The sequence below is a fragment of the Pelophylax lessonae genome (genome assembly GCF_965119305.1).
Source record: "Pelophylax lessonae genome assembly, chromosome: 11".
Classification (NCBI taxonomy): domain Eukaryota; kingdom Metazoa; phylum Chordata; class Amphibia; order Anura; family Ranidae; genus Pelophylax; species Pelophylax lessonae.
Window position 1 is genome coordinate 178,493,204 of NC_138778.1, and position 144,179 is coordinate 178,637,382.

The following is a 144,179-nucleotide window of genomic DNA, read 5'->3' on the forward strand; positions in this document are numbered from 1 at the left end:
GACAGTCGAGTCTGACTCCCGTCCGTGTGTGTGTTCACCGGACCCAGCCTCCCAACTTGGAAGCTGTCATTAGCCTGGCACTGCTGTACCAATAAATATCGCCTTATCGATAAATTGCATGTTTATTCTCGTGGGTGATTGTGTAGGTGGGGCCCCAGTGCACTGGATTGCCCGGGGCCCTTTAATGCTCTTAAGATGGCACCGGTTACAGGAGAACAGAGAGAAAGAGGTAGAAAGAGAGAAGAGGGGTCTAAACTGCGCAGCTTGACTGTTTTAATTTTTTGCTACTGGGATTGTCAGAATTACCATTTTATTTTGCTAGTTATCCGCTATTTTAGAAGGCTTTCCAGGTAGTGCCGCACCAGCTCAAATCCTCTTAAATCCCCCTAAATCATTACTCCAAGCAACTCTTATCCCCTGCCGACCCCAAAATTGCCCCTCCCAACACAAATCCCCTCCCTGTCAATCTCCTTGCAGCGCCCCCCCCCCCCCCCCCCCCCGCCCCACCTCATATTAAACCACAGTGCCCTGGCCCTATTCATTTTAAGGTCTCGTTCAAACAGAGCGTACCATACCATATTCCCATGCAGGCCTATGATTAGCCGCATAGGGATGCACAGGTGTTTAGTCATCCCCTGTGCAGACAGTCCCATTGATATAATGTGGGACACAGCGGCTGCATGGACACGGCTGCTGTGTCCCAATATGACATCCATGTGGGTGCAGGCACATGCCCAAAACTCACACTGCGTTCAGGGACAGGCATGCCCCTGTGCCCACCCAGATGTTATTATATTGAACAATGGCCATGTCCATGCAGCGGCAGCATCCCAACTGACATCAACAGAACTGCCTGCAAAGGGATGAATGGAACACCTGTGCATCCTCACGCAGGTAAACACTACACAGGTGTATGGTAAAGTAAGTCCTGAGTGAGTTACTCCTTGTCTGATCATTTAACCCACTACTACCTTTTCTACTGCAGGTCTCCCCCCTCCCTTACTGTTCCTGCTCCTGTCGCAGCGAGCAACACTACACAGTACTGCAGCACAGCGCAGGAGCTGCGAGGGAGCATTGGTAAGGTAGAGCAGGGATGGGAAGGACTCTTTCCAAATACAATGTCACTTTGCCCCACATAAAGGCTCGTACACACTTGACGAAAATTGGACGAAATATCCTCCGATTTTTCTCTCTCTTGCTCAGCGTTCATAACCGTTTTTAGTTGACAGTGCATAAATGTTCACGAAATTTCTCGTCCGATTTTTTTTTTTGGGACATTTGTTCCTAGACTTCCGGGTTGTCAGCAACTTCAGATCATGCGCGGTCTTTCGCATCCAATTTTTCACGGACGTACTGCATACACATTAAACGAAAATTGATTGTCTGGGGTTGGACGATAACAATTTTGGTGTTTGTCCCTCCGTTTTCTTTCGTTGAAAATGTCGGCATCAGCTGCTGAAAGTTCTGTACACACTAGCCGAAAATCGTACGATTTTACCTTGGATGGGAATTTTCGGCAGATTTTCTACTAGTGTGTACCCCACTTAACCACTTGCTAACCGCTCACTGACCTGGTACTGCGGCAAAGTGGCTCGTTATCGTCCAGCGACGTAGACCTACGTCGCTGGACAACGCCCCTCTTGGCGGGAGGACACAGCGGGAGTCGGGCCAGGGGAGGAGAGGCGGTGATCACCGCTGCTCTTCCCCAATCGTCGGGGATCGAGTGTGGAAATCTCCAATGTGACAGGCAGGGACAGATTACATGATTCAGCATAGCTGAACCTGCGATCTGTGCCTGTGTCACACAATCCCCTCCCCCCACCAACGTCAGTAAGCATGAGGCATACATTTAACCCCTTGATCACCAATAAAGTTAACCCCTTCCCTGCCAGTGTAATTATTACAGTAACAGTGCATATTTATAGCACTGATTACTGTAGTAATGTCTCTTGTACCCCCAAAAGTGTCAAAAATGTCAGTTAGGGGTCCGATCTGTCCGCCGCAATGTCGCAGTCCCGCAAAAAAAAATCGCAGATCACCGCCATTACTAGTAAAAAAAAAAATAAACAATAAAATGACAAATCTTTCCCGTAGTTAGTAAACGTGATAACTTTTGCGCAAACCAATCAAAATACGCTTATTATGATTTTTTTTTTTACCAAAAATATGTAGCAGAAAACAAATTGGCCTAAAATGTTAAAAAATTTTGATTTTTAATTTTTTTTGGGAATGTCATATATCAGAATGTAAAAAAATATTGTTTTTTTTTTTTTCAAAATTGTCACTCTTTTTTTCAAAAATTAAAAATCACACAGGTGATCAAATACCACCAAAAGAAAACTCTATTTGTGGGGAAAAAAAGGACATACATTTAATTTGGGTACAGTGTCGCATGACCGAGCAACTGTCCGTTAAAGTAACGCAGTGCCGAATCGCAAAATATAGCCTGGTCAGGAATGGGGTAAAATCTTCCGGTCTTAAAGCGGTTAAAAATATGCTCATTGAGGATTTTTTTTGTCAAAGACATGTAGCTAAATACATTTTGGCCTAAATATATGACAAAAATTGTATATATTGGATATTTTCTAACTGTCAAAATAGAAAATGTCAATTTTTTCGCAACATTTTCGCTCTTTTTTTTAATAATATCGCAAAAAAATGAAAAGTGCTGAGGTGATCAAATACCACCAAAAGAAAGCTCTGTTTGTGGGGAAAAAAGGACGCAAATTTTGTTTGGGTACAGCGTTGCATGACCGCGCAATCAATTAAAGTTGCGCAGTGCCAAGTTGCCAAGTTGCAAAAAGTGGCCGTAAAGCAGGAAAATCCTCCGGTGGTAAAGTGGTTAAGCAAAATGACCATTTCCATTTGGGTATCTCACCATTATCATAGGACCACCCTGTAATTGACCCTTGTGTGTATTTTCATTTCTTATAGGGAAAGCCTAGCTGTCATGATGAGTCTTTTATATCAAGGCCTCATTCACATGGGTGATTTGGCCCCTACCCATTCAAGTCTATGGCAGACAGCTTAGTCCATCCTCCACCCCCATGGCCATAGATTGGAGGCTCCTCGGGGGCAGGGACTGAATGTACAGTGTGAACATTATCAGTGCTAAATAATAGAGACATAGCGCCCACACTGTGCTCAGTAATGCTGGGCTCTGTAGTTCTCCCATCTACTTCCCCCTCTACATGAAGAGTGACACTCCACCCGAGTCTACCGCACCATACAGCGGTGTGTATAGCCCCGCCCACTGCTCAGGTATCACACGCCCGCTTTAGCTGATTGATGCGGAGCAAAAGCTGGAAAACAAATCTGTGAAGGGCGGGAATGAGAGGCGGGGAATGGGCGGGGTTTCAGCGTGAGGGAGGACGGCTGGTGCTTCGCTGAGACTTTTTACTATGGGAGAGACTGAGAGAGAGGCGAGCGGACACCACATGGGAGCGCCGAGCAACCGACCTCAGTGAGTAACCCGACACCGGATATACCGAGACCGTGTACTTACCGAGACTCACCGGAGCCATACACCTCACTGACCGGCTCCGTATGCACTCACTGTATATCTTCCCAGTCACTGACACTGTATGCCACTCACAGTGTATGAGTCCAGTCACTACAGTGTCAGTCTATATAGGGTCAGTGACTGGACCCCCATACTGTACTGACACTGTATAGACTGGACCCATATACTGTACTGACACTGTATAGACTGGGCTCATATACTGTACTGACACTGTATAGACTGGACTCATATACTGTACTGACCCTATATAGACTGGACTCATATACTGTACTGACACTGTATAGACTGGACCCATATACTGTACTGACTCTGTATAGACTGGACTCATATACTGTACTGACACTGTATAGACTGGGCTCATATACTGTACTGACACTGTATAGACTGGATCCATATACTGTACTGACACTGTATAGACTGGGCTCATATACTGTACTGACACTGTATAGACTGGACCCATATACTGTACTGACACTGTATAGACTGGACCCATATACTGTACTGACACTGTATAGACTGGGCTCATATACTGTACTGACACTGTATAGACTGGACCCGTATACTGTACTGACACTGTATAGACTGGACTCATATACTGTACTGACCCTATATAGACTGGACTCATATACTGTACTGACACTGTATAGACTGGACCTATGCACTGTACTGACACTGTATAGACTGGACCCATATACTGTACTGACTCTGTATAGACTGGACTCATATACTGTACTGACACTGTATAGACTGGATCCATATACTGTACTGACACTGTATAGACTGGGCTCATATACTGTACTGACACTGTATAGACTGGACCCATATACTGTACTGACGCTGTATAGACTGGGCTCATATACTGTACTGACACTGTATAGACTGGACCCATATACTGTACTGACGCTGTATAGACTGGGCTCATATACTGTACTGACACTGTATAGACTGGACCCGTATACTGTACTGACACTGTATAGACTGGACTCATATACTGTACTGACCCTATATAGACTGGACTCATATACTGTACTGACACTGTATAGACTGGACCTATGCACTGTACTGACACTGTATAGACTGGACCCATATACTGTACTGACTCTGTATAGACTGGACTCATATACTGTACTGACACTGTATAGACTGGATCCATATACTGTACTGACACTGTATAGACTGGGCTCATATACTGTACTGACACTGTATAGACTGGACCCATATACTGTACTGACGCTGTATAGACTGGGCTCATATACTGTACTGACACTGTATAGACTGGACCCATATACTGTACTGACGCTGTATAGACTGGGCTCATATACTGTACTGACACTGTATAGACTGGACCCATATACTGTACTGACACTGTATAGACTGGACCCATATACTGTACTGACGCTGTATAGACTGGACCCATATACTGTACTGACACTGTATAGACTGGGCTCATATACTGTACTGACACTGTTTAGACTGGACACATATACTGTACTGACGCTGTATAGACTGGGCTCATATACTGTACTGACACTGTATAGACTGGACCCATATACTGTACTGACGCTGTATAGACTGGACCCATATACTGTACTGACACTGTATAGACTGGACCCCCATACTGTACTGACACTGTATAGACTGGACCCATATACTGTACTGACACTGTATAGACTGGGCTCATATACTGTACTGACCCTGTATAGACTGGACCCATATACTGTACTGACACTGTATAGACTGGGCTCATATACTGTACTGACACTGTATAGACTAGACCCATATACTGTACTGACACTGTATAGACTGGACTCATATACTGTACTGACCCTGTATAGACTGGACCCATATACTGTACTGACACTGTATAGACTGGACCCGTATACTGTACTGACACTGTATAGACTGGACTCATATACTGTACTGACCCTATATAGACTGGACCTATGCACTGTACTGACACTGTATAGACTGGACCCATATACTGTACTGACTCTGTATAGACTGGACTCATATACTGTACTGACACTGTATAGACTGGACCCATATACTGTACTGACACTGTATAGACTGGGCTCATATACTGTACTGACACTGTATAGACTGGACCCATATACTGTACTGACGCTGTATAGACTGGGCTCATATACTGTACTGACACTGTATAGACTGGACCCATATACTGTACTGACGCTGTATAGACTGGGCTCATATACTGTACTGACACTGTATAGACTGGGCTCATATACTGTACTGACACTGTATAGACTGGACCCATATACTGTACTGACGCTGTATAGACTGGACCCATATACTGTACTGACGCTGTATAGACTGGACCCATATACTGTACTGACACTGTATAGACTGGGCTCATATACTGTACTGACGCTGTTTAGACTGGACACATATACTGTACTGACACTGTATAGACTGGACCCATATACTGTACTGACGCTGTATAGACTGGACCCATATACTGTACTGACACTGTATAGACTGGACCCATATACTGTACTGACGCTGTATAGACTGGGCTCATATACTGTACTGACACTGTATAGACTGGGCTCATATACTGTACTGACACTGTATAGACTGGGCTCATATACTGTACTGACGCTGTATAGACTGGACCCATATACTGTACTGACACTGTATAGACTGGACCCCCATACTGTACTGACACTGTATAGACTGGACCCCCATACTGTACTGACACTGTATAGACTGGACTCATATACTGTACTGACACTGTATAGACTGGACCCCCATACTGTACTGACACTGTATAGACTGGACCCCCATACTGTACTGACACTGTATAGACTGGGCTCATATACTGTACTGACACTGTATAGACTGGACCCATACACTGTACTGACACTGTATAGACTGGACCCATATACTGTACTGACGCTGTATAGACTGGACCCATATACTGTACTGACACTGTATAGACTGGGCTCATATACTGTACTGACACTGTATAGACTGGACCCATATACTGTACTGACGCTGTATAGACTGGACCCATATACTGTACTGACACTGTATAGACTGGACCCTCATACTGTACTGATGCTGTATAGACTGGGCTCATATACTGTACTGACACTGTATAGACTGGACCCATATACTGTACTGACGCTGTATAGACTGGACCCATATACTGTACTGACGCTGTATAGACTGGACCCATATACTGTACTGACACTGTATAGACTGGACTCATATACTGTACAGACACTGTATAGACTGGACTCATATACTGTACAGACACTGTATAGACTGGACTCATATACTGTACAGACACTGTATAGACTGGACTCATATACTGTACTGACACTGTATAGACTGGGCTCATATACTGTACTGACACTGTATAGACTGGGCTCATATATTGTACTGACACTGTATAGACTGGGCTCATATACTGTACTGACGCTGTATAGACTGGGCCCATATACTGTACTGACGCTGTATAGACTGGGCTCATATACTGTACTGACGCTGTATAGACTGGGCTCATATACTGTACTGACGCTGTATAGACTGGGCTCATATACTGTACTGACACTGTATAGTCTGGGCTCATATACTGTACTGACACTGTATAGACTGGGCTCATATACTTTACTGACACTGTATAGACTGGACCCCCATACTGTACTGACACTGTATAGACTGGACCCATATACTGTACTGACACTGTATAGACTGGACCCATATACTGTACTGACGCTGTATAGACTGGACCTATATACTGTACTGACACTGTATAGACTGGGCTCATATACTGTACTGACACTGTATAGACTGGACCCATATACTGTACTGACGCTGTATAGACTGGACTCATATACTGTACTGACACTGTATAGACTGGACCCTCATACTGTACTGACGCTGTATAGACTGGACCCATATACTGTACTGACACTGTATAGACTGGACCCATATACTGTACTGACACTGTATAGACTGGACCCATATACTGTACTGATATACTGTACTGACACTGTATAGACTGGACCCATATACTGTACTGACACTGTATAGACTGGACTCATATACTGTACAGACACTGTATAGACTGGACTCATATACTGTACAGACACTGTATAGACTGGGCTCATATACTGTACTGACACTGTATAGACTGGACTCATATACTGTACTGACACTGTATAGACTGGGCCCATATACTGTACTGACACTGTATAGACTGGGCTCATATACTGTACTGACACTGTATAGACTGGACCCATATACTGTACTGACGCTGTATAGACTGGACCCATATACTGTACTGACACTGTATAGACTGGGCTCATATACTGTACTGACACTGTATAGACTGGACCCATATACTGTACTGACGCTGTATAGACTGGACCCATATACTGTACTGACACTGTATAGAATGGACCCTAATACTGTACTGATGCTGTATAGACTGGGCTCATATACTGTACTGACACTGTATAGACTGGACCCATATACTGTACTGACGCTGTATAGACTGGACCCATATACTGTACTGACACTGTATAGACTGGGCTCATATACTGTACTGACACTGTATAGACTGGACCCATATACTGTACTGACACTGTATAGACTGGACCCATATACTGTACTGACACTGTATAGACTGGACTCATATACTGTACAGACACTGTATAGACTGGACTCATATACTGTACAGACACTGTATAGACTGGGCTCATATACTGTACTGACACTGTATAGACTGGACTCATATACTGTACTGACACTGTATAGACTGGGCTCATATACTGTACTGACACTGTATAGACTGGACTCATATACTGTACTGACACTGTATAGACTGGGCCCATATACTGTACTGACACTGTATAGACTGGGCTCATATACTGTACTGACACTGTATAGACTGGACCCATATACTGTACTGACGCTGTATAGACTGGACCCATATACTGTACTGACACTGTATAGACTGGACCCTCATACTGTACTGATGCTGTATAGACTGGGCTCATATACTGTACTGACACTGTATAGACTGGACCCATATACTGTACTGACGCTGTATAGACTGGGCTCATATACTGTACTGACGCTGTATAGACTGGGCTCATATACTGTACTGACACTGTATAGTCTGGGCTCATATACTGTACTGACACTGTATAGACTGGGCTCATATACTGTACTGACACTGTATAGACTGGGCTCATATACTTTACTGACACTGTATAGACTGGACCCCCATACTGTACTGACACTGTATAGACTGGACCCATACACTGTACTGACACTGTATAGACTGGACCCATATACTGTACTGACGCTGTATAGACTGGACCTATATACTGTACTGACACTGTATAGACTGGACCCTCATACTGTACTGACGCTGTATAGACTGGACCCATATACTGTACTGACACTGTATAGACTGGACCCATATACTGTACTGACACTGTATAGACTGGGCTCATATACTGTACTGACACTGTATAGACTGGACTCATATACTGTACTGACACTGTATAGACTGGGCTCATATACTGTACTGACGCTGTATAGACTGGACCCGTATACTGTACTGACACTGTATAGACTGGACCCATATACTGTACTGACACTGTATAGACTGGACTCATATACTGTACTGACACTGTATAGACTGGACCCATATACTGTACTGACACTGTATAGACTGGACTCATATACTGTACTGACACTGTATAGACTGGGCCCATATACTGTACTGACACTGTATAGACTGGACTCATATACTGTACTGATGCTGTATAGCTGGTCTTGTATATTAACCACTTAAGCCCTGGAAGATTTTACCCACTTCCTGACCAGGGCCTATTTTGCGATTCGGCACTGCGTGACTTTAACGGACAATTGCGCGGTTGTGCGACGCTGTACCCAAATGAAATCGATGTCCTTTTTTTCCCACAAACAGAGGTTTCTTTTGGTGGTATTTTATCACCTGTGCGATTTTTTTGATCATGCGCTATAAACAAAAAAGCGACAATTTTGCAAAAATAATATTTTTCACATTTTTTTTTATATGAAATTCCCCCCCAAAAAATGTAAAAATCAACTTTTTCTAACATCTTAGGCCAATTTTTTTTTTTACCACATGTTTGGTAAAAAAAATTGCAAAAAGTGTATTTTGATTGGTTTGCGCAAAAGTTATTGCGTTTACTAACTAAGAGAAAGATTTTTGTCATTTTTATTGTTGTTTTTTTTTTTAACGAGTAACGGCGGCGATCTGCGTTTTTGTTTTTGTTTTTTTTGTTTTTCGGGACTTCGACATTGCGGCGGACAGATCGGACCCTTGATTGACATTTTTGACACTTTTGGGGTTACCAGTGACATTACTACAGTACTCAGTGCTATAAATATGCACTGTTACTGTAAAAATGACACTGGCAGTGAAAGGGTTAACTTTATTGGAGAGGGAGGGGTTAAGTGTGTCCCTAGGGACTTGATTCTAACTGTGATTGGATGTGGCTAGTGATGTAACAGCAGAGGTCTATGGTCCTACATAGCAGGACTGTATGATCTGTGCTGTTACACAGGGGAGAATGACAGGCGGCTTTGTTTACATTAGCCGCCTGCCTTTCTCCCGCTGTACCAGAGGATCGCGAGTGACCGGCGGACATCGGGTACGCCACTCACTCGCGCGGGGGGGTCCGTGAGCGGGAGCGCGCTTCCGGCGGCGCGCGCTCGCTCCCTCCCTAGAGTCTCACAGGGTAGTGACGTACCCATACGCCGCTTTGCCTGTGAGGGGCTGACTGCCGCCGTATATAGTCGGGCGGCAGTCGGCAAGTGGTTAAAGAGCAACTGCACTTTTGTTGAGAGAAGAACAATCCTCTCCTCTCTGGGTGATCTGTGTACATTGCAGGGATTGTAACAATTAGTTGTAGATTCCTACCTTTTGTAATTCTGAAGAAATAGCTGTTTGTGTCCATGTGCTAAATAATTCTGTATGTAAATTACTTTATAATTATGAATGAGTTGCTGCACTCGCAGGGCTCTAAATGAGGGAGTATCTCCCCAAAAATGACATTGTTATTGCACGGGATGCACAAAATCTGACTTGTATCTTAGGCCGGCCATACACAGTGCTAATTTCCCCATCCGCACAGACAGCATTGATGCGGGAATCCCTCCTTCCAGGCCATTGTCTTCTCCAAGCGGGAGTGGGCGGGGGAAGCTGTCCCTGCCGGGAGAAGACAGTAATTATCACTAGCGGCTAAAGCAGCCGCTGGCGATAATTGCAAGGGAATCTGGCAGGCTGGTTGTACCCAAGTTGATGGCTCGATCAGCTTGGTACATTCAGCCTGCCCATTAATGGTGAGAATGTCAGCCGGTTTCTGCTGAGCTTGCCCGAGATTGGAACCATGTATGGCTGGCCTAAGTGCAGACTTCTGGGGAAATCAGTGAGCCAATCACACAAATGACATTTCCTGGGCGTGTTCCATATACAGAATACCTCCAGGTTACAGAAAATTACAGCGGCTGCAGATTGAATAGGAAAAATCATTTTTCTCTTTCGTTCATTGACGGACACAGCTCCTGATCTTCATAACCATTGGGTTATACTGCTCCCTACAGGAGTAGGACACAAGGCAGAAAAAGAATCTGGCTATGCCTATGTGCCGTCCCAGGGGGTATAATCCCTCTCTCTGCTATAGTTACTCTAGTTTTTTTTCTGCCTAGTAAGGACCTAGTTCCTTTTTGGGATCTCTGGTCCTGGCAATTTTTTATTTTTAGATACAAATTTAGATCACCCCAGTCTGGTCAGTGAAGCGCGCGCAGACCTCAGCTCCGCGCTAGGTCGGCCGAGACATAGCCCCACCGGACGGGGGCTGGCCTGCGAGGCGCAGCGTTTCCTCCTGGCCGACAGCCCCCCATTTTGATGTAGAGGAGGTTTTGTCTCGAGCGGTGCCCGTCTGGTTCCTGGTATGGTGAGTAGCTGTCTCCCCCCTGGAGGGTTTTGGGGTGGACTTGGACCCCCCCTGGTTCCTCTCCTTCCCATCAGGCACTCCCCTTCATTTGGCCCCCCCTACCTCCACTTATGCTAGGGCTGTGTGGGTGGTCTGGTCCACCTTCTGGGGTGGGGGCAGGGTGCTCTGCTGGCCATGGGGGCCGGGGGGCGCCGGTGACCGAACAATCGGCTGTGTGCGAGGGGGTTGCACCTGGTGGGGGCTCCTGCATGGGCCCCCTGTTCTGTCTGGGCCTGTCCGTGAGGCCTAGCGATCCCTCCTGGGTGCCTCATGGGGCTGCCATTTTGCTGTAGCCTGTGTTTCTATGCATGGTGGCTATGTTTGTGTAGTTCGGCGGCCATTTTGCAGTGGTTTGCCATTGAAAATAGCGGCAGCAATGACAGTGAAGCCGTGTGGGCGGCAATTTCGTGGGGGGGAGCCCCTCCTCATCCCCTGGTGCTGACTCCTGGATCTTTTCACTTCCTGATCGTCGCACGTGGAGTGCAGATTATCCTGGTGGCTGCAGGTGCCTCTTTCTGCTGGGTGGTGAGTCTGGTGAGGTTCTCTCCCTCTCTGCTGAAGATGGCTTGGTGCTTTGTGACTGGCGACCGGGTGGTGCTGCCAGCGCGGTAGGGTTTTTCCCTTTGTAGTGTTTTACACTTTTTGTGGGGTCTCCCTGGTGACTCATGGAGTCTTTGGAGCACATCTCCCCACCTGGTCTCCTCTCTAAGGTTTCGGGTCCCAACCATCCATCGATGCACTGACGACAGTCCTGGAGTCCTTTATGTCCCATGTGGAGGTAGCTTTTGGGCGAGGGGCTAGCATAAAGGGCCCCTGCCTCATCTGTCTCATCAGATCCTGAATTTGATTCGGCCACCGCAGACGTGGGTCACACTGCTGGATCTGTGACCACGCGCCCGGAGTCTTCAGATCATCAGGATGATTCCTCCACACCTGCAACCACGCACGAAAAGGCGCTGGTGGAAGCACTGATTGTATCTGTGCTTGAGACCTTGAAGATGGAGGACACAGCTGCGACCGAGGCACAGGTTCCCTTTGGCTCTCCTAAGCCATCTAGAGCGGCAAAGGTGTTTCCTTTCCCCGCATATTTTGACAGAATTGTCGAAAGGGTGGGGACAACCAAAGTGTCCCATTTGGGTCCCTAAGCAATTTACTAGGCGTTACCCTTAGACCTTAATAAGAAGTGGACTGGTCCACCAGTTTCCAGATTGAACAAGGCAACCATGAGTCTGGTTGAAGAGTCCCTGGCCTCTAAGGATCCAGCTGACAGGAAGGCAGAGGCTGTGGCCCGCAATATGTACACTCTGGCTGGTTCAGCACTGAGGCCGGTTGCCATTGCCCTGGTGTCACAAACTCTGATCGAGTGGGCTAAGCTTTTACGCCGTGACCTGGAGAGAGAACAGCTCCCCCCTGCTTTTGCTGAGCTGGCGGACCAGCTGGTCCAGGGGCTGCAGTTTATCTGTGATGCCTCTTTGGATACAGCTACCCTAGTGGCTCGACTCTCTGTTTCGGGAGTGGTCCTTTGGTGTGTTTTTTGGCCTAAATGCTGGCCTGCGTGATCTCCCCTTTCAAGGGGATCACCTGTTTGGGGCTAACCTGAATGACATCATTAAAGGACTCACAGGGGGGAAAGAGTACTTTTCTTCCACAGGCTACTAAGGGCAAAGAACCTCGTCATAGACGTGGGCCCTCCTTCTCAGCTCAAAATACGTTTTTTCGTCCCTCAGGGTTGACTGACAAGGGCTCAAAGCATTTCAGGGCCTCCTCTGGAGGATCCAAACGAACATGGTCTGGCAAGCCAAGAGCGGGCTTTTCCAGACTCGGGGACATGGCTCCTTCAGCACGAAGGTGTGTCCTCACCAGTATCGGGGGTGGGGCGTCTTTGCTGCTTCCGGACCCGTGGACTTCCCAGGTACAAGACAGGTGGGTTCACAAAGTAATTTGGTCCAGCTACAAGACCTGTTACTTCAAGGGGTGATGGTTCCGACTTTGGAACTCTTTCAGGGTTTTTACTCAAACCAGTTTACAGTTCCAAGGAAGGAAGGCAAGGTGTGTCCAATCCTGGACTTCAAGGCGCTGAACTGCTTTGTGTGGGAGCAGAAGTTCAGGATGGAGTCCATTTGCACGGTGGTGGCATCTCTACATCAGGGGGATTTTCTTGCCTTGACATCAAGGATGCTTACCTTCACATTTCAATATGTGCTGGTCACCAGCGTTTCCTCTGCTTTGTCATGGGGTAGGGGCATTCTCAGTTTGTGGCATTACCCTTTGGTCTCGCCTCTGCACCTTGGGTCTTCAAAAAAGTGTTAGTCCCGGTGTTAGCATTGTTACACCAACAGGGGATCGCGGTACTGGGCTACTTGGATGACCTCCTTCTGTGAGTGGAGTCTCCTATTGCTTTGGTGGAAATCCTGGAAATCACCATACAAGCTCTGAGGGAGTTCGGCTGGATTCTGAATTTTCAGAAGTCTGCTTTGGTTCCATCCACAACGTTGGACTATCTGAGTCTGACTTTGGACTTGAGCTTAGCCGAGGCCTTCTACCATTGTATGTGGAAAACGTACATTGCATGGTGTGAGTCTCTTGAGGTTCATCCTCGCTCCTTCTCGGTGGCTCGGATCTTGACCCTCCAACGGGGCGGGGGGGGGGACAGAAATTGGCCTCGAGTACTATCAAGGGCCAGGTGTCTGCTTTGGTGGTCTTCTTCCAATTACCCTAGGCCACACACTCCCTGGTGCCTACCTTTTTCAGGGGGTCCGACATTTGGTTCCTCCAGTGCAGTCTCCGTTGCCGCCTTGGGACCTCAATTTGGTGCTTTTGGTCCTCCAGAAGCCTACCTTTGAGAAACTTCGGGAGATTCCCTTGCTTACGCTGTCTCAGAAGGTGGCTTTTTTTTTTTTTGTGGCTTTTTTTTGGTGGCTATCACCTCTGCGTGCAGGGTGTCGGAACTGGTGGCGTTATCCTGTCGTTCACCTTACTTGGTGATTCACAGAGATAAGGTGGTTCTTAGCCCCTGTCCGTCGTTCCTCCCAAAAGTTGTCTCTGATTTTTTTTTTTTGAATGCGGACATTGTGGGGCCTTCCCTGTGTCCCAGTCCAAAACATCCAAAGGAAATTGCTTTGCATGCCTTGGGTGTGGTCTGGGCAATTAGTATGTACCTGGCAGTTACGGAGTCTTTTAGTGCTCACAGTTGGGCCTCAGAAAGGGTTGTCCGCTTTCTCTGCGACCATTTCCAGATGGATCAGACAGACGGTTATTCAGGCCTATTCCATCAGGGGTCAGGTTCATCCTTTCCCGGTCAGGGTGCACTCTACCCGGGCACTTAGTGCCTCCTGGGCCTTCCGTCATCAGGCATCAGTGACACAGGTTTGGAAGGCGGCCACCTGGTTGTTGGTGCACAATTTCACAAAGTTCTATAAAGTGGATGTGTTGGCATCTGCAGATGCTTCTTTTGGCTGCAAGGTTTTGCAGGCTGCTGTTTAGGGGACCCGATCCTCTTTGAGGGTGTATTGTTTTTTTTTTTTTGTTTTTCTTTAGGTGGGCTCCAGGTGTTTTTGGTTGAGCTCCATTTGCCTGGTTGGCTAAAGGTTTTTAGCCTTGGGAATTTTTTTGCTGTTTCCATTGCTTATGTTTAACACTGCTTTGGGATGTCTCAATTGTCTTGAAGATAAGGAGATGCGTCTGTCAATGAACGCAAGAGAAAATGTGATTTTTGACTTACCATAAAATCCATTTCTCTGTTGTTCATTGACAAACACAGCACCCACCCCTCTGTGGAGTTATAATTCTCCTGACACTGCTTGTAACAAAACTGAGTAACTATAGTGGATACAGGGACCCCCTGGGACTGCCCATAGGTGTAGCCAAATTATTTTTCTGCCTAGTGTGCTACTACTGTACGGGGCAGTATAACCCAATGGTCCATCAATGAACATCAGATAAATTGATTTTTAACCACATCCATACCGGCGCATAGTAATATGACGCCGGCAGGATGGCTTTACCTGCACGAGCCGCTCGTTCTCTCTGCAATGCGCGCCCCCGGGGGCGCGCAGAGCAGCGATCGGGGACGAGGCTCGTCCCTCGGACAGAGTCGATCCCCGATCTAGGTAAAGAGCCAATGAAATTGGCTCTTTACCACGTGACCGGCTGTGTCCAATCACAGCCGGTCACAAATGTCAACAGAGAACACGGTAACTAGCTGTCACCGTGTTCTCCTCCTCACACACTGATCCTGTGTGAGGAGGAGATTGTGGTAACAGCTAGTTACCAAATACAGTGCACCCCAAACACACTGATTGCCCCCCCCCCAATAAAGTGTACCTGTCACTAGCCCATCAAAGTACCCGAGTACCTGTCACCAGCTCATCAGGTACTCTGATGACAGGTACTCGGGTACTCTGATGGGCTGGTGACAGGTACTTGGGTACTCTGATGACAGGTACTCGGGTACTCTGATGACGGGTACTCGGGTACTCTGATGACGGGTACTCGGGTACTCTGATGACAGATACTCGGGTACTCTGATGACAGGTACGCAGGTACTCTGATGACAGGTACTCGGATACTCTGATGACAGGTACTCGGGTACTCTGATGACAGGTACTTGGGTACTCTGATGACAGGTACTCGGGTACTCTGATGAAAGGTACTCGGGTACTCTGATGAAAGGTACTCGGGTACTCTGATGACGGGTACTCAGGTACTCGGGTACTCTGATGACGGATACTCGGGTACTCTGATGACAGGTACTCGGATACTTTGATTACCTGTCAACGGAGTACCCGTCATCAGAGTACCTGAGTACCTGTCACCTACCCATCAGAGTACCCGAGTACCTTCCACCTGCTCATCAGAGTACCTGACGCCTGAAGTACCCGAGTACTTGCCGCCTGCTCATCAGTACCCATCACTACTCATCAGTACTCATCAGTACCTATCACGTATCAGTACTGATCATCAGTACCCATCAGTACAGTATCACCTATCAGTATCAGTACTACTCATCAGTACCTATCACCTGCCTGTCACCTGCCCATCAGAGTACCCGAGTACCTGTCACCTGCCTATCGGAGTACCTGCCACCTGCTCATCAGTACCAGAGTACCTGTCACCTGCCCAACAAAGTACCCGAGTACCTGTCACCCTTCATACAGCCACCATGTCCAAGTCCAAAAAGGTTTATATACGTCCTCCGTTTAAACCTAAATACCGGTGTTATGGCAGCAGATAGCTGCCATAACCCTGGTATTTTTTTTAACGGTGGACGGTTGGCTTTCCGATAAGGGTGGTCCCAGCGGCGGATTCGCCGTGGGTTCACCCTTCCGGGATGGCGGAAGAGGTGCCCCCCCCCCCCTCCCTCCGCGTCCGGTCCTTTTCCCCGCTTACCGGACCCGCCGGCAGCGGGGAAAACGATTCGGTCCCGGATCCTCACAGACAGGATGTCGAGTGAGGGCAAGCTTGCCCTCACTTGACTCTATGGTCTTGGAGGACTGGAGCTACGGAAAATGTTGTTGCCTAGCAACCGGTTTAAATGTCCTTTTTTTTTTTTTCATTTTATATAATAATTTTTTTTTTTTTTTTTTTTTTTTCTATCTTTTAGTGTACTTGTGAGATCTGAGGACTTTTTGACCCCAGATCTCACAAAAAGAGGTCCTGTCGTGCCTTTTTCTATTACTAGTAATGTTTACATTTCTTGTAATAGAAATAAAAATGAACAATTTTTTTTTTTTTTTTTTGTTAAACGGTGTAAAAATAAAAAATAATAAATAAAATAAATAAAAAAAAAAAAAAAAAATTAAAGCGCCCTGTCCCCGTTAGCTCGCGCGCAGAAGCGACGCATATGGAAACCCCGCCCACATATGTAAACGGTGTTCAAACCACACATGTGAGGTATCGCCGCGATCGTTAGAGCAAGGGGAATAATTTGAGCCCTAGACCTCCTCTGTAACTCAAAGATGGCAACCTGTAGAAATTTTTAAATTGTCGCCTATGGGGATTTTTAAGTACCAAAGTTTGTCGCCATTCCGTGAGCGTGCACAATTTTGAAACATGACATGTTGGGTATCTATTTACTCGGCGTAACATTATCTTTCACATTATGGAAAAAAATTGGGCTAACTTTACTGGTTTCTTATTTTTTAATTAAAAAAAGTGATTTTTTTCCAAAAAAATTGCGTTTGGAAGACTGCTGCGCAAATACGGTGTGATAAAAAATATTGCAATAATCTCCACTTTAATCTCTAGGGTCTCTGCTAAAAAAAATATATAATGTTTGGGGGTTCTAAGCAGTTTTCTAGCAAAACAACTGATTTTAGCTTGTAAACACCAAATGTCAAAAATAGGCCTAGGCAAGTGGCTAGGATGCATGATGATGCTCCTTGGATGTTGGGCCCCTCTATATGGCTAGGCTGTGAAAAAGTCTCACACATGTGGTATTGCCATACTCAGGAGGAGTGGCAGAATGTATTTTGGGGTGTCATTTTTGCTGTGTACATGCTATGTGTTAGGAATATCCTATAAATTGACAACTTTGTGTAAAAAAAAAAAGTTTTTATTTTTTTCCCACATTTTCCAAAAACTTGTGGAAAAAAATGACATGTTCAAAGGACCCATAATGCCTCATAGAATATACGTTGGAGTGTTTGCTTTCCAAAATGGGGTCATTTTGTGGACTTTTCCATTGTATTTGTGCTCTAGGGCCTTGAAAAGTGTGATAGGTAGTAAGAAAGTTTTATGTGTATTTATGCTCCTAAAACGCCTTATGGTGCTACTTGGACGTGGAGTCTCTTTTTGTGGCCAGGCTGTGTAAAAGGCTCACACATGTGGTATCACCATACTCAGAAGGAGTAACAGAATGAATTTCGGGGTGTCATTTTTGCTGTGTACATGCTATGTGTTAGAAATAGCTTATAAATTGACAACGTTTTGGGAAAAAAAAGAGAAAAATTTTTTTTTCTTCATTTTCCCAAGAATTGTGGGAAAAAATTATAACTTCAAAAAACTCACCATGCCTCTTACTAAATACCTTGGACTGTCTACTTTACAAAAATGGGTCATTTGGGGGGTATTTGTACTGTCCTGACATTTCAGGGCCTCAAGAAAGGAGATAGGCAGTCAGTACATCTGGTGTGATCAATTTTCAGTAATTGGTACCATCGCTTCTAGACTCAATAACTTTCACACAGACTAAATAATATACACTAATTTGGGTTAATTTTACCAGAGATATGTAGCAGTATAAATTTTGGCCCAAATGTATGAAGAAAAATTAATTTTTTGCAAAATTGTATAATAGAAACTAAAAAAAAGTGTTTTTTTTTCAAAATTTTTGCTCTTTTTTTGCTTATATCACAAAGAAAAAAAAACCCAGTTGTGATCAAATACCACCAAAAGAAAGCTCTATTTGTGTGAAAAAAATGATAAAAATTTTGTTTGGTTACAGTGTAGCATGACTGAGCAATTGTCATTCAAAGTGTGAGAGTGCTGAAAGCTGAAAATTGGTCTGGGAAGGAAGGGGGTCTAACTGCTCTGTATGGAAGTGGTTAAAGTCAAAAATCCCATTTTAATCCCATTCAATTACAATTTGACTTGTATAGTAATTGTATACACTTTATTTTTTCCCCCACAGAAGTGGAGTTACCCTTTAAGAAGGTGCTCCCTTCCCCAGCACATCCATAGACTTGTAGAAATGTTGGAAAGGAAAACTCTGCGCTCCTTGTACTGTGATATGATTGGTCCATGTTAGTTCGTAGAAGGATAATAAAAGGAATGGATGTTTGCCAGCAGATGTAGCAATGCACAGGTTATGGAAACACTAGAGCAGTGGTTCTTAACCTGGGTTCGATCGAACCCCAGGGGTTCGGTGAGTCAGTCTCTGGGGTTCGGTGGAGGACTCATATGATTCTAGTACCACTCCGCTGTCAGGGACTATTTCTCCAATTTCAGGGCGTGTCCTTCCGCTCCCGCTCTGCGCCGTCATCATGGAAACACAAAACATCCCCACAGTACAGAGACCGGACCTGGAGGAGTGATTCACATGTCATGTGACACTGACACACAATCAGTGCACTGACGGCGAGGACAAGGACAGACTGAGCAGAGTGAGAGCGGGGACTCGGAGACTAGAGGGGAGAGAGGTCCAACTCCTAGGCCTAGGAGGAGGCTTAGTGAGTGGTGGCTCACTCAAGTGACTCAATGAGTGAGTCTGACACCAGTCTGGCACCAGACCCAGGCCAGAGCAGGCCACGCACTACTAGGCCAGCGCAGCAGCCAGCCCAGAATCAGGAGGACTAAGGTAGGTAGATGTGGTGGTGTGGTGTTCTCTGCAGAGAAGTGTTTTACTAAAAAGGCACCCCCCCCCCCCCCCCCCACACTGTGTATAACAGTTATACACAGTGAGTGAGTGTGTAGTATTGGTATGGCATTTTTTTTTTTTTTTTTTTTTTTTTTTTAAAGTTGGTCAGTGCTCAGTATTAGTGCAAATGGTCAGTGCTCAGTATTAGTGCAAATGGTCAGTGCTCAGTATTAGTGCAAATGGTCAGTGCTCAGTATTAATGCAAATGGTCAGTGCTCAGTATTAATGCAAATGGTCAGTGCTCAGTATTAATGCAAATGGTCAGCGGTCAGTGTTAATGCAAATGGTCAGCGGTCAGTGTTAATGCAATGGTTTTGTTCTTTAATGGCTTTGTTCATTTTGTGCACCTATGTATAAATATAAACCGTCCTAAATATATACCTATGTTTTGAATTTGAAAAAATCATATTTTATTTTTCCAATTAAGATAAGGGTTCGGTGAATGCGCATATGAAACTGGTGGGGTTCAGTACCTCCAACAAGGTTAAGAACCACTGCACTAGAGGAAATCATTTCTTCATCTGTGCTGATCTGTTACAATGTTACCTATGAGACTTCAAATATCTGTGTGGGATGTCTTTTTGGAATGGAGATGTTATATGTGGGAGGTGAATGCCCAGCTGTAGTAAATGACTGGGATTGGTCAACTGGAGGGGTTGTGCACTCATCAGGGGTACACTATATAATAAATCCAGTGCCATCCAAATCTTCAGTGCCTTTTCTGCTCCGTGCTCTTTTACGGCTGATTCACACCAGATGTAGGGCCGGTTCTCACTGGTGCGATGTTGGGAAACCGTGTGATTCAGTGCAGGTTCCCGCATCGCACCTGAATTGCACACTGGTTCACACTGAAATCTATGAACCAGTGGGGGTGTCAATGTAAAGGTAATGACGCCCCCAGATCGGTTCGCAGATCGCACTGCAAGCTGTGAAATGGTGCAGGAATTGGATAGCATAGGTGTGAAAACCCATGTGATCCGATTTCAGTGCAAATCAAAAAAGGGTCCTGCACCATTTTAGTGTGAATGTGATGCAATTTCAGCTATACAGTTTGTATAGCTCAATTCGCACCGCACATACATGGCATATGATCTGCACAGTAAGAGTCGGTTCACACTGGGGCGACACGACTCTGCACGACTTGGGGAGGCGACTTGTCAGTCCGGTGCACCACGACTTCGGAGAGACTTGCAGGGACTTCACATAATGGAAGTCTATGCAAGTCGCTCCGAGGTCGCCCCAAAGTAGTACAGGACCCTTTTTCTAAGTCGGAGCGACTTGTGCCGATCCTATTAGAACGGGTCCTGTACTACTCAATGGACCGCGACCGAGCGCGACTTGTCAGGCTGACAAGTCGCCTGACAAGTCGCGCTAGTCTGAATGGGCTCTTAGTGTGTGCGCATGCATTTTTTTTTTTTTTCCTGCATCAAAAATGCGTGTGCGCGTGTACTTTTTTTTTTTCTTTTTCCCCCCTGCATCAAAAATCCAACCGATAGTAGATTATATGGGTTCCAGTGGCCTAGTTCACACCAGTGAGGCCAGTTCCAGTGCAGAAATGTTGCACGACAACAAATTTACACTGTTATACAAGCTGTACACTACTTTACATTGTAGCAAAGTGTCATTTCTTCAGTGTTGTCACATGAAAAGATTAATAAAATCTTTACAAAAATGTGAGAGGGTGTACTCACTTTTGTGAGATACTGTATTTGTGACACATCCGGACTGAGAGTGATCCCTTGATGTTATCTGCTTATGAGCATCCATCCCTAGGTCCCCATCTGATTGTAATTACCCCAGGAGGGAACTGCTCATTCTGACCCACTGGGGAAACGGGTCAGAATGTAAGGTGAGAGGCTTTGTTGCATGGGTGGCAAAGGAAAATTGAGCACTGGACTTTGGTTTATGAGCACTGAAGGTGGATGCTGATGGATCGATTTTGATTGTCTATAGACTTTATACATTGCACTTTTTTATGGATCCTAATCACATATGATTTATTGTTTTCACTTTTCTCTGTTTCACTGATTATTGTAGTTATCTGGCGCAGCACTGTTTTTGGATTTTTATTTTTATTCAAATCTGTTCACAGTTCCCAGGAAGGAAGGAAACGTTCGTCCGATCTTGGATTTCAAGGCTCTGAACCACTTTGTGCGGGTTCAGAAATTTCGGATGGAGTCCATCCACACAGTAGTAGCTTTTGTTCATCACGGAGATCTGATGGCTTCTATCGATCTCAAGGATATACGTCAGGCATTAGCGTTTTCTACGTTTTGCTGTGGGCGAGGAGCACTTTCAATTTGTGGCATTACCCTTTGGTCTCGCTTCAGCTCGAGTGTTCACAAAGGTTTTGGACCCAGTGCTGGCCTTGTTACAGCAGAAAGAGACCGCGGTACTGGGTTCCCTGGACGATCTGCTTCTGCGTGCAGAGTCTTCCTCGGCTCTAGAAGCAGACTTGGAGGTTACAGTGCGAACTCTGCAGGAATTCGGGTGGACACTAAATTTTCAGAAATCGGCACTGTCTCCGTCCACAAAGCTGGACTACTTGGGTCTGGCGCTGGACTCAGCATCAGCCTGGGTGTTTCTCCCGCAAACAAAACTGCTAAAATTACAGGAGGCTGTCCGGCTCCTGTTGTCCAATCATCGATCATCACTCAGGACTTGCATGCACACACTAGAGCAGTTAGAACCCTGCTTGGCCTGTTACTTTTCTATGCCAGGAAGGCAATAGTGCTTCAATGGAAATACACTACTGCCCCCACCCTTACTTCTTGGAAATCACGTGTTAATTCTGTAATGTCTTTTATGTAGCACTGTCCCCGTAGGGCTTGCTGTGTGATGACTTCTTGGCCCTCCTCTGATTACCTGCAGACAGTCACTTAGGGACAGTTCACTCATCCATCCTTACTCCCAGTTGCTCGTTACTTAATAAACAGGGATTTGGTTTTATATTTATTGTGGAACTTGGATGGGAGAAGGGAATAGTTGGATACTCCAACTTGCGTTTTATTTACTGTTGATAAGGACAACTCTTACTTGGCCTAACCAGGTTACTTGTGGAAGCAGACACACTGCTTTAACCATACTGCCACTTATATGGAAGAATTCAGTCATCTTGCTCTCTCTAGCAGCAGACTTGATGCAACTACATTATCTTTGGGACACTCTCTAGCATCCCCTTGACTGACACCCATCCACTGAGTCTTCCAACAGAAGGGGTGGCCCTCTTAGAACAGGTCTGACGACTATAGGCAGAATCAGATCCTCTCTAGTGTCTCTCTTCCCGTCAGTTCTGCAGGATATCTGAGTTCAGCTCCTCTCTGACTCCAAGGCCCTCAGGTCGACCACCTGAGGCTGCATGGCAGCTTCTACAGAGGCGGGGCAGCCGCCCCCTCCCTCCAGGACCCCGTTATCCAGCAGAAAGACCCTTAGCACATGTGCCCTTGGCATTTATACAGTATCTCAGCATGCACTAAGGCACTTTCCTCTGCCAATCACTAGGGCTGTACTAATGCCTGTGCACTCATTTGTCAGGTTTCCTCCCACTGTCCAATATGCCTCCTCGTTGGACCAGTGCAAAACACTTCAGACAAACTAAACTGCACCTGAGCACTGTGAGCAGACCTCACTAGCAGACCCTGCTCTCTGTTAGGCAGAGAACAATATAGATTTACCTGCCAATCTCTCTGATAAGCAGAAAAGATCCAAAAACAATACTCTCTTCTCGCACCTACCTAGGAGGATACTACATTTATATAAAGTGACCTATCATGCTAGGGGGTGTCCCAAAATGTTTCAAACAGTATGGTCTATCAGGGTTGACTCAGATACATATGACAGCTGTGCTAGGGGTATTTCATGACATGTTCACCTCTTAAATTGGCTCTTTGAAGTATGCTACTGTATCCTTGAATTGTCTATTATCCTTGGTCAGGCATCACTAAATGGCAGCCCACGGTCCGCATCTTGCCTGAGTCACTGTTTTCATTCAGACCGGCCGCGGTCCTGCCATTTAGGAGCCCGCTCAGCCCTCCTCCACTACGTTAATCCTGAACAAACTCCGCTTGGACAGCGGGAGGCAGGAGGCTGTTATCAGAGGCAGTACAGCTCCGGATGGATGGCGGGACTTCAAGTTAACCTGCAGGTGATTGGTTGCTAGCAACCAATCACAAGCTGTTTACCTGGAAAAGTTGTGCAGATCCCACCCTCCTTCCAGAGCTGTCCTGCTTCTGATGTCAGCTCACGCCTCCCCCCGCTGTCTATGCGGAGCTGTCCTGCTGCCAATGTCTGCTCTAGACTGCTGTGAGTAATGTGGAAGAAGCCGAGTGTGCTGTGAAGGGGGAGCTTAGGACAGAAATGTAAAGGGGTACTAGGGTGGGTACAGGAATGTAAGGAGGAACTGAGGGTGAGGACATGAATGTAAAGGGGTACTGGGGGCCATGAATGTAAAGGGATACTGAGGGACATGAATGTAAAGGGGTAGTGGGGGACATGAATGTAAAGGGGTACTGAGGGACATATATGTAAAGGGGTAGTGGGGGTGAGGACAAGAATGTAAAGGGGTAGTGGGGGCAGGAATGTGAAGGTGGAAGGGAGGTGATATAAAGGGGACTAAGGACAGGAATGCGAAGGGAGGCTGAGAACAAATGACAGGGATGTGAGGGGGGGGGGGGGGTGATATATGAAGGGGGTCTGAGCACAGTAATGTGAAGGGGGGGTTGTGATGTGCAGAGGGGACTGAGAACACTGTTGTAATGACAGGATTGTGATGTGAATGATCTGAGGCTAGGTTTATAACATTGCTACCTGTGTTCTGCATGTAGGCAGCCCATTCATTTCAGTGGGCTGTCTTACATGCAGAAACATACAAAAAGTAGTCCCTGGCCCTTTTAAATTGCTCTGCACCAAGCTGGTTTGGCGCTCCCGAAAACGTGCAGCCAATGCTTCAAGGTGCCATTAGGAATCAAACAAATGATTCGGACCTCCGCTGAAAGAAAACTTTGGTAACTGGACCTCCGTGAATTTTAATTCAATACCCCTATCCTAGGTTATCTCATCTTCTCCCTTTCCTCCAATTTAATCCTGCCATTCCCCATTACCTCTAATAAAACCTTAATAACACAGTGTTCATATTTGGGAACAAGGACAAGACTGTATTTTTGTTCATCTCTCCTTATACTGTACATTGTCTGGTGCTCTGAGCAAATTTCTGCCCATTGGGCGCGGTTTACTTGTACTGTTGTTGATTTGCTAATTATATACACTAGGAGCCAGGGTATGCCCAGGTGGCTCTGTTTTGTATCTCTATATATAAAACTTTATTAAATAGAAGTTTTAAAATGTACACAATTTTTTTTTTTTTTTGTAACTAAAGTGAAATCACCTACATGACTGTACATTGGAACAGGTGTGTAAATCACAAGACTAGGTGTACAGATAAAATAGTAAACCTATGTATTTCCGCTGTGTAAAACCCATGTGTTGTGTGCCATAATGATGGTTATTTTTCAGCTCTCTTTGGCTTTCACTGCAGAACAAAGGGGTCGTTCTGGAAAATAACATTCAATATAACTCGTTGAATTGGAGACCCTGTCACCTTACCAGACAGGGAAAGGTGACCGTGTCTCTGGAAAAAGGGTACCCCTTACTCATTCATGCGTTACCTTTGCCCCCTCGCAGCTTCTTACTCTTCTACAGGTAATTACTTTCCAAGTATAAAGAATATTATGACCATCTGCTCTGTGATGGTGCCTTGGGCCTACCATTCAATTGCTAGGATCAAGCACTATCACATAACTGGGGGGTGACCTCACCGCTCCCCTGAGTTGTCAGTATAGCACCCTCCTAGGTAGGTACTAGAAGAGAGAATATAGTTTTTTAATCTTTTCTGCTTACCAGAGAGAGGTTAATTTTATATTGTTCTCTGCCTACCAGAGGAGCAGGATCTGCTAGTGAGGTCTGCTCATGGTGTTCAAGTGCAGCTCAGTTTGTCTGAAGTGTTTCACACTGGTCCAAGAAGGAGGCATATTGGACAATGTGAGGAAACCTGACAAATAAGTGCACAGAGGAATGTGCCCCGGTGCATGCTGGGGAACGGTATTAATGCCAATGGCACATGTGCTCGTGGTCTTTCTACTAGAGAGCAAGATCCCGGAGGGAGGGGGCAGCATCCCCTCTGTAGAAGCTGCCATGCGACCTCAGGTGGTTGACCTGAGAGTCAGAGAGGAGCTGAACCCAGATGTCCTGCAGAGCTGACTGGAAGGGAGACACTGATTCTGCCTTCAGTGAGTACAGATCTGTGTCGTGGGGTCTGTTCTGAGAGGGCCGCCCCTTCTGCTAGAAGAGTCAGTGGATGGGAGTCAGTCAAGGGGATGCTAGAGAGTGTCCTGAAGATAATGTAGTTGCAACAAGTCTGCTGCTAGAGAGAGCAAGAGGACTGAATTCTTCCATACAAGTGACAGTATGGTTAAAACAGTGTGTCTGCTTCTACAAATAACCTGGTGAGGCCAAGTGAGAGTTGTCCTTATCAACTGTAAATAGTTCAAGTTGGAGTATCCCACTATTCCCTCCCATCCAAGTTCTACAATAAATATAAAACTAAAACCCCTGGACTCTTTATTGAGTAACGAGCAACTGGGAGTAGCGCCACTATTTCCCAACAGTTTTTTTTAAACCTAGCCTGCAGCAAATTAATGGAAACCCTATTAAAGGATAGAATTGTGGAACATCTTAAATCCCATGGATTGCAAGATGAAAAACATGGGTTTACTTCAGGGAGATCATGTCAAACAAATCTTATAGATTTTTTTGACTGGGTGACTAAAATAATAGACGGTGGAGGTGCAGTAGACATTGCATATCTAGATTTTAGTAAGGCTTTTGACACTGTCCCACATAGAAGACTTATCAATAAACTGCAGTCATTGAGCATGGACTCCCATATTGTTGAGTGGATTAGGCAGTGGCTGAGTGACAGACAACAGAGGGTTGTAGTCAATGGAGAACATTCAGAACAAGGTCATGTTACCAGTGGGGTACCTCAGGGATCTGTACTGGGACCAATTTTGTTTAATATCTTCATAAGTGATATTGCAAAAGGCCTCGATGGTAAGGTTTGTCTTTTTGCTGATGACACAAAGATATGTAACAGGGTTGATGTTCCTGGAGGGAAACGCCAAATGGAAAAGGATTTAGGAAAACTAGAAGAATGGTCAGAACTCTGGCAACTGAAATTTAATGTGGATAAGTGCAAGATAATGCACCTGGGGCGTAAAAACCCAAGGGCAGAATATAGAATATTTGACACAGTCCTGACCTCGGTATCTGAGGAAAGGGATTTAGGAGTAATTATTTCAGAAGACTTAAAGGTGGGAAGACAATGTAATAGAGCAGCACGAAATGCCAGCAGAATGCTTGGATGTATAGGGAGAGGTATAAGCAGTAGAAAGAGAGAAGTGCTTATGCCGCTGTACAGAACACTGGTGAGACCTCACTTGGAGTATTGTGCGCAGTACTGGAGGCCATATCTCCAGAAGGATATAGATACTCTAGAGAGAGTTCAGAGAAGAGCTACTAAACTAGTACATGGATTGCAGGAAAAAAATTACCAGGAAAGGTTAAAGGACCTTAACATGTATAGCTTGGAAGAAAGAAGAGACAGAGGGGATATGATAGAAACTTTTAAATACATAAAGGGAATCAACTCGGTAAAGGAGGAGAGCATATTTAAAAGAAGAAAAACTACCACAAGAGGACACAGTTTTAAATTAGAGGGGCAAAGGTTTAAAAGTAATATGAGGAAGTATTACTTTACTGAGAGAGTAGTGGATGCATGGAATAACCTTCCTGCAGAAGTGGTAGCTGCAAATACAGTGAAGGAGTTTAAGCATGCATGGGATAGGCATAAGGCTATCCTTCATATAAGATAGGGCCAGGGACTATTCATAGGATTCAGATATATTGGGCAGACTAGATGGGCCAAATGGTTCTTATCTGCCGACACATTCTATGTTTCTATTGGAACCTTTACTGGCAGACTCTGCAGTAAGTATATCACAGTGACTGACACATATGACAGTGTGTTTTTGCAGGGACAAGAGATCCTAATGCATTTGTCAAACTAGGACAATGCATAGCACAAAATCTATACCTGCCACTTTCCCAGACTATAGATTTCCAGAGCAACACATGTCATAAAGGCCGTGTTCAGTCAATTAGTAAAAATGTGTACATGAAATTATTTTGGCAATGGTTGGGTTTAAATTTTTTCATTTTGTTAAAGTTAACGGGAACCCTCAGACCCTTTTTTTTTTTTCCTCTCTCTATATATCTCCCTCCTGCTCCGCTCACCTGTAACCTGCTACGAATATGTTCTCCCACTAACGGAGAATTCCCTAAGTCAGTGTCAGTCTTCTGTAGGTGATGAACCGACATGGCAGCATAGTGCTGAGGTGTTATGAGAACCAAAAAGCCATCCCAGTTTTTGTTCCCATCATACACTGGTAAGCTCCACCAGTGCAGCCCTCTTCAGATAGGGGAATCTTAATGGTAAAGGACAAAAACACAAAGCAAGAGGGTGCCAGGGCCTAGTGCATCGCCTAATGTAAATTTTCTCCTATTTAAAAGCCGGTCAAATGTATACTCAAAGTGCAACAAGTGGTGTACAAGGAACCCAAGTGGCAGAGTGGTCAGGCTGAAGGTAGGTATCACCAGGACCCAGGCATCACACAAGATTGGCACGATACCACGTTTCGAGGGGCGCTCTGAGGAAGAGGGTCTGCCCTTAGAAATGTGTTGGTTTCCCAGTCTGTGTGATGCCTGGGTCCTGGTGACATCTACCTTCAGCCTAACCACTCTGCCACTTGTGTTCCTTGTACACCGCCTGTTCCACTTTAACCACTTCTGGACCGGAAGGTTTTCTCCCTAATGACCAGGCCATTTTTTGCGATACGGCACAGCATTCCTTTAACTGACAATTGCACAGTGTACCCAAATAAAATTGATCTCCTTTTTTTTCCTATAAATAGTGCTTTCTTTTGGTGGTATTTGATCACCTCTGCGATTTTTATTTTTTTGCGATATAAACAAAAGACTGACAATTCTGAAAAAATAAAAAATATATATTTTACTTTCTGCTTTAAAACATTTCCAATAAAAAAAAAAAAAAAAAAAAATATATATATATATTTTTTTATTATTTATTTATTTATTTATTCTTTTTTGTCATCATTTTAGGCAAATATGTATTCTGCTATATATTAAAAAAAAAATCCCAATAAGGGTATATTGATTGGTTTGCGCAAAAGTCATCACGTCTACAAACTAGGGGAAAGATTCATGTAATTTTTATTTGTTTTTTACTAGTAAGGGAGGCGATCAGGGATTTTTAGCGGGACTGCGACATTTTGGCGGACAGATCGGACACCTAACTGACATTTTTGAAACTTTTGGGGGGCACCAGTTACATTACTACAGTAATCAGTGCTAAAAATATACACTATTACTGTACTAATGACACTGGCAGGGAAGGGGTTAACACCAAGGATGATCAGAGGGTTAAATGTGTCCCTAGGGGGTGCTTTCTAACTGTAGGGGGGGTGGCCTTGCTGATTGAACACAGAGATCTGTGTTCCGAAATAGGAAGAACACCGGATCCCTGTATTCATTACAGACAGAACAGCAATCTGCCATGTTTTACAACGGCAGACCACCGTTCTGTCTCCACAGGGAGCAATCGTGGCCGCCAGACCCGCTGATTGGCTCCCCCTGTAGCCAATCGGCGCGTATGCTCGCCCCCATTAGCGTTCCCGCAAAACGACATACAGTTACGTTGTTTCGCTGGAAAGAGGCGATTTGCCACAGTATATGTACTGCAGGCAGCCGGCAAGTGGTTAGGTACGCATTTGACATCAGCTTTTGTGTTTTATTAATATTTACATTAGGTAATGCCCTTGCGCCCTCTTTGTGTTTTTTTGTAGTTTCTATAGATGTTGGATTAGTGGAAATCTGAAATGGATGAGACTAAATGGTCAAGCTTGCTACGGAATTTGAGGAAACTAATAGCTTTAGCAAAAGTTTTTCATTACACGTTTCCCAAAATTCTTTACAGTCTCTCTGCTAATACATGGATAGCCAGGTATCCCTGTGGACACATTATATTTGTAGAAAGAATGTTTAAGACTTCTTTGCTATTTGCTTGGTGTGTGCAGTAGTAGCCTTGCAAAGTTAAAAGTTGTCTGCTTGTGTACCTAATGTAAGGTGACCAGATATCTAAAATTAAATCCGTGGACATATTATTTTTTTTTTTTTTTTGTATTGGCAAATGGCACAGGACTGCATCATATACAGAGTGCTGGGCACAGGACTGCATAATATACAGAGTGCTGGTCACGGGACTGCATAATATACAGAGTGCTGGTCACGGGACTGCATAATACACAGAGTGCTGGTCACGGGACTGCATAATACACAGAGTGCTGGTCACGGGACTGCATAATATACAGAGTGCTGGTCACGGGACTGCATAATATACAGAGTGCTGGTCACGGGACTGCATAATATACAGAGTGCTGGTCACGGGACTGCATAATATACAGAGTGCTGGTCACAGGACTGCATAATATACAGAGTGCTGGTCACAGGACTGCATAATATACAGGAGGGTGTTGGGCATTGAGTGCAGGGTTCAGAGGTATGCTGTGCACAGAAGACACTTCTGCCCCCACATCCATAGCTCACCTTTGCACCCATCTCAGATTACCTATTAGCCCTGCACCAACAACAGCTTAGCTCTCTGTCTCAGCTCTGACCCCTGCTCCCCCCCTGCCCTCACCTGTCTGCCTGTCTTCCACTGAACAGCAGCAGCAGTAGTGGCAGTGAGATCGTCCAGCAGGGGGCGGCGTTGGCATCTGAGCCATTAGGCTGTTTCTCAGCCAGCATAAAATGCCCTGTCTACCTTAATCCACCCTGAATCCGGGGACGGTGTTCTCAGCCCGGGAATGTCTGGTCACCCTAATGCCCCGTACACACGTGCAGATTATCTGAAGACTTTTGTCTTCAGATTTACCTTTTCTATGTAGTGCAAGGGCCTGCCGGATTGCATACAAATTGAAAGTGTTTAGGTTTGACCTCATATTATATGGTTTTGGTAAGTCTACAGACAAAAGTCTTCAGATAATCTGCACGTGTGTACGGGTCATAACCTAACGGCAAGGATGGAAGATGTTCTCTTTTGAGGTCTGCACTGGTGTTATAGCACACCTTTCTTTGTACATCAAACAGTATGGGTGTTTGTCATCCATCTGGGGCGCCCATATCTTTAACTTTGCCTGTGAATGGCCAGATCTGTTCCTAATCAGGTTGTACTGCCTAGTAGGAACCTTCTGCAGACTCTTATACGTTGACTAGGGCTCATTACCTTGTTGGATAATTAATTTGCAGAAAACTGTTGGAGCAATGGAATTCATTGGATGGGACCATGTCAGAAGTTTGAGAGGTCACCTCTCTGCTAGAGTCTCCTTGTGAGATAACTAGCAAATAGTGTTCTTCTTTAAATGCCACATTGACATAAACTCCTTAGACCCAGTCTGTCTTAATAGTATGGTCACCTGCTGACTTGGCAAGATCCACAGGCACCGTAACTCCTAAATAAGAAACAGAAGTCGAATCCAACATCATTTTACTTTGAATAATTGTGGTACAGAGGATGCTTTCCAGTTTTGTAAGAACAAAATGGGGATGATTTACTTAAACTGGAGAATGCAAAATATTGTGCAGCTGTGCATGGTAGCCAATCCACTTCTAACTTCAGGATGTTCAATTAAAGCTTTGACAAAAAAAGAAAAACAAACTGGAAGTTGGTTTCTGTGTAGAACTATGCCAGATTTTGCTTCTCCTGTTTTAGTAAATCAACCCCAATGACTTTACGAAGCTCTGTCCCTAGGAAGTACCAGCACTGACTGAGGGAACATGGAAGAAATGGGGAGGGTCCAGCTAGGAATGAACTAACCAGCACTAAACGGGAGGGAAGGACAGAGATAGAAAACTTAAGTACATTAAAAACAAAAGTTGTGGCCCAAAACCTCCACTAGATGTCAGCATGCTACTGAACAATAATAACCTGATGTAGTTCAAAAAAATCTAGAAATATAAGTGGGACAGAGCAAATGGTGTTTTAGCTCCTCAATGCCCGCCCATAACTAAATTTGTCAGTCTGTGAGTAAATTAACTATTTGACCTCGAAGATTTACCCCTTTTCATGACCAGGCCATGTTTTGCGATATGCCACTTCGTTATTTTAACTGACAATTTGTGCGGTCAGGCAACGCTGTACCCAAATAAAATGTAATTTTCTCTTTCTTTCATTGACGGACACAGCTCCATATCTTCTTCACCCTTGGTTTTATTCTGCCCCCTACAGGAGTAGGACACTAAGCGGAAAAAAGTTTGACTACGCCTATAGGGCAGTCCCATGGGGTATACTCCCACATCCTGCTATAGGTCTTCCATTTTTTTCTGCCTAGTCAGGAGTAAGGATCTAGTTCCTTGCTGGGATCTTTGGCCGCGACATAGCCCCACTGGACGGGGCTAGTAGTGTCCCCCCTCTCCCTTGGTGGTTTTTCGAAGTGGTTGTGGGCTCCTCCTTGGGATGGTCAGACCCCTGGGTTCCCCTCTATTCCCCCCACCTCCTCAGCCCCTCTAAACAGTCACTGTGGGTCTCCCTGGGCATCTGCTGGACTGTGAATCCGGGCAAATGCGGCTGGGCCTCCACTGAAATTTAGGCCGCGACCTGCTGGGCAATAGGGTCACCCTGGCGCCTCCCTTGAACCAGATGGTGCCGTGGGGGGGCGCTTTATTTTAGTGGCAATGTAGCAGCCATTATTGTGGGCGAGGGTATTCTCCCTACGTGTCCGCGTTGTGGCGAGCGTCCCCCCTCAAGAGGGCTATGTCCTATTATGTCCTCCATGGAGGGTGACCCCCCCTCCTTTTTTGCGGGGTCTAATAGGTGGTCTTTTTGTGGATCTTTTGGCTGGCATCTCCTTGCGGGACTGAGGTCAGCGGGCTCCCCTGCTTTTTTGTTTTCAGGGTGAGCTTGGTATATAGCAACCCTACTGGGTCTGCGTCCTTGCACTTAGAGTGCTCTGATAGTGAGGATGATTCCTCTTTTTTACCGCATGAAGTGTATTGGTGTGGGAAATTCAAGACAGGTGGGTCCATGAGCTGTTTCGGTCTTTTTCTCCAGAGAGGTCCTTTCCTTCCTACCTGCGTTTATCCCCAGACCACCTAGGAGGTCTCTTCGGGGCGATGCACAACACCTTGCTACTACAAGGGGTGATTGTTCTGGTCTCAGAATCGGAACGTTTTTTTTTAATGGGTTTTATTCAAATGTGTTTACAGGTTCCAGGAAGGAAAGCGAGGTACGTCCAATATTGGACCTCAAAACTCTGAACCACTTGTGCGTGTACAGAGGTTCCGAATGGAGTCCATTCATACAGTAGTGGCATCCCTACATCAGGGGGATCTTCTGGCCTCTACCAATATCGAGGACGCTTACCTTCATATTCCCAAAATGTCCGTCGTCCGCGCCTCCTCCGCTTGCCGTGTGTGAGGAACATTATCAAGAGGTCTTGCCTCAGCTCCTTGGGTCTTCACAAAGTGTTGGCCCCGGTGTTGGCATTGTTGCGCCAGCGGAGGATTGTGGTACTGGAGTACCTGAATAATCTTCTGCAAGCAGAGTCTCCGACTGCTCTAAAAGACAACCGGGAGATTACTGTGCGGACTCTAAAGGAGTTTGGTTGTGAATACAATTCCCATGTTTTGGCTCTGATTCTGTCCACTTAATTGGACTATCTGGGTCTGTTCTGGACTCGGCCTCAGCCAGGGTGTCCCCCCCCCCCCCCTTCCCGGGACAAGCTCCAAAATCTGCAGGATGAATTTGGCTCATGTTGTCCAGCAGTCCGTTGTCTTTCAGGACAAGCATGCGGGTGCTGGGTCTATGGGTCTAATGGTGTTTACCTTTTTGAGGCGGTTCCGTTTGCACAGTTCCTCACGAGACCTCTGCAAGAAGAGATTCTTGCCATTAGGGGCAAGAATCCACAGTCTCCGGACAATCTGATCCTGTTGAGCCAGGATACGAGAGGGTCTCTGATTCGGTGGATTCGCTCTCCGGGCGCTTCGACAGGAAAGTCTTTCTTTCCCCTGTACTGGACGGTGGTCACCATGGATGCCAGCCTGTACGAGTGGGGTGGTGTTTTTTTTTTTACACGGACTGTGCTCAGGGGGTCTGAACTCTGGAAGAATCCAGACTACCAATCGATATACTGGACATTTCCTCTTGTGTCTCCGGTAGGGAACTCCCAAGGTGGTCCTGTTGGTCTCTCGTCTCAACAGGAAGGTGCCTAGTTTTGTGGCACAGTCTCGGGATCCTCTGGCTGACATCACAAATGCACCTGTGGCTCCTTTGGAGCCAGTATCGTCTGCTATACGTCTTTTCTCTTCTAGAACTTCTGCAAAGATTCCTGCATAGGTTCGAGACAGAAGGGATTACAGCTATCCTACTGTCTCCGGTAGGGAACTCCCAAGGTGGTCCTGTTGGTCTCTCGTCTCTACAGGAAGGTGCCTAGTTTTGTGGCACAGTCTCGGGATCCTCTGGCTGACATCACAAATGCACTGGTGGCTCCTTTGGGGCCAGTATCGTCTGCTATGCGTCTTTCTCTAAAACTTCTGCAAAGATTCCTGCATAGGTTCGAGACAGAAGGGATTACAGCTATCCTAGTGCCTCCAGACTGGCCTTGCTGGTCTTGGTACTCAGATCTGATACGGTTGGTCACCGATGCTCCTTGGAGACTTCCTCTTAGAGGAGATCTGTTGGCCCATGAGCCAATCTTCCATCTTGCCTTACAATCACTGGCTTAACAGCTTAGCTGTCGGAAGCCTGGTGCTGAAGGAATGATCTTTGATGCCCATGCTGCTGCAAGCTAGTAAATCTACTTTTAGGAAGATTTACCATCACGTTTGAGGAGCGTACTTTGCGGGTGTGAATCTCTTGGGGTTCACCTCCGCTCCTTTTCGCTGACTCTTGAGTTTTTGGCTTTCCTCCAACCAGGTGTTGGACTTGGGTACCATCAAGGGCCAGGTTCCGCCTTGGCAGTTTTCTTTTAACCCTCTTTTAGCTACGCATTCTTTGGTTCACACCTTTGTTCAGGGGGTTCGCCACTTGGCTCCTCCGGTGTGGTTTCCATTGCCCTCGTGGGATCTCCACTTGGTGCTGTTGGTTCTTCAGTAACCGTTGTTGGTAAATATTTGCGAGATTCCTCTGTTTACATTGGCCCAGAAGGTAGCTGCCTTGATGTTTTTTTTTCTTCTGCACGTAGTGTGTCGGAGCTGGCAGCTTTTGTCTTGTCGCTCACCTTACTTCATGGTTCATGGAGATAAAGTGGTGCTTCGTCTCTGCCAGTCGTTCCTTCCTAAGTTCGTCTCTGGTTTCCATTTAAATGAAGACATTGTGCTGCCTTCCTTGTGTCCTAAGCCTAAGCACCCTAAAGAGATTGCCTTACATTCTTTGGATGTGGTTCAAGCAATCAAGATGTACTTGGTGGTGACTGAGTCGTTCCGAAAATCATATTCCCTATTTTGTCCATACGGTTGGACCCAGTAAGGGGCTGGCTGCGGCCATATTCAGATGGATCAGGCACACAGTGTTTCAGGCCTATTCCATTAAGGGTCAGGTTCCTTCTTTCCCTGTTAAGGCGCATTCTACGAGGGCGCTTAGTGCCTCTTAGGCCTTACGTCATTGGGTGACAGTGGTACAGGTTGGAAGGCGGCCACCTGGTCATCCGCGCACGCTTTCACAATATTTTATATGGTTGATGTGTTGGCATCTGCGAATGCTGCCTTTTGGCCTCAAGACTTTGTAGGCTGCTGTTGGAGAGGATTAGTCCTTTTTGAGAGCGTAGTTTTTTGTCAGGTGAGCTCCAGTTGTTTCCTGGTTGCGCTCCTATTTTACCTGGTTGGCTAGGTTTAGCCTTTGGGAAGTATGTTTATTGCCGTGTTCTTCCCGCCCCTCATGTTAACACTGCTTTGGGACGTCCCAAGGGTCAAGAATGTATGGAGCTGTGTCCGTCAATGAACGAAAGAGAACTAGATTTTTGTCTTGCCGTAAAATCCTTTTCTCTGATGTTCATTAACAGACACAGCACCCACCCCTCTATTGAGTTGGTTTATGTTCTTCTGACACTGCTTGTTACAAAACTGAAGACCTATAGCAGGAAGTGAGAGTATACCCCCTGTGACTGCCCTATAGGCGTAGTCAAACTTTTTTCCTCCTAGTGTCCAACTCCTGTAGGGGGCAGCATAAACCCATGGGATCAAGAATAAATGGAGCTGTGTCCGTCAAGGGAACGAAAGAGAAAAGGATTTTAGGGTAAGACAAAAATCAATTTTTTCCCCACAAATAGAGCTTTCTTTTGAGGTATTTGATCATCTCTGCGTTTTTTTTTATTTTTTTTGTGCGCTATAAATAAAAAAAAATTTAAAAATATTTTTGACTTTCTGCTATAAAACATATTTAATAAAGAATGTAAAAAATCTAATTTCTTTATAAATTTAGGCCAATATGTGTTCTGCTACATGTTTTTGGTAAAAAAAAAATCCCAACAAGCGTATATTAATAAGGTCTGCGTAACAGTTATAGCATCTATAAACTATGGGATATATATACTGGAATTCATATGTATTTATTTATCTTATTTTTTATTTTTCTTTTATACTAGTAATGGCGGCGATCAGCGACTTTATAGCAGGACTGCGATATTCCTGCGGACAGTCGGACACCTAACTGACACTTTTTGGGGACCGAGGGGGCTAAGCTCCTACGCGTGACCCAGAGGGAGAACAGCCCCCCTGTCTTTGCTGAGCTGGCGGACCAGCTGGTCCAGGGGCTGCAGTTTTTCTGTGATGCCTCTTTGGATGCAGCTCCTCTCATGGCTCGTCTCTCAGTTTTGGCGGTGGTCCTTCGGCGTGTCATTTTGGCTTAAATGCTGGTCTGTAGATCAGACTTCTAAAAAGGCCTTGATTGATCTTCCCTTTCAAGGAGATCGCCTGTTTGGAGCTACCCTGGATGACATCATTAAAGGTCTCACAGGGGGGGGAAGAGTACCTTTCTTCCACAGGCTACTAAGGGCAAGGAACCTCCTGGTAGACGTGGACCTTCCTTCCTGGCTCATACATTTTTCCATCCCTCAGGGGCGACTGACAAGGGCTCGAAGCCTTTCAGGACCTCCTCTGGCGGATGCAAAACTAACCTGGTGTGGCAAGCTGAGAGCGGGCTTCTCCAGACTCGCAGACAAGGCTCCTTCTGCATGAAGGTGCGTCCTCACCCGTATCGGGGGTGGGGAGACATCTTCGCTGGTTTCCGGACCCGTGGACTTCCCTGGTACAGGACAAGTGTGTCCACTAAGTCATTCAGTCTGGCTACAAGATCAGGTTTGGCTCTTATCTCCCAGCAAGGTTTTTTTCCTTCCAACCTGCGCCTGTCCCCAGACTGGTTACAGAGTGTTTGGGGCGATACAAGACCTGTTCCTTCAAGGGGTGTTAGTCCCAGTTTCGACTTCGGAACTTTTTCAGGGTTTTTACTCAAACCTGTTCGCAGTCCCCAGGAAAGAAGGCAAAGTGCATCCTGCCTGGACCTCAAGGCGCTAAAATGCTTTGTGCGGGTAGAGAAGTTCAGAATATAGTTTATTCAAACGGTGGTGGCATCCCTGCATCATGGGGATTTACTTGCCTCTATATAGATATCAAGGATGCCTATCTTCACATTCCAATATGTGCCAGTCACCAGCGTTTTCTCTGCTTTGCTGTGGGAGAGGAGCATTATCAGTTTATGGCGTTTCCCTTTCGGTCTCACCTCCGCTCCTCGGGCCTTCACAAAAGTGTTGGCTCCAGTGCTAGCCTTGCTACGCCAATGGGGGGATTGCAGTACTGGCCTACTTGGACGATCTCCTTCTGCGTGGGGAGTCTCCTTCTGCTCTGGTGGAGAACCTGAAGATCACAATATGAACCCTGTGGGAGTTCGGCTGGATTCTCAATTTTCAGAAGTCTGCCCTGGTTCCGTCCACAAAGCTGGACTACTTGGGCCTGACTCTGGACTCGGCTGTAGTCAGAGTGCTCCTTCCTCTGGACAAACTCCAAAAATTGCAGGCTGCAACTCGTCTCCTGCTATCCAACAGATAGTCATCCCTCCAGACATGCATGCGGGTGCTGGGCCTGATGGTATCTACCTTCAAAGCGGTTCCGTTTGCACAGTTCCAAACGAGGTCCCTGCAAAAGGAGATTCTAACCAAGTGGGACAAGACTCCGCAGTCTCTGAACAATCCGATCCTGGTGAGTCGGGGAACAAAGGAGTTCCTGATATGGTGGCTTGAGCCGGGAAAATCCTTCCACCCCTTGTATTGGACAGTGGTCACCACGGATGCCAGCCTGTCCAGCTGGGGAGGCGTCCCTGGCAAGCATTCTGCTCAGGAGATCTGGATGCTGGAAGAGTCCAGACTGCCGATCAATGTCCTGGAATTCCGAGTGATCAGACTGTCTGGATCATTGGACGGTTCGTCTTCAGGGATGCCCAGTGCACATTCAATCAGACAATACCACGGCTGTGGCTTATGTCAATCTCTAAGCGGGTACAAGAAGTGCCCTGGAGGCTATGGAGGTAGCTGGCAGAATGGTTCATTCCAGCCCTCTCCACCGTACACCTTCCCAGGGTGTAAAATTTGCAGGCGGACTAGGGAATTGGGCCACGGGAAGGGGTCCCTTCATCTGGAGGTGTTTTATCAGCTGTGTCTCCGGTGGGGCATTCCCGAGATGGATCTGTTGGCGTCTTGGCTCAACAGAAAGGTGCAGAGATTTGTGGCTTGGTCAAGGGATCCTCTGGCGGACGCCACAGATGCGCTGGTGGACCCGTGGGGTCAGTATCGTCTGATATACGCCTTCCTTCCTCTCAAGCTTCTGACCAGACTCCTATGCAGGATTGAGGCAAAAGGGATTCCGGTCATCTTAGTGGCTTCAGACTGGACTCACTGGGTTTGGTACACCGATCTGGTGTGGGTGGTCGCTGACGTTCCTTGGAAACTTCCTCTCAGGGAGGATCTGTTGTCTCAAGGACCGATCTTACATCCTACAGACGCTGGCATTGATGGCTTGGCTGTTGAATGCCAACATTTAACATTGTTAAAATCTAGGAAATCTACTTTGAGGAAGATCTACATTCGTACGTGGAAGACGTACATTGCGTGGTGTGAGTCTTTTGGGGTGCGTCTTCGTTCCATCCCAGTGGTTCAGATCTTAACCTTCTTTCAATGGGGAGGTTGAACAGATGCTAGCCTTGAGTACCATCAAGGGACAGGTGTCGGCTTTGGTGGTTTTCTTCCAACAATCTTTTGCCACACCCTCCCTGGTGCATATCTTTCTTTAGGATGTGCGACATTTGGTCCCTCCAGTGCGGGCTCTGTTGCTGCCTTTGGATTTCAATTTGGTGCTTTCAGCTCTACAGAAGCATCCCTTTGAAAACATTTGGGAGATTCCTTCTTACGCTGTCCCAGAAGGTGGCCTTTTTGGTAGCTCTCACCTCTGCGTGCAGGGTGTCGGAACTGGCAGCGTTATCCTTTTAGTTCACCTTTATCTGGTGATTCACAAGAATAAGGTGGTGCTTTGCCCCTTTCCGTCATTCCTTCCTAAGGTGGTCTCTGACTTTCATTTGAGGTATAGGTATAGAGCTGGCTAAAATCCTTTTCTGTAAATGCTTATAGATCTGGAGACCTCCAGCATCAGGCACACGACCAGTGATATTGTGTTGCCTTCCCTGTGTCCCGGGCTTAAAAATCTGAAGGTAATTGCCTTGCATGCCTTGGCTGTGGTCCAGACAATTAGGGTGTACTTGGCAGCTACTGAGTCTTTCCGGAAGTCAGACTCTATTTGTGTTCACGGATGGACCTTGCAAAGGGTTGTCCGCTTCCTCTGCAACCATGGAGCAATGTTGTCCTTCCCTTTCTTTCAGTTTTCTGCAGATATCCATTGCCCATCACCCGCAGATTGGCTGCTGCTGTGAGTTATCCCAGCAGAAGCGGCCCAACGGTGGCGCACATGTGTAAGTGCAGAATCACATACATGTATGTGTGATTCTGCACAGGAGGGCTGCCCCATAGCAGTATATCTGCTATAGGGTCGACCTTAAGTGGTTAAAGTATGAGCACATTAAAATAAATATTCCCAGTAAAGTCTGCCTGACAGTTTACAACTTTCAATGCTGCTGACTCCTGCTCTCTGTGCTGCTTCCCTGACCCTCCAGTTTTCACAGGGAAGAGCTTAGTGGTCAGTGCAGTCTGGAGTCAGTTTGTTAGATTGGATAAGGGATGAGGGAGGAGGAAGAGGGAGTGCCTTGCCATCCTAGGCTATGGAGCTGCGTGTTTCTGTTGATGCACACCATATAGGGAGACACAACTCTAGTCCCTTCATGCAATGGTGTTTCCAAAGGGTGCTGCAAAAAGGAGCCCCCCTGAAACAGGAAACCTGGGGCAGCAGTCATGGTACACTGGAACATAGGCAAGGGATTAAGGATAAAGAAACTGCAAGTAAATGTGTTGGAGTGGAATTATGTCACGCTGTCCACCTCAGCCACTGACAGAATACTTTACACCAATGCTTGGGTGCAAGAGCTGGTATGCCAGGGTTACAGTCTCAAGTTTTGTTCCATGCCTTCTTCGCATTTTCTCATCTCCTACCTTTTGATGTATCCTCAGCCACTGGCCAACCTCTATCGTGCTCCCTTTGTACTACTGGAGCAGGGGGACCTTTTCCCAGTCCGTAATGCATATGGTTTTCAAGGGTTTTACTCAAACCTGTTCATGGTTCCCAAAGCAAATGAGGGAATCACTTTAAGTATAACTAAAGGCAAAACCTTTTTTTTTAAAGTTTTGGACAGAGTAGAGGTGGATTAGAACACCTGTCAGTTTTTATTGCCCCCATTAGGGGATTCACCCTCTTTGTCCTGTTTACCATTATCGTTGAAAATGAAAGTAAAAAAAAAATCCCAAATTTTGGGTTGTCCCCAGAAAAGTAATAGAGGGGAAATATTCCAATGGGGACACTAGTTCTGGTGACCTGGGGGACCAAGGAATTCCCTTGACTTACAGGGATTTCCTCTCTCTTCATGTTTGGCTATGGGACAGGAAGTGAAGGGAAATCTGTCCAATGGGACACAGATGGCGAAAATAAAATCTGACAGGGTTTAGAACCCTCCCTTGCTCTATCCAAAATGAAAAAATAAGTTTTTTGTCTATAGTTCTACTTTGTCTGCCCTGTGTATTTTAACAAAGGAAGCAGTATCAAAAGCATTATTATATACTGGAGCATTCTGGAAGGAGGGGTCCTGGGCTATCCTACGAGTTTTTTTGTGTCTAATCTTCCTGTATGTGGCAGTATGATCTGAAGGTTTAGGACTCCCTGTATTCCTAAATGGCTTCAAAGCAAGGCATTTTACAGTGAGTACAAAAATCTTATTTTCTCCTCTCCCTCCTATTCCAGTGGAAACTGCAAATGGATGGATTTAACCTCACTTTCTGTCTTGATGATAATGGTCACCTGGACAAATGGGTTCCTCTGCTGGTACAGACATAGCAATAAAATACTGGACGTTCAGTGCGGCTGTCTATATATACAAGGAAATGACAGTACTTGATATGAATATCTGGGTATATTGCCTTTCCAGTAAGATATTTCCAGGCCAACCATTGAGCCTAGTGTTTTATTTATTTGCAATGAATTGCATGCTTCTTCTACTGTTTATCTGTACATTTGTCCCAGTGTCTTTTTTTTTTTTTTTGTAATGAGTGCTCATCATTAGAGAGCTTTTCTTTCATAAAATTACATTTTTTCCCCTGGCTGTTAGGACACAGCCAGCATGTCTGTCTGCTGATTTCTGTAATTTAATTTTCAGTAAATTAATGGAAAAGTTTGCCTTTTGGTACAGATTTTGGGGAACGAATGTGTTTGTTTTCTCTGGAATCTCAGTGCTCCTGCTTGGTGTTATGGGCCGGTGCAAATTGTGACTATAGATTTTTAAAGTGGCGTTATTTACTAAAATTCACACGACATGAATCAATAGGGTACTTGGCTGTATTTGCTAATCAAAGCAAAACGTACTTGCCTTTAGTGTTAAAAAAAAGCGTGAATGCAGTTCCATTGCCTCCAGCCCTGAATGTATGTAATGGCAATGAGTGCTGGAAGTTCTATTGCTGTTGGGGGTGGGTCTTATGTTGCTGGGGGGGGGGGGGGTCAGTTGTTGCTGGGAAGGATCTACTGTTGAGGGAGGGGTCTAATGTTGCTGGCTGTTGGGGTCTAATGTTGCTGGGGGGTCCATTGTTGCTAGCAGCAGGGAATCTATTTTACTGTCTCTCTTCTTCTCATTAACAAATTCCATACAAATTACTTAGCACCACAAAATTATACTTGGTTCTTTATTCTCTAAAAGGTGCGGTACTGGGAGGTGGGTTGGGGAGAAACCAAGGAACAATGCTCATAGGTGAGTATACGGCAGCTAAGGAGTGACTCGGGAGGGGGAGTTCCTGCACCTGTTCTCTCAGAAAAAAAGCCCTGCAGCCCAAGTCGTCGTTTTTTTTTTTTTTTTTCTAAAGGAAAGATCTGTCATAAAAGATGTACTTCAAAGCCACCCTGTCAAGTGGAAATGTACTCCATGCAAGGATCTTGCCCTAAATGGTCTCCTTAAAGGTGAAGTGCAGGATCGAAGCAAAACAAAACTACATACTTACTACAGTGCCTTGAAAAAGTATTCACACCTCTTCATGAAATTTTACAAATTTTGTCATGTTACAACCAAAAACGTAAATGTATTTATTGGGATTTTCTTTGATAGACCAACACAAAGTGGCACATAATTGTGAAGTGCCAGGAAAATGATAGATGATTGTTAATTTTTTTATACGAATATCTGAAAAGTGTGGTGTGCATTTGTATTCAGCCCCCTTTGCTCTGCTCTTATACCCCCAGTCCTTTTTTTTCCCCATCATAATAGATGCAGGAACTCCCACTTCTAAATCACCCCTTATCTCCGCCCCCTACCCACCTCTGAGCCCCATCCCTTGGTTCCATCCACTACCCACCTCCCAGTACCACCCCTTTTACAGAATACAGAACCAAGTATATTTTGGTGCTGAATTTATATGAAACTTGTTAAAAACAAGAAAGGCAGTCCAAAAGATCCCCTGCAGCCAGCAACAATGGATCCCTCACACAACAATAGAGCCCACACACAGTAACAATGGACCACCCACAAAAAAACACATCCAGCTACATTAGACCCTCCCTCCCCAGCAGCAGCAACAACAGATCAACCAGCATCAATAGACCCCCCCCCCATTTAGCCAGCAACAAAAGACCTCTCCCTCAACAGTAGCTATCTACCAGCAACACAAGACCCCCCCCCCCCCCCAGCAACAACAGATTCCCAAAAAAAAGCAAATTTAGACCCTCACATGAACAGATCCCCCACCAGTGACAATAGATCCCCCAGCAGCCAGCATCAATAGACCCTCCACATCCCACACCCCTTGCTATTACATACATTCGGTTCTAGAGGTGCTGGAACTGCGTTCCCCGTATTCCAGCTGAAAAAAAGCCCTGAATCCCCCTAACTAAAATCTGGAACCAATTGTCTTCCAAAGTCACCTAATTAGTAAATAGTCCAACCGTGTGTAATTTAATCTCAGTATAAACACAGCTGTTCTGTGAAGTCCTTAGAGGTTTGAGAGAACCTAAGTGAACAAACAGCGTCATAAAGACCAAGGAACACACCTGACAGGTCAGGGATAAAATTGTGGAGAAGTTTAAAGCCGGGTTAGGTTATAAAAAGAAAAAAAATAATAATCTATATAAAAGCTTTGAACATCTCACGGAGCACTGTTCAATCCATTATCTGAAAATGGAAAAGTATGGCACAACTGCAAACCTACCAAGACATGGCCGTCCACCTAAACTGACAGGCCGGGCAAGGAGAGCATTCATCAGAGAAGCAGCCAAGAGGCCCATGGTAACTCTGGAGGAGCTGCAGAGATCCACAGCTCAGGGGGGAGAATCTGTCCACAGGACAACTATTAGTCGTGCACTCCACAAGTCTGGCCTTTATGGAAGAGTGGCAAGAAGAAAGACATTGTTGAAGGAAAGTCATAAGAAGTCCTGTTTGCAGTTTGCGAGAAGCCATGTGGGGGACACAGCAAACATGTGGAAGAAGTTGCTGTGGTCAGATGAGACCAAAATTTTGCTTTTTGGCCTAAAAACAAAATGCTATGTGTGGCAGAAAAAAAAATGCACATTACCCTGAACACACCATTCCCACCATGAAACATGGTAGTGGCAGCATCATGTTGTGTGGATTCTTTTCTTCAGCAGGGACAGGGAAGCTGGTTAGAGTTATTGGGAAGATGGATGGAGCCAAATCTTGGAAGAGAAGAAAACCTGTTCAAGTCTGCAAAAGACTTGAGGCTGGGACAGAGGTTCACCTTCCAGCAGGACAACTACCCTAAAACATACAGCCAGAGCTACAACGGAATGGTTTAGATCAAAGCATATTCATGTGTTAGAATGGCCCAGTCAAAGTTCAAACCTAAATCCAATTGAAAATCTGTGGCTTGAACTTGAACATTGCTGTTCAGACGCTCTCCATCCAATCTGATCACAGCTATTTTGGTGGGAAAAATTGCCACTTTCTAGATGTGCAAAGCTGGTAGAGACATCCCCCAAAAAGACTTGCAGCTGTAATTGCAGCAAAAGGTGCTTCTACAAAGTAAGACTCAGGGAGACTGAATACAAATGCACACCACACTTTTCACATATTTATTTGTAAAACATTTTAAAAACCATTTATCATTTTTCTTCCACTTCACAATTATGTGCCACTTTGTGTTGGTTGATCACATAAAATCCCAATAAAATAAATTTTATGGTTTTTGGTTGTAACATGACAAAATGTGGAAAATTTCAAGGGGTATGAATACTTTCAAGGCACTGTAACTGCTGCATTATCGATCCAAGCCCAAAAACCAAGCCCAAAAACTGAGCAATCTCATGACTGCTGACTGCTTAGTTCTCAAGAGAGTGGCGACTGTCAGCGAGCCTAAGCCAGCTGCTGGTCAGGAATCTCTGGCGATGCTGACATTATTGTCAGGATTCTCTCAGACTGGAGGGGGTCTGTGACATCAGTCAACAGCGGACTTGAGCCCACTGTCAGCTGACTCTGGGTCACAGGAGTGTAAAAGTAAGCATTAGGGATGGGCCGAACACCCCCCTGTTTGGTTTGCACCAGAACGTCTTGAACAGGGAAAAAGTTCTAGCAAACATGCAAACTCCATTAAAGTCTTTGGGACACGAACATGAAAAATCAAAAGTCCCCATTTTTGAAGGCTTGTATGCAAGTTATTGCTGAAAAAAGTGTATGCGGACCCGGGTACTGCCCTGGGGGACAAATATCAATGAAAATTTTTTTTAAAACGATCATTTTTAAAGGAGCAGTGATTTTAATAATGCCTACATACTTGCCGTCCGCCCACCGTCAAATGATGGCGGAGTGGTGCAGCTCTCGTTCTGGGAGTACTTCCTATGACAGCGCCCCAGAAAGGCCGCTCTCGCACGCCCGCAGTGCGAGAGATCGTGGCAGTGCCGTGTCCCCGATCTTAGTAAAGAGCCAATGATGTGGCTGTTTACCCATATCATTAGCTGTGTCCAATCACAGCCGGTCACATGTAAATGCAGAAGTGCCTTTTATTGGGGCTCTTCCCCTCACACTTTTAGAGTTTGTGGCGAGGCAAGCCGATCGGCGGCTCCTCAAAGGGGAGTCCAGAACAAGTAATCAGGGCACTGATCATCAGTGCCCTGATTACAGTAAAGCAAAAACACCAGCATCAGTGACACCCATCAGTGCCCACCAGTGACCTCAATCAGTGCCCATTAGTGGTGCCAGTCAGTGCCCGCTCATGGGTGCGGCATAATAGTGCCACCCGATCAGTGCCGCCTCAACAGCACACATCAGTGAAGGAGGAAAATTCCGTATTTATAAAATTCACTGACTGAAACTAAGAAAATATATTTTTACTAAAAAAAAAAAATCAGCGGTGATTAAACACCACCAAAAGAAAGCTCTATTTGTGTGGAAAAAAATGTAAAAAATTTCATCTGGGTACAGCGTTGCATGACCACGCAATAGTCATTTAAAATGTGACAGCACTGAAAGCTGAAAATTGGTCTGGGCAGGAAGGGGGTGAAAGTTCCCTGTATTGAAGTGGTTAAAGTGAAGCCATTAAAATGAAAGATTCCTTTAAATATTGTGCCTGGGCTCCCCTCAATGTGCCTGTAAAGTGGCGCATCTGTACGATGTATGGAGCCTGCTGCAGCAATACTGACCTTTCTAAAGGAAAAAAATGTAATTTAACCACTTAAGGACCAGGCCTATTTCTGACAATTGTTGTTTACAAGTTAAAATCAGTATTTTTTGCTAGAAAATTACTTAGAACCCCCAAACATTATAAATTTTTTTTTTTTTAGAAGAGACCCTAGAGAATAAAATGGAGATCGTTGCAATATTTTGTCACACCATATGGGCCCTTTAAGGTCGTTTGGCAGAAGCGACGTACGACGTCGCTCCGGTCCTCCAAGGCCATAGTCGAGTGTGGGCCATCTTCCTGCCTAGGACACAAAAGGACCGGATTGTTTTCTCGGCTACCGACGGCTCTGGTAAGCGGGGAAAACGACCGGGAAGCAGCCCATGAAAGTGATCCTGCGGCGAATCCGCCGCTGGGACCACTTTTATGTGAAAGAGGACTGCCGGCCATGTAGGAAAATACCAGAGTTTTGGCCGCTAGCAACGTAAACATGCGGCAGGCGGTAGGGCTGAACGATAGTCGATGTGATATCAACTATCCTTCTGCAGGCGTGGGCGATATTCATATCACCGAAGACACGATATTTAGCATAGGCCGGGAGGCAGGGAGAAGTCGGGACTCGGCGAGGGGAGGAGGAGGACTCACAGTGATTACATCCATCCCACACTTCAGCGGTGAGCAGCGCGCCATGAGCAGCTGCACAGCTAACCAATCACACGTGCCTGCACACCTGATTGGTTCGCTGTGCCACTACTCACAGCGTGATTGGTTCGCTGCGCCATTGAGAAAACTAGCTGCAGGGCGGAGACTGAACGTGTGGGCTGCAGTGCACGGAAGTCGAGTGAGTCACTGTATGTGGCTGTGTTCTTCTACCGGCTCCTAGTCCTCCTACCACCACTGTGAGTCCCGAGAGTGAGAGACTGTGAATAATTCCACACTGACTGTCACTGAGACCATTTTTAACCCTGGCCTGCCCTCAGTGCCCTGTATCTGCAATTACAATCAGAAGGCTGTGCTGCTGCCTGCATGCCCTGCTGCAATACTTCATGATTTCCATCCATTCCCAGCATCCTTCCCTACAGTAACATTAACCCTGGCTGTCCCGGACTCCCAGTGCAGTATACAATCAGAAGAAGGGCTGCTGCAAAACTCATCCCATCTCTACAGTAATATTAACCCTGGCTGTCCCAGGTGTCACTTGTACAATCAGAAGGCTGCACTACTTCCCTACCCTACAGTAACATTAACCCTGTAATGTATATGGTACAAGGCTGCAGTGTGCACTGCATCCCTCAATATCGCAATATATATAGTTGGAAAAAAAAATATTGCAATATATTTTTTTTCCAATATCGTGCAGGCCTAGCGGGCGGTCTGAAAGTGGTTCCACTTGCTCGAGGCTGTAATGTGTTTTGGGCTCCCAGCAATACAACTAATAAAAAAAATAAAATGGTGTAGTGTGTACCCCCTCGCCAAAAAAAAAAAAAAGACGTGGTGTCCCCCCAAAATCATACAATACCCATATCTGAGCATGCAGCCTGGCAGGTCAGGAAAAGGGGGGGACAGACAAGTGAGCCCCCCCTGAACCAAATCAGGCCACATGCCCTCAACATGGGGAGAGGGCGCTGTGGGGGCTGGGGGGCTCTGCCCCCCCCCACCCCAAAGCATCTTGTCCCCATGTTGATGGGGACAAGGGCCTCTTCCCGACACCCCTGGGCTGTGGTTGTTGGGGCCTGCAGGTGGGGGGGCTTATCGGAATCTGGAAGCCCCCTTTTAACGAGGTACCCGCACCCAGTCACTAAAAGTGTAAAACCCCACAGAAAACATTCTTGGACAAGTCCTTTTTAAAAAAGAAAAAAATACTGTCCCTCGATTTAAATCTATCATCAATCACGACGCCTGCCGACCAGAAAAATTGCATAAAAACGCTTTGCCTCCAAAGAGGCTACCGGCCCGATCTTCGCCTTTGACAGTTTTTATAGGCAAGGGGTGGGGCCACCCGGTGGCACCACCCTCTTCTGACTCTGACGTCATGTGACGCTCATTGCCTATAAAGGAACTGTCAAAGCTGATGATCCGGCATATGGCGGGTAGCCTCTAAGGAGGCGAAGAGTTTTTATTTTAATTTTTTTGGTTCGGCAAGCGTTGTGTTTTGATGATGGATTTACATCGAGGGGCACTTTTTTTGTTTGGTGAATGGGTACGGGTATGATGTACCGGATACCCATTCACACAAGGGGGGAATCTGGGATCTCCTTGTTAACCACCACAGCCCAGGGTTGTCGGGAACAGGCCCTTGTTCCCAAAGCACCCTCCCCATGTTGAGGGCAAGGGGCCTTGGTATGGTTAAGGGTCTGGTATGGATTTTGGGGAGGACCCCACGCCGTTTTTTTTTTTTTTTTTTTTTTATAATTGTGTCCTAGGGTTCTCGTTAGCCACTTAAATACAGGGTGCTTTCACCCCCCTCCTGCCCAGACCAATTTTCAGCTTTCAGTGCTCATTGGCGTCTATGGGAAATCTTGGTCAGCAGCTTGACTGCTCCCGAACCATAAGTGACAGGGACACCAAACTTGGAGAGCATTGAGAGGGGACCGAGGACTACAATATATCCATACATTTTAAAAGTGCGGTATGCCTGAAAATAGGTAGGTATATACATCTTTTTTACATGGATTAGTCCACTTAATGTGTCGGGGGGGGGGGGGGGGACAATTTTAAGGCTAGTTAGGTGTAAAACCCGAATTCCACTTAGCCTCAGGATATAACCGACTAATATTGTCTGAAGATGATGAACAAAGGCAGCCCACCCATTTTTCTTTCTGGAACAGTATTGTTGCATTCCCTTCTTTACAAAGCAGTGCCTTAGAGGTTGTAAACCCCTGAGTATAGTTTGTACCTATAGGTAAGCCTATAACAAGGCTTACCTATAGGTACTGTAAATATCTCCTAAACTTGCACTGTTTAGGAGATATTTACATTGTATGCAGCCGATGATGTCATGATGTCTGAAGAAACGGGGCACGGGCTGTGCCGTGACCGGCAGCTTCGGCACGCATGCGTGGGAGTGACATCATGCGGCTCCAGCCAGTAGCACTGCCGGAGTCCGCAGACCCTCAAGGAAGATGGATACTGCCTCCGGCAGGGACGACGCAGGCTTCGTTTTCAGGTAAGTGTCACATAATGTGCTAGTATGGGTTGCATACTAGCACATAATGCATGTACTTTGCAGGTAACCAAAAATATATATTTTTTTCCCAGGCTTTACTTCCTCTTTAAGAGATTACCACACTAACCAGATACTCCTCTTGTCACATGGGTTGCAGCTTTCAGTGTCCAGACAGTGATAGTAACAAATCATCTGTAGAGTTTACAATCATCGTTGTACACAGAAAGATTTGTGAAGTTACAGCATATCCTGTCGTACGTGGAGATTTACTGCTAATTGTTACGTTTATGAAAACGAATGGAAAATCTGAGTCAGATGAACTGATAAATTAGGCATTTCCCATCTCTGATGTGCCACAATTGCGGATGAAGCATAATCATGGAAATTTTGTATGTGAAACTAGTGTATAGTGCAACCTTATGTTATTCCTTCACCCCTGTGACTGTAAACGGGATATTGTTTCCCACAACATCTCACAACCTAACTATAGTCATATGTCTGCAATGTGACCTGTCTACACGCATGCAAGTTGAAAGTAAAAAATATATTTTTTCTTTTTATTGGAACACGCAAAAGCGCATTGTAGTTGAACATTCTTTTTTTCAAAATATTTGCATCACTCCCTTCCTTCCTTCCTTTTTTTTTTGGTATGAGAAAAAATTGCAACAATGACACATAAATTTATCAAGAAAATTAATGACATGATTACTTGAAAATCAGGCTGCATTTACTTCAGCAAAGTTTCTGTGACAGATTTCCTGACCTGTGTGTCTTTATTCCTGGACAGCCAAGTGCAACTGTTTGAAAAGTTCAAGGACAGATTTATTACTGAAGAGAAGATGAATTTCTACTCTAAACAGACATAGAATTATGTGGTCAGGGTCAGATTTCATTCTCTCGCTAAAGGGATACTTTAGAGCAGTCAAAGGAGGAATTTATGATTGTAACCTTTTGGGCTCCAGTCACATATTGGTGTCCTGGATCATGGGCAAAATCGCTGCGATTCTGCCAGTGATCCTGAATCATAGCAAATCGTGGGACGCCCGTGCAATTCACGTCACTTCCAATGGCACCCCAAACACGGCACGATTTTGCTGCAATTGTCGCCTGATGAGTCACGGTAACATAGAGCAAACAGAATTGCGGGATGCCTGTCTCTCAAAAAGAAGTATAAGAACTTCTTACGTGGCATATAATATCTCCCCCTGCCACTCCCCCTCTTTAAGGATCTTGGGGTGGTTTGTGTCCTGCCCAGACGGTATGGGGTGCAGCACCGTGGCCTGGAGGGGTCCCATTGCAGAGGGCGCAGCAGAGACCCCCTGGGTGCATGTCCTGCTGCTTGCAGTGTGAGGTATAGCGAAGAAGGGGGTCCCAGTGCAGAGGGCGCAGCAGACTCCCCTTTATGTATGCCCTTTCTAGTGCAGTGTGGGGCTACCTTAGGGGGGTCCCCTTGCAGTGGGGCGCAGGGGAGATATTCTGGCAGCATGCTTCTCGGGCGGCCAGCAGACATGCTTGGGAAACCGGATGACGTCACAGTGGCCATTTTCCCTTGGTTTGGCTTGGTCTCCGGCCGGTCATGTTTGTGTAGTCCGTGAGGTCATGGCAGCCATTTTCCCTTAGGCGAGATGCTGGAGACAGCCAGAGCCGTGTTGCGATTCCAGGGCTCCTCCTTTTTTCTCCTCTTCCTCTGCCTGTGATATATGAAATGGACGGCGTCTATAGTGGTTACTGGGTCCGAATTTCGGCGCTCCTCCACCTGGTAGGGTGAGTCCTTGGGGGTTAGGGTCTCTCTTATCCTGATGGAGCCTCAGGGTAACCTCTCCCCCACTGATCCCCTCATGGAGGTGTCAGGTCCCTCGGAACCCCAGCATTCCATGGCTGCGCTGACGGCGGGCCTACAGTCCTTGGTATCCCGGGTGGAAGTGGCCTGTGGGCAAAGACCCAGGAGGAAGTGTTCCCCTGCTCAGTCTGTCTCATCTGATTCTGAGCCTGATGCCGTCGTGGATGCAGCCCATCCAGGGGGACTTGATATCACGCCCCCCGATCCGTCTGATAGTGAGGATGATTCCTCCACAGTCGTAGCAGTGAATAAAAAAGCGTTGGTACACGCACTTATTACTGCAGTGCGTGAGACATTAAAATTGGAGGATGTGGCTGATGTGGCCACGGACATGGCTGTGTATTTTGGTACACACAAGTGCCCTCGCACAGCTAGGGTGTTTCCTTATCTTCCTTATTTTGACAGGTTTATCTATAAGGAATAGGAGCAACCAAAGAAACCCTTTGTGGTTCCCAAATGTTTCTCAGTACATTAACCCTTTGAGGAATCACTTTTAAAAAGATGGACTAGTCCACCAGTGGTGGACCCTCCTGTTTCCAGGTTGAATAAAGCAAACCTTTTCCCAGTGGAGCAATCTCTGTCCTTTTTAAGACCCAGTTGACAGGAAAGCAGAGGCGCGCAGCATGTTACTATGGCTGGTTGGGCATTGCGACCAGTCTTGGCCTCGGCTCTGGTGTCTCAGACCCTAACTGAATGGGCCAAGCTTTTGCCCCAGGGCCTGGGTAGTGAGCAGGTTCCCGCTGCTTATGTTGACTTAGCGGACCATTTGGTCCAGGGGCTGCAGTTTATGTGTAATGCAGTTTAGGATACAGCTCCTGTGCTGTCCAAGCTTTCTGTTTCAGATTACCTTCCTGCCACAGTCTAGGAAAGGCACTCCTTCTCAGCCCATAGAAAATTATTTCATGCTCCCGGGACTGCAATGGAAATAGATTTTCTGGTAAGCCTAGAGCTGGCTTCTCTGGATCCGCAGACAAGACACCTTCAGCATAAAGGTCTGCCTCACCCATTACTGCAGTGGGGGGACATCTTCACTGGTTTCCGGCCCAGTAGCCCTCCTTCGTGAGCGTCGGGGGGGAGGATCCAAAGATTATTTTGGGGGTACCAAAAAAGGGGACAAAGTTTATCCATTTTGGGTGTTTTAGGCCTTGAGTCTCCTTGCTTATATAATTCCTACAAAGGTTTGGGTGACGTCCAAACTACCCAAGGTCCCCCCCTATCCCTGTCCAGGGAATTGATTTACCTAGGTCTGATTTTAATTCTTTCTAGGGTGGTCCTTCCTCTGGACAAACTTTGGGAACCACAAGCCGTGATTTACCGGCTGCTGTCCCACAAACAGTTCTCTCTCCCGATTTGCATACAGGTTCTGTGTCTGGTGGTATCCACCTTCAAGACAGTTCTGTTTGCACAGTCCTGCAGGCCGCTCCTTCAGCAGGTTCAGCTCCACAGGAGGTTTGTGGCGAGGTCACGGGTTCCTCTGGCAGAAGCCGAAGGCATCCTAGGGGTAGGGTAAGGCCAGTATCTCCCTCAGCTCAAGCTTCTACGGCAGTTCCTGCGAGGAATCAACGGCGAGGGTCTTCCAGTCATTCTGGTGGCCGTAAATGTCTCTTGGGGGCTACCTTTCAGAGAGGACCAGTTATCCCAAGGGCTGATCTACCATCCTGCCTTAAGTACCATCAAGGGCCAGGTGTCTGCCTTAGCAATCTTCTTTCAGTGACCCCTAGCTACGCACTCTTTACTTCGTACCTTCATTCAGGGGGTTCGACATGTACGGTCTCTTTTGCCGCCATGGCATTTAAACTTGTTGCTCTCTGTTCTCCAGAGACCTCCATTTGAGAACATTCGGGAAATTCACTTGCCTACGTTGTCCCAGAAGGTGGCATTCTCGGTGGCTATTACCTCTGCCTGCAGGGTATTGGAATTGGCTGCATTATCCTGTGGTACTCCCTATTTAGTAGTCCATTAGATAAAGTGGTCCTTCGTCCCTGTCCATCATTCCTACCTAATAAACTAAAGAGAGAGGTTGGGACTTTGAATGAGGCAATGGCTAGCAGCTGATAAAATGGTGTATTAAAATAACATTTTAATGATAATCTGATGGAAACAAAAATAAACATGGCGTCTTGCAGAAGAAAAAATACATATTGTAAACATGAGTCAATATATCTAAAATGCATGAACAACAAGTAAATAACAATGCATAAATCCAAGGAATGGCACCATAACATAAATAAAACCAAAGTACAGCATATAGTGGTAGTAAGGCTGCATCAGTAAAAACTGACGTGTTTCGTGCGTTAAACACACTTCCTCAGGAGTGGATGCAGGACATAGATCTTCAAAAAAATGTATGTATGAGTATCTATGGAATCTCTAAATTATCCCAAAGATAAGGGGGAGAAAAGGAGAAAATGTATAATAACTTATAAATCAGCTCAGAGTTGGAGTGGTGTTGAGGATAGAAGGTAGCTGAAAAATATAGTATCCAACCCGGGAGCTGTGGGAGCATGACCAACGGCAGTCCGGAGCACAACCCAAGCCCACTCTAGAGATGGGAGGTCCGCAACAAATAAAGGGGTAGAAAATATACATACAGCAGCTATAGGCTTTGTCTGTAAAAAAAAGTAGAATAATCAATGTATAAAAAGGACTGAGATATTGCTGCTTATATATGAAAAACCTGGGAAATCTGATCCAACCTCAGGAAAGGTAAACTCTTAGTGTGGAATGGGGATTGGGACATAGGGTGAACAACCAAGAAGATAGAAAGTGATACATTGGAAAGGGTGAGTGAATGGAAAAGTGATTGAATTGACACCCAAAAAGACACCAAACATAGACAAAGCCAAAGGGGGTCCATCTAAACAAGGAGTCCCAATGTGACCAATGTGAAGGCCATAGATTATTATTAAATGTTAAGGCTTAACATGTGAATAAATGACTCAGTGATCATAGAATAGTATGAAACCAAAAGTAATGGAAATGTGTAGGAATAGCAAGGGGCAAGGGAATCCAGAGTGCATAGTAAAAAAAAAAAAAAGTGACTAAAAGAGGGTAGATTCCATAACATGGTTTGGATTTAAAAAGAATAAGCATATGGAGAATAAAAAGCAATAAAGAGGAATAAAAGGAAGGGTGAGTGAAAGAACAAACAGGAGTGGTTACCTAATGAGTCCCAAAGTAATAATGGAACCATGGAAGTGGTCATCAGCATCACCATGAGGAAAGGTACGATAGGCTGGATGCTCCTCCAGAGTGCTGTGTATGTCATGCCCGCCGGGTGCTGATAGCGTGTATGAAAAGAGCGTCCATGTGGAGAGCATACACGCTGACCAACATGCGACCCCAAACTCGTCACCTATAGCCCGCTGCTGATAAAATAATTGCGGCCGACATATAGACTTTAAATCATGACGTCAGGTACGCGAGGTGTGGTGTCGTAGCGCAATGGAAGGGCCTAACCCCCCCCCCACCAAACGATGCGAGAGAAAGGGGAGGCCCCCGGAGCGCATCGCAACTCCTGGATATTAGATCAAATAATCAGCCCCATAGAGATAGCCCAAGTGGACTTGGAAGTGGACAACCTATATGAAAACAATATAAAAAAAATTATAAAATAAAAATATCATGAACATATCGACTATGTACATACAGACCAAAGGTAAGTGGTCTGCCCCATCAGTGACGACAGCGAAACTGGGTCTGTCCACTGTCATCAATTGATGCATCAGCTGCAGTCGCATGCCTACATCCCTGTACATGTAATACAGAAGGGGGGAATTGGGACTTTAAATGAGACACCTAGTTCATATCGGACAAGTATCTCCATTCCTAATATTGAATAATTGAAAGAGAGAGGTTGGGACTTTGAATGAGGCAATGGCTAGCAGCTGATAAAATGGTTTGATAAAATAACATTTTAATGATAATCTGATGAAAACAGTTTTACAGAAGAAAAAAATGCATATTGTAAACCTGAGCATATATATATATATATAATGCATGAACACAGCACTCTGGAGGAGCATTTTCTTCTGTAAGGTGTGTGTATGTATGTATATATATATATATATATATATATATATATATATATATATATATATATATATATATATATATAAAAAATACACAGCCTTTGTACTGATGGTATCCCATCATTAGTGGGACTGGATAGGACGTGTTGTGCAAGCCGTGGTTTTTCATCAGAGGTTGGCAAAACAGCAATTCCTGGGACAACATCTCCCATCCAAACTCACACATTTCTTTTTTTTTTTGTTTTTTTTTTGTTTTCTCTCTTCCCGATTCTTTTCTATAATTTCTTTTTAACTTTGTGCGTCAGACACCCAAATTTTATACCCATTTGCTTATTCTACCCCACCCTCCATTTGCCACTCAGGGGAATCATAACTCCTAGGGCGAGCTCTGACTATAAGCTGGATGTACAGTCATTTTGGATTCTGACTTCCCCCCTGGTTCAAGTCAGATTACATCTTGGATATGACCTGGTTGCCATCTTCCTGTGTTGTATGTCAATGTTGCTGTACTGTAATGAGTAATGTACCGTTGACTGAGAACAGTTAGGAGGTCTGATTCTTCTTGCTACACATCATACTGGCTGTTTCACCAGCCAAGTTTGCTTTGTTATTGTGCAAAAAAAATAATAAAATGGCTCCCAGTCACATGGGAGAAAAGAGGATTTCGGCTTCTTGTAACTCAACAGTCATTGGGTATGAACAACGCAATGGGGACTGTTTCCAACAATGTGTGGTATTACTGGTTTGATATGGTCTTAAATTCCACACTCTGGGTGGATATTCCATTTAGAGGTTTAGAGATCTAGGCCTAAACAATCCTCAAAATAAAACCAAAATTATTATTCTGAGTTTATTAGTGACTATTATCAAATTTATTATAGGCATTATCAGGATTATGAGGCTGAGTGTGGATTTCTGTCCAGAAAAAGCAGGTAGCTACTTCTTCCTTCCTTCCTTCCTTCCTTCCTTCCGCCGTCTTCTTTTTTTTTTTTTCTTCTTTTTTTTGTAATTCTACTCCGGCAGAGCGACACTTCAGTGCTCACTTGTTTCTATGACCAGAAATGATCATAGACGTTGTTTAATGCCTTGCCGGTGATCTGGTATGTGCTCAGTGCTGATGATACAGTGGTTGAATCTTCATGCCGCCTTTCTTCTTGCGGAGTCAGCACGCCCTTCACAACATGTCAGCTCAGAAAGATGTTCAACAGTCACAATTGTTGGCATCAACGTTTTCTATGAGCTAATTAAAGAAGAGGATTCTGGTGTCTGCTTAGTATTTGTTTTTGACAGTTGTCACTGCAAATATTTCCATGTTCCTTTTGTGCAAATATTGAGTTAATGCTCATATCAAACACTCTCCTATACGTGACCCAACGTAAAGATCCTGCCACAATTTATCTTGCTGAAAGGGACTCAAGGTTTTTTTAATGTCATTGGCTTGCTGGACCTTGAACTCTTAATATGTAGCTCTTTTAGGGTTCCTGTTTTGCTAGACTGGCATATATTTTAAGTTGTTTATATATTCTGTTGTAGCCTACGGGAGAAGGTTTGGAGTTTTGGAAGCTTGTCAAATATTTGCTAAATTAACTTCATGCTAATTCTCTGCTGGGTTTCCTTCTAAGGTTGTTATTATGTGGTATGCTTTTGTCTTTCAGCTCTGCTTGGGTTATAACCATTTCTTCCTTTTTATTAAAAGATTGTTACCAGTTATATTAAATGCAGCTTGTGAGTTTCTCTATTGAAGCAGAGATTGTCAAATCCTAAGATTTGGCTCTGGAGCCTTTTCAGGCCTTTAGCCTAGGTTCACACCTATGCATTGTTTTTTTTTTTTTCTTTTTTAGTGCAGTTTTCAGAAACTCACTACAGTCCATTTAACTACTTGAAGTCAAATGACATACAGGTACATGATTTGGCAGCAAGTGGTTGTACCGGAGTGATGCCTGCAGCTGGTTCCGTTTTTTTGAGCCGATGGTCAGCTCTCTTGTAATAACAATCAATGAGGCTAAGCAGCCGCTCGGCTGTTATTACAAGCAGCAGGAGGAGACGTTCATCCCCCCCACCCCCACCGCTGCTTTTCATCACTCGCCCGGCTCTCCTGTCGTCACTCCGGTCGTCTCCTTCATCACTCGCCCGGAGACCCCAGTGACCACCCAGACGGCCGGAGACCCGAATAAAGCTGGAATCTGCTACGATCGGGTCTTAGCTATGGTAACCTGGAAGTAACATCATGACATCACTTTCAGTTTATTCAGCAGCCAACGGCACCAGTTTTTAAAAACCAAAAGTATTCAAAAAGGGTAATCTTGGAGTTTTAAATGCTTTCAAGTGCAGAGTAGGGGTTTGGGGCCTTATAGACCCCAGATCCCTTCATAAAGAGTACCTGTCATGTGCCTGTTACTGTCACAAGGAAGTTTACATTCCTTGTGAAGGGCAATAAAAGTGATTAAAAAATGAAAGGGACAGTAAAAAAAAAAAAAAGTAAAATCAGAAAAAAAAAAAAGTGAAGCACCCCATCCCTCCATGTTCGCATGCAGAAGTGAACGCATACATTACATGTCATGCCTGCTTATATAAAAAGTGTTCAAATCACACATGTGAGGTATTGCTGCGATCATTAGAGCGAGAGCAATAATTGTAGCACAAGAGCTCCTCTGTAACTCTAAATGGGTATCCTGCAAGAAATTTAAAAGTATCGCCTATGGAGATTTTTAAGTACCGTAGTTTGTTGCCATTTCACGAGCGTGAGCAATTTTAAAGCAGGACATGGTATCTATTGTATGAAAAGTATCTCAGGCCATGGCTGGTATGTATTGCCACCATCCCTCATTGAGCATAAAAATGAAAGAAATTTCTCCTCTAGGTGGGATTTTGTAGGCAATGCAAAAAGGAAAATAATATGTAAAAAATTCTTAGATTTTTATTCAATAGTAAACATAGTAATCACAGCATGATTAAAAATGGTGGAGCAAAACAGCTCCCACATATATTGACAATGAACACAGCAAAAAAGTGCAAAACCCCTTCGTAGAGGGAAGGTCCAACGCGTTTCAAACATGGTACGAACATATAGTTCTGTTCTTCTTCAGGGATTAATCCCAACTATACAGATAAAAGAGATAATAACAGTTACACACATACTGCGTACACATACATACGTGCAAGGTGACAATGTATATGCATGTGGGTGCTGTACTCCAACTGACCACACGGGGGGGGGGGGAATTCACAGAATCCTTCCTCCAAAAGGACCATATATAAATGGTTAACTGGAAAAAGTCCCAGAGAAGAGAGTCCAGGTCTTCATGAAATGGGTTTGTCCCATGTTCTCCTGTAGGACCGCGGGATACGGATCAATAAGATCCCAAAATGAAAGGCGATAACCACTGCAATAACAGAAATAAATAAAAAAATATAATAAAGAAATTGTACATATACTCCAAAGTAATATATATTTATAAGTTGTTAACTGGACAAAGTGCCTTAAAGATGTAAAGTGGTGCATCACGAAGGGGCACAAATATTGATACTTAAAAAAAGGGGTGGGGGAGAAAGGGGGGGTCCCTTATTGTAAAAGAAATAAGGAACTTGGATAGGAAACCAAATCCAACGGGGTTCCCATCATGTTGGTAACAATTGTCCCCCCAAAGAGGATGTACAGATGGTGATCAGGTATCCAACCCAAAAAACCTAATATGGTGTAACCACTTAGACAAAAGAGGGGGTCCTAATGTTACAAAGTCATGTGGAAAACACGCAAACTCTGAAAAAGGGGGCTATAAGACATATCAATACAGCCCAAAATTAGTATCAATACTTACAAAGCACTCTACTTGAAAAGAGGTCCGAGGGATGGATAAGTCCAGAGATAGAAAAAGGGAAATTGCACACAGCAAAGAAAATTGCAGAGGGCTGTGGTAAACAACCCCAAACATGTAAAGGGCTCCAATAGACAGAGGGAACACCCTCTCTTCATGGAGGCTCCCAAGAATGGCGCCGATCACGGACCTCGGCATCCTCAAAAAGGGCGCGGGAATCCGCATCGGACACTCCCCCTTCCGCCGGATATGATGGCGCGGGTGGTTGGTGTTTCACCTCCTTACGCTTATTGTTAAGGGAGGTGATCACCGAGCCCCGGTTCGTGGTTTGGGGTATTATTGTCCCTTCCAGATCTGGGGTAAGCACCCGCGCCGGCGGCCATTGGTCCTTTTCCGGCCGTTGTCCTCAGATCGGCGGAAACCTCTATACTGAGGCGCCCGCTGATCGCGTCATTTCCGGCCGCTACTTCCGGTTCGGCGTCATACACATGACGTCATATCCGGCGGAAGGGGGCGTGTCCCTGCACCTATCTGACCCACATCTGTCATGAATGGACCCCGAAGTCTCAGAAGGACCTTATGCAGTTACTCAGTCTATACCAGTGGTATCCAAACTGTGGGCCAGATGCGGCCCTTTACTTTCCTTTATCTGTCACTTGGGGCACTTTTCATCTCAATGATTTTACCACTGGGACATAATTCCTCCCACTGACACCAATGATAGGGCTCTATTCCTCCGAATGACACCAATGATGGGGCACTATTCCTTCTACTGACACCAATGGAGGAGAAATATTCCTCCCATTGGCTCACAACATTGACACCAATGATGGAGCACTGATACAATACCAAAAATAGGGCATTGTTCACTCCTAATGATGCCAGGATATATTCTACTCCCACTGACCGGGCTTCTCTAAAATCTGAAGGACAGTAAACTGGCCCTTTGTTTAGAACGTTTGGAGACCCCTGGTCTACATAAGCTGTAAGTTCACCCCTGTAAATAGCACTACATTTCAGGTGTACATTTTGGGTAGAGTGGGGAAAGATTGGACTCAATGACCTGGATTTAGTGCTGAGTGTGTCTCTGTTGAAAAGATTTTCTCTTTTTGTTCTGTCCCAGTGACCACTCTAATGTTGCTCTTGCACACTACTATTTTTTTCAGGCAAACCGGCTTTTGATTAGGCGGACTAAGCACCCATTCACACAGGGGCGACACGACTTGCTGGGGCGACCTCGGCGCGACATGCACGGACTTCATATAATTGAAGTCAATGCAAGTCGCCTCCAGGTCGCCCCAAAGTAGTACAGGACCCTTTTTCTAAGTCGGAGCGACTTGTGTCACTCCTATTAGAACGGGTCCTGTGCTAATCAATGGCAGGCGACCTACCGCGACTTGTCAGGCGACTAAAGTGACACAACACCAGTAAAGGGTCTAAAGTGACACAACACCATTTATTTTTAGTTTTATATTTGCCTGCCTTTGCAGGGTGCCTTGCTTAGTTTGCATAACAGGCCATTGTCACACACCAGTTTGAGGTGAGGGGCAGCCCAATGGTTTTTGTAGCCTGCAAATACGTCAATTTAAAGCAGATGTTTAGACTTTGTCTTGTGAAAACATAGACTGGCATTCCCCATTCACTTATCCTTTATAAGTAATACTAGGAACCATGCCTTGGTTTCAATATTGGCTGATCCTTTGTGGCTTTAAGGAAATATGGTTGGAATGTTATTGTTAAGCTGCAGGTTATTAAAATGATTGCCCAAAAAAAAAAAAAAAGGGATTGGTGCGTAACCTAAAGATCTCAGGTGGATTTGCATCTCTTGACCAGCCTGAGATACATGACCCATCTCTGCCCCTGCTGGAGTAGGTACGCATACAGTGCATGCAAAGGCAGCGTGGTTACCCTATCCTCATAAGCACCATTGTAGCAGAAGGAAAGTGAAAATAAAGTGGATGTGGTAATACATAGTTACTTCTAGCATAAGCTTTTAAACATTAAAACGGAGCTCAGGGCCCTGTTTGAATTAAATAGTTTTGGCCCCCAAAAATGCAAAAGGATTAATGCGCTTTTTTTCCTGGCAAAACCTTTTTCCTAAATTTTAAATTTAAAAAAAAAAGTGAGGTTCTTCAGTATTCAAATAACGAATGCCTCCTGAAAACCAAGGAGAAGAACTGACGTTTGTGGGGTTTTTAGTCAAAGAAATGTCGATACACATCTGCTAAATTCCAGTCTTTTATTCACATATAGTCACTAGACTAGAGAAAACGCGAAAACTATTAAAAAGGCGATAATAACCTTACCATCATTTAAAAACAAAATTGAAAACCTACATATGGCTCCTCTGAACAAAAACCTTAGACCCCCATCCACAGCATTATGATATGATATACCACCCGAGCCTCAAAATATAACTAGAACATACAGAGGTCTGATCGTCGCAATATACGCTGTGGAAGAGTTCTGTATCTCAACGCGTTTCGTGGAAATCTGCAGGAGAGGAGTTGTTCGGGAATATAATAGATTTTAGTGGCAAAACCTTTTCTAGTGGCTAAATGTCAATAAAAGGTTGGATTTTAGTGGATAGGCATGCATTGACATTTCCGTGACAGAGTATTCGTCTTAAAAATCACACAAACGTCTGTTTTCCCATTTGTTTTTTTTTTGTTACTATATTTGGAGTGTGATGATTGGAAAATAATTAACCTCCAGGCATTGTAGTATTTTTTCAGTGTTCCCATCTGTAAGGGATGCAACAACTACTTTTTCACAGCACTTTATATTTATTTACTGTGAATGTTTGATGTATATGGATTGTACACTACTTTTGCTTTTAGTGCAGTTCATGCTTCTCAGTTACAGCTGCATTGGCTGCTATTTACATTGTCATCAATCAATGAGATTCGGAGCTTGCAGTCTGAAAAGAATATTCATGAATATTGAATCCCATGGCAGGATTGTTGTAGACTGTACAGTGCCTTGAAAAAATATTCACACCTTCTTTAAATGTTTTTACATTTTGGCATGTTACAACCAAAAACATAAATGTATTTATTGGGACTTTGTGATAGACCAACACAAAGTGGCACATAATTGTGAAGTGGAAGGAAACTGATAAATAGTTTTCAAAATTGTTTACAAATAAATATCTGAAAAGTGAGGCGTGCATTTGTATTCAGCCCCCTTTACTCGGATACCCCTAACTAAAATCTAGTGAAACCAAATGCCTTCAGAATTTACCAAATTAGTAAACCGAGTGTGTAATTTAATCTCAGCATAAATACAGCTGTTCTGTAAAGCCCTCAGAGGTTTGTTAGAGAACCTTAGTGAACAAACTGCATTATGAAGGCCAAGGAACACACCAGACAGGTCAGGGATAAAGTTGTGGAGAAGTTTTAAAGCAGGGTTTGGTTATAAAAAAAAAAATATCCCAAGATTTGAACATATCACAGAGCAATGTTCAATCCATCGTCCAAAAATGGAAAGAGTATGGCACAACTGCAAACCTACCAAGACATGGCCGTGGCCGTCCACCTTAATTGACAGGCCGGGCAAGGAGAGCATTAATCAGAGCAGCTGCCAAGAGGCCCATGGTAACTCTGGAGGAGCTGCAGAGATCCACAGCTCAGGTGGGAGAATCTGTCTACAGGACAACTATTAATCATGCACTCCACAAATCTGGCCTTTATGGAATAGTGGCAAGAAGAAAGCCATTGTTGAAAGAAAGCTATAAGAAGTCCCGTTTGCAGTTTGCGAGAAGCCATGTGGGGAACACTGCAAACGTGGAAGAAAGTGCTCTGGTCAGATGAGACCATAATTTAACTTTTTGGCCTAAAAGCAAAACGCTGTGTGTGACCGAAAACAGATGCTGCACATTACCCTGAACACTCCATCCCCACTGTGAAACATGGTGGTGGTAGCATCATGTTGTGGGGATGCTTTTCTTCTACAGGGACAGGAAGCTGGTTAGAGTTGATGGGAAGATGGATGGAGCCAAAAACAGGGCAATCTTAGAAGAAAACCTGTTAAAAGTCTGCAAAAAGACTTGAGACCGGGGCGGAGGTTCACCTTCCAGCAGGACAACGACCCTAAACATACAGTCAGAATTACAATGGAATGGTTTAGATCAAACCATATTCATGTGTTAGAATGGCCCAGTCAAATTCCAGACCTAAATCTAATTAAGAATCTGGGGCAAGACTTGAAAATTTCTGTTCAGATGCTCTCCATCCAATCTGACAGAGCTTGAGCTATTTTGCAAAGAAGAATGGGCAAAACCTTCACTCTCTCTATATGTACAAAGCTGGTGGAGACATACCCATAAAGACCTACAGCTGGGAAAGGTGGTTCTACAAAGTATTGATCACATAAAATCCCCCAAAAGCATCTACGTTTTGGCAATAACATGTCAAAGTGTGGAAAATGTCAAGGGGTATGAATACCTTTTCAAGGCACTATATATAGTTTGAGGTTCAATCATTACAATGGGTTTCCAAGTTTTGTGGAAGCAGGTATTAGGATGCCATATTTTACATTTAGGTTTGCCTTTTAAAGAGTACCTGAACTGTAAAAGCTGAAAAGGCAAGCAGAGGGCAAAGGAGATAGTCAACAGGATTCCATGTAGGCTCCCTGCAACTGATGGTTTTTCCATTACTGATTTACTATGCCGCCTTCTCTATTGTACCTCAGTGTGGAGGCAACCATCTTGCAGAGGCAGGGCTTTGCATCTTTATGTCAGAGGGACCCCCTAATGACTGACCCCCCCCCTAATGACTGGTGGTCTGATGACTGGTGGGAGGAACCACTTCAAGAGAAGTGGAGAAAGCACAGATCCACAGAATGGATCAAGCAGAAGCAGGGAGCATTGCAGGTCCACAGATACATATTGCTCCCCAGCAAGGAGAACCTTGAGCCATAGTAGGGACATTGTCAAATATCATTCCTTATATCCTGAAACCATCAGTTAGAGGCAGCAGGGCCTTAGGTTAGTGGTCGCCAACCTTTCGGACTGCACAAACCACTAACCTTGCTTTTTTCAACTACCTTTCGGACTGCACAAACCACTAACCTTGCTTTTTTCAACTACGCGGACCACTAACATGAATTTTACATGCCTTATACACATAATGTTCTGGCTCTCTTCCCCCCTCCCCCTGGATCACACTGTTGCCTTATGCACACAATGCTTTGGCTCTCTAACCCCCCCCCCCCCCCATTTTGCATTACACTGCTGCCTTACATAGACAGCTCTTTGAATCTCCCTTCCTTATCCAGCCATGTGCTTGAGCTCCTTGCTCCCTCCCACAGTCTGTGATTAGCACTGCCATTGGAAGTCCCCTCTTTCTTAACCTCCCACCCTCAGCACTACTCCTGGCCCCTCCTTTTTAATTTTCAATATTTTTTTTCTGAAAAATGTTCAAAATAACATATGAAAGATAGAAATTTGAACATTGGTCAAGAAAAAATTAACGGCATCAGAATACAATCGTATCAGTAACCATCATAGGTTTTCAGAAAATGATGCATATAAATCCTATTACAGAACAACATGTGTCGAATAGTTGCATCTAAAAGCAGTAATCCCCAGCAACATTGATGTATCCTAGCAGTATGGGAAAACGTCAACTGGAAGCAAGCCGTCTGAGCCATATCGGATTATCCTGTTGAAGTAGAATGCAGAATAATGAAAGCAGATAAGAAAGAGAAGAGGAAAGGAAAAGGAAAGAGAGAAAAAAAGTCAGTCTGTCCCCCCAAGGACTGTGCCCCTATTAAAAGGAAATCATGCCACCTAATATTCAGGGAGCCTGAAGATGTGCCACCCACGGGTTCCACACCTCAAACTTTATCTGAGTGTCTCTACGGATACTAGTCAATTTTTCGTTAACCATGATCCAGGAGATTTTATGTTTGACCATCACAATATTTAGCACCGGTGACTTCCATGAACGCTCTATGGTTATTTTAGCAGCTGGGAGGATAAAGAAGATGAGGGTACACAGATGTCTGGGGATCACCCCCGCGAGGTCAGCAAACAGCGCCGTCTTAGCAGCCCTGGGAACATTTTGTCCCGCCCCCGAATGGATCAGGTTGAACACCCTGATCCAAAAGCGCTGTACCTTCGGACAGGACCACCAGACATGGTGCATATCGCCTACCTGCCCACATCCCCTAAAACATAGGGACGAGGCCTGACCCCCTCCTTTTTGAGTTCACAGGAGCCAGAACTACAGAGAAAGGCATCAGGTCAGGTATCAATGCGCGCTGGCCGTATTGACTGCGCGCATTGAGAACGACACTGGAAACAACATTGGACAGTACACATCTGCCACAATGTTGATTTGCGGCAAAAACCCTGGGGACCACCAACATTTTCTTGTGGACCATCAATGGTCCCTAGCCCATTGGTTGGTGACCACTGCTTTAGATGATCTTACACTGCAAATAAACCGCTTTGAAGCTTTAGTACACTGGGATATTTCAGGAGGAATTGATGACAAAAGTTAAATCTTTAAGCCTCGGCTCACACTATGAACCGCACCTAATTCCTGTTTCATTCACATTCGATTCAAGTGTGGTGTAATTTGAAGCCCATCCATTTTGAATGGGCTCAAATCTTGGTTGTTTTGTACAGTGCGATCCAGTGCAGGCAAACAGTGCTTTTGCGACCTGCATTCGGGGGGGGGGGGGGGGGGTTGTTAAGATTGTACTGACACCCATGACAGATAGCAAGAGCATTGTGGCTTTGAATGCCGTGCAGGAAACATAAATGGATCGCAGGGTTTCTTACACCACCTTAAGTGTGAACCTAGACTCTCATATAAAGTGTAAAAGATTGAAAACTAGAATCTGTGTGTGTCCACTCCTCTGTATACTAGTGGTAGGGTTGGGAAAAGAAACTTCTGTCACTGACAGTATCAGTTATTTATGAAGAGCAGATATTTGCCTGTGTGTGGGATATTTAAGGTGTTGTAATTTTCTCTTCTCTTCCAGTGGGATTTCAAGAAGCTGCAGATGAGTCCCTCATGTCTACTGCAACACCAGCTAAAACAAATACGGCACTGAAGGTATAGTATGTGTTAGCATTCTGTGTCTCCACACCTTTAAAACTAAACTCCATGAACACTGAAGTTTCCTTGCTGTACTACCTAGTGAACTGAAGTCTGTACCTTCACTTGATCTGTATGCTTATTACAGGTAGTTGTGTATTTGTGTATATACAGCCAGGTCCAGGACTATTGGGACATCGACACAATTCAAATCTTTTTGGCACTATACACCACCACAATGGATTTGAAATGAAACAAACAAGATGTGCTTTAACTGAAGACTTTCAGCTTTAATTTGAGGGTATTTACATCCAAATCAGGTGAAAGGTATAGGAATTACAACAGTTTGTTATATGTGCCTCCCACTTTTTAAGGGACCAAAAGTAATGGGACAATTGGCTGCTAAGCTGTTCCATGGCCAGGTGTGTGTTACTCCCTCATTATCCCATTTACAAGGAGCAGATAAAAGGTCCAGAGTTCATTTCAAGGGTGCTATTTGCGGTTGTAATCTGTTGCTGTCAACTCTCAATATGAGATCCAAAGAGCTGTCACTATCAGTGAAGCAAGCCATCATTAGGCTGAAAAAACAAAGCAAACCCATCAGAGAGATAGCAAAAACATTAGGTGTGGCCAAATCAACTGTTTGGAACATCCTTAAAAAGAAAGAACGCATTGGTGAGCTCAGCAACACCAAAAGACCCAGAAGACCATGGAAAACAACTGTGGGGAATGACCGAATAATTCTTTCCCTGGTGAAGAAAACATCCTTCACAACAGTTGGCCAGATCAAGAACACTCTCCAGGAGGTAGGTGTATGTGTGTAAAAGTCAAAAATCAACAGAAGACTTCACCAGAGTGAATACAGAGCGTTCACCACAAGATGTAAACCATTGGTGAGCCTCAAAAACAGGAAGGCCAGATTAGAGTTTGCCAAACAACATCTAAAAAGCCTTCACAGTTCTGGAACAACAACATCCTATGGACAGATGAGACCAGGATCAACTTGTACCAGAGTGATGGGAAGAGAAGAGTATGGAGAAGGAAAGGAACTGCTCATGATTCAAAGCATACCACCTCATCAGTGAAGCATGGTGGTGGTAGTGTCATGGCGTGGCGTGGGCATGTATGGCTGCCAATGGAACTGGTTCTCTTGTATTAATTGATGATGTGACTGCTGGCAAAAGCAGCAGGATGAATTTTGGGTAATAGTATCTGCTCATATTCAGCCAAATGCTTCAGAACTCATTGGACGGCGCTTCACATTGCAGATGGACAATGACCCACAGCATACTGCGAAAGCAACCAAAGAGTTTTTTAAGGCAAAGAAGTGGAATGTTATGCAATGGCCAAGTCAATCACCTGACCTGAATCCGATTGAGCATGCATTTCGCTTGCTGAAGGGAAAATGCCCCAAGAACAAGCAGGAACTGAAGACAGTTGCAGTAGAGGCCTGGCAGAGCATCACCAGGGATGAAACCCAGCGTCTGGTGATGTCTATGCGTTCCAGACTTCAAGCTGCAATTGACTGCAAAGGATTTGCAACCAAATATTAAAAAGTGAAAGTTTGATTTATGATAATCTGTCCCATTACTTTTGGTCCCTTTAAAAAGTGGGAGGCACATATACAAACTGTTGTAATTTCTACACCGTTCACCTGATTTGTTTAATTTCAAATCCATTGTGGTGGTGTATAGAGCCAAAAAGATTAGCATTGTGTCGATGTCCCAATATTTATGGACCTGACTGTATAAAGAGCAGGATGATAAAATCTATTGGAGGTACTGGCTCATTCCATACTCGCTGGTCCTTTCACCTTGCTGGCCACAGACAGATGTATGAGGGCTGCATGAGTCAATGTTGGCTCTCTAACATAATCAACATTTGTAAAGAAAGAGGCTGACATTAATGCTGCCATTAGACTTTGGTTTTCTAACCGAGTGGGCAAATTTATCATTAAGTTATTTTGAAACCATTTCTGTTTAGACTTTATTTTGCCTATGTCTTAGACAAACTGCAATTATTATTGTTTTTTTTATCTGCCAATTACATATTTACCAATTCATTGGATTTCTCTGATCTCCATTCAAGGAGGAACTGGCAACATGAGCTGGAGCTTCTTGACACGACTGCTAGAGGAAATCCACAATCACTCCACATTTGTTGGAAAGATCTGGTTGACAGTTCTGATAGTCTTCCGAATCGTTCTGACTGTCGTCGGAGGGGAATCTATTTATTACGATGAACAATCAAAGTTTGAATGCAACACGGATCAGCCGGGCTGTGAGAACGTGTGCTATGACGCCTTCGCTCCCCTTTCCCATGTACGTTTCTGGGTATTCCAGATCATCTGTGTGGCTACGCCGCCTCTTTTATATTTGGGTTACGCAATCCACAAAATCGCAAAGATGGAGGAGCGCTATGAGTATGATAAGAAGGCAAAGTTTAGATCCCTGTCCATGCGTTGGAAGCAGAATCGGGCTGTAGAGGAGGTAGAAGAGGACAATGAAGAAGACCCCATGATGTACCCAGAGACTGAGCTGGGTAGTGACAGAGGAAAGCATAGCCATGGCAAAATTAAGCATGATGGGCGAAGGCGTATTCGAGCTGATGGACTGTTGAGGATTTATGTTTTGCAGCTGCTTTTCAGGACGATTTTTGAGATGGGATTTTTGGCTGGGCAGTATTTGCTTTATGGCTTTGAAGTTATCAAGAGATACGAGTGTCATAGAGAGCCTTGTCCACACACAGTGGACTGCTTTATATCCCGGCCTACTGAAAAGACAATCTTCCTGTTAATCATGTATGGTGTCAGCTGCCTGTGCCTCCTCCTCAATGTGTGGGAAATGCTCCACCTTGGCTTTGGGACCATACGGGACGCACTTAACAACAGGAGGAAACAAGTGGATGATTCTTCTACCTATAACTATCCTATCTCATGGAACACTCCTTCAGCACCACCTGGATACAACATAGCTGTGAAACCAGACCAGATCCATTATACAGAACTAACCAATGCCAAAATGGCATACAAGCAAAACAGGGCCAACATAGCTCAGGAGCAGCAGTATGGAACAAGTGAGGACACTCTCCCCGCTGACCTCGAACATCTTCATCGGGAAGTGCGCATGGCAAAAGAACGCCTGGAAACAGCAATTCACGCATACACAAATCAGAGTAACCCACCATCCACCAAAGAGAAACGATCCAAAAAAGGGTCTAATAAGAGCAGTATCAGCAGCCGGTCTGGGGATGGAAAGACCTCTGTGTGGATTTAAACCTGCTGCAACAGAAAGTTGTGACTCCTTGTCTCCGGGAGGAACAAAAGACAGAATGATGTCTTCCAGTCGTGTAAATATTTTGGTTCTGTTAATGTTGGGGAAGCACAGACTGCACAGCCTGGATATGAGAAGAAAAAAAAAAAACATCCAATGGATTCTGCTGATCCATTATTTCTCTTGTATCATGAGACTTATTACAGTGACCTGCACTATGTCAGGCTGTTCTTTTATATCTAATGTTCTAAAATGACCAATACTATGACAATCCTGTTTTGTTAAATGCTAAACTTTTTATACAGTCCAGTGTGCTTTTTTTTGGCATTTGACATTTGTTGGGTAGGTGTTTAATCCCTTTCTGTCTGAGCATGCTCTATATGATAGAACCATTAAAGTGTAACTCTGGCCAATTTTAATTGGATCTCTTTTGCAATGTTGAAGACATTTCACCGTTCATCCAAGTGGCTTCCTCCAATTCTAATGCCCACTTAAATGATTAGTTAAAAATCTTCAACCTTACAGAACATATCCAGCTGAATGGGACTAACTATTACTGTGAACCAATAAAGGAAAGGTGTGTGCGTGTGCTGCTCAGGTTGTAAGGGATGCTAATCCTGTGCCCACCGCTGTGAGTGCCAGCAAGGGATGAAGGTTGTCTCGGCTCCAAACATCAGTGTAAACAAGAGGTACAGTATATCCCGTTGGCCGCACATCAAAACAGACTAGCTGTGGTGAAATTAATGGCAGTCTCAGCCTGGGCTCCCACCAATGGCAGGCTGAGACTGCCATTCACTTCACCACAACTGGTCTGTTTTGATGTGCGCCCCACGGGATATACCTCTCTTTTACACTAATCAATACTAGCATTACCATGACCTGGATAAATGAGAACCTGTAAGATCTTCATTGAGGAGTTTTTCCTTTGCTTCTTAAACTGGTGCAAAAAGAACAAGAACAGGAAGGAAGGGGAAATCTCTCATGGGGGCAAAGATAAGCGTAAATATCGGTGCCCTATAGAGCTGCTTGCATTAGACCACTCCTAATATATTTTAAATGCGAAGAGGAAAGGATCACTGCTACTCCCAACCAGCCCAGACTCTATGAATAAACCCCGGTGGGCGGGATGAAATGCATCAAGGTGCATGGTGTGGTGGTGACATGTAGGCGGAAGCTGCTCTTTATCGTTTATTCACCTAGGCTGGTTGGGAGTAGAGGCGATAATATCCTCCTTACATTTATCAGCTCTTTGGATTGGTATCAGGATAAGACTGCACCCCATGCTTTGGACACAGGGAATTACTTTCACCTCTACTTTTGAGCGGCACCAAAAGCAATGTCACAGGTTACATATTTAAAATGCTATTGGGTCCCTGTTGGGAGACATTTCCCTTATCTTCCTGTCCCTGACAGGAGTCCCTGTTGTCAAACGGAACTATAGACTGCAATAAAAACCTGACTAGGGTTATAATGCTTTGCAACTATATCTTATATTGTAATAAAATATAGTTTTGGCTAGAGTTACATTTTAAGCCAAGAGGTGGTTGTTAACTAATCGTTCAATAATGAGTCAGTCTACAAAAAACTGGCATTTTACTTTTGACTGGATGTCTGTGGGTCAGATCGCCTGCTTACTTGCACACCAGGGTCCCTAGCTCTTCGTAAGATTGTGACATTTATTTTACATTAAAGTGAATTTATTTTACATTAAAGTGTATCTAAACATTCACCACAAAAAATATATTTTCATTCCCTATCCTAGATAATGTATTGGCACACTTTTCTTCTTAAGCTTCCTTCTATCAAAAATTTATAAAATTCTGGCCCCAGGCACTTCTGCAAACAGGGTGACAATGCTGTCCTTTCCATGAGGTGTATGCTTGGGCAGCAATCATCCTTATCTGCATGTTGGACTGAATGTTGAGATGTCCAGCCTCGGAGGAGCTTCCTCCGCTATGCCCACAACTCTAATTGACAGCATTTGGTCGTCAGCTGCTGATGTATTGGCTGGCAGTGGCAAGTGGGTGGTAGCAAAGCTTGCCTGCATACCATTATATTTTATGTTTATAGGCATGCTTTTTGGGACCAAAAGTAATAATACTCATAACACTCAATTCTAAAACCAAAATAAGTTACTTAACAGACTCTAAAGGTACTAAAACATTGTTATAAAATCCTTTTTTTTTTGGGGGGTGGGGGGGTGCATTGTACTTTAGGAGAATGCAGTAAAATGAACTAAACCCCCAAGATTGTATTTTTAATGATGTTGTTGCAGGAGGCAGAGCTAAGAATTATAGCAACTTCTTATTGAAGTCCCTGAAGACAATAGGAGGTTGGCATCTGATTGCACCTACTGACATCTATTCAAAACCAAAATATCAGTGGGTGGGCTTGAAGTGGAATTAAACCCTCCTGTCCCTTACAAGACAAGGAAGCTGCCATTTTGGCCTCTGTTTGGTCTGCAGTTGCCATAGCGCTGACATGTGATCAGTTAGGACACCGGCCATGTGATGGCTCAACAGTTTTTGGGTAGAGAAAAAAAAACTTTTCATAAGAGACGTATAGAGGCTGCCATTACTATGACCACCTCTCTTTCTGTCTCCTAAATATTGAAGCCAGCAGATTAGCATAGCAGCCAGATAGCTAGGTTTTCCAGGAAGAGGCCTTCAGTGGCAGCCCCCAGTATCTCCCTTAATGACAACTTGACTTTGTCTTTATTTCTTAATGTTTATTCCGGCTGACCAACAGTTGTATAGGAATGTTGCTCATCACCTGGCAAATGTTCTAAATCTTTATTGCAGGGATTTTGGGAGCAGCCACCATCGGGGTCATCTGGCTGCCAGACTGTTAGGTGACTATCACAGCATTAATTGAACACCCCTTTAGAACATCGGTCTTGGAGCTCCAAAGTTAGCAATAGTCGCCTTAACCCCACCACTGGTGGACTCTGTGTCTCAGGACAAGGCTGTGACCCTTGGAGTATATGTGCCTTGCTCTGGTGCTTTTTAGAGTACTGTATATGTATATTTAGCATCTTCTAACGTCATGGTTAAAACTTGTTCATGACAAACTGCAGTAGACCTCCTAGTCTTGTGCTCAAACTAACGTCTCTGTGTGAAAGGAGGGAGAAGGCATTTCGATAGAAACCAGACTTCTTACTTCCTTTTCCGCGACACATTCATCAAATGTTAAAATTCCAGCTGACCACAGAGGATATGGCTGAGATATAGGAAGGGAAAGAGTTGAGCTTTGAAGGCTGCCTGTAATGAGATAAATATGCAGGCTGCCTTTTCCAATCTCCTGAAAATGTAGCATGCTTGGTTGTATGGCTGATTCTCTGGCTTTTGGATTATTAAGCCACCAAGCTGGAGAAAAATATGCCAGCCAGGAGTTTTGTCTTCAGTTGCTGAATGCTCTGTTCTGGATCTGTGATTAAGGTCTGCTTGCAATTTTTGTCGGTTATTGATGCTACCCCAGTATTCTTTCTATGAATCTGTGCTACTACAGGAGGCCTGTACCCTCTGCCTCCATATCCTGAATTTGCACTTCCTTTATTCTTCAGGAACCTGTCTAGAGAAAGGCCTCTATTGATGTCCACAGATTTTTCTGTTCAACCTATGGGTAGTGGCTATCCTACATGTCAGGTATTATTGCTTGTATATATGTATCTACTCTGAAGCAAAATATCCTATATTGCACTTTTTTTATACTCGTTTTAACATTCCAATTTTAAATCAGTTTTTACAATCCTTTATCTTATGCATGGAATATAAATGACTCATTGCTGTAGTGGGCTTTTTTTATATCAATATATTTTAATGTTTTAAAACTGGTTCTAAGTGTGATTTTTTTTTTTTTCTTCTTATTTATATATGTACATAAGGGCAGCTTTACGCTTTGCAATTTAACTTAATTTTTGTGCTTTATTTCTTCTGACTGTGGCTGCTGACTCTAGAAAACAGTCCGCCATCGGATATGTATGTCAATGACTTATCTTTACAGTTTTTCTGTCACATATCGTCCTGCACCCCCCCTCAAGACATGTATACCTACCCAGCCAAGTTTCATTGCCTCCCTCTCGCTTTATGAGCAAAGGTTTGGGGGGGAATGTGATTTCCTTTAGGTGACAGTTCTGGAACCTTAGCAGCCAGTCCCCAAATGCACACACTGTGACGTGAGGTCCATCTGAACTTAGACACAGTTAACCATAAAGTTTAGGCAGGGATGCTGCACTGGGAAGGTGGTGTGGGAGCTTGGAATGTAAGTATACATTTTGTGGGGTTGGGCTATATGTGGACACCATCCATTTGCCCTGAATGGATGAAGTGACAGTGTTTCTTTTAGCAGCGAGTTCGTAAATGCACTGAGCTTCTAAATTCTCCTAGCAGCTAATCTACAAATCCCCACTTTGTTACAATTCCAAAAACCTGAACACAAGTAATAATGTGGAAGTCACATGAAAAGTTACTTTTTAAGGTAACTTTTCAAAGTGCATCCAGTAGCGATCAGTGCACGTAATCACTGGCTGTGTGAAGAGCATTGAATAGCTTGGGGAGCCAGTGACCTGTCATTATAGGTTGCTCTTGCTGCTCGCAGTAGCAACAATCTGAGGATTCCTACTGCTGCAATTTGCATCAGGCTAAATCGCCAGTGTGAATTTAGTCTTTCACATGGCTTTCTGAGTGAATTTTGCCCTGCCAAGCAGTGCAAAATGTCAGACCAAAATTACATGGGGAGCAGTTCTAATTTATCAAGTCCTTCCAGACCACGGTTCACCAAAAAATTCTGAAGTGGCCTGTGGTACTTCACCTCAAGGGCCTCATTCCAACAGCCTGGAACATTGTACCCTGCTTGAGTCTCTACAACTTCCTCATAGTCTGTCCTGGCTCTCTGGAGTGTCCCCCCCCCCCCCCCCCAACCCCTCCCTGGCTTTATCCATGGAAGTGTTCAGGTGTGCAGGGTTTCTTGGGTGAATTGCAGCTTTGATTTCTGATTTATCATATAGATATAAATAATCCTATCCAAGGCCACTAAAGAACAGATAATGATTTTGCAGTGGAAGACATTGAGGTATGCTTATAGCCTTAGCGATAGCGGATAGCCTTGCCTTGTAAAGAACCTTTTATGGTTTTACATTGAGCCAAAGTTGTTGCCTTGAGCCTCTTTCTTTCCCAAGGCAGTTCCAGCTTTTTCCCCCAACCAGGGCATTGTACTTCATCCATCTGTCTGGCTGCAGCTCATCAGAAGGAGATCTATGCAGTACATCAGAAGGAGATTTCTCTTTATTATCTGGATGTAATTCATGCTCTACGAGTCTACTTTGCAGCCACTGCTTCCATTGGGAAGACTTAACTTTTTCTGTTTTTCATCCCACATGAGATAATAACCTCAAAGGGGAACCATCTTCTCACTCCACCTTTTCCTGATGGCTCAGACACATTATTGTTCAAGCCTGTGGTCTTAAAGATTGGGTAGCACCCTTCTTGTTAAGGTACACTCCTTCTAGATTTATGAGTGCTTCATAGGCTTTTAGGCATTGGAACTGTTTCTTAGATTTGCAAAGCTGCCACCTGGTCTTCTGTTAACATGTTCTACCAGATGGAAGTTCAGGCTTTGGGCGTAAGGTCCTTCAGGCACCTCTTCAAGCTGTTGTCCATCCCCAGTTTTTTTTGTAGTAGGCCTATTCGTGTTTTGACCACTCCACTGTTGGACTGCTTTTGGACAACCCAAAAGTCTATAGGGACACCAGTCCCACCCCTCTGTTAATGGCCTTGCTCTTGCCACTGCTTGGCATGCGTTTTATAGAAATGACTGCCAACAGTGAATTAACCAGTTATGAGCAGCTACATGACAGATACAGTAAAGGATCAGTTTACCCAGTAATATTTCAGTTACGTTTATTGGGCTGGATGAGCCCTGTTTTTTTTTATGTTCCCTTGGAGTTCCAGTGGTGAGATCTGCTTTAATTTTCTCAGCTGCATTCATCATATTATATAGTCAAAATATATATCCAACAGGGAGAGTGGAAGCCCCTTGTGATGGCTGCAGCAGCTTTGCAGACCAAAGAGCAGAGGTCCCTTTACCAGTGGCCCTAAATTGTATAATCAACTGTTAGGGCTTCTTTAAACAGTGGTTGCTGCAGGGTGCTTGGCAGGCAGGTCTGAGCCCCTGCTCCAGTGCCTAAAAGTATATATTGAGCTAAATGATGCATTTGGCCCACGACTACCTATTGTCTGGTAAGCAAACACTACATCCTGGTGAGTAGATTTCATACATACATTTGGCTTGGTAAAAAAAAAAAAAAGCTATACCAAGCTCCTTTTTGGTGTTCATGCATATAAGGCCTTATTGTTTTATTTGAATCAAACTTCTATGCATTATAGCATTCTTTGTAAATTCTTCCCTAAGCACTGAAAACGTAGAAAAATAACTATGGTTGTTTGCATGTATAAATTATGACCCAACCTTACCTGTCTTTTTTTATACATCTCTACAGATAATGCATCCTCCATGTTAATTGTATTCTTCTTGTTCTGTTTATTGCCAAAAGTATTACTGGGTCAGATCAAACACTGGATCTGATTTTTATTTTTTTTTATTTTATAAAAAATAAAATACAGATAACACCAAAGGGTTAGAGTCTTTTTTTGCAGAAAAAAATCATTGTTAAGGGAATCGTAAATTCTATTTTTATGTCCATATTTTGTATGTATGAGAGTTCAGGAAAGGGTGTAACATTGAACTATATACATTGAGAGGGTGGCTATCCTTTTAATCTGCATGTATGCATTTCCTGAAAGGATATAATATTTTCTCTGTCGCTCATTGACAGACGTAGTCCTCCTTGATTAATATCAACTCGGGTTATACTGCCCTCTACAGGAGTAGGACTAGACAGGAACGAAAACGTTCTGGCCACACCCTAGGGGCAGTCCCAGAGGGTATATCCTCTCACTTCCTGCTACAGCAAATCAGTTTTTTTCTGTCTAGTTAGGAGTAAGGACCTAGATTCCTTGCTAGGATCTTCGGTCCTGGCAGGATTTTTTTTTAGAAATACTTTTTTAGACAGCTTTTTTTCTCCAGTGTTCCTGTGAGATCTTCAAGCAAGTACGCTGAAACTGGGCGACGGGCTGGATGTTGAGATCCAGTGGTCACCCCAGTTCAGCCTACGAGCGCGTGCAGGCCATAGCTCCGCGCTGGGTCGGCCGCGACATAGTCCCACTGGACGGGGACTGACCCTGCGAGTTAAACGTCTCGCCTGGACGCCAATGACCAACAGAGTCACGGTGTCCGTATTGGTCGACAGCCCCCCCACCCCGGTGGAGAGGGGTTCTGTCAGGAGTTGGCGCCCGCCTGGTTCCGGTATGGTGAGTAGAATGTTCCCCCTCTCCCCCTGTCGGGTTTGTTGGTGGACGCGGGCCCCTCTCTGGGATGGTCGGACACTCGGTTTTCTGGGTCTCCCCTCTATCCTATAACAGGTCACAGATCCCCCAATTTGAGTGTGATTTTTATGAAAAGAAACCAGGAGGCTTGGTTTGGGAGCTGACGATCTAAAGTCACCATATGACTGTAAGGGTGACTGAAGTCAGTGGCAGACTACTAAAAGGCATTACTAGTGAGGTATAGAGGTATCCTACCTTGTCTAGTGTGTACACAGGCCGATGCCTATGCCTGAGTTACTGCAGCCACAGATCGCCATCCCTCCAGAAAGCCGGTCACTTACACAGGCCACACAGCCTCCCGCAGGCCGAGGACACCTCCCGCAGGCCGAGGCACTTCCGCAGGCCGCACAGGCCGAATGCACACATCCCGCAGGCTGCTGCTAGCTTGCAAGCCGCCGCTATCCTACACAGGCCGACGCCATTTTCCTGCAGATCGCATGAGGCCTCCATATTGGCGTAGCCTCGTGTCTCCAGCATGGGGGCGGCCATGTTTGAGGTGACCAAACACCTCGTGGAGTAATTGGGAGGTGCCCGGAAGGCGTGTAAAGGGGCGGAGCCGCCTCCTTGGCCCAGGGAAAGCAAGCCAAAGACTTCCTGTCTGTAACAGACAGTGCTGGAAGCAGGTTGATAAGAAACTTCTGTGCATCAGGTGAGCCTTGGGGTCTCTCTCTCTCTCTCTTTCTGAGGGGTCCAAGCAGGTAGACTGAGGGGCGCTACTGCTCTGGGGGACTAAGTTAAAAAAAAATAAAAATGTTTTTTTCTTGCAATTAATTTTTTTGTGTTTTGCTGGCAAGTGTCTTGTTACATGAACCCTGCCACACATGTATCCCCACCTGATCCCCTCAGGGTGGCCGCAGGACCCTCCAGTACCCCACTTGTGATGATGCATTATCAGCGTTTTGGAGTCTTTGGTATCCCGGGTGGAGGTAGCCTGTCAGGGACGGGGGTCAAGAAGAGCGACCCCCGCCTACCCCTATGTCATCTGATACCTTAGATACGGATTCTGAGCTGGTCATTGCAGTCCCTTTTCTGGGGTTGTTGTCTCAGGTACGGTCTCCTCAGACAGTAAGGAGGACGCTTCTGACTCCGCCATAGCACAAGAAGCGTTGGTGGAAGCACTAGTTGTGTCTGTCCGGGAAACCTTAAATCTTGAGGTTACACTGGCAGAGGTAGCTGAGACTCATATTCCTTTTTTGGTACTAGCAAGCCTACCAAAATGGCGAAGGGTTTCCCTTGCCCAAATGGGGTCGTCCGTAAACGAGCCCCTGCTATTTACAAACGTATTGCTAGGCGCTATCATTTTGAGGAATCCCTCATTTCAAAGATGGACGGTATCACCAATAGTGGACTCACCGATTTCCAGACTAAATAAAACCACTGTTATCCCGTTGGATTGACAGAATGGGCCCCACCCATCTCTGGGGTGGGGGGACGTCTTCACCGGTTTCCGGATCCAGGGCTTTCCAGAATCCCGGATAAAGGGGTTCGCAAGGTCATATGGTCGGGATACAAGATCGAGTTTCGATCACTTCCACCGGTGTGATTCTTCCCTTTCAATATTCAACATCTCCGGGTCGCTTAAAAAGCTTTGCGGGGGACAGCTTGATACAACAAGCAGTGGTAGTTCCCATTTACTTGGAGGAGTTCTAGTCGAACTTGTTCACAATGCCCAGGAAAAAGGGCTAGGTGCATCCAATTTTGGTCTTGGAAGAGATGGAGTCCATCCATACAGTGGTGGCCTCCCTGCATCAGGGGGATTTCCTGGCATCCATAGACATTTAGGATGCCTATCTTCATATCCCCATCTTCGCAGGACATCAGCGTTTTCGTTGCTTTTCCCAAAGATCATCCCTGGTTCCCACCAGGAGACTGAACTATCTGGGCCAAATTTTGGATACATCCTTGGCAAGAGTGTTTCTCCATGCGGAGAAACTCCAGAAGATTCAGTCAATGATTCGGATGTTGCTGTCCGTCAACTGGCTGGGATTGATGGTCGCCTCCTTAGAGGCAGTACCGTTTGCCCAGTCTCATACCCGAATTCTCCAAGGAGGAGATTCTTCCCATATGGAATCGGAATCCCGATTCCCTGGACAATCGGATCCGATTGAGTGAGCGGACCAGGGAGGCTCTGGTCTGGTGGCTTCGGTCTCCGATGCTCAGCCAGGGGAAGTCATTCTTCTGATAAATTCCAGGTTACCGATAAATGTGTTGGAACTGAGAGCGATCAGATTTACTGGACCGAGCAGCTCCAGGGCAGCCCGGTTCGGATCCAATCGGACTATGCCACGGTCATGACTTATGTCACCAAGGGGCACCAAGAGTGCCCTGGCGGCCATAGAAGTGGCCAACATTCTTATTGGGGGAACAGTTGTTCCAGTTCTCTCCGCGATATTTATCACGGAGGTGGACAGGCAGATTATTTCAGCCGTCAGATTCTGGATCAAGAGGAATAGTCTCTTCATCCAGAGGTATTTCACCAGCTGTCCCTTCATTGGGGCACCCCGGATATGGATCTGTTGGTAGGTTGGCTCAACAGGGCTCGCACCCGCGATCCTCTAGCGGACGCAGCAGACGCGCTGAACGGCCTGTAAAGGCAGTATCAGCTACTGTATGTCTTCCCCCCTCTCAAATTGCTGCTGAGATTTCTCCGCAGGATAGAGGTGGAGGGAACTCCAGTTATCCTGGAAATTCCGGGCTGGCCTCGTCAAGCCGGGTACGCCGACTTGGACAGGCTAGTCGCGGACGCTCCTTGGAGACTTCCTCTCAGGGAGGATCTGCGGTCTCAAGGACCGATCTTCCATCATGCTTTACAGTCGCTGGTTTTAATGGCCTGGCTATTGAGACCCAGGTACTGAAGGACAAAGGGTTGTCAGCTTCAGTTATTCCTACTCTAATTAAAGCAAGGAAAGCGACTTCCAGCAAAGTCTATTATCGCACATGGAAGACTTATATCGCGTGGTGTGAATCTTTGGAATTTCCCCCACGTACCTATTCGGTGACCCGAATCTTGGCTTTTCTGCAAAAGGGGGTTGAGCAGAAACTATCCTTGAGCATTATCAAGGGTCAGGTTTCAGCATTAGCAATCTTCTTTCAGAAGCCTTGGGCTACTCATTCCTTGGTGTCCAGGGGGTGCGGCACTTGGCTCCGCCAGTGCGCGCGCCCTTACCGCCCTGGGATCTTAATTTGGTGTTTGTCGGTTCTTCAGAAACCTCCCTTTTAAAATATCAGGGAGATTCCCTTGCTTACATTATCCCAGAAGGTGGCCTTCTTGGTGGCTATCACTTCTGCACGCAGGGTGTCAGAACTGGCTGCATTATCATGCCATTCCCCATATCTAGTGGTTCATAGGAATAAGGTAGTTCTTCATCCGAAGCCATCCTTTCTTCCTAAGGTGGTTTCAGATTTTCATCTGAATGAAGATATTGTGCTACCTTCCTTGTGTCCTAAGCCCAATCATCCTCAGGAATATGCGTTGCATTCCTTGGATGTGGTTCGGGCAATCAGGGTATACCTGAAGACTACGGAATCGTTCCGTAAGACGGATTCACTTTTTGTGATCACGGATGGCCCCAGAAAGGGGTTGCCTGCATCTGCCGCGACTATCTCCAAATGGATTAGACAGACGGTGGTACAGGCTTATTCTATTAAGGGTCGGAATCCTCCGTTCCCTGTTAAGGCGCACTCTATTCGGGCGCTTAGTGTTTCCTGGGCCTTCCACCATCAGGGGTCCAGGTTTTCAAGGCGATTACTTGATCGTCGTTCATACCTTTACAAAATTTTATAAAGTTGATGTGATGGCATCGTCGGATGCCTCATTTGGCCGCAAGGTTTTGCAGGCCGCAATTTGAGGAGACCGTTAGTCTACCTCGAGGGTTTGTTGGGTTTTTTTCACTTAGGTCTCATCTTTTTGCTCAATGAGTCCTTGATGCTTCTGGTTGGCTCCGGTTGGGCCTTCTGGATTTTGATTTCTGTTATCCCACCCCTCATTTGTGGCACTGCTTTGGGACGTCCCAAGTTGATATTAATCAAGGAGGACTACGTCTGTCAATGAGCAACAGAGAAAAATGGATTTTTGTAAAATCTTACCGTAAAATCCTTTACTCTTAAGCTCATTGACAGACGTAGTACCCGCCCCTCTGTTTTTGAGTTGGGTTGGGTTAAATTCTCTAAACACTGCTTTGTGATATAACTGATTTGCTGTAGCAGGAAGTGAGAGGATATACCCTCTGGGACTGCCCCTAGGGTGTGGCCAGAACGTTTTCTTTCCTGTCTAGTCCTACTCCTGTAGAGGGCAGTATAACCCGAGTTGATATTAATTAAGGAGGACTACGTCTGTCAATGAGCTTAAGAGAAAAGGATTTTACGGTAAGATTTTACAAAAAATCCATTTTTTTTTTGTTAGCTAAAGTTAAATACAGCTTAGGGCCTCTTGCACACAGTACTGATATTTGAGTTTCTTATTAATTTGCACATAATTTCAGGTGTTAATTTTTTAGCACATTCATGTGTATTTTTGTACTTATATGCTCATTCGCACGCACAGTACCTTCCTAGGGAAAAGTTATTCATATTTACAGAATACCTTATTAATCCCAAAGGGATATTGGGAAATTGTTGAGACACAGACACACTTAAAGACAATACAAGATCACAACAATAGACAACAAGATAAAGGAAAAGGAATTGGCAGCACTCCAGGTTGAGTCAAAATCCAGATTTATTGACTGGACATCCAAATTATGACAATCGTGACAAGGTAGATGCGTTTCACACACCGACTGTGTGCTTAATCATTAGTAATGATTAAGCACACAGTCAGTGTGTGAAATCTGGATTTTGACTCAACCTGGAGTGCTTCCAATTCCTTTTCCTTTATCAAGTTTTCACGGAGGCGAGCCGGGGCATGCACCTGTGTGAGTCATCAGGCAATTACACCACCTTGAGCAGTGAGTCCTTGTCTCTTCAATAAACAACAAGATACAAAAACACAACAAAATCACCAATAACAGCCATTCGCACCAAATAAAACAAATTGAAACTACACTACAAAAAACACATAGAATAAATAACCTATATTAAAAGAACAGATAATCAAACTACCAAATGCAAATACTACACCACTTTCTCTAACACCACCCCAATAATAACCAACATACTATAAAAACACAAAGTCCTGATCATAAATTAGAATTAAATCTTCAACTCCAGCCCTCACAGAAAGCATTGTACAGTCAGGTCCATACATTTTGGGACATCAACACAATTCTAATAATTTTGGCTCTATACATCACCACAAATGATCTGAAATGAAACAAACAATACATGCTTTAACTGCATGCTTTCAGCTTTAATTTAAGGGTATTTACATCCAAATCGGATGAAAGGTGTAGGAATTACAACAGTTTGTATATGTGCATCCCACTTTTTTAAGGGACCAAAAGTAATGGGACAATTGACTGCTCAGCTGTTCCATGGCCCGGTGTGTGATATTCCCTCATTATCCCATTTACATGGAGCAGATAAAAGGTCCAGAGTTAATTTTAAAGGTGCTATTTGCATTTGGAATCTGTTGCTGTCAACTCTCAATATGAGATCCAAAGAGCTGTCACTATCAGTGAAGCAAGCCATCATTAGGATGGAAAAAACAAAACAAACCCATCAGAGAGATAGCAAAAACATTAAGGCTACATTCACACCTGAGCGTAGCGTTTTTCGCGCGTTTTTTACTGCGATTTTACCGCGATTTTTGCGGCGTTTTTTACCGCGATTTTACCGCGATTTTTACCGCGATTTTTGTGCAGGCGTTTTTAGATTGAATAGAGATCAATGGAAAACGCCTGTAATCTGCCCAAAAAGAAGCTCATGTACTTTTTTGAGCGTTGGGCGTTTTGTATACAGCGTCAAAACGCTCAGATGTGAACAGGGGCCATTGAAATGAATAGGATTTGTCTTGTTGGGCGTTTTGAGAGCTGATCCTAGAGCAGAAAAACGCCCCAAAAACGCCCCAAAACGCCCACATGTGAACGGAGCCTAAGTGTGGCCAAATCAACTGTTTGGAACATTCTTAAAAAGAAAGTACGCACCGGTGAGCTCAACAACACCAAAAGAATCGGGAGACCACAGAAAACAACTGTGGTGGATGACCAAAGAATTCTTTCCCTGGTGAAGAAAACACCCTTCACAACAGTTGTCCAGATCAAGTACACTCTCCAGGAGGTAGGTGTATGTGTGTCGAAGTCAACAATCAAGAGAAGACTTCACCAGAGTGAATACAGAGGGTTCACCACAAGATGTAAACCATTGGTGAGCCTCAAAAACAGGAAGGCCAGATTAGAGTTTGCCAAACAACATCTAAAAAAGCCTTCACAGTTCTGGAACAACATCCTATGGATAGATGAGACCAAGATCAACTTGTACCAGAATGATGGGAAGAGTATGGAGATGGTAAGGAACTGCTCATGATACAAAGCATACCACCTCATAAGTGAAGCATGGTGGTGGTAGTGTCATGGCATGGGCATGTATGGCTGCCAATGGAACTGGTTCTCTTGTATTTATTGATGATGTGACTGCTGACAAAAGCAGCAGGATGAATTCTGAAGTGCTTTGGGCAATATTATCTGCTCATATTCAGCCAAATGCTTCAGAACTCATTGGACGGCACTTCACAGTGCAGATGGACAATGACCCGAAGCATACTGCGAAAGCAACCACAGAGTTTTTTAAGGGAAATTAGTGGAATGTTATGCAATGGCCAAGTCAATCACCTGACTTGAATCCGACTGAGCATGCATTTCACTTGCTGAAGACAAAACTGAAGGGAAAATGCCCCAAGAACAAGCAGGAACTGAAGACAGTTGCAGTAAAGGCCTGGCAGAGCATCACCAGGGATGAAACCCAGCGTCTGGTGATGTCTATGCGTTCCAGACTTCAGGCTGTAATTGACTGCAAAGGATTTGCAACCAAGTATTAAAAAGTGAAGGTTTGATTTATGATTGTTAATCTGTCCCATTACTTTTGGTCCCTTTAAAAAGTGGGAGGCACATATACAAACTGTTGTAATTTATACCCCGCTCACCTGATTTGGATGTAAATACCCCAAAATTAAAGCTGAAAGTCTGCAGTTAAGGCTCGGTTTCCACTAGTGCGACTTGCGGTGCGACTTGACACATGTCAAGTCGCACAGCAAGTCAAAACCCATTGTTTTCAATGGGGCACGTTTCCACTGCCGCGGCTTCAGTTGCCACGACCTCAAAAGTAAATCGTGTACTACTTTTGAGCGCGACTTCCCTCTATATATGAGGGACAAGTCTAACTGAAGCCGCGGTTTACTTTTGCTACGAAGTCGTGCTAGAAGTAGCACGACTTCGTAGCCGCACTAGTGGAAACCTAGCGCCCATCTTGTTTGTTTCATTTCAAATCCATTGTGGTGGTGTATAGAGCCAAAAAGATTAGAATTGTGTCAATGTCCCAATATTTATGGACCGGACTGTGTATCTTGACCGCCACAGGCAAAATGATTTCCTGTGTTGCTCTGTGGTGCATCGTGGTTGTAGCCTGTCCCTGATGGTACTCTGCATACTGACCAACGTATTGTGGAGTGGGTGGGAAAAGGTGTCCAAGATTGAACATAACTTGAACAACATTCTCTTCTTCAACACTGTTGTAAAAGACTCCAATTTCAATCTAACATCACTGGCCTTATGCTCCTATGCACATATTTGCATGCACCATCGCAAAATACTGACCAGGAACACCGATTTTCCTTGTTTGTTTTTAACTGAAAAGTATTTGGCACTTGTTTACATAGTAAATACTGTAATGGGTAAAAAAAAAAAAAAAACGCTGTACTGAGCTTTTTTAAGCTGCAGTGTGCAAGAGGGGAAAAACAAATTGATTGAATAACCAAGGCATGTTTGATGTATGCAAAAGCTACTGGATTATATTGGTGTATATTCTTTTTCCCTGTCTGTTGCAGCCAGTAGTTTAAATGGTCAGTCCGACAAATTGCAAGGCTCATTTTTTTATTTGTGTATGTATTATGTATATATTTTGTGTTCTACAGTGGTGAGATCTGTACATCTGCAGGCACGGTCAGAGGCGGTAAGTAGGCACCTGCGGGGATTATGATTCAGTTTGGTGTAGCGAAATTTTAAAAATATATTGAAATTATCCCAACAGTTCTGACTAAACTACTACTGGAAAAGTTAAATAATCTGCAGGGAAAGAATTTCTAGTTTACCATGTGATCTGATGTATTGGAATGCCAGTTTACTAAACACATATTTCCTTCCTGTATGACTTCTTATTTATTTTCTATGGTAAATCTATGTGTGTTTGTTTTTATATAGAACATGTTGCATATGAAACTAATTGCTGTCTAGTGTTTGGAACAAAGATCAATTAAAGTGCATTTTTGTTACATTTGAAGTAAAATAGATAGAAACAATCTCCTTCGAGTTCTGACTAGTGAAAGCGTTTTACATTTATCATCTTGAAATGCTGGAAGTCTAAAAATAGTGAAGGATAATTGGAGGGCCGCTTAGGGCTAAACACAAGAACAATGCCTCGGCTTTCAAGAGAACTCAAACCAATTTTTTATTTAAATTTTTTTGGACCCTCCAGAGTGGGCCTTGATATTTACTTTAAAGACCCGTTGGGGGTTTGGACCCTTCTCATGCCATCTCTTTTTTGCGAATTGACCAGGCTGAGAAGGCTGGAAATAGCTATGCCCCTATGGTGTCGAGGCAGCTCTGCAATCAGTTGAAGACCCGTTCTGCTTTTTAGAAAAAAGATGATTCTTACTGTGTTGCAGTGGACCTAGTTTTTGGCATGTTGTAGTTTTAGAGAGGTCTTTTTGATGGGAAATGTATTTAATATAAAACTGAAAAGTAGCAACTATTTACCAATGTTTAATCCGATCTCACACCTAGGTAGTAAATACACATTTTGGTAGTAAATAGTTATGAATATCTCCTGATTATTTATTTTAATCAAAGGAAAACTGGCCCGAAATAGTAAAAAAAAAAAAATATATATATATATATATATATATATATATATATATTCTTTTAAATTTAGCTGTATATTTCTTGTTACTACCAAAGAAAAACCCACAATAATTCCTGAGGATTGCAACGATACCACATGTGTATGTAATTTTTTGTTTGTACCCATAGTACAGCCCAGAAGCCATAGTACGCGGTTTTTTTTTTTTGTTCTACCCAAAACACACGGACACTAACTGACATTGATGCTAATGTAAACAAAATCCTGCTCAAAATATACTAATTCTGCTCAAAATATACTGACCCTGACCTCTGACCTTTACAAACACTAACCCTGGCACTGACCTAGATTAAATCTTGATATAGGTATTTTTTCTTTATTTTCGTTATTTTAAATTTTTTTTACAAACCCTTTTTCTCTTTCGTTCATTGACGGACACAGCTACTGATATCAATCATATTGTCATGCCTTCAGCTTGGAAGTAATTGTTAGTGGAACTTGCAATACCAATATTGTCCACAAGATGCCACTGTGACAATACAATTGTTATACGATACTTTATGGTATTTCCTGTTCTCTATTACTGAGTATTAGTTCCACCCCTCTGTGAGAAAATCTCCATTTTAGATTTACCTCATGAAGGAGCAGTCAGCATCTGAAGTTGTTGTGGGAGATTCCTGAACCCCCCTTTGAAGCATCGCTGGTATGCCTATGAACTGTCAGTTATATACTCAGTGCATATATTGTTTATGTTTGTACACTGATTGTATGTTTATCTGTTTATTTACAGTTTCACCATATTCTCAATCCTATCTGACTATTCACAATCCTATTTGCATATCCATCTGACTTGTAACCTGTTTTATGTGACCACCATTCTTTCACTGGAATAAAGCCTTAAGTTACAAAAGGACTGGTTATTGTAGGATTAAAGGTTTAGCTGTATGTTGAGCTGCACACGCCTGGGGCATAAGTGTAGTGAGAACAGAACACATATAGTGTGCAAAATCAAGTGACTAGAAAGTCCATCAAATAAATCCCATAATCCAACTAACAAGGTAACACCTCCGTGATCGTTTCAGGATTCCCTTCACCATCTAAAGTGGCCTCTCACCTTATTCATAGACCTGAGAATCAACCCGGGTCTACAACAGCTTTTTCCCTCACTGGGGGGGGTTGTAATGTCAATCCACAATAGGGGGGGGGGTAATCCAGTAGGGACCCCTACCTAGGAAGTCGAGTTGAGAGAGCACTGACGTAACACGTATAGGGGGCGGAGGCTGCATACCGGTCGTCACATCCCTTCCTGAGTTGTTACGAAGAGGTTTTACATGCATGAACTGCTGAGTGCTTTTCAATGTAAGTGCGGCCATTTGTAAATAAATTTACCTTACTGAGTAAAGCAGAGAGCACTAGATTTATTTCCTTTTACTTCCTTTATACACCGTGTCACCTGAGATCAGAGGTGGGACCCTGGATTACCCCCTTTTGTGGATTAACATCACAACCCCCCCAGTGAGGGAAAAAGCTGTTGTAGACCCGGGGTGATTCTCGGGTCCATGAATAAGGTGAGAGGCCACTTTAGATGGTGAAGGAAATCCTGACACGATCATGGAGGTGTTACCTTGTTAGTTGGATTATGGGATTTATTTGATGGACTCTCTAGTCACTTGATTTTGCACACTGTATGATTCGCACTTTATAACGACAGTATAATTTTTCAGAAAGTGTGTTTTCTTTCATGTATATAATTTTATTTGGTATATACACTTATATATTTATTTATTTATACATTTATTTGTCTGGCGCAAAACTTTTTATGTTTGATATCTTATTTTGATTGTGAGGAGTGAGCACAATTTTTGATGTGAGCAGCTGAATATTGAACACAAATTTAGCACATATATCTATATATTTTGTGGTACACATATTTTATGATATGGTTTTTATGATTTAATTTAATTTAGTGTCACATTTTTTGCGCTGATAGTTTTTTCTACACAGCTACTGATATTCTTAACCATTGGGTTATACTGCCCACTACAGGATTAGGACACTAGGCAGAAAAAAAAAGTCTGGCTGCACCCGTGGGTAGTACCAGGGGGTATAGGCCCTCTATCTGCTATAGGCACTTTTTTTCTGCCTAGTCAGGAGTAAGGACCTGTTTTTTTGCTGGGATCTTTGGTCCTGGCATTTTTTTTTTCTTTATAGATAGAACATTTTTCTCCTGGATTTTTCCTGTGAGATCTACAATCAACTGGACTGGGTGGCGGATTGGATAATCTAGATCCATTGGTCACCCCGGTCTGGCCATCGCGCGTGCGCAAACCTCAGCTCCGCGCTAGGTCGGATGGACATAGTAGTTGACCTGCGAGTTAAACGCCTCGCGAGGTCACATACAACCAGGTCACGGCCAGAGTGGCAGCGTTCCTCCTGGCCGACAGCCCCCCCCCCATTTAGGGGTTCTGTCTGGAGCGGTGCCCACCTGGTTCCTGGTATGGTGAGAGTAGCTGTCCCCCCTCTCCCCCTGGAGGGTTGGAGGGTGGACATGGGCCTCTCTTTGGGATGGTCAAACCCCCAGGTTCCCCTCCTTCCCATCAGTCACCCCCCGATTCCAGTGTCCCCCCATCCTACCCCCTCCACATATGCTGGGGCTGTTTGGGTGGTCTGGTCCACCTCCTGGGGCGGGGGCAGGGCGCTAGCTGGCGATGGGGATGGGGGGGTGCGCTGCCGGTGACCAGGCGATCGACTGTGCAGGGGAGGTTGTACCTGGTGGGGGCTCCTGCCAGGGCCCCCCATCCTGCCTGGATCTGTCCTTCAAAGGAGTGACTTCCTGATGACGCACATTTGTGAAATGCATTGTGATCTTACCATCGTCCGAACTTCCTGAAACCAATGACGTCATTTCCGGTGCAGCTGTGGAACACAGGCCGACCGCTGCCACGCTACAAGGCTAATAGACAGGAACCATCTCCTATACACTGAAGCTCCCACATAGCAACCTGAAGCGACCCTTCCTGTGCCAGGTGGGCACATTTACATGTAAGCACCCATTTTTATCTTGTTTGAATATAAATAAAAATCAGGATTACGCTATTGCGGCTTCTTGTCTTTCCCATTCATACCTATTGAGGGAAACATTCAGGGGAGATATCCAGGGGACCCTATCTGAAGGAGTGAGGAGGAGGATTTGGTGGATCCCAGAGATTTGGAGTATTGATCAAAGCGGCTTTAGGTCTGTGTGACCTGCTAATTTCTGGTGAGCATATAAGCATTTTCCTAGCTTACGAGGTGGAACACTTGGATTTGCACATTCATCTTTGGATATATTGCACGGACATTTATGTTTGCACTTTTCAATAATGTGATGTTTCCAAATCTTTGGCAGTGAAAACACAGGAATGATTTAAACAAACCAACAATGTGCTACTGATCTCATAAAATTATAAACATCAGATTGTGCTTTGAACTTATGAAAAGATTAATAAAACACAAACTTAAACCACAATGTTAACAGTGAAGACATCGGTGTGTATCTCAGATGTGCATGGTGCTACATAAAGTCCCAGATACTATCCAAAAATAGTCCAAATAAAATATAATGTGATGAAGCCTTCAAACTGAAGAGGTGAAGATCTTGTGACTCTATTCAATATCCCACCACCAGCGTAGCTTCTTACCAAAAAGATGAAAATAAAGGGCATACAAATGTGTAATTCCGCTCCAGAGATCGGACACCAGAAAGGTTTAGAAGATTTACCCCTAACACCTTCCAAAAGGAATGGAGGTGATAAGCCTCTTACCAAATCAATGAATGGGTAAGAGGCTTATCACCTCCATTCCTTTTCGAAGGTGTTAGTGGTAAATCTTCTAAACCTTTCTGGTGTCCGATCTCTGGAGCGGAATTACACATTTGTATGCCCTTTATTTTCATCTTTTTGGTAAGAAGCTACGCTGGTGGTGGGATATTGAATAGAGTCACAAGATCTTCACCTCTTCAGTTTGAAGGCTTCATCACATTATATTTTATTTGGACTATTTTTGGATAGTATCTGGGACTTTATGTAGCACCATGCATATCTGAGATACACACCGGTGTCTTCACTGTTAACATTGTGGTTTGTTTGTGTTTTATTAATCCTTTCATAAGTTCAAAGCACAATCTGATGTTTATAATTTTATGAGATCAGTAGCACATTGTTGGTTTGTTTAAATCATTCCTGTGTTTTCACTGCCAAAGATTTGGAAACATCACATTATTGATTAGCGCACCTGATACACTTATCCCTATCATCTTCACCAATTGGCTCTAAGGTAGCAGCTTTTCAACACTTAATCAGCGCACTTTCTATTTTTCTCATGTTTGCACTTTTGCTGCACTTATTATTAGCATAACTGCAATATCCACTCTGTAGCACATATTTAATTTTCTCCTTTCATCCTTCCAGGACCGCCTACATTTGGGAGATTGTGGCTCCGCCTCACAGGAAACGCAACTAATTTGCAGCTGTTTAAAAGGGTCCCACCCATCCTTAGCTCCAGTTCAGTTGTGTTTCCAACCTCACATCGGAATGTTTGTTTCTCTAGCGCTCATCGACAGACGTAGTCCTCGGTGATACACCACCTTCGGGTTATGTTACCTCCGCAGGAGCAGGACTAGACAGGAAATTAAAAAGCTCTGGCCACACCCTAGGGGCAGTCCCAGAGGGTATATCCTCTCTCTCTCTGCCTCAGCAAATCAGTTATTTTCTGTCTAGTTAGGAGTAAGGACCTAGATACCTTGCTGGGATCTTAGGTCCTGGCAAGAAATTTTTTTCTAAAAGGATTTTTGGACAGCTTTTTTTCTCCAGTGTTCCTGTGAGATCTTCAAGCAAGAAAGCTGAACTGGGCGACGGGCTGGATGTTGAGATCCGGTGGTCACCCCAGTTCAGCCTACGAGCGCGTGCAGGCCATAGCTCCGCGCTGAGTCGGCCGCGACAAAGTCCCATTAAAGGACTGAACCCGCGAGTTAAACGTCTCGCTGAAACGCCAAAGACCATGAGTCACGGCGTCTGTATCGGTCGACAGCCCTCCCGCCCCGGTGGAGATGGGTACTGTCAGGAGTTGGTGCCCGCCTGGTTCCGGTATGGTGAGTAGTATGTTCCCCCTGTTTTCCCTGACGGGTTTTGTGGTGAACGCGGGCCCCTCTCTGTATGGTAAGAAAGAGTTTCTTTCTATCCTATAACATGTCACAAATCCTCCTACTTTGAGTGTGATTTTATGTGTGCAAAAGCCAGGAGGCTTGGTTTGGGAGCTAACTATCTATTGTATACATGTTTTAAAGATGTAATCTGTGGCATTCTGGGAATCTTATGGGTTAAGTATAAGCTACCTACCAGTCAGAAGCCATGGACATGTAGACTGCCTTCCAAGTCAGATCTCCAGCTAATAGCAGGCCTCCCGAACGGCCATGCGGTCCGCCAGGGCCGGTACCGCCAAACACGCCATATCCCCATGCAGAGAGAGTGTTGTGTGCCTGTAGCACACCGCTAGTCAGCACAGGCCGCCGCCATTTTTTTTGCTGGATCGCACGAGCCGCCATTTTGGCGTAGCCTCGTGTCTCCAGCATGGGGGCGGCCATGTTTTAGGTGATTCTACACCTCGTGGAGCTTGGGGGAGGCGCCGGAAGGCGTACAGAGGGGCGGAGCCGCCTCCTTTCTTCCTGGGCAGCCAGCCAAAAGACTTCCTGTTTGTCTAAGACAGCGCTGTAAGCTGTTGCAGTTCAACTCTGAACATCAAGTGGTGAGCCTGGGGGTCTATCTCTCTCTCTCTCGATCGATAGGGATCCCTAGCAGGTAACACTAAGGGGTTTTTTGTGGCGCTGAGGGTCAAAAAAAAAAAAAAAAAAAAAAAAAGTTTTTCTTTACTTTGAATTATATCATCCAGGAAGTAACTGGAGTTATTATGGACCCTGCCACACAGATTCCCCCACCTGTTTCCCTCGAGGGGGCCTCGGGACCCGCCGGTGTACAGAGTATAGAGTCATTTACAGCAATTTTGGAGTCTATGGTGGCTCGGGTGGAGGCGGCCTGTCAGGGACGGGGGTCAAGGAAGCGACCCCCGCCTACCCCTATACTATCTGACACCTCTGACTCTGATTCAGAGATGGTCACTGCAGTTGCAGGTTCCTCTGCAAGGGCTGCTATCCCAGGTAAAGCCCCCTCAGACAGTGAGGAGGACGCTTCTTCTCCTGCTATAATTCAGGAAGAAGCATTGGTGGACGCACTAGTTGTGGCAGTGCAAGAAACCTTAAAACTTGAGGCTTTACCGGCAGAGGTAACTGAAACAGAGAGGCCTTTTGGGACTAATAAGCCCATCAAGACGGCGAAGGCTTTTCCTGTACCTAAATGTTTTGGAAATCAGATTAAAGGAGAATGGGAACATTCTAAACGTACCTTTACTATTTCCAAGCGTATTGCTAGACGCTATCCGTTTGAGGAATCCATCATTAAGAAATGGACGGTACCACCAGTCGTGGATCCGCCTATTTCCAGGCTGAATAAAGCCACGGTTATTCCAGTAGAGGACACTTCGTCCTTTAAGGATCCGGTGGATCGAAAGATAGAAGCGGAGTCCCGCACTATCTTTTCTCTGATAGGGTCAGCATTTAGACCAGTAATTGTTATTGGTCTAGTTTCCCAGACACTTACAGAATGGGCGAAGATGGTACGCCAAGATCTTAGGGGAAAAGATATTCCCCAGGAGACATCTGATTTGATAGAACAGATCATACAAGGGCTACGGTTTATCTGTGACGCAGCCTTGGACACTACTCCCTTGTTAGGGCATGCATCTAAGTTAGCAGTGATCCTCAGACGTGTGCTGTGGTTAAAATGCTGGTCAGCTGACCTAGGTTCCAAAAAGACTTTGACCAATCTCCCTTTCCAGGGGAATCGTCTATTTGGAGCCAACCTAGATGAAATCATTAAGGATGCCACCGGGGGCAAGAGTACTTTTTTGCCACAGGCTGCAAAAGCTAAGGAACCTCGCAACAAGCGAGGACCTTTCTTTACCGCCCATAAAGGACGCCCGGCTGGTACTTCCGGGAAAGGCAAGACTCCTCCAGGAGGGTTCAAGAAGGGCTGGTCGGACAAGCAGAGGACCAACCCAGCCAAACCCGAAGTAAAGGAGTACACAGCCTGAAGGTGCGCCCCCACCCAATTTCAGGGTGGGGGGACGTTTTCACCGGTATTCAGGACATTAGATCGAGCATCAACCACTACTACCGGTGCGATTCTTCCCTTCCAACATTTTAGTACAGGAAGCGGTAGCTACCGTTCCCTGTATAGATCTTTTCCTTTACCTTTTCCTAAGATTAGTCCCGATACCTCACAGGAATCGGATCTGATTGACCAGATAGGCCAAGTAGCCTCTAGTCGGGTGACTTCGGTCCCTGAGGTTCAACCAGAAAAGATCACCTTGCCTGATAACTATCAGGTATCTGATAAATGTGTGGGAACAGAAAACGACCAGACTTTCTCGGATGGTCGGGGCCAGGTACCTCTAGGGACGCCTGGTTCAGATCCAATCAGCGCCAGTGGTCCTAGAAATTCTAGGCTGGCCTCTTCAAGCCGGCCTGGCCGACTTGGACAGGTTAGTCGCAGACGTTCCGTGGGAACTTCGTCTCAGGGAGTGTCTGTAGTCTCAAGGACCTATTTACCTTCGTGCTTTACAGTCGCTGGTTTTAATGGCCTGGCCATTGAGACCCAAGTACTGAAGGACAGAGGTTTGTCTACTTCTGTCATTCCTACCCTTATTAAAGCTAGGAAAGCGACTTCCAGCAAAGTCTATTATCACACATGGAAGACTTATATTGCGTGGTGCGAATCTTTAGGATTTCCTCCACGTACCTATTCGGTGTCTCGAATATTGGCCTTTTTGCAACAAGGGGTTGAGCAGAAGCTAGCCTTGAGCACCATCAAGGGTCAAGTTTCAGCATTAGCAATCTTCTTTCAGAAACCTTTAGCTACCAAATCCTTGGTGCGGAATTTCATCCAGGGGGTGCGGCACCTGGCTCCTCCAGTCCGCGCGCCCTTACCGCCCTGGGATCTTAATTTGGTTTTGTCGGTTCTACAGAAACCTCCCTTTGAAAACATCAGGGAGATTCCCTTGCTTACTTTATCCCAGAAGGTGGTCTTCTTGGTGGCTATTACTTCTGCTCGCAGGGTGTCAGAACTGGCTGCATTATCATGCCAGTCCCCATACCTAGTGATTCATAGGGATAAGGTAGTACTTCATCCTAAGCCATCTTTTCTTCCTAAGGTGGTTTCAGATTTTCATCTGAATGAAGATATTGTACTACCTTCCTTGTGTCCTCAGCCCAAGCATCATCGGGAACATGCGTTGCATTCCTTGGATGTGGTTCGGGCAATCAGGGTATACCTGAAAGCTACGGAATCATTCCGTAAGACGGATTCACTTTTTGTGATCACGGATGGCCCCAGAAAGGGTTTGCCTGCATCTGCCGCGACCATTGCCAAATGGATTAGACAAACGGTGGTACAGGCTTATTCTATTAAGGGTCAGAGTCCTCCGTTCCCTGTTAGGGCGCACTCCACTCGAGCGCTCAGTACTTCCTGGGCCTTTCGCCATCAGGCGTCAGTGGTCCAGGTATGTAAGGCGGCCACTTGGTCGTCGGTACATACCTTTACTAAATTCTATAAAATTGATGTGACGGCATCGGCGGATGCCTCATTTGGCCGCAAAGTTTTGCAGGCCGCAATTTGAGGAGACCGGTGGTCTACCTCGAGGGTTTTTTTCTGTTTGAAAAATTTTTTTGTTGAGTCTCATCATTAAGGATGAGCATTGTAAACTTCTAGTTGGCACCGGTTGGGCCTTCTAGATTGGGATTTGATTTCCATTTTCCCACCCCTCAGTGGTGATACTGCTCTGGGACGTCCCGAAGGTGGTGTATCACCGAGGACTACGTCTGTCGATGAGCGCTAGAGAAAAATGGATTTTTGTAAAATCTTACCGTAAAATCCTTTTCTCTTAGCTCATCGACAGACGTAGTCCCCGCCCCTCTGTTTTGGAGTTGGGTTGGGTTAAATTCTCTAAGCACTGCTTTTTCACATAACTGATTTGCTGAGGCAGAGAGAGAGAGGATATACCCTCTGGGACTGCCCCTAGGGTGTGGCCAGAGCTTTTTAATTTCCTGTCTAGTCCTGCTCCTGCGGAGGTAACATAACCCGAAGGTGGTGTATCACCGAGGACTACGTCTGTCGATGAGCTAAGAGAAAAGGATTTTACGGTAAGATTTTACAAAAATCCATTTTTTTTTACTAACCTGAGGCAAATAGCTGGCCAAGACGGTACCCCTGGAAGACAGCTTCGGTCGGCCTAATAGCAGGTTCCTCCCTAGCTGTGTCCTTGGAAAAAGGAGCTTTCAGGTCGCCAAATATACCAGGTAGTGCGGTTTGCCTTGTGGTGAAGGTCCCTCATACCTGAAGTCCTGCTGGTCTCTGCAGGAAGTCTCCTCCATTCACTTCGCTGGGCGGTAAGGATTTCGAATTTCCCGCCGAGCGGTGAGCCCCAAGCCTCGCTATGGAGACAGGAAGTTCCGGCGGAAGGGGCGGAGCAGCTGACTCCCGGAAGAAACCCAGCGTGGAGGAGACGCCGGATCGGAGCAAACTCGGTACTACCATGGCTGACTCTCCGACTCCGAGAGGGCGGAAGCCCCAGAAAGAGACACAAGCAGCCGCAATCCTTACAGGGGAGAAAGCGGCAACGCAGGTGGCGACAGGATTGGGTAAGTGATACCGATGGCGGCTGGCTGCTGTCTTTTATGTGACAGGTATGCCATGCCATGCTTTTTCCTGTATATTGCCGTAGTGGTAGGCAAGAAGATTATGTCGCTTCATGGTGTCCTCTCTTCTTGTCTTTTCATGTGTTGTCACAGGTATGCCACCGGCACAGGAAGCCCCTGCCAGACCCCTATCCTCAACTAAAAAATGTGGGGAATGCAGGGTTAGGTTGTCTAAATCTTACACAAAGCCCTTATGCCAGACCTGCATTAATAAATTGGCAGGGCAGGACCTAATGAAAGATTTGCTTTAATCTATGAGGGAGGAAATGGTAGCTACAGTACAGTCCTTTAAGGCTACTGCAGCTATCCCTCTAGTCCCAGCAGTGGAAGGAGCAGATAATGCGTCCTCCCAAGACGGTGGGTGGTCAAGGGGACCCCCATCCCTCTGGGAAGATTCTCTATCCATTCCCTCAACTCAAGTTAGGGAACAAGAGGATCCAGAAGAAGGTTCTAGTTATTTAAGAGACCCTTCTAGTTCAGAGGAGGACTCAGAAAATAACAGGGAAGGGGAAAAAGTTAAAAATCTTTTTTCCTTGGAATATATGCAGGGTCTTCTTAAAGTGGTATATGACACTGAAGAAATTCCTATCCCGGCAAAGAAGTCTTCTTGCAAAGACAAAGTGTACAAGGGCTTGGGAAAAGCCCAGTACAGAACCATTCCCATTCACCAGTCATTAAAAGACATAATACACCAGGAATGGAAAGTTCCTACACATGCCTTTTCCAGACCAAAAAAATGGAAAAGAAGGTTTCCCTTTGAGCCTCAAGAATTGGAAGTATTCACAAAAAATCCTAAACTTGATGCTCCCCTGGCACAGTTATCAAAAGGAACAGATTTATCCTTTGAAAATGCCGGGCATATTACAGATCTCATGGATCACAGGATTGAATCCGCATTAAGTAAAGCCTGGGATTCTAATGCATTCAATACAACTATAGCCTTAGCTGATACCTGTATGGCCAGGAATACAGACTTTTGGCTTAACCACTTGCCTACAGTGCACTTTCACCCCCTTCCTGCCCAGACCGATTTTCAGCTTTCAGCGCTCTCACACTTTGACTGAGAATTACTCAGTCATGCAACACTGTACCCATACAAAAATTGTGTCCTTTTTTTCACACAAATAGAGCTTTCTTTTGATGGTATTTGATCAATACTGGGTTTTTTATTTTTTGTGCTATAAATAAAAAAAGACTGAAAATATTGTGAAAAAACGCATTTTTCTTTGTTTCTGTCATAAAATTTTGCAAATTAGTAATTTTTCTTCACAAATTTTGGCCAAAATTTATACTGCTACTTATCTTTGGTAAAAATAACCCAAGTAAGTGTATATTATTTGGTCTTTGTGAAAGTTATAGAGTCCACAAGCTATGGTGCGAATCATTGAAAATTGATCACACTTGATCACACCTGATGTACTGAAGGCCTATCTCATTTCTTGAGACACTAAAAAGTCAGGAAAGTACAAATACCCCCCAAATGACCCCTTTTTGGAAAGTAGACATTCCAAGGTATTTAATAAGGGGCATGGTGAGTTTTTTGAAGTTGTAATTTTTTCCCACAATGCTTTGCAAAATGAAGATTTTTTTTTTTTTTTTTTTTTTTTTTTTTTTTACAAATTGCCGTATTAACAGGTTATTTCTCTCACACAGCACATGTATACTTGCAACTACACCCCAAAACACATTCTACTACTCCTCCTGAGTATGGAGATACCACATGTGTGAGACTTTTTCACAGCCTGGCCACATACAGAGGCCTAACATCCAAGTAGCCCCGTCCGGCATTCTAGGAGCACAAATTACACATATAATTTCCTGACAACCTATCGCACTTTTGAAGGCCCTGGAGCACCAGGACAATGGAAACCCCCATAAAATGACCCCATTTTGGAAAGCAAACAGCCCAACGTATAATTTTTGAGGCATAATGAGTCTTTTGAATATGTCATTTTTTTCCACAAGTTTTTGGAAAATGTGGAAAGAAAATGAAAACACATTTTTTTTACACAAAGCTGTCCATTTATGCAATATTTCTAACACATAGCATGTACATAGCAAAAATTGCACCCCAAAATACATTCTGCTATTCCTCCTGAGTATGGCGATACCACATGTGTAACACTTTTTCACAGCCTGGCCACATACATAGGCCTAACATCCAAGTAGCGCTTTACACAAAGTTGTCCATTTATCCACTTTAAGACTGGGCCTATTTTTGACACTTGGTGTTTACAAGCTAAAATCATTTTTTTTTGCTAGAAAACTACTTAGAACCCCCAAACATTATATATTTTTTTTTAGCAGAGACCCTAGAGAATAAAATGGAGATCATTGCAATATTTTTTATCACACCATATTTGCGCAGCAGTCTTCCAAATGCGATTTTTTTGAACTAAAACATAAGAAAACAGTAAATTTAGCACAATTTTTTTCCATAATATGAAAGATAATGTTACGCCGAGTAATTAGATACCCAACATGTCATGCTTCAAAATTGTGCATGCTCACAGAATGGCGCCAAACATTGGTACTTAAAAATCCCCATAGGCAACATTTTAAAAATTTCTGCAGGTTACTAGCTTAGAGTTACAGAGGAGGTCTATGGCTCAAATTATTGCTCTCGCTCTAACGATCGCGACGATACCTCACATGTATGGTTTGAACACCGTTTACATATGTGGGCGGAACTTGCGTATGCGTTTGCTTCTGCGCGCGAGCTAATGGAGGCAGGGCGCTTTAATTTTTTTTTTTTTTTTCTTCCTATTTATTTTATTTATTATTTTTTTATTTTTACACAGTTTAAAAAAAAAAAAATGTTTTGATCATTTTTATTCCTATTACAAGGAATGTAAACATCCCTTGTAATAGAAATAGGCATGACAGGTCCTCTTTATTGTGAGATCTGGGGTCAAAAAGACCTCACACCTCACAACTACACTAAAAAATAAAAAAAAATAAATAAAAATTGTTGAAAGAGGAAAAAAAAAAAGCAAAAAAAAAAGCGGCCCTTTAAACCGGTTGCTAGGCAACGTCTTTTGACGTAGCTCCGGTCCTCCAAGACCATAGAGTTGAGTGAGGGCCATCTTGCCCTCACTCGACTTCCTGTCTCTGAGGATCCGGGACCGGATAGTTTTCCCCGCTGCCGGCGGGTCCAGTAAGCTGGGAAAACGTCTGGGACGCGGCAGGAGGGGGCACCTCTTCCCCTGCACCGTAAGGGTAATTCCGCGGCAAATCCGCCACTGGGACCACCCTTATCTGAAAGCCGACCGCCCGCCGTTTCAAAAAATACCGGGGTTATGGGGGCTATCTGCTGTCATAACCCCAGTATTTAGCTTTTAATGGCCGACGCATATAGTCGTTAGGCGGTCAGTAAGTGATTGCATGTATATGACAAACAGGTGACGATGACTGATGGGGTGACAGGTGACAATGACTGATGGGGTGACAGGTGACGATGACTGATGGGGTGACAGGTGACGATGACTGATGGGGTGACAGGTGACGATGACTGATGGGGTGACAGGTGATGATGATTGATGAGGTGACAGGCGACGATGATTGATGAGGTGACAAGTGACGATGATTGATGGGGTGACAGATGACAATCACTGACGGGGTGACATGTGACGATGATTGATGGGGTGACAAGTGACGATCACTGATGGGGTGTCAAGTGACGATGATTGATAGGGTGACAGATGACGGTGACTGATGGGGTGACAGGTGACAATGTTTTATGGGGTGACAGGTGACGGTGATTGATGGGGTGACAGGTGACGGGCGATGGTCACTGATGGGTGACAGGTGACGGGCGATGGTGCACGGCGGTACTGATGGCAGTCTCTGGTGACCGGTGAACTTTAGGCTATGTTCACATGTGAGCGCAGCGATCATGGGCAGAATCACTGCGATTCTGCCCGTGATCCAGAAATCATTGCAAATGGCGGGACGCCTGTGCGTTGCCCGTGATTTGCAATAGCACCCCAAACGCTGTGCGATGTTGCTGCGATTTCCGCCTGCCGAATCGAGGTAACATCACGCAAACAACGCATGACGCCCCAAAGAAACTCTTGTACCTTTTTTGGGCGTCATGCGATGTTTGCGCGATGTTACCGCGATTCGGCAGGCGGAAATGGCAGCAACATCGCACAGCGTTTGGGGTGCTATTGCAAATCACGGGCAACGCACAGGCGTCCCGCAATTTGCAATGATTTCCGGATCGCGGGCAGAATCGCGGTGATTCTGCCTGCGATCGCTACTCTCACATGTGAACGTAGCCTTATGGGTGTCGATTTCTGGGCACTGATGAGGTGACTGTTGGGTGACAGGTGACATTGGGGGGGGGCTGAGGACTGTGTGTGGGGGACCTTTATTTGTGTGCTTTTTACTTTTTACAGGGGTACAGAGCAGTAACTCAATGTTTCTAGCTCTTCTCCCCTCACACTGGAAGCTGTATGAGGAGAGAAGAGCTAGTAACACTGAGTTACTGCTCTTTGTTTACATTTTGTGATCGGCTGTGAATAGATTTACAGCCGATCACATAGTAAACAGTCACTGTCAGTGACTGCTTACTACCGCCGGTGACAGCTGTGTTCCTACGGAACACCGTGCCACCGACATGACCGCGCTGCGCGCTCCCGATCGCGCATGCGCGGTCATCTCCCGGCCGCCTCCATTGTGATCGGCTGTGTCATTGGAACACAGCCGATCACGTGGGAAACAGCCATGCCTATTGGCTGTTTCCCCCCTGCCGGTGACCGGCTGTGTCCCGGGGACACGCCGACACCGGCAGTGCACGGCGGCGCGCCCGCGATCGCGCGCCTGCCGTGCATTTACTGGGTCACGTCATATGACGTCCGCCCAGGATAATAGCCGCACCGTCCCGCTGTCATATGACGGCGGGCGGGCGGTAAGTGGTTAAGGAACTGTTAAAACGTGGCCGCAGTATGGCAGGATCACGAGATTTGATAGATTCCTTAAACATGATTAGTAAAGCTGCGTCCTATTTAGCAGACGCAGCTGTGGAGTCATTAGCAGCATCTGCTAAAACAGCAGCATTAGTAAATTCTGCTAGAAGGGAGCTTTGGGTCAAAGCTTGGGAAGGTGATACAAACTCTAAAGTAAGACTTTGTGCCCTGCCCTTTGAAGTTTCATTACTGTTCGGTTCAGGACTTGATGATACCTTGTCCAGATCTGCAGAAAAGGGGAAAAATTTCCCCACCAAGAGAAAGGACAAATCAGGAGGATATTCCTTCCCGAAACTTCCAAGGCAAGAATCAAAAAAGACCATTTAAGGCCAGGAAGAAGGGCCCTGGAAAAGGAAAACAAGGGGACAATTTGTTGTTCCTTAAAACTGGGCCTAAACCTAAAGAATCTAACTGACGTCAGCGTCAGTGTAGGGGGCAGACTGACCCATTTTGCTTCCCAATGGGAAAACGTCTCTGCCAGTCCCTACTTTCTGCATCGGGAAGGGTACCAATTGGAGTTGGTCTCGCAACTGGTACCAAATTTAACTATGACCTGTCCCTTAAAAATAGAACAGAAGTACATGGTCACAAAAAATCTGTACCAAAATGTGTGTATGACAATGTTGGGTGTAAGAAATGCTTACCTACATGTTCCAAGGTACGGGGAACATAAAGCATTTCTCGGATTCACCATAGTTACAGAAGAGGGGGCTGCACATGGACAGCCCAGAGCTTCTCCTTTTTGCTTGGCAGCAAATCCAGGGATCTTTATAAAAATTTGGGTCAAGGTAGTAGGTCTTCTGTATCTACTAGGCCAAAGTTTGGTCCCGTGTCTGGACGATATGTGGATGTGGATAAAACCAGCAGATCTACTCGGAATCAGTTACCATCTCATTCAACAGGTAGAATGGGAACTGAACCCCATAATTCTCTAACACCTGGTCCAATAAATTTGTCAATCAGGAGTGGACATGTTTGTCACGCAGCAGAGCCAAAAAGTAGAGCAGTTCTCCCTTCTGATAGTACAGAAGGATATGCTGGGCTTGGAGGCCCCAGTAATACCTGGGCCTTTCAAGCTAACCTATGCCTTTCCACTACAGAGTCCAATATCAAGAGTTCAAGGATGGTCGCAACCACGCCTCATCCGAGTCACGCCTGGGTAGCCAAAAACAATGTGATTTGCAACCCTGGTGTCTCTATTATTGACAGTACCTCGGAAAATACTAGATCTATCACTACAAGGAACTCTGATTCACCCCAGATCAACAATCTGGATAGGGAACGCCAAATATTAAAAGAAAAAGGATGCTCAGACAGAGTTTGAACCCTTAAACAAAATTAGTTTAAACATTTTGTCTATTAAGTTAACCTTTTTGTTAGCAATCACCACAGCCAGGAGAGTGGGAGATTTGCAAAGCTTATCCACAAAAGAACCCTTTATGAGAATTCTCCAAGACAGGGTGATTCTTAAACCAGATCCACTGTACCTGCCCAAGGTAGTGTCATCTTTTCATAGGAATCAAGAGATGGTTCTCCCATCATTTGTGAGAAACCTAAGTGTGCAAAAGAAGAAAAATTCCATTGCTTAGATGTTAGAAGATGCCTTCTAGCATATCTAGAAAGAACCAAGAGTTTTAGAAGATCTAGTCACTTGTTGGTTCTGCATTCTGGACCAAGGAAGGGTTTACAAGCATCAAAACCCTCAATCTCCAGGTGGATTAAACAAGCCATTAGTATGTCATATAAGGTGTCAGGTACCCCCACACCAACAACTCTAAAGGCACATTCCACAAGGGGCATGGCAACTTCCTGGGCCGAAAAAGCCGGAGCATCCTGGGAACAGATCCGCCATGCTGCCACTTGGTCCAGTCAAGATACCTTCCTAAAGCACTATCATGTGGAAGTACTGTCGCAACAAGACCTTGCCTTTGGCAGAATGGTTTTACAGGCAGTGGTCCCGCCCTAAGGTAGGCCAGTATGGATTCCTTTATTATCCTCCCAAATGTAGGCCGTCCTGGAAGGATGAAAGGAGAAAACTTACCGTTAGTTCACCGGTAACGGCTTTTCTCTTCAATCCTTCCAGGACGGCCGGCCTACTTCCCGCCCTATGTGGTGGTGAGTTCTAAAAGAATATGTATATATAAATGTATATGTATTTATATGTAGCTGTTTGATTAACTATATTCCTTAAAGTTCGGTTGGAAACTACTTTCCTATTACTGGAGCTAAGGATGGGTGGGACCCTTTTAAATAGCTGCAAATTAGTTGTGTTTCCTGTGAGGCGGAGCCACAATCTCCCAAATGTAGGCCGTCCTGGAAGGATTGAAGAGAAAAGCCGTTACCGGTGAACTAACGGTAAGTTTTTTTGTGCATCATTTACCTTATTTTGGCATATATTATCACATTAAGCACTGTTCATCACCTGGTTGTTTTTTGATGCACTAACTTGTATATGCTGCACGTTTATTTGCATACATGCTATATTCACTCAGCAGCACTTATTTAATTTTTTTGTGTATTATTTACCTTATTTTGGCACATCAATCACTGCTCATCACCTGGTTGTTTTTGGTGATCAAAGCTGTATATGCACGTTTTGAACACATCAGTATTGCCACTTAATTCATAATATTGCTTTATTTAACTTATAACACTAGTACCAGTGCCTACTTTATTCATTTTATATCCAGGATTCAAAAGAACCTGGTCTGGTAAGCTGAGAGCGGGCTTCTCCAGACCCCTGGACAAGTCTCCTTCAGCATGAAGGTGCGCCCTCAGCCGTATCAGGGGTGGGAGGAAGTCTTCGCTGGTTTCCGGACCCGTGGACTTCCCTGGTACAAGACAAGTGGGTTCACAAAGTTATTCCGTCCAGCTACAAGATCGAGTTTCACTCTTTTCTCCTGGCAAGGTTCTTCCCTTTCAACTTGCCCCTGTCCCCAGACTGCTTACAGGTTCTGTTTAGGGCAGTACAAGACCTGTTGCTTCAAGGGATGACTGTCCCGGTTCCGACTTCGGACCGCTTTCAGGGTTTTTACTCAAACCGGTTAACAGTTACCAGGAAGGAAGGTAAGTTACCTCTAATTCTGGACCTTAAGGCGCTGAACTGCTTTGTGCGGGTGCAGAAGTTCAGGATGGAGTCCATTCGCACGGTGGTGGTATCCCTGAATCAGGGGGATTCTCTTGCCTCTATCAACATCAAGGATTCTTACCTTCACATTCCAATATGTGCTGGTCATCAGCGCTTCCTCCGCTTTGCTGTGGGAGAGGAGCATTATCAGTTTGTGGTGTTACCCTTTGGTCTCGCCTCTGCTCCTCGGGTCTTCACAAAAGTGTTAGCCCCGGTGCTAGCGTTGTTATGCCAACGGGGATCGCCGTACTGGACTACTTGGACGATCTCCTTCTGCGAGTGGAGTCACCTATTGCTCTGGTGGAAAACCTTGAAATCACCATACGAACTCTGAGGGAGTTTAACTGGATTCTGAATTTTCAGAAGTCTGCTCTGGTTCTGTCCACAAAGCTGGACTATGTGTCTGACTCTGGACTCGGCCTTAGCTAGAGTGCTCCTTCCTCTGAACAAACTCCAGAAATTGCAGGCTGCAATTTGTCTCCTGCTGTCCAGCAGATGGTCACCCCTCCGGACTTGCATGCAGGTGCTGGGCCTTATGGTGTCTACCTTTTTGATGAGGGGGTTCCGTTTGCACAGTTCCATACGAGGACCCTGCAAAGAGAGATTCTGGCCAAATAGGACAAGACTCCACAGTCTCTGGACAGTCAGATCCGGCTGAGCCAGGGAACAAAGGAGTCCCTGATATTGCGGCTTCGTTCTCCGGCGCTTCGGCTGGGTAAATCCTTCCTTCCCTTGTACTGGATAGTGGTCACCATGGATGCCAGCCTGTCCGGCTGGGAAGGCGTACTTTGCAAGAGCACCGCTCAGGGGATCTGGACACTGGAAGAGTCCAGACTACCGATCAATGTCTTGGAACTCTGAGTGATCACACCATGCCTGGACCATTGGACAGATCGTCTTCAGGGATGTCCAGTGCTCTTTCATTCAGACAATGCCACGGCCGTGGCTTATGTCAATCACCAAGGGGGCACAAAAAGTGTCCTGGAAGCTCAGGGGGTAGCCGGCATTCTAAGGTGGGCAGAACCATTTGTTCCAGCCCTCTCCACCGTATACATTGCGGGGGTGGAAAATTGGCAGGCGGATTACCTCAGTCAGCAGTCGTTGGACCAAGGGGAGTGGTCCCTTCATCCGTAGGTGTTTCATCAGTTGTGTCTCCGGTGGGGCATCCTTGGCTTAACAGAAAGGTGCAGAGGTTTGTAGCTCCTCTGGTAGACACCACAGACGCCCTTGTGGCCCCGTGGGGGTCAGCATTGTCTCATTTAAGCCTTTCCTCCTCTCAAGCTGCTTCCAAGACTTCACAGCAGAATAGAGACAGAAGGGATTCAGGTCATCTTAGTGGCTCCGGACTGGCCTCACCGGGCTTGGTACGCCGATCTGATGCGGCTGGTCGCCAAAGTTCCTTGGAAGCTTCCTTTCAGGGAGAATCTACTGTCCCATGGACCAATCTTCCATCCTGCTTTACAGTCGCTGGCTTCGACGGCTTGGCTGTTGAATGCCAGGTGCTTATGGATAAAGGTTTATCTGAGTCACTAAATCCAGCACTGTTAAAAGTTAGGAAATCTACTTCTAGGAAGATCTACCATCATACGTGGAAGACGTACATTGCATGGTGTGAATCTACTGGATTCATGCTCGTTCCTTCTCGGTGGCTCGGATTTTGACCTTCCTTTAACCACTTAAGCCCCGGAAGATTTTACCCCCTTCCTGACCAGGGCCTATTTTGCGATTCGGCACTGCGTGACTTTAACGGACAATTGCGCGGTCGTGCGACGCTGTACCTAAACGAATTTGACGCCCTTTTTTCCCCACAAACGGAGCTTTCTTTTGGTGGTATTTGATCACCTGTGCGATTTTTACTTTTTGCGCTATAAACAAAAAAACAGCGTAAATTTTGCAAAAATAACAATATTTTTCAAATTTTTTTTATATGAAATTCCCCCCCAAAAAAGTAAAAATCTAAATTTTTTAACATTTTGGGCCAATTTTTTTTTTTTTTTACCATATGTTTGGTAAAAAAAAATTGCAAAAAGCGTATTTTGATTGGTTTGCGCAAAAGTTATTGCGTTTACTAACAAAGGGAAAGATTTTTGTCATTTTTGTTTTTTTTTTAACGCGCAATGGCGGCGATCTGCGTTTTTTTTTTTTTTTGTGGGACTGCGACATTGCGGCGGACAGATCAGACCCTTGACTGACATTTTTGACACTTTTGGGGTTTCCAGTGACATTTCTACAGTAATCAGTGCTATACATATGCACTGTTACTGTAAAATTACACTGGCAGTGAAGGGGTTAACTTTTTTTGAGAGGGAGGGGTTATGTGTGTCCCTAGGGGCGTAATTCTAACTGTGATTGGCTGTGGCTTGAGGTGTAGGAACAGTGATCAACGGTCCTACATCGTAGAACCGTGTGATCACCATTCCTACACAGGGGAGAATGACAGGCGGACTGTTTTATATCAGCCATCTGCCTTTCTCCCTCTCCACCGACGATCGCCCGCCGGTCACACACGCGGGGGGGGGTCCGTGACCACGCCTCCGGCGGCGCACGCTCGCTCCCTAGACCCTCACAGGCTAGCGACGTAGCCCTACGTCTCTCTGCCTGTGAAGGGCTGACCGCCGGCGTAAATAGTCGTGCGGCGGTTGGCAAGTGGTTAACGGGGGTTGAACAGAAATATGCCTTGAGTGCCATCAAGGCCAGGTGTCAGCCTTGTTATCACCTCTGTGCGCAGGGTGTCGGAATTGGCGGCGTTATCCTGTCATTCACAGAAATGCTGAACATCAGAGGAATGGATTTTATGGTAAGTCAAAAATCCCATCCCCCCCCCCCCCCCCCCCACACACACAAAAGTGGAGTTATCACTTTATAGGGGGGGGGGGGGTTTACAATTCTCTATTAAAATAATGCATGAAGACCGCTTATTCACTTGATGCGTTTTCCAGTGTGTTTTCTAGATGCCCAACTCCCAGCATGCACCTGTGAAACATAACCATCTGACTAGAAAAACCCACCAAAAACACAACCACGGGGCATTTTTTGTGTTTGACCCATTTTCGATGTGCTTTCTATTTATTTCAACGGGAAGCTGCATTTATGGTGCACCAAAGACGCAGCATGCAGGACTTTTCAAAATGCACGACAGTGCAGTGGTAAAGATTTCCGTAGGATTTAAAGGGAAAGATTTTTACTTCATTTTTCTTATGTTTTTTTTTAGCAAGTTAAAAATGCATCAGTGTGAAAGAGCCCTTTAAGTGGAATTCTTGCCAGCCCCTCTGTATTAATAAGGTATACTTCTGTGTGTGTGCGTGTGTGTGTTTTTTTTTTCAGCTCACAGGGAGGGGGAGAGAGGAGAGTAGCGGGATGATGGAGGCACGTAAACTGACCACGGTAATCATGGATTAGCAGCCATGATTACCGTGATCAGCACACCAAGGGGGACACAGAAGCAGGGCCGGACTGGGTATGAAAACCAGCCCTGGAAAAAATTACATACCAGCCCCATAGCATTGCCATTGTCATACCAGCACAACGTCGATTTCTTGTTCATAAAAGGTAAAATCATGCATTTTTAAAGCACATTTAATGAGTGCATTATTTATAGATAAGACAGATATAAAAGCACACAAAAGGACTTATATAAAGAGCAAAAAAAAGTTGTAAACGTGGAGCAATCATCAAGTTTAGACCCTTTATTGTTATGGTGATTAGACTACATTTAAAACTTTGCCCCACAATAGCTCTTTATGTAGAACCCCCCCCTTGTTCCAAATATCCCCCTCCCCCTAATACAATGCGGCCCTCCCCCCCTAATACAATGCTCTTCTCCCCGACACCCTCCCCCTAATACAATGCTGCCTCCCCCCCAGGCCCCTCCCCCTAATACAATGCTGTTCTCCCCGACACCCTTCCCCTAACACAATGCTTTCCCCCCCCCCGGCCCCCTCCCCCCTAATCAAATGCTGATCCCCCCTGACCCCCTCCCACTAATACAATGCTGTTCTCTCCGGCCCCTTCCCTCTAATACACTGCTGATCCCCCTCCCAACCCCCTAATATACTGCTGTGCTGACCCTCCCTGGCCCCCTCCCCCTTATACAATGCTGATTCCCCCCCTCCCCCTAATACAATGCTGTTCCCCCTTCCCTCTAATACAATGTTGTTCCCCTCCTCCTAATACAATGCTGACCTCCCTCCCCCTAATAAAATGCTGACCCCCCTGGCCCCCTTCCCCCTAATACAATGCTGATTCCCCCCTCTCCCTAATACAATGCTGATCCCCCCCAGCCCCCTCCTCCTAATTCAATGCTAACCCCCTCCCCCTAATAAAATGCTGCCCCCGGCCCCCTCCCCCTAATACGATGCTGATTCCCCCCTCCCCCTAATACAATGCTGATCCCCCCCCCTGTAATACGATGCTGTTAACCCCCTCCCCCTAAATTTGGGGGGGGGGGTCAGCATTGTATTAGGGGGAGGGGGCCTGGGGGGCCGATCAGCATTGTATTAGGGGGAGAGATGGTGGATCAGCATTGTATTTGGGTGAAGGGGGGGTGGATCAGCATTGTATTACATTTTTTACACTTTTTGAGGACCAGTGACACTAATGCAGTAATCAGTGCTAAATAATATGCACTGTTATGATATAAATGACACTAGCAGGGATAGGGGTAATACTGGGGGTGATCAAAGGGGTTAAATGTATGCCTAAAGTGCTTACTCACTGTGTGGGGGGATGTTTCTGTGACAGGCACAGAGAGATCGGTGTTGTAGCTTAGCTGAAACTGCTGATCTCTCCCTGCCTGTCTGACAGAAGATCCGCCTGCTTTGTTTACATAAGCAGGCGGGTCTTCTCTTGGTTTCTCCAACGATTGCCGGAGGGCAGCGGCAATCACCGCTCCTCCTCCTACGGTCCGCCTCCCGCTGTGTCTAAACTGAGTGACTGAGAGCAGCCAAGCCGCCCTGCTGCAGTAATATTACGGCGGGTGGTCGGCAAGTGGTTAAAGAAGGCCTGTTCTGACAAAAACACAGGACTGCCATTGCTAACCTCCTCCTCCTAAAAATGCCAGGTGCTTGGCTGTCTGTGGCTTCAATGCTTTCTTAATCACAGACCTGTAACAAGCATGTAGCTAGTGAAGTCAGGGAAAAGTCAGATCATCTAATACTTGCACTTGTTCCATGTCAGTGACTCGGAAAATACTGTAAGCTTTGGGTCATCATGATAGCCAGGACATTAGTATATCCAGAAGGAGATCTCAGCAATGGCAGCCTCCATATTTCTCTCTGTACAATCTTCACTTATCACTGAATATGGATGTCAGAGAATCTGTACAAATGGCGGTAGTAGATGTGTAAGAACATGATAAGGCAATGAATGTTATGATTATCTACAATACGATCCTATCAGCTGTTCCATTGTAGTGGTGACAGGGTCACTTTAAGAGAATCTACTTATACTCTGATTATACTATATTGTTGTACCCCTCCCCCCACAAAGTATTTGTTCATATCTTTATTAGCCCACTTACACCAACAGTTTGTTAATTCTACCTTTTGAAAAAATGTGATAAAAGAAATGTGCATTTATTTATTTTTTGCATTTGAGCCTGAAAAGCATTGCAGCCACGATCAGTGAATGGAGGGTGCAATGCTCAGGCTCCTGCAGACTATTCTTCCAGCTGCAGGACTATACAGATATACAGACATTCAGTCACAGGGCTGGAGAAAGTGGTCAATTTACTTTGGGTGTGGCGACGTCCCACACTTGTGTTCTATTCAGTGGAGGCACCAGGATGAGGGGGGTTCTATATCACCTTCAAATTGTCTTTAGGCACCCCCATCCATCGGGTATCTGCCTGGGTTTCCAAACACCAATACATACACAGTGCAGAGCAGCCTATACCTGTGTTCAAGCACAGAGGAGGAGTTACTGCATCTGCTCCACCTCCTTCCTCAGCCAATAACATGCTGCGAGTTGCCCCGGAAACGCCCCCTCTTCCCGAACTGTCACGTTGGATGAAGGGGAAGAGCCAGGGGACCCAGTTGCCTGCCGCCGCTCCATATCATGCAGGAGGAGGTGAGCCTGACACCAGCAAAACAATGCGTCTGTGACTAACACACGGTGCTTTTTGCATTTGAACAGTTAGATGAACGGTCCCCATCCCAGAAGTCATGGCATTAGAGGGTATGTGTGGGCTGATCTTTACATTCCTACCCCAATTATAGCTTGTCGAATTCTGGAGACCTCCCCCCCCCCCCCCACTCTCTCTCCAATGATGGGACTTGTTTTATTCCCTGTAACACAACAATGGGACTTATCCCGGTGACACCAATGATGGGACTTATTTCATTTCAACTGACACTAATGGTGGGATTTATTATTCTGCCTTTGACATCAATGATGGAGTGTACTTTATCCCACTGACATCAATGATGGAGTGTACTTTATCCCATTGACATCAATGATGGCCTATACTTTATCCCACTGACCTCAATGATGGCGTGTACTTTATCCCATTGACATCAATGATGGAGTGTACTTTATCCCACTGACATCAATGATGGAGTGTACTTTATCCCACTGACATCAATGATGGCGTTTACTTTATCCCACTGACATCAATGATGGCGTGTACTTTATCCCATTGACATCAATGATGGAGTGTACTTTATCCCATTGACATCAATGATGAGACTTATTTTATTATCTTTAACACCAATGATGGGATTTATATTCTTCTCACTACACCAATGATGGAATTTATTTTATTCTAATTGACACCAATGATGGGCTTTGTTTTGTGCCCATTGACACCAATGATAGGACTTATTTTCTTCTACTGACACCTATGTTAGGACTTATTTTATCCCACTGACAGGAATGATGGGATTTATTTTCTTCTCCCTGACACCAATGATGTACCCCTATGCCTTTTTGGCAGCACGCTTCACACACCTCATTTTTCTTCTCAAGCCCTTTGAGGGGATCCTCTTAATTTTTTTTTTCAATTGTTTGAAACTGTACTAAAGGATATATCTTTATTGAGAGACTCACATTAAATCTGAATAAAATGGCATTGCTCCTAGGAAACAATGTGGCCAATATAAATAAAGATCACCTCCTCCCCTCTTCTGACACAAGCTTGATCCATCTCGTTCCAGAATTTTCCCCAAATCTGCACAGCAGAATGTACAATGCACCCAGTGGTGGGATTCAGCCGGTTTGCACCGGTTCCATAGAACCGGTTACTAACTTTCTGCGAGTTCGCAGATCCGGCTGAATCCCTCTGCGCGTCCGAGCGCAGTACAATTGAATGTCCCGCGCTCGGACCGCAAAGCCGCAGACGTGGCGGCCAAGGAGCGGAGCAGCGCGCCCGACCCGCCCATTCTGTGACAATAGCGAATGAGAATTCACTATTGTCACACGGATCCTCCTCCTGGCCAATCAGGGAGCGGGTCCTCCCGCTTCCTGATTGGCCGAAAGGCAAAGACCGTGCCATTGGACGAGGAGGAGGCGCCGCGGGAGGACTGAAAACTCGGAGATGCGGGGAGCCGGGGACTGAAGAAAAGCTGCGAGTGAGGTAAGTGCGGGGGGATCGCTGGCACTCTGCAATCATTGGGGCAATGCGTGGCTGGCACTCTGCAATCATTGGGGGCAATGTGTGGCTGGCACTCTGCAATTGGGGGCAATGTGTGGCTGGCACTCTGCAATCATTGGAGGCAATGTGTGGCTGGCACTCTGCAATCATTGGGGGCAATGTGTGGCTGGCACTCTGCAATTGGGGGCAATGTGTGGCTGGCACTCTGCAATCATTGGGGGCAATGTGTGGCTGGCACTCTGCAATTGGGGGCAATGTGTGGCTGGCACTCTGCAATCATTGGGGGCAATGTGTGGCTGGCACTCTGCAATCATTGGGGGCAATGTGTGGCTGGCAATCTGCAATTGGGGGCAATGTGTGGCTGGCACTCTGCAATCATTGGGGGCAATGTGTGGCTGGCACTCTGCAATTGGGGGCAATGTGTGGCTGGCACTCTGCAATCATTGGGGGCAATGTGTGGCTGGCACTCTGCAATCATTGGGGGCAATGTGTGGCTGGCACTCTGCAATTGGGGGCAATGTGTGGCTGGCACTCTGCAATCATTGGGGGCAATGTGTGGCTGGCACTCTGCAATTGGAGGCAATGTGTGTCTGGCACTCTGCAATCATTGGGGGCAATGTGTGGCTGGCACTCTGCAATCATTGGGGCAATGTGTGGCTGGCACTCTGCAATCATTGGGGGCAATGTGTGGCTGGCACTCTGCAATCATTGGGGGCAATGCTGTGGCTGGCACTCTGCAATCATTGGGGGCAATGCTGTGGCTGGCACTCTGCAATCATTGGGGGCAATGTGTGGCTGGCACTCTGCAATCATTGGGGGCAATGGTGTGGCTGGCACTCTGCAATCATTGGGGGCAATGCTGTGGCTGGCACTCTGCAATCATTGGGGGCAATGCTGTGGCTGGCACTCTGCAATTGGGGGCAATGTGTGGCTGGCACTCTGCAATCATTGGGGGCAATGTGTGGCTGGCACTCTGCAATCATTGAGGGCAATGCTGTGGCTGGCACTCTGCAATTGGGGGCAATGTGTGGCTGGCACTCTGCAATCATTGGGGGCAATGCTGTGGCTGGCACTCTGCAATCATTGGGGCCAATGTGCATTGAAAGGGGACATGCTGGTACTCTGCATTGAAAGGGGGGCACGCTGGTCACTGTGCATTGAAAGGGGGCACGCTGGTCATTCTGCTGGGAAAGTCGGAACTGGTGACTAAAATTTTTGAATCCCACCACTGAATGCACCATAACAAGTGACTTTGTGTTGCCGTGCGCTGTGAAAATAATCTATAAATCAATACTGTGGACATTACTATACACCCTTTCCATTTCTAAGGAACTTTGCATAAAAAGAGGGATTTTTGGTCCACATGTATCGCAATACATGTTTAAGCTGGCCAACTGCGTCAAAGTAATCCCTCCCTGGCCAGTTTTTTTTTTTTTTTGTTTGCTTCCTATATATACAGAGCATAGCTTAGTGGTTTCAGTATAAAATCACTGCACCTACAGGGAAGAAATTCCTGGCCGTTTCACTGTGTCTTTTGACACAGGGTACAAAGCTTGACGGTTTATATCCAAAGGGAAACGCTGTAGGTGCAGGACACAAGTTCTTGGCGGTTTCTTCTGTATATATAGGAATTGATGATGGTATGTTTAACAGGTGAATTCCATAACTGGTGAGCTGTCAGTGGGCATGTGGCCTGTGTAGTAGCTTTGAAATCCCCACTCTTCTACTCTCTAGGGCACTTGCAGGACAGATCTGTGATATTCTGACACAGAACATCGAGCCCTGAATATAGAAGACAGAGAAGAGCAAGGATTTCAAATCCCCGGAACCACTACACAGGCTCCATGGGCACTGACAGTTCAGCTACCTGGGAGGTAAGTACAGCTGAAGATGTACAATGTGCAATCTTCTGTATGTACAGGATTTGATCCTTCACAGGTGATGGTACAGTATGGAACTCACCTGTTGATCCAGAGGAAGGCAAAAAAACCCTTGTGAAGCATTGTATAATTCGCTCCAACAGGGAAAAAAATTCCTTCCTGACCCCCGGAGGCGATCGGATTACTCCCTGGATCAACCATCTGTGGTGCAAACAATGGTGGTAAAATTTCTGTGATGTTAACAAATTGTCAAATGTCCATAAAGTCGTTTTTTTCGGAATCTTCGCAGGACGATATCATTGTCTAATGCAGACTTGCATGGGTGCCCACATTCTGTTGATGTATGTGAACATGGGTAAGTCTATCTCCACTCCTGGATTCTTTGATGGTTTTGGCATGATATCCGATGGAGAAAGTCGGCTGTCCATTTCCACGTCCATGGGCTGTAAAGAGAAAACACATGCGTCATTTTCAATTTTTATAGATCTCTGGTCTTATTGTTTATTAACCACTTCAGCTCTGGAAGGTTTTACCCCCTTAATCACCAGGCCATTTTTTGCGATTCGGCACTGCGTTACATTTTTTATCCGTTTAGGCCAATTTGTATTATGCTACATATTTTTGGTAAAAAAAAATTCCCAAAAAGCGCAATTTATTGGTTTGCGTTATAGCGTTTACAAACTATGGGATAGATTTTTGGACCTTTTTTTTTTTTGTTTTATTTTAGTTATGGCAGCAATCAGCGATTTTTAGAGGGACTGAGACGCACTGATCAGGCCCCTAACTGACATTTCTGACACTATTTGAGGACCAGTGAGATTAATACAGTAATCGGTGCTAAATAATATGCACTGTTACTGTATAAATTACACTGGCAGGTAAAGGTTTCATACTGGGGGTGATCAAGGGGTTAAATGTAAGCCTAAATGTGCTTGCTAACTGTGGGGGGGGGGGGGGGGCTCTGTAAAAGGCAAGCTAACTGTGGGGGGGGGGGGGGGCTCTGTGAAAGGCACACAGAGGTCGGTGTTTCAACTTAGCTGAAACACACGATCTCACTGTGCCTGTCTGACAGGAGAGCCACCTGCTTTGTTTACATAGGCAGGCGTCTCTCCTGTCAGTTTCCCCGAAGATCGCGGGAGTGCGTTGGCGATCAAGCCCGCTCCTTCTGAGCGCCGTCGCTACAGCTTGCACATAATCACATAGATCTATGTGATTATGCACACCCGAGCCACCCTGTCACAGTAAATCTGCATGGGGCAGTCGGCAGGGGGTTAATTACCGGCTCTCTCTCTACAAATTAGATCCGATCTCTTCTTCCTCATTTCCATGTAGTGGGAGAACAGATAGGACACAAATGTGTCTATGGCCATCGCTTCCATCACATAGTGATGGCTGATGTCACATCTCAGAGACCCCATAGAGATTGTATCATGTACCATCTCACTTCCACTGTGCACCATTGTGTCTGGTGCCTAGAAAGTTATGTTCTTATCTTCTCCTCTCAGGGAAAAAGGAACAATTGACTGGTTAGCCTGTGGGGTTTTCCTGCAGGCTGCAATATGTTTGTGTTCCCTACATTATCTGTAAGGACACAGCATTGCTCCAATCTTTTAGATACGTAGTAATATCATCCCATTAGGGTTTGGGTACTTACCATGTCCACTTGGAAAGGGGGCGATGCTTTCCCTTCCTCTAGTTCTTCCCAGTCGATGGATTCCATGAAGATGTGGGATCTGATGTCTTCACTGATACCCAGTCTCTCCTCCGGATATTTGCAAAGCAGCTATAAAATAATGAACAGTTATTAATGAGGACTTGTATACATGAGTAATAAAAGTTACATCACTTGGCTCTGTATAGATTAGGAAAGAACTCTGACTACTTTGCATCTCCTCCCAATAGAGCATCTTAGTGTGTGAAGTAGTGATGGACCGATATCGGTTTTTCGTTGCCGATACCGATATATTGGTCAATCCATATCGGTATCGGCAGATATTTTCGTACATTTAAAAAAAAATAAAAAAAAAATATATATATATATATATATATATATATATATATATATATATAAATATTTTTTTTTTCTTTGACGTACTCCTGTGGAGGGATCTGGGGGTCTAACAGACCCCACACCCCCTCCTCTGCCCTTAAAAGCATTCAAAACACCAAGTTTGGCTGTTTTGAATGCTTTCATTTTTTTAATCTGGCGCCAGTACCCGGAAGTAATGTCATGACATCACTTCCGGGATTTTGTATGGAGATCCGATTCAGAGCCGAATGCGGCTTTAATCGGGCCTTCGGCGACCGTGCAGGCTGGTTGCCCGGGTCTCCTAGTGGGACGGGAGACCCGGGCAAGCCACGGGAGGAAGGGATGTCCCCTCCTGCTCCTTGTAACGACAGCCGCATCGGTTGTCATTTCAAAACAGCCGACCGTCGGCTATGGACGCCGGTATCAGGGTGATGCCTCTAGCTGCAGGCATCACTCCGGTACAAGCACTTTCCCAAAATATCGGGGAAAGTGCAGATCGGCCCTCGATACATCGGCTTTGCCGATAATCGGTCGATCCCTAGTGTGATGAAACACACAAAGCCTAGTACAAGTGCTGGATGCAAAAATAAATGAGTTTGAGTTCTGTGTTGATAAAATTATAAAATGTGCATATCAGCGATTCACCCCATGTGGTATCTTCGGCCCCCTCAGTCCCATGATAAAGTGTTACCATAGTTGTGTAACTGAGACTTTACCAAGGGACAAAGAAGCCAAACTACCCAAAAGTCAAGCCAATGACCAGACTTGTTAACAAACCTACATTATACCCCTAGAGCAGCAGTAGGCCCAGAAGCCTTTCCTGTTGCTATTTAGAGTTAAAAAAATGTCTTCTACTTACTCCTTTTATGAAGTCCGCCAGGTCTGGGTCCATGTCACGGGGGTAATAGGGATGGCAGAAGTTCACCTCTCTCCTGTATTGATCAAAGGTCCTGCGCCCAAATGGCATACGCTTTGTGACCAAGATGTAAGTAATAACTCCTAGAGAAAACCAGTCAGGTTCGAACTGGTAAAAATCATTGTTGACAACCTGCCAATCCAAAGAAAAGACATCAATTAGTACATTGGTCAGCACAGAAAACCAGAATACATCAAAGCCCATGAAGCGGAGTTCATTAAAGGGGCCACATAGGCTGACCCCAATATCCTAAAGGAGGCACAAGTCCCCCCTAACTTATAGTCTTTTATATATAATCCCTTTTATAATGTATATTCATCAAACACATATGTTAAGGGAAGTATTTATAAAGCTGTGGTGTGTCCTTTAAAAGGGCATACTGCTGCTTTACAAAAATAAACCATTCTAAAGCAGAGCGGTGTGCTTTACAAAGGTGCATGGCACTACATTGGCTTCTCAGGGCTTCGAGCAATAATAAAATGAATGGGTGTAAGAAAAATCAGAGTGGTATTTGATGAATTCTGAAATACTGAACAGATAAATTATGAGTCTGGAGAAAAATACATACCTCTGGAGCCATGAATCCTCTGGTTCCAGCCACGCCAGTGGCTTTTTTATCGTCCCATAGACCGCCTACTGCCAGTCCATAATCGGCAATGCGGACATGTCCTTTTTCATCCATTAGAATGTTATCAGGCTTGAGGTCCCTGCAAAGAGAAAGACTGTAAGTATCATCTTCTGGTTCGGGTCATCTAAAACACTTTATCACCAACTGATATTTTAATTATAGGTGGCTGCTAGTGACAAAAGTTTTCCATTAGCTTCTTATATCAGTTGATTGGAAAAGTGAGAAGACATTAGGTACCCATGTATATATGTGCCTCTCCTCAATCTCACCTCAGCACACATTTTACACAGGTATATGGTATACAATTGAATAGGAAAGAATTAGTTACCTATGAAGGATGCCATTACTGTGAAGGAACTCCAGTCCACACGATATTTCTGCCACAATGAACCTAGGAAAGAGAAAAAATAATTTAGATTAAAACAAAATGACATATAAATGAAATGAAATTCAAATAAAAGCATAACCCATGGGCAGAGGAAGGCAGGGCAGGGGCAGGGGCAGGAAGGTGCTGGTCAAGTCTGATTAACAGGGCCACCTGAGACAGGTGCAATTTTTGGTGCAGTTCTTACCAAAATCCAAAATTCTAAAGTCTACTGGGAGATCCCACCTATAGGATCCAATCTGCCCCATTGTAAAGAATAGGCACCTCCAACACTCCCCGTTAATCTTGTATCTCAAAGCACATGTGCACTGCGACTCATTACTAGGTAACTATATGTACAGTCTCCATCACCTTTCACATGTGCAATCCCTGCCCGCTATGGGAAAAACTGCATTTGAGAGCAGTGGTCAGGCTTTCCAGTATGCTGCCAGCATGGGGTATTTAAACTATTTACGCAGCACTTAGTATGTAAAAATAAAATAGAAAGAATAACATCTATATTACTCTTATGTACAACCTGACTGCATTATAGTAATAAATACAAAGGCTTTAATTGGACTTTAGAATTAAATATCTTATAAAGCTTGCTTTCTTTTCTATTGTAAACTTAGTGATGATACTTACTTGATGGTGTCACTGTTGATTGTAGAATAGTTCCAGATGAAGTCACCTAAACTCCCTCCGCAGACATATTCCATCACAAAACAGGCGGTGAGGGGGGTTTGAAAGGCGGCATATAGCTGAATTAGAAAGGGACACCCTTCTGACTTTTCTAGGGCGTAGCGTTCTATATCCAGGTCATATATATTTCTAGTCTTAATGACAGACTTAATGGCCACCTTCTGCTGGCTCTTTCGGTGGGTAGCCAGAACAACCTGAAAGAGAGAATATAAAAATGAGTGGGGTCGTCGGTATTGAAAGGACTGGGGCAAGGGGGTATCTAGTATTGATTATGAATCAGAATTAGTTTTAGGTGAAGGCTGTTTGGTTCTATGACAGATTGTCTTCTGTCTCTGGTAGTTAGATCTATCTGCTTTTAATGTTCACAACTTCTTCCAATGTTGTTTTTGGTGTTTTCTTCTATTCCTCAGTGTGATAAAGAATGCAGCAGAAAAAGTGAGACCACATTATGGCAGCAGAACTCATGGAGGTGGATTTCAGAGGAAGGCAGTGGGACAAAATTTGGTCTATCCACTGCTGAAGCCATTTTTGGTGGTTTGTACATAATGTCTGATTACCAAAGAGGGATGTGTTGTGTGGGTAAGCCAGTATTTTTAGTAACGGGGGAGTAAATGAATACTTACCCTTCCATAGCTTCCTTCTCCGAGCACATAGTGCAATGTGAAGCTTGACAGCATTATTATCATGTCATCGCTGGGTGCGGCGGAGTCATATCCAGTGGTTTCAGTCTCTGAGTTTAAACATCCTGAAGGTTCTGGAAAGACACTCACCATGCTTAGGTTGGTGTCAGGAGTTTCAGCCAAGGCAGGATGTGCAGGGCTGTGAGGTCCTGAAATGACACTGGTGTTTAGGTTGGTGTCATTGGTTCCAGCATCCGCTGGATGTACAGGGCTGGAATGCCCTAAAGATGTTGAAGAAACCTCCATCAGGTTGGAGGTGATGCTAGTCCCAGCCTTAGCCAAGGTGGGACAGGCAGAGCTACAATGCCCTGAGGATTCTGGAGATGACTGGTAGTGGTCCTTATCTCCAGACATTGAATTGGTGGTGACAGTCACCTCAGCCGAGGTGATACAGGAAGGGCTACGAGGCCCTGAAATGACACTGATGTTTAGGTTGGTGTCATTGGTTCCAGCATCCGCTGGATGTACAGGGCTGGAATGCCCTAAAATTGTTGAGGAAACCTCCATCAGGTTGGAGGTGATGATAGTCCCAGCCTTAGCCAAGGTGGGACAGGCAGGGCTACGATGCCCTGAGGATTCTGGAGATGACTGGTAGTGGTCCTCATCTCCAGACATTGAATTGGTGGTGACAGTCACCTCAGCCGAGGTGATACAGGAAGGGCTACGAGGCCCTGAAATGACACTGATGTTTAGGTTGGTGTCATTGGTTCCAGCATCCGCTGGATGTGAAGGGCTGGAATGCCCTAAAGATGATGAAGAAACCTCCATCAGGTTGGAGGTGATGATAGTCCCAGCCTTAGCCAAGGTGGGACAGGCAGAGCTATGACGCCCTGAAGATTTTGGAGATGACTGGTGGTAATAGTCATCATCATCATCATCATTTCTGCGTACACAATGTGTGAAGCAATTCCCCATTGTGGAAAATAGCAGATACTCAAGCGAAACAAGGAGCAAAAAAAAGGAGATCCTTCCTCTACACCTCTCACAGCTTGAGTGAGTTTTCCCACTCCGCTCTTGGCTATTTATTGGCCCTAAGTCTGTGACCTGTCATGTCAAAGTTCCCAGTGTCCAATGAGATTTGAGTTTTAAAGTCACATGACCACAGTGACAGTTATTTGGCTAATTATAGCATCTGACCTGTCATGTCAAAGTTTACAGTGTCCAATGAGGTTTGAGTTTTGAAGTCACATGACCAAAGTGACAGTTATTTTTTTTTTTTTAATTTTAAAAAGGTTTGAAGTCACATGACTAAAAAAAATGTTTTTTTTTTTTTTTTTTTAGGGTTGACTTTAATTTAAAAAAAAAAAAGTATAACCTTATGATTTGAGCCTTGTAACTTTATCTTGTAATCAAATGACTAAAATATCAGCTTTTTAAACCCCTTCATGACCAGGATATTTTTTGATGCTCAGCGCTGCGCTACTTTAAAACATGATTAAAGTCACATGACTAAAATACGTTTTTTTTTTTTCCTTTTTTTAATATGAGAAAAAATAGTCTTAGTTATATAAGCCTTGTAACATTATGTCATCTTTCTGTAATCACTGCAAAGAGTTGGCTCTGTTAACTTGCACAGAACTTTCCTCCTAACACTGAATATTCTTACAGGAGGGGAGAACACAGGAATGACCTCATCAGCACAGGCTGGACATGTGCCCTCCCCTGGCTGTGTCATACAACTGCCATGGACATCCAGGAGCTTGTCGTGCCATCTGTGGTGGTGTCTGGATCAGAAAACTGGCTGAACCGAATCTCAAATCTTTTGGCAGGCAAGATAGTTCTGACAAATATATTTCAATGGGCTTTTTATTACTTTGGAGTTCTGCTTTACATATTTGGTGCTGGTGGGGGTTGGGGGGGGGGGGGTATTATGTTGTCTGGGAAGCTGCTTGACTTGCTGGTTACATGGAAGGACTTCAACCTCTTCCCTCAAAGCTCTGTTCTGCTCTATCACTAATCTGAAGTCTGATCAATGCATTGCACTTAATGGGCTTGTCACCTAAATCGTGTTGATGGCACAATTTTTTGTTGCCCATAGCAACGACTGATCCTCCAGCTGTCTATTTTACAGCCGTGATTGAAAAGACATAAGGAAGCTGATTGGTTTCCATAGTAAACAGGGCTGTTTATCATTATCAGACATTTCATGTTATTAGACCCTATATTACCTTCCAAGTGTAAAGGACAAATGTACAAACATGTTGCCAATAGCAACCAGAGGGTCATTTTACTAGCATGCAGGGTTTAAAGCGCTTTGAATTATTCTACTTCATAGTCCTGTTTAATGAAGTGTTTTCTTGGTAAAGAAAATAAAATTGTAAAAATTTCCTGTTGCCCATAGCGACCATTGCCCTATATACTGTATGAGATATCTGCTAAAAAGGTAAACATGGTTGCTACAGCAACCAGTTTGTTTACTTGTTTACAAACCTGAGCTGTAAAATAAACAGCGGGAGGCTGGGTTCACACTGGCACGGCTTCAAAGTCACCCGACTCTGAAGCTGCCCCGTGCAGCGCGACCTCAGCGTGGCTTGCAAACGTCTTCTCTAATAGAAGTCAATGCAGGTCGCCCCCAAAGTAGTGCAGGAATCTTTTTCTAAGTCGGAGCGACTTGAGTTGCTCCGATTGGAACGGTTCCATTGCACTGAATGGAGCGCGACTTGTCAAACGGCTAAGTCCCCTGACAAGTTGCCCCATTGTGAACCGGGACGGAGGCTCTTTTTTTATAGCTTACATTTGTAAACAAGTTAACAAAATGGTTGCTATGGCAACAAGGTTGTTTACCTTTTTAGCTGATATCTCATGTATAGGGCCCTATGTTCTCTAGAACAAGTATACATACATGTTTCCAATAGCAACCAGTTAGAGGTTTTGTTTTTATGTGCAGTGTGAATAAATGGCAGTGTTTGTTTGCTATGAGGGTAGTGGGGGGATTTTGTAATGTCCCTGGATTGTTAATTATGGGAAACCTGTACTGGGAGAATACAGAGACTGTGACTGCTGACGTCTCCTTCTGAAAATACTATTTGCCTGGCTGTTAGTCTGATCAATTGGTTTCTGTTCATTCTCCATCACTATTTGGGAACAATTCAGCACAGAAGTTCTAAATGAACATGCAGTGATGCAGAAAGCATGGAAGCCAGAGACAGCCAGCAATCTAGCATTTTCAGAAGGCCGTGAGCAATGGCAGCCTACATATTTCTCTCAGTATGGGTTGCCTTTTAACCATTTGGGGGAATCATAGTTGTGCCCTAAAGCATACATCCCTGGAAAGAGACTCTGCAATTCAAGATGGCCACTGTGTGTACAGTATATGCTCCTTATCCCCTTATTTATTACTGTCTGGGTAGCTATGGGAGAGATTCTGGCTCATTCTGCCCACTTCCTGTCCTTCTGATCCCCGAGGAAATGAGGGGTAAATCTCCACAAAGGGGACCCAGTCAATGATAAAAACTTGTCAGAGTGATCTAAACTGCTCCCACTCTACTATTGTGACCAATCAGATTATGGGATTACACGATGGAAACAGAAATGCATTTGATTGCATTTATTATCGATTATGATTGTATTCTTTTGATTGAAATCCACTTCCCCAAAAGTGGCTTATTGATTGAATGGGTTGTCATCTGTAGATCAATTATTCTTTTTGAAGGAGATCAATCAGAAAAGAAATGGATCATTTATCAAAACATGTATGGCCACCGTTAGGGTTTAACCACTTGCTTACTGGGCACTTATCCCCCCTTCCTGACCAGGCCAATTTTCAGCTTTCAGCGCTTTCACACTTTGAATGACTATTGCGCGGTCATGCAACCCTATCCATATTACATTTTTATATTTTTTTTTTACACCAAAAGAGCTTTCTTTTGGTAGTATTTAATCACTTTATATATTTTTTTCTTATTTACTATTTAGACTCGATGATGTGAGATTTATTATCTTTCCTAATGATATCTGGATGTTTGCCGGATGTTGTTAGTATTCTCTGTCCAGAACGCATCTACATAATTTCCGGTAAAGCGATGTGTCATGTCCGCCTTAAGGAACGCAGCCGCGTCACTTTCAATATATTATAGAAAGGTGAACCTATGCGCTACCAATAGAGAAAAGAAAAGAAAACAGAAATGAGGAGCAAAACTAATGATATAATGGAGCACCAGAAATCTGCGGCTAATTCTGTAGTGTCACCATATACAAAAATAGTTAAGAAGGAAGGAGAGAATCAGTGCAAGATATCTAAAATTGGTGAACCCTAAATACTTAATACATGAGTAAAAACTCAAATTCTTCTTAAATCTTCTAAAGTTTAACAATATGATGTGTAAAGTGCCAAAGTGATCAATTAGGTGCTCATGTGCCGAATAATTATCAATATGAATGAAAAAAGATGATAGTCCTATTTAGGTGATGGCAAAGGTGATAAATATAGGGAAATATAATCAATGGTAAAATGCAACTGAGTGAATGCCCTATGAAAAGTGAACCACTGCGACCCTTCAGTTGCACGGTGAATATGTGAAGAAAATGAAAACATGTGCCAGTGACAATAAGTGACAATGAATAAATCTTAAAACGCTGAATAAATATATAAATGCTGTGAACATTATTGTAAGTGTAATTTTATTTGATTCATTAAATCTTATGGAATTTACTACACTATGAGAGTTCCGCATATCTTTCTCTAGTGAATGAGTACCCTAGGAACGCTGTTGCCATATACCGGTGGTTACTATAGAAGATTACTATAGAAGATAACTATGGGGGGAACCAGAGAACAGCACAGGGACTGAAGAGCAAAGGGGGGGACAAGAGAACAGAAGAGGACTAGAGAACAGCAGAGGGACTGGAGAAGAGCACAGGGAGAATCAGAGAACAGCAGAGGGACTGGAGAAGAGCACAGGGGGGGACCAGAGAAGACCACAGGGGGAATCAGAGAACAGCAGGGGACCAGAGAAGAGCACAGGGGGGACCAGAGAAGAGCACAGGGACTGGAGAAGAGCACAGTGACTCGAGAAGAGCACAGGGGGAATCAGAGAACATAAGGGGACCAGAGAAGAGCACAGGGACTGGAGAAGAGCACAGGGGGGACCAGAGAAGAGCACAGGGACTGGAGAGGAGCACAGGGGGGACCAGAGAAGAGCACAGTGACTGGAGAAGAGCACAGGGGGGACCAGAAAAGAGCACAGGGACTGGAGAAGAGCACAGGGGGGACCAGAGAAGAGCACAGAGACTCGAGAACAGCAGGGGACCAGAGAAGAGCACAGGGGGGACCAGAGAAGAGCACAGGGACTGGAGAAGAGCACAGGGGGGGCCAGAGAAGAGCACAGAGACTCCAGAAGAGCACAGGGGGAATCAGAGAACAGGGGACCAGAGAAGAGAACAACAGGGGACCAGAGAAGAGCACAGGGGGGACCAGAGAAGAGCACAGGGGGGGGGACCAGAGAAGAGCACAGGGGGGGGGACCAGAGAAGAGCACAGGGGGGGGCCAGAGAAGAGCACAGGGGGGACCAGAGAAGAGCACAGGGAATGTAGAAGAGCACAGGGGGAATCAGAGAAGGGCACAGAGACTAGAGAAGAGCACAGGGGGGGACCAGAGAACAGCAGGGGGGGGGGGGCAGAGAAGAGCACATGAACCGAAGAAGAGCACAGGGGGGACCAGAGAAGAGCACAGAGACTGGAGAAGAGCACGGGGGGACCAGAGAAGAGCACAGAGACTGGAGAAGAGCACAGGGGGACCAGAGAAAAGCAGAGGACCAGAGAACAGCATAGGGACTAGAGAAGAGCACAAGTACCTGAGAAGAGCACGAGGAGGCAGATAACAGCAGGGGTGGGGTGGGAGAGAGCAGAGAAGTTACTAGGTAAGATCACATAGGGGCCAGAAGAGAGCTGAGAGTGGCAACAGAAGGAAGCTGGAGAGGAGGGGCAACATATAGAGGGACCAATGCCCTCCATGTTCTTCCTGTGGCCACTAAATGCCTACTTTTCCTCCTCTCCCTCCTGCAGGCATTTAGCAGCTGCAGGAAGAACATAGAGGGCATCGGTCCCTCTATAGTCTATATGTTACCCCTCCTCTCCTGGTTTAAAAGGGAGCCACATGGGCCCCTTGAAGCATCAGGTCGGGTTGCAATGGCGACCCCTGTAGTTACGCACCTGAAGTGGAGGAAAATAAAAGTTCTGGCAGGATGAAGGAGCAATGAGGTATGAATGGAATATTGGCAGATGGGATGGACCACTGGTGAGAGGATTGCTTGGCATACAGGGTTAAAAAGTGATAAAACTGGGAAATGCTGATGATGAAGGGGGATGGGGGGCTGCTGGGGGTATAGTGAGAACCAAACAAGCAGTTGGGAGAGAGAAGACAGAAGCAGGCAGGATCAACCAGGTATTTTACAGCATACAAAAGGACAAATGATACTGCACATGCACTGTGCGGTTTAATATGCTTTAAAGAAAAAGAATAATGTTCTGTTTTTTTTTTTTTTTTGGGGGGGGGGGGGGGGTTACAACTTCTTAAAGTGTGTGTGTGTACATATAAATAATTAAAAAAAAATAAAAAAAAAAATTTTTTGGAAAAAAAAAAAACTAAGAATATTTCTTTCTATTTTCCTCTGAAGCATAGAGATTATGGAAGGGAGGGACAGAAACAAGAAAGGTTTCCAGTTCTACTGCAATGCACATGTGCTGACAGGAATAAAGAGCAGAAGGATAACATCAACAGTGTGCTGCTGGTCCTTTACCATCCAGTTAAAAGACAGGGCATGTGTTCTTGTCAATCTGTGCTGCAAAGGAGATCTATGCTGTCTGGCAGGGGTGCCTGGATCACAAAACTGGCTGCTTCAGATTAACAGTCAAGTACGTAAGACAGTTCCTTATATTATATATATATATATATATAGTGCATTGCGAAAGTATTCGGCCCCCTTGAACTTTTCGACCTTTTGCCGCATTTCAGGCTTCAAACATAAAGATATAAAACTGTAAGTTTTTTTGGAAAATCAACAAGTGGGACACAATTATGAAGTGGAACGAAATTGATTGGATATTTCAAACTTTTTTAACAAATAAAAATCTCTGAATGATCCAATGTTGACCTAAATGACTAATGATGATAAATAGAATCCACCTGTGTGTAATCAAGTCTGCAGATGTTTCTTTTACGCCAAACATAACGTTTTGCATTGTTGCCAAAAAGTTCGATTTTGGTTTCATCTGACCAGAGCACCTTCTTCCACATGTTTGGTGTGTCTCCCAGGTGGCTTGTGGCAAACTTTAAACGACACTTTTTATGGATATCTTTAAGAAATGGCTTTCTTCTTGCCACTCTTCCATAAAGGCCAGATTTGTGCAGTATACGACTGATTGTTGTCCTATGGACAGAGTCTCCCACCTCAGCTGTAGATCTCTGCAGTTCATCCAGAGTGATCATGGGCCTCTTGGCTGCATCTCTGCTCAGTCTTCTCCTTGTGTGAGCTGAAAGTTTAGAGAGACGGCCAGGTCTTCGTAGATTTGCAGTGGTCTGATACTCCTTCCATTTCAATATTATCGCTTGCACAGTGCTCCTTGGGATGTTTAAAGCTTGGAAAATCTTTTTGTATCCAAATCCGGCTTTAAACTTCTCCACAACAGTATCTCGGACCTGCCTGGTGTGTTCCTTGATCTTCATGATGCTCTCTACACTTTAAACGGACCTCTGAGACTATCACAGTGCAGGTGCATTTATACGGAGACTTGATTACACACAGGTGGATTCTATTTATCATCATTAGTCATTTAGGTCAACATTGGATCATTCAGAGATCCTCACTGAACTTCTGGAGAGAGTTTGCTGCACTGAAAGTAAAGGGGCTGAATAATTTTGCACGCCCAATTTTTCAGTTTTTCGTTAACAAAGTTTGAAATATCCAATAAATTTTGTTCCACTTCATGATTGTGTCCCACTTGTTGATTCTTCACCAAAAAATTACAGTTTTATATCTTTTTTTGAAGCCTGAAATGTGGCAAAAGGTCGCAAAGTTCAAGGGGGCCGAATACTTTGGCAAGGCACTGTGTGTGTGTGTGTGTGTGTGTGTGTGTATATATATATATATATATATATATATATATATATATATATTTCAGCTCTGATTTTTAGCTACTTACCTAGAGTTGGTTATACAGATGTAAATTTGCTTGAAAAATAAACGCCCAGAGATGACCACATTGATGGATGACCACAGCGGTCAGTAACCAGAGCATTCATGAAGTTGCTATAACAGTTCCGGCTCGCTGAAATATCGCAGCTTTTCATTGTTCCCTTAATGTAATTTATTTTTTACACAATGTATAATACATCTAGGCTTCTATGCTGTATATAAATGGAGGACTTGCGGAAAAAAACTCAAGAAACCTCTGTGATGTTAAATACTTGTGTCATTAAAGCTAATTGCACTAAATATTAGGACCAATGTTCGTACATAATAAGAGCTTCAAGTGTGAAGTTTAGAATTTGAATACATTTTTTTTTTTCTGTTAGTCAACACATGTAACGTCTGCCTCGCATTTTCTCTTAGGCTTCAACCAAAGCAGAGACCTTTGCAGAAGAAAAATGTGCTCCTTTCTCCTTATATGGTAACCAGCTGAAAGGCAACTCAGACGGTGAAGATTAATATGTGAAGCATAGACCAACAGCAGCTTGGAGTAATATTGGTGAGTTCAGCCTGGGCTTTGTATAAATGCACATGTTCAATATGAAAACAAAGGACTGCATGAAAAATAGGCTGGCTGAAAGGTTAAACTCTGTTCGTAAACACAATCACTAAAATACAGAGATGTATAGTAACTAAGTAGAACTACTTCACTACTGTACTTATGTACTGAAAGGCGGTATCTGTAGAGTAGAATTTTTTTCTCATACTTCCACTTTTACTTCACTACATTTTTTCAATGATTTCAATACTTCTACTCCGATATTTCTTTTTTTTTTGTGCTGCATAGTTACTCGTTACTATTATAAAAATTACCACTGCCAGAACAGTAGATGGCAGGTTTCATGAAGCTCAAAACATGTGTATTATCAGCGCATACGAAAATAAATGCTACTGTATGTATAAATAAAAGCTGCATTTGAAATAATAAAAAACAATATGATGTTCAAACTTTTGACTTCTTTCTTTAATAACTACATAACACAGTACTTGTACTTTTACTTTCAGTACTTGAGTAGCAATTTTTTTTTCAAAACTACTTGCAATACTTAAGTACAAAAAATGTTGAATACTTTAGTACTTCTACTCAAGTCACTTTTTGATCGAGCACTTCCACTTCTACTCAAGTCACTTTTTGATCGAGCACTTGTACTTTTACTCAAGTATGGGTTTCAAGTACTTTATACAACTCTGCTAAAATATCATATATTCACTAGAACATGTAAATGTCATTTTCAATGTTGTTAAAGCCCCACTCCTAGACATACAGTGCACCCTACTCTATCTACCCCCACCTATTGCATAGATTAAGTGCTTGTTTTGTATAGGGACCAGTGCCCAACCTGTGGCCCTTTGGTGTCTACAATGAGGCCCCCGGACCCAAGCAGTCAGCAGTGGGAGCTTTGATTTGCAATGGGGCTGTAATAGCAGGGATCTCCAGTAGTTTCATGTAACATGTCTCCAGTCTCTGACGGTCTCCTGTAGCAGGAATTTAGACTCCAAACCCCACCTGTAGCACAGTCTGATCATTTAGTAAAGTCTTCAGTAAAGTCCTTTAGTGGCATGACATAGAATAAATATTATACACCAATGCACAGTATCCAATGAGTTATTTGGTCAAGGAAGGGGTTCAGACTGGTGTATACAAGGTATATTGTGGAACGGAGGTACCCCATAAAGTGTGACAAAATACTCAATCAGAATTGTCCTAACAGTATGTAAACTTTATTACAAGGGTTTTTAAAAAAGTTTCTGCACTTTTTTTTTTTCAACTCTATTAAATCAAAAAAAAAAGTGTGGAAACTTTTTGAAGACCCCTCGTACTGTTTAATGAGGGATATGTACATAAATGTTACTTTAATGGTTAGCCTATTACTACATGGTGGCAGCAAAAATACAGGCAGCAGTGTGCTTCCATATAGATTACTGGACATATCACTTCCCACAATACTGCAGTTTTAAAATTGAACCCCCAAGCAGATAAACACACCAGTGCAGCTTTGAAATGGCACTCCTTCCAGCACGATTTCAAAGCCGCCATTCAGTGTGTTTTTAATGTGCGATTTCATTGCAGCTTGCAACTTCATTTAACAGAAGTCAAATCAAGTCGCAATGAAATCGCAGAAAAGTATTTCAGGAACCTTTTTCAAAGTTGTTTCGTCTTGAGCGGTTTCATTGCCGCAAATGGATGTGACTTGTCATGCAATTTTGAACGGTGAAATTGCATCGGTGTGAACCTGGTCTTAGGGAGAAAGGGGCAAAACTGAATATTTATGACTGTATTAATTTGTCTGTACTTCTGAGCAGTATACGGTTGTCGGTTTTCTTTCTTGGGTCCGCTCTCTTTTGTGGTGAGGGTTTGAAATTTGTGCTTCAGTGTTAGCATGTTGTTTTGTACCCCGTCTTCATTAGTTGTACTTTGCCAGAAGCAAAATGTTTCTCTCCTATGTGATGGCATTTAGTTGTGCATAATGAAAAGGTTAATAAGCACACAGGCTGGAGTTAAAGAAAAAGAGCATTTTTCCAGGAGTTAGCTGATCAGACCTTGTTCACGCCCCACTTACTCTATCATCGCCGCCTGTGCACTGTTCCAGAGGGGTGACTGGTTTGGCTGCCTACACTGACCACCCACTATGACAAGAGCTCAGGCTAACGTCTGCATTAGCCACCAGCGTTCAGTCTGAGCCACTGATGTTCCTCCCCCCTGCAGCTATCCTGTTCCCCTCTTCTCTGTCAGTTCCTATCCATCCTCTCGCTCCACTGAGCCCTTGTTACCATAGCCTGGCATGTAATTACAGAGTAAGAAAATTCCAACGGCAAATGACTTTGGATCTCCCAGCATGGAAGGTGGATTCCCCAGCTTGTACGAAAAGTACAGCAGGAGCCAGAGGGTTTCGTTGTATGTGATCGACCCCTCATCCCCATATGTATCGTATCAATTTTTTAATAGCTGGGGGTAGATCTTTTCTTAAAGCTCGCATTATGACTTTGTAATGGATAATCTCTTTGAAAAAAACCTTCACAGTAAGGGTAGCAATCGACTGATTATCTTATTTTGAGAATCGGTCTAATGCCTGTGTATTTAATGCAGGAAGCACATGTTACCGCCATTCTGCAAATGTAGCGTCTACCCCAAATGTATATGGAATCAGTCCCCATCCTCTTTGCTAACGAATTATCAGGTTTTGGGTATTGCCAGAGTGAGGGTGAGATTTTAGGTCACAAAACATATGTATAAAATAAAGAACTATCAGCGCAACAAAAAATGTGACTAATTAAAAGTGCATATATTAAATATAGTGAATAGTGCAATAAGTCAATAGTGCAACCTATAAATAAATGAGGAGACCGGCAGCATACACTCAATGTGCCCACACCTCACAATACAAACTGAATAATACAAAAAAAGTGATGCGCCAGTCAAAAATATGCACAATAAGTGATACACAAACTTATGAATCCGTGTCCATAAACTATGCAATCATCCCAAGTGTCCATATAATAAATCAATCAATAGGTAAATCGACTCCCAAGTGTCCAAAAAGGTGATCCTGTGTGAACTTAAATATCTACTTCTGTGAACTGTGCTATCCCACCACCAGGTGAATTGGTCTCTCACCTCCACTAAAGACCCAATCACGGGTCAATGACAGCGTTGAGATATACACAGAGATCCTCGGATCTTTCTTATAGCCTATGTGATTGATTTATTATATGGACACTTGGGATGATTGCATTGTTTATGGACACAGATTCATAAGTTTGTGTATCACTTATTGTGCATATTTTTGACTGGCGCATCACTTTTTTTGTATTACACAAAACATATGGACCTCTGATGTCTTGGAAAATTACTCTAAGGGTTAATAATATCCCAATTGGTAACCAAATGTATGTAATTCAAGCCAGAGGCGTAACTAGAACCTTCAGGGCCCCGATGCAAGAAACCATGAAGGGCCCCCCCAGATCCCTGGCCGGGGCCCTTCCCTTCAAGCCCAGGGCTCTTCCCACTAATCCTGGGGCTCTTTACTCTCGTTGCATGGCCTTTTATTACGGTCCCGCAGCAGGATCCTTTCACAAGTTCTGCAGTGGGCTCCCTTCCTGCAATCTTGGGGCCTCCCCACAGTGGTGCAATGCCAGGGCCCGGTCGCAAGTGTGACTTTTGCAATCCTGGAAGTTCACCCACTGGTTTGCTACTGGGCCCCCTGGAGCATGGGGCCCGGTAGCAATCGCAACCCCTGCAACCCCTGTAGTTACGCCCCTGATTCAAGCTTAAAGTGATTGTAAAGTCTCATGTTTTTTTTTTTTTTAACAAACATGTTATACTTACCTGCTTTATGCAGTGATTTTGCATAGAGTGGCCTGGATCCTCTTCTTCTCGGGTCCCTCTTCGACTCTCCTTGCCCCTCTCTCCTATTGAGTGCAGCTCCCTGTGTTCATTCAGACACGGAGTCATGCCCTGCCCCCTCTCTCCTGATTGGCTGACTGAGTGATGTGTGTATTTTTTTTTTTTTTTTAAATCCTGCAGGGCAATGCCATAATGTGCTAGTATGCATCACATACTGTGAAACTTACCTTAAAACGAAGCCCCCCAGCGGCCTGCTGTCACAGCTGAAGGGGTTTACATCTTCACCCAGTCTTCCTTCCGCAGCACAAGACTCTGAAGGAATGGCACGGTATGCAGTTCCTTCAGAGCGCATACGCTGGCGAAGTCACCGGCTGCATCAAAAGTAAATATCTCCTAAATGGTGCACGTTTAGGAGATATTTATTGTATAGGTAAGCTTTACTATTGGCTTTTACTTTAACTGTAGGCAAATATAAAACTACACTATATTTTCAAACTATTGAGTTTAGGTGTTTCCAGTAAGGAGTATTGTCAGTGCTACACTATACAAAAATATCTTAGAAAATGATGCACTTCTAACTTTGTGGCAACAGTTTGGAGAAGGCCCTTGTGTTCCAGAATTAAATTTCTGATGCTTAGGTGCAGGAGGTGGTGTCCCAGAGTTAAAAGCTTGAGTTTCGTTCCCTGATTCCTCACCTCCAATGTTCTGGTGTCTCCACAGCACCTGGATGATCTCCATTGTTTGTTTTCTGGTCTTTTGGAAGAAGGGGTCATCACTGTTCTCAAGGCCAACAAAGACTTTCGCTCAAAAATGGACTTCAAAGCCTTAAATGCTTATTTCTTTTTGTACATCACGGGACACAGAGCCATAAATCTTACATGTGGGTTATATAACTACCTACAGGTGAAGGACACTGACAACCAATCAGAAAGGATGTACCCCTATATAACCCCCCCTACACAGGAAGTACCTCATTTTTTTCGCCAGTGTCTAAAGGTGATGGTCACGGTGGAGTCTCTCCACATTTTGTTCAAAGATGAAGGAAAATTATGCTATATACCCCAATCAAAGATTACTGAATCTAAGGGGTTAGCTATCAGATCCATCTAAAACAGTCAATGGACTAAAAAGATGGTACCTGAGCCTCGGGAAGCAGATACAAGGTTTTGCCTGTAATGTTGTCCTTTTTTGATGCTGGACCCTGGGATCTGGACCCTTGGTAATACCAAATCCCAAAGGCGCTCCATGCAGGGTGCTATACAGTTCCAAGGCCGTGGCCCCTCTAAAACAAGCGGACCCAGTCCTTTAAGGTCACCAAGACAAAGCTCAACGTGATGGGAGAAGACTGGATTCCTATTTCAAACCAAATCCTTCGGCAGGATTGGTGAGTCCAATTCAAAATATTTAATAACAGAGACCGAGTGCCATGTGAGTCTCCACATGAGACTATGGATGTTAAGCTATGAAAATACATCTTGTTAAAAGCTCTGGCCTTTCCTCAGGGATTAAATATGCCAATTGTGTTAATTGTGATTTTATGAGCTTGTGCAGTTGTGGGATTAATGCAAAGTTTGTTTAAACATTATTTCTTTGCTGATTGACACACTGTTTTCACCCTGAGCTGATCACCTGAAAGGTATCAGCTGTGACAAACAAGATTCAGCCTAAGCTGCTCTCACCCTGTGTTGCTGTGTTTGCCTTGGCGCATAAGCGCTCACATGTTCGTCTCCTCCCTCAATAGCGTGTTTTGTGGGGAAGGCCCATTCGCGCGTGTGCGAATCTTCACCTTTTAAAACAGGCATACACCGCATGGAGGGCATGCTTGAACACAGTTGGCGTGGATGTGGACGCCACGTAGCATGCGCAGTACAGCATAAAGGGGCCTGATTTTTAAGGAACTGTTTCCAATGCGCTAGGCTCTGTCGTAGGCTGAAGGGGACACAGAGCAGCAGCTGCTTGGTTGCGTGAGTCACTGTGGGTGTGCTGTGTCACTGTGTATGGAGTCACTGTGCAAGCAGTGCTGTGTGTGATAAGCTGTAAAAGGTTGGCACAAGCCTTGAGTACACTGAAGTTAGTACCTCAAGTTTGTCTTGCTATAAAGCAATGTCTGCCCAAAAAAAGGGCTGGGGGAGGCATAGTTAGAAGCGGCACTGTGATGATACCCTCAGGCCTTGAAGGACCTAACCATGCTTCTTCTGTGTCTACTCCCCTTAAAGGGAAGGCAACTAGCCAATCTAAGCCATTATGAGGCATAGTAGCTACTCCAGGTGCTTCTGCCGCAACTTACATCACTAAGGACGATTTAACATCGGCATTAGCCAGCCTTGAGGGTAAGATTGCTGGCATGATTGCAGCGTCTCAAGTAGGGAGGAAACCTGATAGCCACCCCCTGAATCAGTTCAGGATTGGGCATAGGATGTGGAAGAATTAGCGGATGATGACCCTATAGATGGTCAAGGTGAGGTTTCCACTTCTGGGGAGTCAGGGTCAGAGGAGTCTTTATCAGCCTCTCAAACCCAGAGATTGTTGTTTCAGTCTCTTACTGAACTAGTCCAGTCTGGATACAAATTTCCTTCCTTAGAGACAGCTGAAGTCTTTTTCCTCTCTAGTCTCACTGCGCCCTCCTCAGTCCTCGGACGTTTTCCATACATCCGCTCTTGGAGCAAGAAATGTATAATGATTGGGATCATCCTGATAGGATTTTCGTTCCTCCTAAAAGGTTTTCACTATTGTGTCCTATGGAGGAACAGTTTACTGAGAAATGGAATATACCCACTGTGAATGCTGCCATTTCTTCGGGTTTACAAAAGTTGAGCCTGTCCTGTAGATAATGCCCAGGTTTAACTTAAAGATCCAGCAGATAAAAAGTTGGAATCTTTATTAAAAGCCTCCTTTGCCGTTGCAGGATCTGCAATACAACCAGCTGTAGCGGCCATAGCAGTTTTGTCAGTCTTTAAAAGACCGTAGGAAGCGAGTGCCCAAGACAATTCCTTCTCAAGGACACTCTGTGGAAGATCTACCTTGCACTTTGTTTTGCAGTAGATGCTCTTACGGACTTCATAAAGCAAATGTCACGGTTTGCTCTGATGACAGTGCATATGCGCAGAACCCTTTGGTTAAAGAACTGGTCTGCGGAATTGCCATGTAAAAAGTGGCTGGCTGGCATCCCTTTTCAGGGAGAACGCCTTTTTGGTGAAGATCTGGATAAATATCCATAGGATCAGGGGGAAGAGTACGGTGCTACCTGTAAAAAGAAAGAGCAAGCATCCTCCTTGTAAGATACCCAGGACTCGTACTACCAGTGCTTCTAATTCCAGATGGTGGCGACAGCCTCAGCCATCTGGGTCCGGAACAAAGCCTTCAGGGCAGGGTCAGAAAAAGCCCTGGGCTCAGAGATCAGCCAAGTCTTCCTCTAAGCCTACTCTGTGAAGGGGTGCCCTCACTAACTTGGGTGGGGGGAAGGCTGCTTCGGTTCTCGAAGGTTTGGGTGGAAACGATCCATGACAACTGGGTTATCTCCATCTCACAGGGGTATAAACTGGAATTTCGGGTGTTCCACATCCTTGGTTTGTAAAGTCAAGTATACGGACAGATCCCCTAAAAAGATCTCTTAATGCGGAGTTCCACCCTAAATTTACACTTACCTCCATCTTCTCGCTCCGGGTCACCTGAAAAACAAATGGATAATCGCAATTTTTTTTTTTTACTTACCTTGTAGAGAAAATATACTTACCTTACTTCCTTCTTCCTCCCCTCGGCGGCCACGGCGATTCGTCACTTCCTGGCTTTTGCAATGATTCCTGGGAGCTGAACGTCATCGCTCCCAGGAATCATTGCGCCTGCACCGGCCCCGACGTCAGTTCCGGTGCGCGCGCATCATTCCCTTCTAAACAGCTTCTGGGCATGCCCAGAAGCTGTGGAGGGATGACGCGCGCGCACCAGAAGTGACGTCGGGGCCGGTGCAGTGCATCGTGGGACCGAAGAAGAAGGAAGAGGACGCGGAAGAGGATCGCGCTGGCTTCAAGCTGCCCACACCCGAGATGGCAGCGCTGGACAAGACATTTTCAAGGTAAGTATTTCTCCCAAAAGGTAAGTGCAACCAGGGACAGATCAGAGGCTATCCATTGTGGAATTTGCTAGCCCTGACTGTCCCGGGGGTATTTTTATTAAAAAATGTATAACCAGGGTGGAACTCCGCTTTAATGGCGTTGGACCAGCTGAGGGCCCGAAGAGTGATAACGGAGGTTCTGGAGAACGAAAGGTTTAGGGGTTTTTACTCAAACCTGTTCGTAATCCCCAAACCAGATGGGGATGTGAGACCTATTCTGGATCTCAAAGCTCTAAACCAGTTTCTGAACGTTAGTACTTTCCGTATGGAATCAATTCGTTCAGTCATAGCCTTCCTGCAGGGAGAGGAATTTCTCGCATCCATTGACATCAATGATGCATATCTTTACGTGCTTAATTTCCAGGCTCATCAAAGGTTTCTACGCTTTGCAATAGAAAACAGTCATTTTCAGTTTGTGGCCCTGCCCTTTGGATTAGCCACGGCTCCAAGAGTGTTTACAAAGATCCTAGCTCCAGTATTGGCTGTTCTAAAGGTCTCAAGGGATATCTGTAATATGATATCTGGATGGTCTATTACTTATAGATCAATCAGCTTCGGCTCTAAGCTGAAATGTCCTCCAGACAGTACAGTTCCTAGAATGCCTAGGTTGGATACTGAACTTGGCAAAGACAGCATTACAGCCAGTCCAACGTCTGGAATACCTGGGTTTTCTTGTAGACACAGCACAGGCAAAGATATTCTTGCCAACAAGAAAGATTACAGACCTGAAGGATCTGGTTCGGTCCGTAGTAAGGCTGGGATATCCTTCTGTACGTCTTTGCATGAAGTTATTGGGGAAGATGGTGTCTGCATTTGAGGCTATTCCCTATGCTCAATTCCATGCCAGACCCTTGCAGAACAACATTCTGTCTACATAGACTGGAAGGGTTCAGTCTCTGGACTGGTCCATGCCTCTGGTACCAAGAGTATGTCAGATTCTGAATTGGTGCTTTGTGGCTGGAAATCTGGAGAAAGGGAAATCCTTTCTTCCAGAAACTTGGAAAGTGGTGACTACAGATGCCAGTCTCTCTGGCTGGGGAGCAGTTCTGGAGGAAGCCACTGTCCAGGGGAAATGGTCTTGGGTAGAGAGAGGGTTCCCCATCAACATTCTGGAAATCCGAGCAGTCAGTCGGGCTTTAAAATACTGGACACCCAGACTTTGGGGTCATCCTGTCGGGGGGCAATCCGACAATGCCACGCCCGTGGCTTATGTCAGCCATCAAGGAGGCACAAAGAGTCATTCCGCCCAGAAAGAGGTGGATATTATCCTGTCCTGGGCAGAGAAGTTTGTGCCATGCCTGACAGCTGTTTTCATCCTAAGAATAGAGAACTGGCAGGCGGATTTTCTGAGCCGTCAACAATTGTTTCCGGGGGAATGGTCCATACATCCTGAGATATTTCAATCAATCTGCCTACCCTGGGGGGTCCCAGACGTAGATCTGTTGGCATCCAAATTCAACAACAAGTTGAAGAGATTTGTGTCGAGGACCAGGGATCCACTCGCAGTCGGAGTGGATGCTTTTGTGACTCCTTGGAAGGAGTATTCCCTGATTTATGCCTTTCCTCCAGTACAGCGGATACTGCGTCTGTTAAGCAGGATCCAGCTAGAGGGGTAACCAGTAATCATGGTAGCTCCGTCACGGCAGAGGAGGGTTTGGTATGCACAAATCCAAAGGTTGGCAGTGACAAGCCCTTGGGCCCTTCCACTGCGTCCGGGCCTACTCTCTCAAGGCCTGATAGTCCACCCTGCTGTACGGTCTCCAAATTTGACAGCTTGGCTATTGAAGCATTAATCTTGAAGGAGCGGGGTGTATCTGGCCCTGCAGTTTATACCCTGATAAATGCTAGGAAACCAGTCTCTAGAAATATCTATAACAGTGTCTGGAAATCCTACATTACCTGGTGTGAAGCCAGGAAATGGCATCCCCGCAAATATATCATCTGGAGAATTCTAGCTTTTCTTCAAGCAGGGGTAGATATGAAATTATCCCTGAGCACTATTAAAGGGCAAATTACAGCCTTATGGGTTTTCTTCCAAGAACTGATTGCTTCCCATTCGTTGGTTCAGACCTTCATCCGGGGTATGTTACGTTTGCTTCCACCTGTGAAGCCACCATTATGTCCTTGGGACTTAAATTTGGTGCTGGCAGTTTTACAAAAACAGCCTTTTTGAACCTCCTGGGGCAGGTTTCCCTGGTTCTTCTGACCAGGAAACTGGTCTTTTTGATTGTGATAACTTCGGCTAGAAGGGTATCGGAACTAGCAGCTCTTTCTTGTAAAGAGCCATTCTTGATTTTTCATCAAGATAGGATGATTCTACGTCCACACCCAGGTTTTTTGCCCAAGGTGGTGTCCGCCTTTTATTGGAATCATGACCTTACACTACCTTCCTTTTTTCTAGATCCTCACTCAGAGGAGGAAAAGTTATTGCATTCTCTTGATGTATTGCATGCACTTAAGTTTTACTTGGAAAGATCAGCTCGGATTAGTAAGACAGAGAGCTTGTTTGTGCTGCCAGAAGGGCCCAGGAAGGGGTTGGCAGCATATATAAATCTTATATAATAATAATCTAAGGCTACGATTTTTCATTGGATTTGCCAGGTTATTACCCAGGCTTATGATTTAGAAGGGAAGGTTCCACCTTTTCCTCTAAAGGCACATTCTACCAGAGGAGTAGGTGCCTCTTGGGCACTTCGTTATCAAGCCTCTATGGCTCAGATTTGCAAGGCCACGACCTGGTCGCCGATGCATACGTTCACTGGTTTCTATCGAGTGGATTTTGGGACCCAGGAGGAATCTGCATTTGGCCGCAGTGTTCTGCAGGCAGAGGTATAATCCTTTTTGTGGTCGGATGATGATATTTTTTGGTGTCCCCCCCCCCCCCCCCCCCCTCAGATGCATTGCTTTGGGACACCCCATATGTTATAATTTATGGCTCCGTGTTCCATGATGTACGAAATGAAATTTTTTTTTTTTTTTTTTTAATACAGACTTACCTGTAAAATCAATTTCTTGAATACATCACGGGATACAGAGGTCTCTCCCCTCTTCTATGGGGCCTTTATTGCTTGCTACAAAACTGAGGTACTTCCCGTGTGGGAGGGGTTATATAGGGGGACATCCATTCTGATTGGTTGCCAGTGTCCTTCACCTGTAGGTGGCTATTTAACCCATATGTTATGATTTATGGCTCTGTGTCCCGTGATGTACTTCAAGAAACGGATTTTACAGGTAAGTCTGTATTAAAAAATCAATTTTATTTGTGTCCACAAATTCTGGATGTAATTAATCACGTCTGTTATTGCCCATCTACATCAAGAAGACTTTGACTTAGGTGGGCATAAAGGTTACTTATTTACATATACGCATCTTTCTAGCACATCAGTGCTTCCTGCGCTTTGTGGTGGGGAACCTGCACTACCAGTTTATGGCCCTTCCATTCATCTTGTCCTGCACCTCTGGTGTACACCAAGGTGCTGGCTCAGTGTTACATAGTAGTTGAGGTTGAATAAAGACAATAGTCCATCCAGTTCAACCTGTGTAGGTGTGTGTGAACGTAATTATTTCCCATACCCCTGAATGTTTTGTTCCTTGAGGTGTAGATCCAAGAGTCTTTTAAAAAGTAGCCATACTCCCCGCAGTTACTACCACTTGTGGTAGAGAATTCCACAATCTTGTAGCCCTTACTAAAAAAAAAACCCTGCGTAGCCTAAGGTTAAATCTCTTCTCTAATCGCATTGTATGGCCTCGTGTCCTCATGCATTCATTGCGACTGAACAGTTTTTTTTTCTATGTTGAGATCACCGTTGAGGTACTTGTAAATTGCTATCATGTCCCCTCTCAGGCATCTCCTTTCCAGGGAAAATAAATCAAGCGCTTGTAAGCGCTCTTCATAATTTAGGTCCTCCAATGCCCTAATCAGTTTAGTTGCTCTTCTCTGGACTCAAGTTCCTTCACATCCCTTCTGAGAACTGGACAGAATACTCCAGATGTGGTTAGACCAGAGTTTTATAAAGTGGTAGGATTATAGTTTTATCTCTGGAATACATTCCTTATGCATGCTAATATTCTGCCGGCTTTGGTAGCTGCAGCTTGACATTGCATGCTGTTGCCAAGTCTATCTTCCACTAAGACTCCCAGATCTTTCTCCATTTTTGATTCCCCCAGGGGTTCTCCCCCCAAAGTGTATTGGGCTTTTGTTTTTAGTCCCCAAGTGCAATACCTTACACTTCTCCACATTAAACCTCATTTGCCATGTAGCTTCCCACTCTGTTATTTTGTTCAGGTCATTCTGTAAGATTTCTGCTTCATGCTGTGCAGTTATTGCCCTACTTAATTTTGTGTCATCTGCAAAAACTGGGATTGAACTAATGATCCCGTCCTCCATGCTATTTATGAATAAATTGAACAAAATTGGTCCCAGGACTTAGCCTTGGGGGACCCCACTCACCACCCCAGACCAGTCCGAGTATGGGTTGTTTATTACCACCCTTTGGACACGCCCCTTTAACCAGTTCTGTATCCAAGAGCAAACCTTGTGGTAGATGCCTGCAGACCTTATTTTATAAATTAAGCGTTTGTGGGGAACTGTATCAAACGCCTTAGCAAAATCCAGGTACACCACATCCACTGGTCTCCCCCTATCTAGCTCACAGCTCACCTCCTCGTAGAATATTAACAGATTTGTTTGACAAGAACGCCCTTTTGTAAACCCGTGCTGATAACTACTGTAGTCCCTCTTACCCTCTTGAGATAATTTTGGTCTACCTGGATGAACTAGTCTTGAGAAAAAAAAAAAAAAAGCCGGAAAGGCCTCTGGAGGACAATGTGTCCTTGACTGTCCAGATGTTAGAGGTTTGGATGGATCCTTACTCTGACCTGTATCTTTGCAATATCTAGGATTTTTCCAGGAAACATCCCAGGCCAAGGTATTCCTTCCTCAGGAAAAATGTTAGACTTTTCAAGCTCAGGTTTGAGCTCTGCAGTCCAGGTGGGCTTCTTAGAGGCAGTTCATTTTCCCAGCTACATTTAAGGAATCTGTAACGTGACATTCTGTCATCATGGGACAAGTCAGTCCTATCATTGGACAGAAAGCTTCACCTGTTGCCAAGGACCAGGCTGTCCCTGTCCTGGTGGCTTCAATCTGATTCACACATCGGAAGTCATTCCACCCTGTGATTTAGAAGATCATGACAACAGATGCCAGCCTGTCAGACTGGGTAGGAGGCACTGTGTTGGTGCAGGGAACTTGATTGCCATCAGAATCTCCTCTCAAACATCTTGGCAGTTAGTTAATTTGGCTGACTCTGCAGCATTTGATTGACCTAGTATCAGATTATTTGCTCTGGATTCAGAGAATGCGATGGCAGTGGTGTACATCAACCATCAGGGAGAGACAAAAAGTCTCACTGCGGCAAAAACAATAGAGAAAATCCTGTCCTGGACAGAACACATTGCAGCCTTGTTTGCCAGATACATCCTCTGGTTGAACAATTGGCAAGCAGATTTACTAAGCCAGGACCTGTGCTGGACCTGGAAGAGTTTTCTCGGACACAGGTCCTGAAACACCAGGGTGCACAGTTGGGGACACCAAATGAGGACCTCCAGATGCAAGAGAGGGCTTTACTTGGCTAATCAAAATAAAAAAAAAAAAGAATGGAAAAAATTAATGTAGCAAGTAAGCATGTAAAAGTGTTTTTCTTTTTTCTTTTTCTGTGATTTTTTTTTTTATTTGCATTTTTTAAAGTTGGTGCAGGGTGTCCATAACCAGGGTGTCCCTAGATGTTAACCCCTCCCCAGTCAGTTTCATTAGTGTATAGTATTATCACTGTATTCGTGTTGTCACTGGTGATGTAAGTGGCAGTTAGTCAGTTCTCCCCAGCATCCGTTACTGTCAGATTGACCGCCACACTATCACAGCCCCATTATAAGCCGCTAATTACCACCAGTAGTAGAAAATGTTATATATATATATATATATATATATATATATATATATATATATATATATATAATATACACCATAGTTTATAGACGCTATACCTTTCATGCAAACCAATCGATATACACTTATTGGGATTTTTTTTTTTTTTTTTTTTACCAGAAATGTAGCAGAATACATTTTGACAAAAATTAATGAAGAAATTCGATTTTTTTTCCTATTGGCTATGCTTTATAGCATAAAGTACAAAATGTTTCTTTTTTTTTTTCCCATTTATCCCAAAAAATAAAAAACCCAGTGGTGGTCAAGTACCACCAAAAAAAAAAAAAAATATCTCCCATTTTGTGTGGAAAAATGGGATTTTTGTACTTACCGTAAAATCCATTTCTCTGAGTTCGACCGAGACGACAACATTCTATAAATCATAACTACTGGGTTATATTGCCTCCTCCAGGAGAAGGACTAGGCAGAACAAAAAACAGCTGGCTATGTCCATGGGCCGTCTTCCACTTGGTATATTACCCTCCTCTCTGCTCTAGGTAATTAGTTTAGTAGCAAGCAGTATTCGAAGTATCAGAACTCCATAGAGGGTGCTGTCCATCGATGAACTCAGAAATGTATTTTACAGTAAGTACAAAAATCCCATTTTCTCTTTCGTTAATCGACTGACACAGCGCTCCATAAATCATAACTACTGGGACGTCCAAAAGCAATGCCAAAAGGAAAACGAGGGGTGGGGAAAATAACCCAAGGCTAAATATAAGAGCCCTTAACCAGGACACAGGAGCCTTAATCGGGTCACAGGAGTCCCGTCTGAAAAAATAAAAGTTTAGAAGAACACCCCTCAAAAGGGAACAGCCCCTCTTAAACAGTACCCTCCAAAAGTTTGTGGCCAAAAGAAGCATTGGCAGATGCCAAAGTATCTACCTTATAGAATTTTGTGAAGGTATGCACTGGCAAATAAGTGGCCGCCTTCCAAACTTGCGATATTGAAGCCTGATGACGGCAGGCCCAAGAAGTACTCAGCGCCCGAGTAGAATGCCAGTGACAGGGAGAGATGGAACCTGACCTTTAATGGAATAGGCTTGAGTCACCATCTGTCTGATCCATCTGGAGATGGTAGCCGAAGAAGTGGCCAGCCCTTTTCTTGGTCTGTCTGTAACCACAAAAAGCGAGTCTGACCTCCGAAAGTACTCAGTAGCTGCCAGATACACCCGAATCGCACAAACCACATCCAAGGTATGCAAAGCAAACTCCTTAGGTTAAGCTGGCTTAGGACACAGGGAAGGCAACACAATATCTTCATTCAAATGGAAGTCAAAGACCACTTTGGGCAGGAATAATGGACCGGGTCGAAGAACCACTTTATCCCTATGGACCACTAACTAGGGACAGCGACAGGATAATTCTGCCAATTCCGATACCCTGCGGGCCGAGTTAATAGCCACCAAGAATGTCACCTTCTGGGATAATGTAGGCAAGGCAATCTCCTGAATATTCTCAAATGGAGGTTTCTGGAGAACCGGAAGTACTTAATTTAAATCCCATGAGGGCAAAAGAGACCGTACAGGCCACATGTTGAACCCCCTGAATGAAGGTACAAACTAAAGAGTGCAAGGATAAGGGTCGCTGAAAGAAGAATGCCAGGACAGACACCTGGCCCTTGATGGTACTCAAGGCCAACTTCTGATCAATGCCCTGTTGAAGAAAGGTTAGGATCCGAGCCACAGAAAAGGATCGAGGATGAGCACCAATCAACTCACACCAAGAAATGTACGCTTTCCACATATGATTATATATCTTGCTGGAAGATGACTTCCTCGCCTTCACCATAGTAGCGATCACTGATCCAGACAGACCTCTTATCCCTCTAAGTCATTAAAACCAGCGACTGTTTAGCAGAATGGTAGATCAGCCCTTGGGACAACTGGTCTTCTCTGAGAGGAAGCCCCCAAGGGACATTTATTGCCACTAGACTGACTTGGAAGATCCTCACCCTTGATTCCTCGCAGAAGAAGCCTGAGCCAAGGATAATACTGGCCTTACCATGGCTCCTGTCCCAGAAGCACGAAATAATTTTCTGTGTGCTGAGGAGGAGGGCATTCGTCTGCGACGAGGTTCCTTCCCTTCCCTTTCCTAGACTATGACAGGAAGGTACTCTCCCCCCCCCCGTGATACCCTTAATGATGTCATCCAGGGTAGCACCAAACAGGCAATCGCCTTGAATGGGCAGATCAATGAGAGCTTTCTTAGAGGCTTGGTCTGCGGACCAATTCTTAAGCCATAGCACGCGCCTAATCACCACCGCTGAAAAAGAAAGTTTGGACAGCACAGGAGCTCTATCCACAGCTGCATCACAAATAAACTGCAGCCCATGGACCAACTGGTCTGCTAAATCAACATAAGCAGCGGGGACCTGCTCACCCTCCAGGCCCTAGTGGGGGCATCACTAAATGGCGGTCCACGTCCGGCCTGAGCTGCTGCTCCATCAGGACCGCAGCGATCATGCCATTTGGCTGCTGGTTTTCTTCCCTGCCTCTGCTGCTGTCATTAGCAGAGCAGGGCGGATGGCTGGAGGCGGGACTGGGACTAGGGGCGGGACCGGCATTGAATGGAGCGAGGCAGCTGCCTGAATTAACTTTTCAGGTTGAAGGTGAATGGCTGCTGGGAGGCGGGAGGTGATTTGCTGGGAGTCGCACAGTCGGCTACCTCTCTGCTTGCGATGCTGCTGTTCCTCTGCCTTCTTGAGATTGTCCTGCCTCCTGCTCTCCGCTCTGTGTAAGGTAGGAGAGTGAAGGGAGGACATGGCTGTGAACTTGTGAAGCATGATTGGGGAGCAGGGGTCATGTACAGGGGTTGTACAGCAGGGGTCATGTACAGGGGGTTAGTGTGGTGTGTGGGGATTCATG

At 44.8% G+C, this 144,179-nt stretch overlaps 1 protein-coding gene across 2 annotated transcripts; it reads left to right on the plus strand.

The window, feature by feature from the left end:
- Positions 1–3,394: 3,394 nt before the first annotated feature.
- GJC1 (gap junction protein gamma 1) lies at positions 3,395–69,810 on the plus strand. Of its 2 annotated transcripts, none has more exons than XM_082271712.1 (3): positions 3,395–3,467; positions 66,184–66,257; positions 68,328–69,810. In XM_082271712.1, the coding sequence occupies exon 3, from the start codon at positions 68,342–68,344 to the stop codon at positions 69,512–69,514; it is 1,173 nt and encodes a 390-aa protein (XP_082127838.1). In that variant the 5' UTR covers positions 3,395–3,467; positions 66,184–66,257; positions 68,328–68,341; the 3' UTR covers positions 69,515–69,810. The 2 variants fall into 2 exon arrangements, with proteins under 2 accessions (XP_082127838.1, XP_082127837.1); XM_082271711.1 differs by having other exon boundaries at positions 3,395–3,463.
- The last annotated feature ends 74,369 nt before the right edge of the window (positions 69,811–144,179 follow it).

Excerpts from the sequence above, each read along its gene's own strand:
- GJC1 (XM_082271712.1), top strand. The coding sequence starts at position 68,342 with ATGAGCTGGAGCTTCTTGACACGACTGCTAGAGGAAATCCACAATCAC.